The 144179-nt window shown below is 40.2% G+C and overlaps 10 protein-coding genes and 1 non-coding gene across 13 annotated transcripts; 3 read left to right on the top strand and 8 right to left on the bottom strand.

Moving 5' to 3' along the window:
• Positions 1-526: 526 nt before the first annotated feature.
• Positions 527-916, bottom strand: LOC138899172 (uncharacterized). Its single transcript, XM_070185301.1, has one exon. It carries the CDS (start codon positions 914-916, stop codon positions 527-529), a length of 390 nt encoding a protein of 129 aa, XP_070041402.1.
• Positions 917-1242: 326 nt separating this feature from the next.
• LOC117279001 (uncharacterized) lies at positions 1243-2711 on the bottom strand. The gene is made up of 4 exons (XM_033658441.2): positions 2625-2711; positions 2321-2558; positions 2047-2149; positions 1243-1702 (listed from the first exon to the last, which is right to left on the bottom strand). The coding sequence occupies exons 1-4, from the start codon at positions 2709-2711 to the stop codon at positions 1243-1245; spliced, it is 888 nt and encodes a 295-aa protein (XP_033514332.2).
• A 9529-nt stretch (positions 2712-12240) lies between these two features.
• On the top strand, positions 12241-12347 carry LOC117279002 (small nucleolar RNA R71). Its single transcript, XR_004509389.1, has one exon. It is a non-coding gene; the product is annotated as a small nucleolar RNA R71 (small nucleolar RNA).
• Positions 12348-31711: 19364 nt separating this feature from the next.
• Positions 31712-32473, top strand: LOC138899171 (uncharacterized). Its single transcript, XM_070185300.1, has one exon. It carries the CDS (start codon positions 31712-31714, stop codon positions 32471-32473), a length of 762 nt encoding a protein of 253 aa, XP_070041401.1.
• A 32839-nt stretch (positions 32474-65312) lies between these two features.
• On the bottom strand, positions 65313-65750 carry LOC138899170 (uncharacterized). The gene has a single exon (XM_070185298.1). The coding sequence runs from the start codon at positions 65748-65750 to the stop codon at positions 65313-65315; it is 438 nt and encodes a 145-aa protein (XP_070041399.1).
• Positions 65751-68169: 2419 nt separating this feature from the next.
• Positions 68170-70328, bottom strand: LOC138899169 (uncharacterized). Its single transcript, XM_070185297.1, has 4 exons — positions 70280-70328; positions 69877-70229; positions 68791-68962; positions 68170-68681 (listed from the first exon to the last, which is right to left on the bottom strand). The coding sequence occupies exons 1-4, from the start codon at positions 70326-70328 to the stop codon at positions 68170-68172; spliced, it is 1086 nt and encodes a 361-aa protein (XP_070041398.1).
• Positions 70329-88129: 17801 nt separating this feature from the next.
• Positions 88130-88999, bottom strand: LOC104088484 (uncharacterized). Its single transcript, XM_009593156.4, has one exon. The coding sequence runs from the start codon at positions 88939-88941 to the stop codon at positions 88351-88353; it is 591 nt and encodes a 196-aa protein (XP_009591451.1). The 5' UTR covers positions 88942-88999; the 3' UTR covers positions 88130-88350.
• A 591-nt stretch (positions 89000-89590) lies between these two features.
• On the bottom strand, positions 89591-94101 carry LOC104088485 (acidic leucine-rich nuclear phosphoprotein 32-related protein). Of its 2 annotated transcripts, XR_684576.4 has the most exons (3): positions 92770-94101; positions 90588-90987; positions 89591-90212 (listed from the first exon to the last, which is right to left on the bottom strand). XR_684576.4 is itself a non-coding variant. In XM_009593157.4 (2 exons), the coding sequence occupies exons 1-2, from the start codon at positions 93892-93894 to the stop codon at positions 90724-90726; spliced, it is 1389 nt and encodes a 462-aa protein (XP_009591452.1). In that variant the 5' UTR covers positions 93895-94101; the 3' UTR covers positions 90305-90723. The 2 variants fall into 2 exon arrangements, 1 of the variants encoding a protein (XP_009591452.1); XM_009593157.4 differs by lacking the exon at positions 89591-90212 and having other exon boundaries at positions 90305-90987.
• An 11755-nt stretch (positions 94102-105856) lies between these two features.
• Positions 105857-112560, top strand: LOC104113563 (uncharacterized). Of its 2 annotated transcripts, XR_001972745.3 has the most exons (4): positions 105857-106326; positions 106928-107143; positions 108354-108456; positions 112083-112560. XR_001972745.3 is itself a non-coding variant. In XM_009623766.4 (3 exons), the coding sequence occupies exons 1-3, from the start codon at positions 106090-106092 to the stop codon at positions 112149-112151; spliced, it is 522 nt and encodes a 173-aa protein (XP_009622061.1). In that variant the 5' UTR covers positions 105868-106089; the 3' UTR covers positions 112152-112560. The 2 variants fall into 2 exon arrangements, 1 of the variants encoding a protein (XP_009622061.1); XM_009623766.4 differs by lacking the exon at positions 108354-108456 and having other exon boundaries at positions 105868-106326.
• An 845-nt stretch (positions 112561-113405) lies between these two features.
• LOC104113562 (G-type lectin S-receptor-like serine/threonine-protein kinase SD1-29) lies at positions 113406-116506 on the bottom strand. The gene is made up of 7 exons (XM_009623764.4): positions 115961-116506; positions 115591-115707; positions 115254-115444; positions 114954-115164; positions 114448-114682; positions 114172-114322; positions 113406-113835 (listed from the first exon to the last, which is right to left on the bottom strand). Exons 1-7 carry the CDS (start codon positions 116481-116483, stop codon positions 113530-113532), a joined length of 1734 nt encoding a protein of 577 aa, XP_009622059.2. The 5' UTR covers positions 116484-116506; the 3' UTR covers positions 113406-113529.
• Positions 116507-116512: 6 nt separating this feature from the next.
• On the bottom strand, positions 116513-117401 carry LOC138899168 (S-locus-specific glycoprotein S13-like). Its single transcript, XM_070185296.1, has 2 exons — positions 116564-117401; positions 116513-116517 (listed from the first exon to the last, which is right to left on the bottom strand). The coding sequence occupies exons 1-2, from the start codon at positions 117330-117332 to the stop codon at positions 116513-116515; spliced, it is 774 nt and encodes a 257-aa protein (XP_070041397.1). The 5' UTR covers positions 117333-117401.
• Positions 117402-144179: the final 26778 nt, after the last annotated feature.

The following is a 144179-nucleotide window of genomic DNA, read 5'->3' as shown; positions in this document are numbered from 1 at the left end:
AAAGAAAAGAAAAGAAAAAAAAATACTTACCTGGCGCTGCGAGGTCTTTCGCGAGGTGGATCTTGCTATGGCCCAGGCAATGTGAGATAGGGAGCAAGGTGGAGACTAGGCGACGCGGGCTGTGTTTCGAGGAGGAGTGCGCTAGGACCTGGGAGGCGCGAGGTATGCTGCGAGGTCCATTACGCCATATAATGCGCGGTGCTAGGTCTGTGGCGTGTTGCTTGACTCGCTTGGCGAGTTTCGGGGCGTACTCAAGTGATGCCGGGTCCATTTTTTGGATTTCTCCATGTTTTCTTGACTTTCCAACATGCTCTAATACCTATTCAAACACAAAGACTTAACCAACGATTTGTTAGTACCTAAAAAATAAAAATAAAAGTCTAATGAAGCTAAAATAAACTAAAATTAGGTTGCCTCCCACAAAGCGCCTGATTTAACGTCGCGACATGATTAATACAACATTATAATGGATTGCCTCCCACAAAGCTCCTGATTTAACGTTGTGGCACGGCGCAGTCAATCAAACTCAAGGTTCACTCAACACTTGGGGCTCCTTCAAATAAATCACCGACACAACTTTTTCCTCATCCATGCCAAGGTGATGTTTCAACCTTTTTCCATTAACCATGAACTTCTGAACTCCATCTTTCGACTCAATTGCCACTGCTTTCGTAGGATGTACCTCTAGTACACAAAATGGTCCTAACCATCTTGACTTCAACTTGCCCGGAAACAATTTCAGTCGTGAATTATACAACAGTACCAAATCTCCAAGTTTAAAATTGTGCTCCACAATATTCTTGTCATGGATCATTTTCATTCTCTCTTTGTATAATCTTATGCTCTCAAAATCATGGTAATGTAACTCATCGTGATCGTGCAACTCTGTGACTCTATTTGTACCTACAGCTTTCATATCGAGATTCAATTGCCTCAGAGCCCACAAAGCTCTATGCTCCAGCTCACAGGTAAATGACACGCTTTCCCAAATACCAGTTTATATGGCGACATGCCAATTGGAGTTTTAAAAGCGGTGCGATAATCCCATAGTGCATCATATAACTTTCTCGCCCAGTCTGTTCTCGTAGCATTCACAGTCTTTGTCAAAACACTCTTTATTTCTCTGTTCGACACCTCCACTTGCCCGCTTGTTTGGAGGTGATACGGAGTGGCCACCTTGTGGCGAACACCATATTTTTCAATAGCTTTGTGAAGGCTCGGTTGCAAAAGTGGGTGCCTCCATCACTGATTATTGCCCTTGGTGTGCCAAATCGGGTGTAAGGTGTTCTTTCTCAAAAAACCAATGTCTCCCTTCGCATCATTTGTAGGGAGTGCTAAAACTTTCACCCATTTTGACACATAGTCAACTGCTACAAGTATGTATTTGTTGCCGTATGAGCTGAAAAAAGGCCCTATGAAGTCGATTCCCCATACATCAAATACTTCCACCTCCTGAATCGGGTTCATTGGCATCTCATGTCGACGGGAGATATTCCCGATCCGTTGGCATTCATCATAGATCTTTACCCAGTAGTGTACATCCTTGAACAATGTCAGCCAGTAGAAGCCCGACTCTAACACCTTAGTAATTGTCCTTACCCCTCCAAAATGGCCAACATATGGTGAAGCGTGATATGCCTGCAAAACAGAAGACTGATCTATCTCACGGATACACCTCCGGATAATGTTATCAATATAAATCCTAAACAAATAAGGCTCATCCCATTAATACATGCGACAATCACAAAAGAACTATTTACTTTGCACATAGTACAAGTCATAGGGAACAATACCGCTCGCCGGGTAGTTGCAATATCCGCATACCATGGTGCCACCTCGATACTTGTCGCTAAGAGTTATTTGTCTGGAAAAGTCTATGCAATCTCTTCTATATCAACCTTCTTTTCGGCTCCTTCAAGCCTGGACAAGTGATCAACCACTTAGTTATCCATTCCATTTCGGTCACGGGTTTCCAAATCAAATTATTACAGGAGTAATACCCATCGAATCAGGCGCGACTTTGACTCCTTATTCTCAATTAAGTACCTGAGAGTAGCATGGTTAGTATAAATGATTACCATTGAGACTATCATGTATGTCTTGAATTTGTCAAATATGAATGCCACTGCTAGCTTATCCTTCTCGGTCACTGTGTAATTTAGATGTGCACCACTCAAGGTTCTACTTGCATAGTAGATTTGATGCATGATTATCGTTTCGCTGCCCAAGAACTGCTTCCACAACATACTCGTTTGCATCACACATCAGCTCAAAAGGTTGTTCCCAGTCATGTGCCACTATGATTAGTGTAGTCACCAACCTCTTTTTGAACTCCTCAAAAGATGCCCTGCTTTTTCAAGCAATTTACACAAAGGGTTAGCAATTTTGGAAAAATCTTGTATAAATCTCCTGTAGAAGCTGCAGTGACTAAGAAAACTTCCTATAAGCAATTTACACTTGACAGAAGTGGGTGGTGACAACTTCTCTATTACATCAACTTTAGCACAGTCCACCTCAATGACCTTACTTGATACTAGGTGTCCCAAGACTATACCTTCCTATACCATGAAATGATACTTTTCCTAGTTCAGTACCAGATTAGTCTCCATACACCTCTTTAGTACTCTTCTAAGATTCATAAGACAGTCATCGAACGAGTTCCCCACCACTGAGAAATCGTCCATGAAAACCTCTATTATGTCCTCTACCATATATGTGAAGATGGCCATCATGCACCTTTGGAATATGGAGGGTGCATTGCATAGGCCAAACGACATTCTCCAAAAAGTATATATGCCATATGGACAGGTGAACGACGTTTTCTCTCTATCCTCTAGGGCAATAGAGATCTAGTTATACTCTTAGTATCCATCCAGGAAGCAAAAGTGGGACCTCCCTGATGGTAGGCTAGGAACACGTGTTTTAGTCATATTTTGCACTCTAATTACTGTACTTTGAGCATGTTTGAGCTTAAATGATGGTGATTTATACTTGTTACATGCTTTATGCTTTGTAGGAGTTGATTTCGGATTACGAAGATGGGATGGAGCAAAATGTACTAGTGTGTCACATAAGGTGTGACTTTAAGCGTCACATTAGTACAAAAGTTTGTCAGAAGTTTGAGAAGTTCAGAGACTTGGAGTTTTGGGTTTGACAAAAAAATACACTAATGTGACAGAGGGCGCGTGGCATAGTGTGATGCATTAGTACAAAAGCTTGTCAGACAAGCTAAGTTCAGAGAGTTTACAACTGAGCAAATTACACTAATGTGACGCAGGGTGCGTAGCACTGTGCGACGCATGAAGTGTAAAGAGTTTACAGGTTTTCCCACTTCGGCTCAAGAGAGATAGTTTGATCCGGGCACGTTCCGACTTGGTATAAATACACTAGAAACACATTTTTAGAGGACTTTTGACCTATAGAAGATTGGAAGAGCATTGGAGACTCAAAGCACAAGGATTCATCATTCTTTCCTCAGCTCAACACCCGAGTTTGGATTGAATTCATGTTTTCTTATTTTTTACCTTTATTTGTGATGAATTTTTCCTTAAATATGGAGTAGTTTACCTTAGGGTTTGAGGGATATGGTGTTTTGATTGATATTTATGGATTTTAACTCTAGTTCTTTGCTTGAATTCATTTATGGAGTTTTAAATTGATTGCAACTTTATTCACCAGTTTATTTAATCGAAAGATGAATATTTTGGTGAGTATCATTGCATTATTTTGTTTGGTTTAATTCAGTGATTCTTTTAAGTAATCGAAAGAGCTTGTTGAATTGTTGATTAAATCAAGTTAGGATAATATTCGAGAGACGTTTTCCTGAAGACTAATCCATTAACGCATGCTTGCATATGTTCACAATGCTTATATTAGTTTACCTCGTAGAGTAAAGATTTAATAGAGAGAGGAGTCTTGAATACACATTTGAGCTAATCATCAAGTGGATTCGTGAGAATCATTTGAACTTTAGAGTGAATTGAACTAGAGTTCGATCCCAAATAGCTATCTTGCATATATCCTGTCATGACCCTTATTTCTTCCATTGATATTTCAGTGTTGCTCAACTCTTGTCTTTCCGTGATCAATTGTTAATAGTTTTAGTTTTATAGTTAATTTTAGTTATTAATCATCCCAACCAAAGTGTTAATCATCTTGAATAGAGTTCGCTATAAATTACTTGAGCATCATTTAAATCCAATCCATGTGGAGATGCCAATTAAACTATACTATCTTTGGCTAGCGAGCATCAATTTCGTATTGTATTTTGCGCTCGTCAAATTTTGGTATTGTTGCTGGGGATTGGCAATCAATAGTGTTTAAAATAGCTTTTGGTGCTAATTCAGGAACCTATTTTATTTTATTTTTCACGGGTTTCTCTTCCGTGTGTAGGAAATATGTTGATTTCTCTGGTGTATGACTTGATCTTCTTCAAAAAAAATTGATTCCATACAATCCAGAGGTGGAAAAGAGTCTGCGACAGTTGAGGAAAGAGAAATAACTCACCGAAAAGTTCTTGGGGCAATCTTCAACCCAAGCACACATGGCTAATAATGGTGACGACGGGGTAGATTTAGCTATAAGAGAGACATCACAACATAGAGAAGAAGTTGCACGAATAGTAGCTGAGGTAGCCCGTAGAGTTGCTGATGAGACTATCGAAGATGATGGGGGTCGAAGATTCAATCTAAATCGACTCTTGGTTGAAGACCATTTCGAAAATATGGTACCCAGGCCCGGTAGAGCATTGGGTGATTATGCCAGACCAATCTACAATCAGGGACTGTCCAGTGTCAGACTTCCACCCGTAGCAGCGAATAATTTTGAGTTGAAGCAAGGTTTGCTTCAAACTATCTAGAACAAATGTGTCTTCAAAGGGAAGGTGAATGAAGATCCTAACACTCACTTGATGGATTTTAAGAAAATCATGAACACCTTCCACTACAACGAAGTGTCAAAAGATGCAGTCTACTTAAGGGCATTCCCCTTTTCACTAAAGGATGACGCGAAGAACTAGCATTATAGCTTACCAGCGGGGTCAATCAGGACATGGGAAGATATGACTAAAATTTTCCTTGACAAAGACTTCTCAGTTGCAAAAACAGTTAAATTTAGAAGGGAAATTCACAACTTCTGCCATAAGGACACTGAAATAGTTTTCAAGGCTTGGGAAATATTTAAAGAGAGTGAGAAAGTGTCAGCATAATGGGATTGAATTGTGGATGCAACTTCAGGACTTTTGGGATGGACTGACATCTTCCTCACGACGAACTCTGAGCACTGCAGTTGGACGTCCTTTAATGAAGAAGACTCCTGAAGAGATTATTGCAATTCTTGATGAGCTCTCTGAAGATGCTAATCAATGGCCTGCTAAGAGTAATGATAGAAGAAAATCATCTGGGTTCATCAAGTGGATTCTAACACATCAGTGCAAGCATATCTAGATACCATGGCCAGAGAGATAAGAAAGTTGATTGTAGCCAAGGTCCAGAGCCAACCATCATCAATTTATGACTTTTGTGGAATAGGTCATCCAACGCATGAGTGTCAGGCCTCAGCTGCAGATGAAATGGTAAATGATATGGGAAGCTTTGACAGAGTCAACTACCAGAGTGGTAATAATTATAACTCTATGAGGCAGAGGCACCTAGGCTTTTCTTGGAGTTCAACAAATGGTAATCTCAACTCATGGCAGCAGAATAATCCGAGACCCTAGGGACAAGGAGCTCCAGGATTTCAAAATCAGCAGAGGTAGCAATATCAGCCTCCATATTCTAATCAGGCTAGCTTGGAAGATCTAATAAAGGCCTTCATTATTAAGACAAGGTGAGAGATTTGAAACTCATAGTGTAGCTATTCGAAACATAGAGAGGCAAGTGGGGCAGATTGCTAGTCTGTTATCCGAGAGGTCCCCAGGAACCCTCTACGCGAATACCAAAAGGAATCCAAAGGAAACAGTGAATGCAGTGTCTTTGAGGAATGGCAATATATCACAAGATTTGTTGGTAGTAGAGAATAATTAGTTGACGGGATATCAAGTTAAAAATGAAGGAGAGCAGAAAAGTGATGAGCATAAGAGTGAAGTGAGGGCAGAGCAAGAGGATGATCTGAAGAAGAAGAATAAGAAAAAGAAGAACAAATATGAAGTTCCTACAAGGAATAAGAAAGACAAACAAAGAAGTAATGATGATATCGAAGAGAGTAAATATGTTCCTTCTCTACCTTTCCCTTGGAAGCAAAGAAGAGAGAGCCTAGACAAACAATTTGGGCATTTTCTAGAGGTTCTCAAGCGGGTGCATGTTAATGTACCTTTCATAGAGGTGCTTTCACAAATGCTAGCATATGCCAAGTTCTTAAAGGAGATACTGTCCAACAAGAGGAAAGTAAAGGACACATCGATTGTCAGGCTCACAGAACATTGTAGTGCCATTTTGCAAAATAAGCTCCCTTAAAAGTGTAGAGATCCAGGGAGTTTTACTATACCTTGATCTTTAAGAAGCACTAAGTTTGAAAAATCTTTGTGTGATTCGGGTGCTTCTATTAATTGTATGCCTTTGTCTATTTTCAGGAAATTGGATGGAGAAATTGGAGAAATTAGATCTATACCCGTGTCCTTGCAGCTAGCGGATTAGACCACAATCATAACTGAAGGACTAGTAGAAGATGTGCTAATTAGAGTGGACAAATTTGTGTTCCATGTGGACTTTATCGTGGTGAACATGGAAGAGAATAGGAAGTCCCTCTAATTCTAGGGAGACCCTTCTTGGCTATTGGCACAGCGATTCTGGACATTCAAGTAAGGCAGCGCATGCTCAGAGTGGGGGAAGAAAGGGTGGTCTTTAATATGGAATGAGCAATGGGGCCCTAAAAGAGCTAGCTAGAGAGAATAAGCATGATAAGTGTGGGGTGTACCCAAAGAAAGAAGAAAAGAAACTCTCAGCATGGATGTGTGCACTGGGTCGGTCATGCAAAGGAGATCCCGACTTCGATTTAGACCCTGACTAGATGAATTAGGAGAGTTTTGTTTACCTCTTGCTCTTTATTTGTGTGTCATAGGGATATGCCACAATTTAAAGTGGGGGTGGGGGATGTAAATATGTGCATGTTTGTTTGTTTTCTTGTGTTTTGCTTGAAATTATTTTTTTGACTTTTCCCGACGATGGATTTCCTCGACTGTCTTCTCGAGGGATCAAAGTCGAAGAAAAATATATATTTTATTTTTCTTAGGTAGGTAACAATTCTCCCTTGATATTTCTTTATGATGCGGTTCTCTTCCAAGGGTTTTGTTTGAACCGGGTGTAGTTAGTTTTTCTTTTATTAGGAATAGGGAAGTCTTGTGCTCTAGTGTTAATTGGAGATAACTTATCTTAACTTTGTTATACCTTGAGAGTAGTGAGTGCCTTAGTCGTGACGCCTAGGCTCAGTTCTTGACTCTTGGATAAGTGCCTAAAATTATTTGATTTTAATGTTGCTTAACTGCTTTGACCAGAGAGTCGGGATAAATCCGGTCCTAAGTGAGTTATGTTCCTATGTATGTGTGAGATTTTGTTGATATTCTGTGCATGTCAGTTGATGTCTAGAACATGCCCCGTATGTTTGCAAAACGAAATAGTAGTCTTGTTTAGTCTAGAAAATGATAGAGACATTTCTTTGTTGAGTCAATTATATATTTATGACCCGCCTAATTATTGTGTATCCTAGTTAGCCCTTTTGAGCCTATAATCCTACTTCTTTGGCAACCACACTACAAGTGTGATCCATATTATTTTGAATTGACTATCTTTTTGAACCTTTTACATCTCTTGAGCACTTGAATTTGTTATAAACTTGTAAAAGCTAAGTTGAGGTATGGTCGGGTTTTTGAGTGGAACTATTGAGAAAGGTGCATTGTTTGAAAAATTGTGACAACCTCTTTTAGGGAATTGAAAGAAAAAAAGTGAGTTTGCTTGAAAAAACAAAAATCAGAACTTAGAAAAGAAAAAAATTGATTCCTTGCTAGTGGTAGTTCTCATCGTGGTTGTGCTTAAAGATATTGAGAGCTTGATGCTATTATGTGTGAAGGTTAGGGTTTGGTTCAACAAAAGTGTGGGGTTTAAATTATTAATGTATATATATTAAAGTGCTTAGAAAGGTGTAGTCACTATATCTATATGTATCCTACCCATCCCGCAACCTACATTACAACCAATTAAAGTCCTACTTGATCTTTGACTGAATGAGCTCATTTAGTAGAGTATTACACTACGGGCAAGCCTATGATACGTTTTCTGTGGCACATGAATTTTAATTTTGAGAGTGAGTTAATTTTTTCTATCTTGAGTTCCTATTTGTTCTTGTATTTTATTGTGTATGGAACTACTCTCTATCTTTGGTGTGAGGGCACATAATTTGTAAAGGAAAGGTAATGTCTTTGGCCTATGTGTTAGAGTAAGTTAGCAGTTTTTTAAAAAATACGTGGTGCATGTGAGTCGAGTCTTGAGGCTAGGATGTTATGATAGGATGCTTACTCTGCTTTAAATATTCTTGGCATGATGCGTTAGGAAAGTTGTCTGATAAAAAGGTCGTCTCTATGTGAAGTGTAGTTTGATTGCTCGAAGACGAGCAATGGTTTAAGTGTGGGGTGTGAATGTTAGGCTACGAACACGTGTTTTAGCCGCATTTTGCACTCTAATTACTGCACTTCAAGCATGTTTGAGCTTAAATGGTGGTGATTTACATTTATTACGTGTTTTATGCTTTGAATGAGATTATTTCGAGTTAGAAGATGGGCTGGATAAAAATGTACTAGTGCGTCGCATAAGGCGTGGTATTAAGCATTGCATTTGTACAAAGGTTCGTCAGAAGTTTGAGAAGTTCAGAGACTTGGTGTTTTTGGGTCTGACAGAAAAATACACTAATGCGACGCAGGGCGCGTGGCATAGTGCGACATATTAGTACAAATGTTTGTCAGACAAGCTAAGTTCAAAGAGTTTACAACTGAGCAAATTACCTAATGCGACGCAGGGTGCATGGCACTGAACGATGCATGAAGTGTAAAAACTTTACAGGTTTTTCCACTTCGGCTCAGAGAGGATAGTTTGGTCCGGGCACGTTATGACTTGGTATAAATACACTAGAAACACATTTTTAGAAGACTTTTGACCTACGAAATATTGGAAGAGCATTGGAGACTCAAAGCATAAAGATTCATCATTATTTCCTCAACTCAACACGCGAGTTTGGATTGAATTCGTGTTTTCTTATTGTTCAACTTTATTTTTTATTAATTTCTCCATGAATATGGAATAGTTTACCTTAGAGTTTGACAGATATGGTGTTTTTATTGATATTTGTAGATTTTAACTCTAGTTCTTTGCTTGAATTCATTTATGAAGCTTTGAATTGATTGGAACTTTATTCACCAGTTTATTTAATCGAAAGAGGAATATTTTGGTGATTAGTTTTGTATTATTTTATTTGGTTTAATTCAGTGATTCTTTTAAGTAATCGAAAGAGCTTGTTGAATTGTTGATTAAATTAAGTTAGGATAATATTCAAGAGACGTTTTTCTGAAGACTAATCCATTAACACATGCTTGCATATGTTCATAGTGCTTATATTAGTTCACCTTGTGGAGTTAAGATTTAATCGAGAGACGAGTCTTGACTACATGTTTGAACTAATCATCGAATGAATTCGTGAGAATCATTAGAACTTTAGAGTGAGTTGAACTAGAATTAGATCCCAAATAGCTATCTTGAACATATCCTGTCATGACCCTTATTTCTCCCATTGATATTTCGGTGTTACTCAACTCTTGTCTTTTTGTGATCAATTATTAATTATTTTAGTTTCATAGTTAATTTTAGTTATTAATCATTCCAACCAAAGTGTTAATCATCCCTTCTTTGGCACACACTAAACTAGGCTAACCCAGTTGATGTCAGAGATGGGGAAAATGATTCCCGCATCTAACCACTTGATCACTTCTTTCTTCACCACTTCTTTCATATTGGGTTTCAGCCTTCTTTGATATTCTCTGGAAGGTTTGTGCCCATCTTCTAGTAGAATATTATACATACAAAAGGTTGGGCTAATACCCTTTATGTCTACAATGGTCCAACCAATTGTAGTCTTGCACTCCTTCAGAACCTGCAAAAGTCATACCACCTGTATATCTAACAAACCAGATGAGATAATAACAGGTAAGGTCGAGTTAGGGCCTAAGTAAGCATACATGAGGTAAGATGGTAACGATTTTAGCTCCAACTGTGGTGGCTCTTCAATTGATGGCTTAGCTAGAGAGGTCTTTCTTTCTTCTAAGTGTAAAGGCTTGAATTCGAGCTCTTTTTTCTACTACCCTTGGCCTTCAAGAGCCAAAACCTACTCCGCCAAGTCTTCACCATCTACCTCTTCTAGGTTTATGAGGCAGGCTGCTAGAGGATCTTTTACATTAAGCATCTTATCTTCTTCCTCCATGATCACATCCACTGCTTCAATCAGAGAGTAATTGGCAAACTCACTGGGTCGTCGCATGGACTTCTGCACATTGAATGTTATTTCTTCATTATTCAGTCTCATCTTTAGTTCCCTAGTTTCACAATCAATCAGAGCTCTCCCTGTGGCTAAGAATGGCCTTCCCAAAATTATTGGAATCCCCTCATCAACTTGGCAGTCTAGAATGACAAAATCTGTCGGGAACACAAAATTTCCAACCTGCACAAGTACATTGTAAAGTATACCTAATGGCATTTTCCCCATTCAGTCGGCTAGTTGTAGTAACATGGATGTGGGACTTGCTCTTCCAATGCCCAACCTTTTATAGATAGACAAGGGCATCAAGTTTATGCTCACCCCCAAATCACACAATACTTTAGCAGAAGCATAGTTGCCTATGGTGCACGGAATTGTGAAACTCCCTGGGTTGGATAACTTCTCAACTATAGGTCTTGTCACAACAACACTATAGGTCTGAGTCAATCTCATAGTTTCCAAGTCTTGAAAGTCAAACTTTCGAGACATCAAGTCCTTCATCATCTTTGCATAACCGGGCATCTCCCTCAAGGCATCAATCAGTGGGATGTTCCCCTGAATCTACTTCAATATCTCCATGAATTTCTTGTATTGCTCATCCTTCTGATATTTGGCCAATCTCTGTGGGAAAGGTGTTGGAGTCTCTTCCTTTCTATGATTGGGGTGGAATCCTGTTCAGACACTTTTTCTGTTACTTCCTCTTACCCTTGCTCAGTTTCCTTTGTAACCTCTTTTTCTTTGTTTAGTTCCTCCTAGGCCTGCTGCATTGTTACTTCTGTTAGCTCAGTTGGCTCATCTACCTCAATTGGTACTAGCACAAGTATCTTAGTTGGCCGGCTTTTATGAGCAATTTCTTTCTCTTAATCAAGATCTCTACCATTTCTCAAACTCACAGCCATCAGCTGCTTCGGGTCCTGCTCTTTCGGGTTGACATTTGTGTCCGTAAATAGCATCCCTTGGGGACAATTATTCAGAGCCAAAAGATATCTACCCTAATTCAATATCAATGCCTTTTATCGTTGAGTCATGTGCTTCAACCTTCTCTTGTATTTTTTTGTTAGACCCAATGAGTTGTTGCAGCATTCCTTTAATTTCAGACAACCCATCATCTTGTCTCACTATCTGTTGTTGTTGTTGGGGTTGTGGATAAGCTAGATATTGATTTTGCTGCTTGTAACCATGTTGCCTTTGGTAAGGCATGACTTGATCCTGTGGTCGCATAGTTCCAGGATTGTTGTTGTTATTGTATTGCTAATGTGCTGGTCTATAATGCTAATTCTGCATTCCCCAATTCTAACCACCTTGTCTATGGGCTCCATAGTTGCCCACATAGTTCATATTCTCTTGATAGTTTTGATTGTCACTTTTACCGCTCCACAAGCACACACATGGTTGATTAATGCATGGTGTGCATAATTCTCCATTTTTCGTGTCAACTATGTGCACCTGCTTTTGGCCCGACTCATTAAAATTTTTGTGGTAAGGATACTCATTTGCATCATTAGAGTGTCCATATTCTTAGCTATGGAGTTGTTTGGGTCTAGAGCTGCTGAGTGAACTACAGGAGTGATTATAGAGTCTTTTGTCATCCATCTTGGGTTTTGAGCCATTTTATCAAGTAATATCTTACATTCTCTAAATGATTTGCTCAAAAATGATCCACCTGTTTAAGCATCAATATTGGCTTTCAAGTTGTCTGCCAATCCCATATAGAACATTTGATCAGGAATGCCATGGTGAGGACACTTGACCAACATCCCTTTGAACCTCTCCCACGTTTCTTGCAGTGTTTCCGCTGGTTTCTGCCTGAAGCTTAATATCTCATCAACTTGTTTGGCAGTCTTATTGGGTGCGTAGAATTTGTTCAAAACTGCTTGACTAATTCCTCCCAAGTAGTGATGGAGTTTATGGGGAGCGAACTGATCCAAGTCTAAGCCTCTCCCGTCACTTAGAATAGAAACAACAATAGCCTTATTGCTTCCTGTGTCATTTTCAGTTGCCTTTGCATGGCACAAATCGATAGAAAAATTTTCAGATGTTGTTGTGGATCTTCAATGTAAGACCCCGAGAACAGTCCCTTGTTCTTCTACAACAGATGTAGCATGTTATTTGTGATTTGAAATAATTCCGCTTATATCTGATGGACTGCAATTGCGGTTGCCAAATTTTTAGCGGTGGGTTGTGCCCAATCATACAAGGTTGCTTCTGGCACAAGAAATGACACACCCTGGTTGTTCGAGTTGTTCCCAATGTTTATATTGTTTTGATCGTCTATGACGTCACCCATGTCTAGTTCGATTCGTTCTATTTAGTTATGTTATAATTTGTCTTTCTTGTTTACTCGATTTAGTGCCTTGAAAGCTTTTTTAGGGTCCGGTAATTCTTCGTACAATTCACCAGTTCTTGAAGAGTTTCTAGGGATGCACCTATAACACATAAGACTACAAATGTTAGAGTTTCAATATAATAAATTTCAAGTCGAGAAAGTTGACTAAACTAAGTCGAGAAAGTTGACTACAAACGTCTAGCGGTCGTTGCAAAAATAATTCAGTTTACAAGTCCGGAGTCGACTCCCACTAGTTCCCCAAGAATTCAAGTAATCAACCCTCAGAAATATTAATAATGGCTTGGTTATTAAAATGCTACGATTTATAACTAACAGAGCAAATGTTGTAGACAAGATTGGAAAAGTCTATGGTTATGAAAAAGAATGAAATGAACAATAAAGAATGATGGCAAGTCTCTCTAGCCCCTAAGAAAAAGAAATGCCTCTAAGGGTTTGGCAAATGTGAGCCAAGAAATGAAAATTGGAGTGCTTAAGGAAGTACATAACCACTTATCCCATATGGTATCCTATCCCAATCCAAAAGCCTTCATTACAACCCGAAAAATGTCCTACTTAATTTTAAACCGAGTGACCTTACATTAGTGGAGATCTATATGAGGGGCAAGCCTATGGTACTTGAAGCCTTACTTGTGACATTCTTTTGCTAGAGAAGAGTGAATCCTTTATTGCTCTAGAATTTGAGTATTAAATCATGAAGTGAGCATAGAAAATGGAAGTTAGAGGGGGAAGAGTTTGGAGTCGACCATGATTTAAATGATAGAACAAGCATGTCCTTTATGAGTAAAGCCAATTCTTGAAGCTCAAATGTCACACTATAGTTATATGCAAGTCACATATGTTTTGTCACCTTGTTGAAAATGCATGAGTATTGTGGGTAATTATTGATTCCAACCGAGTAAGAATGAATTACAATTGACTCTTTGAAATGACCTTTCACTTAGGGGAGGTGGGAACTAATCTATTTGCTTGACTACAAGAAAAGACTTAAGTTTGGGGGAGTTGATAAGTGTGAATTTTAACAACTTATTAGTACCTTCTTGCTTTAGGTTTTAGTCCAAAAGTAGTGATTTTTATTTTTGAATCTAATGAAGTTGTGTGCAGACATGTTGGAGGATTCGAGCTCAATGGAGAAATCTAACTCAAAAAGGAGTGTTCCAGCTCAGCAAGGCAAAGAGGATTAATGCAAAGGAAAGTGTGATCCGCAGAACTTATTCTGCGGCCGTAATGGAGATGCGGTTCGCAGAAATGCAAGTGCGGCCGCGTATGTACCCTTGAAGCCTCAGAGGATTTCAGTAGGAGTGCGGTCCGCACACCAGATTGTGCGGTTGAAAACGTTGGTTGCACTGACAAAGCTTGAAAAGTTCAGGGAAGCTGTAGAAGACTAAGTATGAAGCCTCTTTAGAATGCGGTCTGCATCCAAAATGTACGGCCACAGAAGCTGAAGTGCGGCCATAGAGATTATTATGCGGCCACAGAATCCCTCCCATTGCAAGAGCAAAAGAAGAAAGTGCGGTCCACACACCAAATTATGCGGCCGCAAAACCTCCCGAAGGACATTTTTGTCAGCAAATTTCTGGATACTATAAATAAACGAGAAACATGTTTTTAGGGTAACTTTTGTATTTTTAGCAGCTGTAGTGGTTAGAGTTTACTACTTTAGGAAAGTTGTGATTAAAATTAGAGAAGACCTACTACTTTTATTGTCTAATTTTAGTTTTATGTCTTCAGTTACTTCTATGCTTTTATTTTCTATGTCTTCAAGCATGAGTAGCTATATTTTATCTAGGGTTGTGATCCAGTCCTAGTGTGTAAAACTTATAGGCTATTAATATTAATGCTTGTTAATGATTGAGTGTTTATTATTTAGCCTTGTTTATACTTTATATCTAGATTTAATGGTTGCAAACATTAATTCATGCCTATTGGACTTAGTTCTTACTTGAGAAAGAGGAACCTAGTCTAGAAAAACTTGGCTAACAAAAAATTGAGCTAGTTAAAGTTTTGACTAGTTTGATTAAAGTATTTGAACTGGAGATAGTGATAGTCCCACTTAGACTCATATCAATTATTTAGATTGTTACCCATTTTGGTCTTGAGAAAGCCAATTTGGGCATAATCACTCTTTGACCGAGAGGTATTGAGTGGGTACTTAAGAATTGAGAGTCATAACACACCCTGATCTACCAAGCAAACATTACTTTACTATACCTATTAGGTTTACACCTAGGTGAAGGCTACATCCCTAGGCTTTTCCCTTAATTGATTAAAATACCAAAAATATTTCATTCTCTAGTTTGTACTATTTAGTTTAATTTCTTAGCTGTCAACTTAGATAACAATTATCCATTGTTGTTTGAAAGTCTAATGAGCTATTTCACGTTCTATTCTTGAGTATTTACCTTAGCATCAACCTAAACTCCTTGTGGAATTCGACTCGGACTCGCGTTGGATTTTATAATTGCAACGACCGTTTCATACTTGTTATTTGAGTGTGAATTGGACGTGATCAAAGACATTGGAATCAATTACATGAACTATCACAACTCTTTTGTTATAACAAAAGTGCATTGTACATGACCATAAATTCAGTGTTTTATGCTCGCACAAAGCACATAAAAATTGATTATCACTTTGTTTGCAAAAAGGTGGCTATTGGAGCACTGACAACTTGATATATTCCCTCTTCTATGAGATTGCAGATATCTTCATCAAGCCTTTGTCAAAACTTCCATTTCAACATGTTAGGGACTATATAATATATTAAAATTAATATATAAAGTGATTAAGTTATTTTTAAAGTATATATATATATATATATATATATATATATATATATATATATATATATAGTGCTTAAATATATTATATTTAAAGGTGGCTATTATAAAGTGTTTGAGTAAGCCCATTTTTTATTTTATTTTCTCCTTTCCGTTATTGGTAGAAATGTATGTGACGACTCGGCCGGTCGTCTTGAGAGTTATAGCCCCGATCCCCTATTAACTATTTTTTCCGTATCTATTTCTGCTATTGTGACTTGCCGAGAGGTTCCGTTTTGGTTTTTAGAGTGTTTTGGAAAACTTAGTCCCTAAACGGGAGCTTAAGCCTTATGATTTGAACTGCAGTCGGAACTGTATGAAGACGACTCCGGAATGGAGTTTTGTCGGTTCTGTTAGCTACGTTAGGTGATTTTGGACTTAGGGACATATCCGGTTTGTGTTTTGGAGGTCTGTAGCTCATTTAGGCTTGAAATGGCAAAAGTCGAAGTTTTGGAGATTTTGACCGTTAGTGGAATTTTTGATATCGTGGTCGGGTTCTGATTTCGGAAGTTGGAGTAGCTCCGTAGGGTTGAATACAACTTGTGTGCAAAGTTTGGGGTCAATCGGACGTGGTTTGGTTAGTTTCGACATCAGTTGTCGAACTTGGAAGTTTCAAGTTCTTTAAGTTTGAATCGGGGGATGATAAGTGATTTTAGCATTGTTTGATGTGGTTAGAGGGCTTAACTAAATCCGTATGGTGTTTTAGAACTGGTTGGTATGTTTGGTTGAGGTCCCGGGGGCCTCGGGTGTATTTCAAATGCTTAATAGATTGACTTTGGGACTTATGCAATTGCTGAAGTTGCTGCACCTAGTGTAATCGCACCTGCGAACTTTGGGCCATAGGTGCGGCACTGCAGAAGCGGCCATGGATCAGCAGAAGCAGTTTTGGCCCTGTCCAGCTGGGGCCACAGGTGCGTCGATAGATCCGCAGAAGCGGACACGAAGAAGCGGAAGAGGAGCGCAAGTGCGGGCTCGCAGATGCGGCCTTTGTTCGCAGATGCGGACCCAGTTCCCCTTAAGTGATTTTCGCACCTGCGATGGTATTTTCGACAGTACGGTACCGCAGATGCAGTTGAAAGCTCGCAAAAACGAGATCTCTGGCAGAAAAATGGCTAAATGCGAGGGTTTGATTTCATTCTTCATTTTTGGACTTGAGAGCTCGGAATTTGGCTATTTTTCGAGGGATTTTCAGAGGAAGCTTTGGGGTAATGATTCCTAACTCGTTTTTGGTTGTATTCCATTAATCTATAGTTGTCTTCTCCATTTAATTTTGGATTTGGGGATTAAAATTTGGGGAAAAGTTGAGAAAAGTTCTTAGGTCAAATTTTGTGATTTTGATCGAGATTTTGGTATCGGATTTGAGTAATTTTGGTATGAGTGAACTCGTGAGTGAATGGGTGTTCATATTTTGTGACTTTTACCCGATTTAGAGACGTGGGCCCGGGGAGACTTTTTAGGGCGATTTTTTCGATTTCTTGCTTTAGCTTTGACTTCATTAGCTAGATTAGTTCCTTGTAGTTATATTGTTACGGATTGATTAAGCTTGGTTCGAAGTAAGTGGCTTGCCTAACTTTGTGTGGATGAACTCCCCTTAGGATTTGGTACTGTTTTGATATGTGAGCGTTATGTACGTGAAGTGACAAGTACGTACACTAGCTAATTGTTGTAAAAACCTGATTTCTGCTAAGAAATAACCTATTTTCCTTCTTATTTGAGTCATATCAGCATGTGTAGTATCCTTTTAGATTAGAACAGCATGACTACTTGCCTTAATTGTTTATCTGAACTCCGTGCAACATGTCTAGTAAATTTAATGTTTTTCCTTGTCTTGTACTTAGTTTAAATTGTAGGATCTTGTGTTGTAGCTATTGAATTCTAGTGTTTGAGTTGTGTACTTACTTTTGGGACTACGGAATGATATTTCGGGATATCCCCCCACACATTTACTTTGGGACTATGGAACAGTATTCTGGGAGATCCCCCATGTCTTGCATATTTACTTTGGGACTATGGAACGGTATTCCAGGAGATCCCCCTGCATATTTACTTTGGGACTATGGAAGGATTTCGGGAGATCCCCCCTGTCTTGCATATTTAATTTGGGACTACGGAACGGTATTCCGGGAGATCCCCCTGCACATTTACGTTTGGGACTACGAGACGGTATCTCGGGAGATCCCCTGTTGTTATTTCTGTGTACTGATCTGTTACCTTTCTATGTTTTCATTCTTGTTAAATTTATGTCTTTATTATATTATGAAATTTCATTCTGCCTTATTTTTATTATATATATACCAGTAGGGCCCTGACCTGACCTTGTCACTACTCGATCGAGGTTAGGCTTGGCACTTACTGGGTACCGTTGTGGTGTACTCACTCCCTTTCCTGCACATGTTTTTCGTGTGCAGATCCAGGTTCCTCCCACCAGCCTCGTCTTTAGTTGCAGTCGCTGCTATTTTCGGAGACTTCAAGGTACATCTGCCCGCGCCTATGTTCATTCCCCTATGTTCATTCTTCCCTTATTTCTATAGACAGTGATGTATAGAACAGTTAGAATCTCGTAGAAGCTTGTGACTTACGGTGTTCCGGGTCTTGGGTGTGTTATGTATATTCCGAGAGTTGACTATTGTATATGACGAGCGACATCTCAATTGCTTATATAGATTATCTGCTACTGTTAGTTGTTAATTTTTATGTTTTCATTTCATTTTCGCAAAGTGTTAGGCTTACCTAGTCGTAGAGAATAGGTGTCATCACGACAATTCACGGAGGGAGAATTTGGGTCGTGGACAAGTTGGTATCAGAGCTCTAGGTTCATAGGTTTCGTGAGTCACAAGTCGGTTTATTAGAGTCTTGCGGATTGGTACGGAGACGTCTATGCTTATCCTCGGGAGGCTATGGAACTGTAGGAACAATCATACTTCTTTTGATTCCTTGTCGTGCGAGTTATTGGCATAAAATTCTAAAATTCACTATTCTATTCTTTCTCACAGATGGTGAGGACCCGTACCGGGAGATCTGACGACCAGCCACTCGTTCCCCCTGCTAGAGTCACCAGAGACCGGGGTCGGGGGTAGAGGATGACAATGCGGTGTAGCCAGAGCACCCGCGCGAGCTGCGACATAGGAGCCCCCAGCAGCTCCAACTGGAGGGCAGGCACCGAAGGTTCCTATTGCTGCACCAGCCCTCTATGAGACTCTAGCCCAGTTCATGATCATGTTCAGCACCTTAGCTCAGGCTGGACTAATTCCACTAGCTCCCTCCACATCTCGGGCTGGGGGAGGGGCACAGACTCCCACAGCGCGTACTCCTAAGTAGAGGGTCCAGGTTGATCAGGCGCCAGAATTCATTCCTATGCAGCCGGTAGCTCCATTTTAGCATGAGACCGGGACAGCCGCTTCTGAGGAGGAGCATCTCAGATTTGAGAGGTGCAAAAAATACCACCCACCTACCTTCAGCGGATTGGCTACAGATGATGCTCAGGGTTTTCTGGAGGAGTGTCATCGTATTCTCTGTACTATAGGCGTAGCAGAGACGAGTGGGGTTTCTTTTACCACTTTCCAGATTAGAGAAGCAGCCTATCAGTGGTGGCGTGCTTATGAGTTGAGTAGTCCGGACGAGGTAGCCTCACTCACATGGACTCAGTTCTCGGATATATTTTTGAGAGAGTATGTCCCTCAGAGCCTCAGGGATGCATGGCGCCCAGAGTTTGAGCAGTTGCGCCAGGGTTCTATGACTGTGTCAGAGTATACAGTCCGTTTAAGTGATTTGGCCCGAAATGCACTGGCCTTGGTTGGTACAGTTCGGGAGAGGGTTCATCGCTTTATTGAGGGACTCCACCCCAGCATCAGGATCAGTATGGCTAGGGAGTTGGAGATGGAAATCTCTTATCAATAGGTTGTGAGCATTGCCAGGATATTGGAGAGCATGATTGCTCGGGACAGAGAGGAGAGGGAGGCCAAGAGGTCTCGAGAGACTGGTTATTATTCTGGAGCTCGTGCCCGGATAGCTTGCCATGGTAGGGTTTATGTGAGTCGCCTTGTTCATTTAGCTCTTCCAGCCGCCAGTGGTGTTCCAATCCCTTCTAGATCCCAGGAGCCTTATTATACACAGCTAGTATCTAGTATGCTTCCTGCTCTGGGTGCTATTAATGGCCAGTCCAGCAGACCTAGCCCGAGTCAGTCATAGTATCCACGCCCTCCGAGGGGTTGTTTTGAGTGTGGTGACACTCGCCACATGGTAAAGGATTGCCCCAGACTTAGGAGAGGTGCACCTCCACAGACATCTCAGCCACCACGTGCTTCACCAGGTCCTCAGGCTATGATTCCAGCACCATCTACCACCCCACCTGCTCAGCTAGCTCGAGGTGGAGGTCGGGGAGGTCAAGGTTGCCCTAGAGGGGGAGGCCAGGCCAGGTATTATGCTCTTATGGCTCGTGCAGAGGCAGTTGCTTCCGACTCTGTCATTACAGGTATTGTTCCAGTCTGTCATAGATATGCTTCGGTATTATTTGACCCAGGCTCTACGTATTCGTATGTGTCCTCTTATTTTGCCCTACATTTGGGCGTATCTCAAGATTCTTTGAGTTCCCCTATTTATGTGTCTACTCCTGTGGGAGATTCTCTTGTTGTGGACCACGTGTATTGGTCGTGTTTGATTGCTCTTAGTGGTTTTGAGACCAGAGCCGATTTATTATTACTCAACATGGTAGATTTTGATATTATCTTGGGCATGGACTGGTTGTCCCCCCATTATGCTATTCTAGATTGTCACGCTAAGACCTTGACGCTGGCTATGCAAGGCTTACCGCGATTAGAGTGCAAAGGTACCTTAGAGTACACTCTCCGCAAAGTTATTTCATTTCTTAAGGCTCAACGAATGGTTGAGAAGGGGTGTGATGCGTATTTAGCTTATGTGAGAGATGCCAGTATTGATACCCCTACAGTTGAGTCAGTTCCAGTAGTGAGGGATTTCCCAGATGTGTTTCCAGTTGATCTTCTGGGCATACCGCCCAACAGAGATATTGATTTCGCCATTGATTTGTTGTCCGACATTCAGCCCATCTCTATTCCTCCGTACCGTATGGCTCCTCCTGAGTTAAAGGAATTGAAGGAGCAGTTGCAGGAGTTGCTTGATAAGGGATTCATTCGGCCCAGTGTGTCACCTTGGGGTGCTCCGGTCTTGTTTGTGAAGAAGAAAGATGGTTCTATGCATATGTGTATTGATTATCGCCAGCTAAACAAAGATACAGTGAAGAACAGGTATACATTGCCTCGTATTGATGACTTATTTGATCAGTTACAGGTTGCCTGGGTGTTTTCCAAGATTGACTTACGTTCAGGCTATCATTAGTTGAAGATTCGGGAGCCAGATATCCCAATGACTGCCTTCAGGACCCGATACGGTCACTATGAGTTTCTTGTTATGTCTTTTGGGCTAACCAATTCCCCAGCAACCTTTATGAATTTGATGCACATTATGATCCGGCCTTATCTTGACTCCTTCGTCATTGTGTTTATTGACGACATTCTGGTGTACTCCCGGACTCGGGAGGATCATGAACAGCACCTGAGGACTGTGCTTCAGACTCTGAGAGAAAAGAGGTTGTATGCAAAATTTTTGAAGTGTGAGTTTTGGCTAGACTCAGTGGCATTCTTGGGTCATGTAGTATCGATTGATGGGATCAAGGTAGAACCGAAGAAGGTGGAGGCAGTGCAGAGTTGGCCTAGACCATCATCAACTATGGAGATCCGCAGTTTTCTTGGTTTGGTGGGGTATTACCGTCGTTTTGTAGAGGGATTCTCATCTATTGCAGCACCTATGACCAGGCTGACCCAGAAGGGTGCTCCGTTCAGGTGGACAGAAGAGTGTGAGGAGAGCTTTCAGAAGCTCAAGACAACTTTGACTACAGCCCCAGTTTTGGTATTGCCTACAGGTTCGGGTTCCTACACTGTATATTGTGATGCGTCACGGATTGGTCTTGGCATGGTGTTGATGCAGGACGGCAGGGTGATTGCCTATACGTCCAAACAACTGAAGGTATATGATAAGAACTATCATGTCCACGACCTTGAGTTAGAAGCTATTGTTCATGCCTTGAAGATTTGGCGCCACTATTTGTACAGTGTTCCTTGTGAGATTTACACTGATCATCGGAGTTTACAGCATCTGTTCAAGCAAAAGGACCTTAATTTGCGTGAGCGGAGGTGGTTGGAGCTTCTTAAGGATTATGATATCACCATTTTATACCACCTGGGAAAGGCCAATGTGGTGGCCGATGCTTTGAGTCGCCGGGCGGAGTGTTTGGGGAGTTTAGCATATCCTCTAGCAGTAGAGAGATCCTTAGCATTAGATGTTCAGGCCTTAGCCATCTAGTTTGTGAGATTGGATATTTCTGAGCCGAGTCGAGTGTTGGCTTGTGTGTTCTCTCGGTCTTCTCTTTATGATCGTATCAGGGAGCGTTAGTATGATGATCCCCACATCCTTGTCCTTAAGGACACGGTCCAGCATGGTGATGCTAAGAAGGTCACTATTGGGGATGATGCGCATTGAGGATGCAGGGCAGGCTATGTGTGCCTAATGTAGATGGTTTGCATGAGTTGATTCTTCAGGAGGATCATAGCTCGCGGTACTCCATTCTTTCGGGTGCCACGAAGATGTATCAGGACATGAGGCAGCATTACTGGTTGAGGAGAATGAAGAAAGACATAGTAGAGTATGTGGCCCGGTGCCTAAATTGCCAGCAGGTGAAGTATGAGCATCAGCGACCAAGTGGGTTGCTTCAGAAGCTAGAGATTCCGAAGTGGAAATGGGAGCGGATCCCTATGGATTTCGTTGTTGGACTCCCACGGACTCAACGGAGGTTTGATGCGGTTTGGGTGATTGTGGATAGGCTGACCAAGTCAGCTCATTTCATTCTTGTGATGACTACATATTCTTCCGAGCAGCTAGCTCGAATCTACATCCGTGAGATCGTCAGGCTTCTTGACGTACCGGTATCTTTCATATCTGGCCGTGGTACGTAGTTTACATCACGATTCTGGAGGGTCGTATAGAATGAGTTGGGTACTCGAGTGGAGTTGAGCATAGCATTTCACATTCAGATGGACGGACAATTCGAGCGCACTATTCAGATATTAGAGGATATGTTTCGTGCTTGTGTGATGAAGTTTGGAGGGTCGTGGGATCAGTTCTTACCACTTGCGGAGTTTGCCTACAACAACAGTTATCAGTCGAGCATCCAGATGGCACCGTATGAGGCTCTGTATGGTAGGCGGTGTCGGTCCCCAATGGGTTGGTTCGAGCCGGGCGAGGCCAGATTATTGGGTACAAACTTGGTCCAGGATGCCCTGGATAAGGTGAAGGTGATTCAGGATCGACTTCGCACAGCCCAGTCCAGACAGAAGAGTTATGCGGTCCTGAGGGTTTGCGATGTAGCATTCATGGTTGGAGAGCGGGTCTTGCTTCGGGTATCGCCTATGAAGGGCGTTATGAGGTTCGGAAAAGAAGGCAAGCTAAGCCCGAGGTATATTGGTCCTTTTGAGGTGTTGTGGCGTGTTGGGGAGGTTGCTTATGAGATTGCCTTACCTCCCAGCCTAACAGGAGTTTATCCGGTATTTCACGTTTCTATGCTCCGAAAGTATCACGGTGATCTGGCTCATGTATTGGATTTCAGCTCAGTCCAGTTGGACAAGGATATATCTTATGTTGAGGAGCCAGTAGATATTTTGGACAGGCAGGTCAGAAAGCTAAGGTCAAAGAATATTGCTTTAGTAAAGGTTCAGTGGAGGGGTTAGCTGGTCGAGGAGGCGACTTGGGAGAGCAAGCATGATATGCCCAGCCGTTATCCTTATCTTTTCACAGCTTCATGTATGTCTCTATACTCGTTCGACGACGAACGATTGTTTTAAGAGGGGGAGGATGTGACGACTCGGCCGGTCGTCTTGAGAGTTATATCCTCGATCCCCTATTAACTACTTTCCCTGTATCTATTTCTGCTATTGTGACTTGCCAGGAGGTTTCATTTTAGTTTTTGGAGTGTTTTGGGACATTTAGTCCCTAAACGGGAGCTTAGGCCTTAGGATTTGGACCGTAGTCGGAACTGTGTGAAGACGACTCCGGAATGGAGTTCCATCGGTTCCGTTAGCTTCGTTAAGTGATTTTGGACTTAGGGACGTGTCCGAATTGTATTTTGGAGGTCTGTAGCTCATTTAGGCTTAAAATGGCGAAAGTCGAAGTTTTGGAGATTTTGACCGGTAGTGGAATTTTTGATATCAGGGTCGGGTTCCAATTTCGGAAGTTGGAGTAGGTCCGTAGGGGTGAATACGACTTGTGTGCAAAATTTGGGGTCAATCGGACGTGGTTTTGTTGGTTTCGGCATCGGTTATCGAATTTGGAAGCTTCAAGTTCTTTAAGTTTGAATCGGAGGATGATAAGTGATTTTAGCATTGTTTGATGTGGTTTGAGGGCTCCACTAAGTCCGTATGGTATTTTAGGACTGGTTGGTATGTTTGGTTGAGGTCCCGGGGGGCCTCGGGTGTGTTTCGAATGCTTAACGGATTGATTTTGGGACTTATGGAATTGCTGAAGCTGTTGCACCTAGTGTAATCGCACCTGCGCACTTTGGACCGCAGGTACGGCGTCGCAAAAGTAGCCATGGAGCCGCAGAAGTGGTTTTGGCCCTGTCCAGCTGGGGCCGCAGGTGCGGCGATAGATTCGCAGAATCGGACACGCAGAAGCGGAAGAGGAGCGGAGGTGCGGCCCTTGTTCGCAGATGCGGACCCAGTTCTCCTTAAGTGATTTTCGCACCTGCGATGGTATTTCCGCAGGTGCAGTACCGCAGATGTGATTGAAGGCTCGCAGAAGCGAGATCTTTGGCAGAAAAAGGGCTAAGTGCGAGGGTTTTATTTCATTCTTCATTTCTGGACTTGAGAGCTCGGAATTTGGTGATATTTCGAGGGATTTTCAGAGGAAGCTTTGGGGTAATGATTCCTAACTTGTTTTTGGTTGTATTCCATTAATCTATAGTTGTCTTCTCCATTTAATTTCGGATTTGGGGTTGAAAATTTGAGAAAAGTTCTTAGGCCGAATTTTGGGATTTTGATCGAGATTTTGGTATCGGATTTGAGTAATTTTGGTATGAGTGAACTCGTAAGTGAATGGGTATTCATATTTTGTGACTTTTATCCAATTTCGAGACGTGGGCCCGGGGAGACCTTTTAGGGTGATTTTTCTAATTTCTTACTTTAGCTTTGATTTCATTAGCTAGATTAGTTTCTTGTAGTTACATTTATGATATGTAATTGATTTTGGCTAGATTTGGGCCATTCGGAGTCGGATTTTCATGTAAAGAGCTTTGTTACGGATTGATTAAGCTTGGTTCGAGGTAAGTGTCTTACCTAACCTTGTGTGGGGGAACTCCCATTAGGATTTGGTACAGTTTTGATATGTAAGCGCCATGTACGTGAGGTGACGAGTACGTACACGGGCTAATTATTGTAAAAACCCGATTTCTGCTAAGTAATAACCTGTTTTCCTACTTATTTGAGTCATATCAGCATGTGTAGTATCCTGTTAGATTAGAACAGCATGACTACTTGCCTTAATTGTTTATCTGAACTCCGTGCAGCATGTCTAGTAAATTTTCTGTTTTTCCTTGTCTTGTACTTAGTTTAATTTGTAGGATCTCGTGTTGTAGCTGTTGAATTCTATTGTTTGAGCCATCTATTTACTTTTGGGACTGCGAAACGGTATTCCGGGAGATCCCCCTGCACATTTACTTTGGGACAACGGAACGGGATTCGGGGAGATCCCCCCCTGTCTTGCATATTTACTTTGGGACTACGGAACGGTATTTCGGGAGATCCCCCTGCACATTTACTTTGGGACTACGGAACGGGATTCCAGGAGATCCCTCCTATCTTGCATATTTATTTTAGGACTACGGAATGGTATTCCGGGAGATCCCCCTGCACATTTACGTTTGGGACTACGAGACGGTATCTCGGGAGATCCCCTGTTGTTATTTCTGTGTACTGAGCTGTTACCTTTCTATGTTTTCATTCTTGTTAAATTTATGTCTTTATTATATTGTGAAATTTCATTCTGCCTTGTTTTTATTATATATATACCAGTAGGACCCTGACCTGACCTCGTCACTACTCTACCGAGGTTAGGCTTGGCACTTACTGGGTACCGTTGTGGTGTACTCACGCCCTTTCCTGCACATATTTTTCGTGTGCAGATCCAGGTTCCTCCTACCAGCCTCTTCCTTAGTTGCAGTCGCTGCTATTTTCGGAGACTTCAAGGTACATCTGCCCGCGCCCGCAGATCCTCGGTGTCCCCCTCTATTCCCCTATGTTCATTCTTCCCTTATTTCTATAGACAGTGATGTATAGAACAGTTAGAATCTCGTAGAAGCTTGTGACTTACGATGTTTCGGGTATTGGGTGTGTTATGTATATTCCGAGAGTTGACTATTATATATGCCGAGCGGCATATCAATTACTTATATAGATTATCTGCTACTGTTAGTTGTTAATTTTTATGTTCTCATTTCATTTACGCAAAGTGTTAGGCTTACCTAGTCGTAGAAACTATGTGCCGTCATGACAATTCACGGAATCAGAATTTGGGTCGTCACAATGTAATCCATCCTAAAATTTAAAGTGCATGTAGTTGTTAAAATAGCACCCTTCAAAATAGGGTATGAGAAGGTGAGCAAGCTAGTTAACTGAGATTTGTTGTCGCTTATAGTTGTACAACAATTCAAACAAATATTAGATGACACAGATGCAAAAGTAGAACCAAACTTCTCATTGTAGAACTCGGCTGTGGAATTGGGGCATTTGTATCTATATCCAACTTTAGGTTACAATTGAAGTTATATTTGATTTGCACAAAATTTTGCAAGTCTATCCACTTTAGGATTAACTTCAGATTTATCGGGTTTGAAGTTAAAAAAATAATTAGTCTGAAATGCAATATACTAAAGGCCAATTAAGTTTCAAGTGTTAAATTTACACTTAAGATGCACTTAAGGCCAAATAGGTCTGAAGTGCAGTAAATATTTTCATGCACTTAAGGCCAAATAGGTCTAAAGTAAAAAAAAAATATTATGTGGAGCGCCCGCTCCCTTGTATTTGGGAGAGTTGGACGATCGCTTCAGAACATTCTTTATTCTTTTTTCGGTAAAACAAATACAACTAAAAAAGACTTCTAGGAATTTATACTGATGGTATACCTAAGCACTCATGCATGTAGACCTTTTGATAAATTGCACTTAAGGCCAAATAGGTTTGAAGTATAAATTGCCCAGAAACATAAACTTGTTTTTCGATTTTCAACAATCCAATACACGATTTAACACCTAAATCTACTCCAAATTAGATCAAATTTGAAACATAACCTCCAAATATCATCAAGAACAAACCTCAATCATTAATTTGTCAAAACAATAATAGATCTAACAAACTCATTTTACAATTAATAATAAGAAGAAGAAGAAGAAGAAGAAGAAGAAGAAGAAGAAGAAGAAAAATAAAACGTCACAGCAGCTCACTACTATATTTGTCATAGATTATATTTTTTTACTGTGAAAATAATCAAAGTGCACACAAGCTACTTTATTTTAGATACTAATTAAAAAAATAAAAAATGTGGGTACAGGTCAATGAGGGAAACCAAATAGGGCGCCCCGTAAAATTTTTACTGTGAAATTAATCAAAGCGCACACAAACTACCCAAACACCAGTCATTTTTAAAAAAAGAACATTTTATTGTTTCGATGATAGTGTACCTAGGGGTGTCAATGGATATTATAAAACCGACCGAACAGTACCTTACCGAACCGAATTTTAGGTTTCTTTTAATAAAACTGTAGGTTTTGATATAAATCTATAACTGTACTGATAATTAGGGTAAGTTTCTTATTTTATGAAAATAAACCGAAAAATACCGAACCGTACCGAATAAATTTACAATGTGAACAATATATTTATATATTAAATTTAAAAATAACAATACATTAAATTTTTTCTTGGGCCTTGGAATCATGAAACAGTTACAAACCAACAAGTAATTAAACTCAAAATCCTAATTCCCAATCATATTATGCCACTCCTATTGAAACTAAATTATTTTCTGCATGTTCACTAGCAAGACACAAGGTATTGTAGCGATTATGAGTAGCAAACTACAATGTATTGAATATGTTTCCTTTCGTATGATTTTGATTTATCTTTTTGAATATTTAATCTTCTATAGACTTTATTCTTGAATCCCAACTTAGTTAATATTTTTTTACTCGTGTGATTTATATTATTTTTGTATTTGCTTAGTTTCTTTTACGTTGATGTAGAATAGTTGATGGATCTATACTCAAGCCATCTTTTATATTTTCTTAATTCATTACCTATTAAACTGTAAAAATGTCTAGAGAGTTCTGCTAACTCCTATAAAAGTACGTATGTTATTGCATTCTACTTCTACTAGTAACTTTTACATGATATTAAAAAATATTACAGAAAATTTACCGAACCGTACCGATACCGAAAAGAAACCGTCACGATTGGCACGGTTTCAAAAAGTCTAATCTTGGTTATACATAATAGAATAACCGAAAAATTAGTATGATACAAATTTTATAAAATAACTGGTTGAACCGAACCATTGACGCCCTACCGCACCAAGCATCTTAGATATCATATTCATCATGTCATAGAATAACGAAAAAGTTCAATAGGAAAGGGAAATAAAAAGTTAGCCCAAAAGAATAAAGATTGTCAAGTTGAGATTATAATTTAAAAAATTTCATTGTTATATGTCCTTTAAAAGAGATTCGCCACTACATGAAATTCCAAAAAGATAACGTATTCTAGTTAATTGATATCAAAATGTACAAAATAAGAAAGAAAAATAACCACTCCTAATAGTTGTTACATAAACAACAGAAGGCACTTTATAAACCTCAACTCATTAGAACAGTTCATTGTTATACTAGAAACATAGAGTCAATGACTATGAAGAGAACTCAAGAACAACTGAGGAAATTTTCATGTATAGTCTAAAAGTTGTTCTAACCTCCAACAATCCAAAAATTAGTATCCTTGCCTCGAAAGCAAAAATTAGAAACTTTAACGTGAATGTCAAAGAAGAGATCATATTAAATGTAGTCATATTATGCCAGGGTGCTTTTGTTGATGCTACAGAGCCACCTTCATCCCCGAAGGCTTGTATTAACATAATATTTTATGTATTTTCTTACGTTCAAGAACCATCGAAAGAAAAATCACTAGTATATTTTAATTTGAATGGTGCGTCAAAATCTATCTCTAGAATATTTTAAGTTGAAATGACATTAGTAAAACATTCTCAGGCCGTCAGGTATCGAAGTGATCTAATTAAGAACGAAGGCCGTGGTCGAAGAGTCAGTAGAGACTGAAGTCGAGGAATCAAAGATCAAGGCCGAGGTCGAATACCCTTGATAGATTTATAACGGTTAGTTTCAAGATAGAAATCAAAGATCAAGGCCGAGGTCGAATATCCTTAAGAGAATATTCTAGTGAATATTCTCTACACTTATACTATTAGGGATTTTAGGAACATGTTCCCTATAAATAGAAAGAGACACAATGATAGGGGACATATATTCATTTGTAAATATACTTTGACTTTAAAGAGAGAATCTAATTTTGTCCACACTTTTCCACTGGATCCGAGAATAACTCAGATATTCAAAGGGTTGTCCATCATTCATCATTGTCAAAAAGAACATCCACTGATTTCATCCTTTCTCAGGTGACTCGTTTGTTCTATTTACATAAATGCCATTTGTTGTTGTTCATCACTATTTAATGCTACGTTGCTTCTGTTTGTGTTCTTAAATATTAACTATTTTCACTATCACAGCTTTCGGGATAGATGTTACTAGTTAGACTGGATACTTAGTGGGTACGTATTGTTCTCTGTACTCACGCTATATTTTTGCACTGATGTGCAGGTACTGAGATAGGTTCCACCAGTGATCACGCGGGCGCGTAGCCGATCATCTACGGAGACTTAGGGGTGAGCTGCTTGCCTCCTACAATCCGCAGCACCAGAGTCTCCTTCCATCTTATTTACTATTTCTGTCTATTACTTTCGGAAAGTAACTTTAGTAGTTTTGTATATTCTCTAGATTGCTCATGTAACACTAATGTATAGTCTATTACTTATGTGGGCTTGCCTAACGACGGCGTTAGGTGCAGTCTCGACCTAGTACGGAATTGGGTCATGACAGCTTGGTATCAGAGCTTTAGGTTCACATAGGTCTCACGAGTCATGAGCAGGCCTAGTAGAGTCTTGCGGATCGATGCAGAGACGTTCGTGCTTATCTTCGAGAGGATATAGGGTGTTAGGAAACTTCTCTTTCTTCATCTCCTATCGTGCAGTTGATATTATACTAAGTGTCTTTCTATTGATCTCTCAGAGATGGTGAGAACGCGTGCGGCGGATATACCAGGCAGTCAAGGGGTTGCTCCCCCCGTTACTAGAGGTTGAAGCTGAGGCTAAGAGAGGGCTCCAGTTCCAGTCAGAGGATGAGGGCGCCCTAGAGTTGCTCCTATTGTGCCACCTGTGGATCCAGTGGAGGATCCTGTCATTCAGGAGCAGGATGAGGCGCATGCAGTTGTGCCAGCCCCAGCAAATTTCATGACCGCGCTGGAATTCTAGGATGTCATGGGCCGTATGCTGCAGTTCATGGACTCTATGACGCAGGCTCATTTATTTCCAGCGGACCCTACTATATCTCAGGCAGGAGGGGAGCACAGACCCCTACCGCTCAGGATCTAGGGCACGCCATTGCTGTTTATCAGACCCCAGGTGCACTACCTGCGGGCAGAGCCCATCCTATTGCAGCGGCAATGCCAGAGGTTGTACTAGTCGCGTTTGATGATAGGCAGAAGTGGTTGGACAGATGGACTAGGCTTCGCCCCCTACCTTTGGGGGTGAGCGGTCAGAGGACCCTCAGGATTTCATTGAGCGGTGCAAGGATAGGCTCCGGAACATGGGGATATTGGAGTCCAACGGGGTGGACTTCACCACTTTTCAATTTGAGGGCAAGGCCCGTAAATTGTGGCAGGCTTATCTTCTTAGCAGACCAATAGGTTTACCTCTCTTGACTTGGGATTAGTTCACACATCTGTTCTTGGAAAAGTATATACCACCTTCTGAGAGAGATGAGATTTGGGGTCAGTTTGAGAGACTCCATCAGGGTCACGTGCCTGTCACCGACTATGAGGCAAGATTCACTGACTTGTCTCATCATGCAGCTATTATACTCCCCACAGATGCAGAGAGGGTGCGGAGGTTAATTGCAGGTTTCCACCCTGAGATCCAGGTAGCTATGGCCTGTAAGGCAGAGATGGAGACTTCATTTCTTTTGGTTGTGGATATAGCTCGGAGGATCGAGCGTATTCGCAACCGCAGTGGAGAGTTTGCACCGAGGGACAAGAAGCCCCGACAGTTTGGACAATTCAGTGGCGCCCCACCTGGGGGTTGAGGTCATTTTATCAGGGGTCAGCCCAGCAGGCCCATGCAATCAGCACCACCGCCTACTTGTGGTGCTCCAGCACAATCCTATTTCAGTGCCATTCCAGAGAGTACTTACTGCCCACTAGCTATTCAGGGTTCCTCCAGTGGGTATTCCGACCATCAGGGTCAGACTTCAGGTCAGCAGTCCACCGTTCTGAGGGATTTTTTTAAGTGCGGGGATTTTGTCCACATGAAGAGGTTTTGTCCTATACTTCGGGGCAAGATTGAGCAGCAGGACTATCGGCCCATGATTACCGCACAAGCTGCCGCACCAATTGTCCGGCAGCCCAGCGGCGAAGGGCAAGTGGGTAGGGGTCATCCTAGAGGTGCAGGCTAGTCAGGTGGCACTCCAGCTAGGTTCTATGCCTTTCCATCCAGACCAAATACAATAGCCTCAGATGCCGTGATCACAAGTATTATTTTGGTCTGCGGTAGGGATGTTACGGTACTATTTGATCTAGGGTCTATGTATTCATATGTTTCATCTCTGTTTGCTCATTTTCTGGGTGTTCCTCGCAAGTCCTTGGGTACTCCTTTATATGTATCCACACTAGTGGGCAATTATATTATTGTGGATCGGATTTACTGGTCCTGTATCGCGACTTTTTGTGGTTATGAGACTAGAGCGGATCTTTTGTTGCTCGACATGACCGACTTTGAGGTTATCCTGGGCATGGACTGGTTGTCTCCATATCATGTCGTCCTTGATTTTCATGCCAAGACTGTTACCTTGGTGATACCAGAGTTTCCTAGACTGGAGTGGAAGGATTCATATGTCTGTGCATCTAGGCGGGTTATCATTTTTCTAAAGGCTCGACACATGGTCGAGAAGGGTTGTTTGGCTTATTTAGCTTATGTTCGGTATACTGCTGTAGAGAATCCGGTGATTCATTTAGTGCCCGTGGTGCAGGATTTCTTCGATGTGTTTCCTTCTGATCTACTAGGCATGCCACCAGATTGTGATATCGATTTCTATCTTGATTTGGCTCAAGGTACCCAGCCTATCTCTATTCCACCATACCACATGGCTCAGAAGGAGTTGAAGGAACAGCTTGAGGAAATTCTAGCAAAGGGTTCGTCAGACAGAGTGTGTCGCCTTGGGTGCACCAGTGTTGTTCGTGAAAAGGAAGGATGGGACTATGCGAATGTGCATGGATTAGCGGCATTGAATAAAGTTACCATTAAGAACAAATACCCATTGCAGTGTATTGATGATTTGTTTTACTAGTTGCAGGGTGCCAGGATGTTCTCTAAGATTGACTTGAGATCTAGGTATCATCAGCTGAAGATTCGTGCTTCGGATGTTCCGAAGACAGCCTTCCAAACTAGATATGGTCACTATGAATTTTTGGTGATGTACGTCGGCTTGACTAACGCCCCGGCGGCGTTTATGGATTCGATGAACTGAGTGTTCAGGCCGTATCTTGATTCTTTTTTCATTGTCTTCATTGACGATATATTGATCTACTTGTGTAGTATGGGGGAGCACGAGCAGCATTTGAGAGTTGTGTTTCAAACCTTGCGGGAATAAAAGTTGTATGTTAAGTTCTCCAAGTGCGAGTTCTGGTTAGATTATATGGCATTCTTGGGGCATGTTGTATCAGGCGAGGGTATTAAGGTAGATCCCAAGAATATCAAGGCAGTCCAGAGTTGGCATTGTCCTACCACAGCGACCGAGATCAAGAGTTTCCTGGGGTTTGCAGCTTATTATCTCCGGTTTGTAAAGGGCTTTTCATCTATTACAGCACCTTTGACTAGATTGACCCAGAAGGGTGCTCCATTCCAATGGTCCGATGATTGCGAGGCGAGCTTTCAAAAGCTCAAGACATCTTTGACTACAACATCGGTGTTAGTGTTGCCTTCCGGTTCAGGGATGTATACTGTGTATTGTGATGCTTCACGCGTTGGCCTGGGTTGTGTATCGATGCAGGAGGGGCGAGTTATTGAATATGCTTCAATTCAGCTGAATCCCCACGACATGAATGATAGTAGGCTATAATCTCATGTTTTAGTCAATTATTACATTCCAATTTACTGCACTTTAGTTGAGTTTGAGCTTTAATCGCTAGTGTTTTGCACTAATTGTGTGTTTTATGCCTTGTAGGAGCGATTTCAAGCTATGTAGATGTTATGGAATGAATTAAAGTGATTTGGAACTTTGAAGTCTGAGTAAAATCCCAAGGAATTAATCCGGGATCATGTTCGGGGATCAACGGATGATAGTGGAACGAAACAAAAAATCGAGCAGGCATATTGTGCAGTGTCTAGTAAAATGAACATAACGTTTCTCTTGGAACTCCGTTTGGGCTCCACAATATATTGTTGGAAAGCTAATTCAAAGGCTACAACTTTAATGTTTTAAAATTTTTCCAATTCCCAATAGAACAAGGTGAAAAGTGCACGGTAAGTGCGCGGCTAAGTGTGCGGGCACACTTCCAGGTGTGCGGCCGCGCACGTCCAACTCCGAAAAAGTGTCCTTTTTTGAGGAGAAGTTGTATTTGTTTGGGACCGAACCTATTTGGTATATATACATAGAAAACCGGTATTTTGAGGACTTTTGACATAATTTAGATCTAAGGAAGCTAAGGAGAAGAGGGAGAAGCAAGAGCACAAGGATTTCACCATTCATCCTCACTCAAGACAAGGGTTTGGATGTTTTATGTTTTCCTTTGACTTAAACTTAATTGTGATGAATTTCTCCATATCCATGGAGTAATTCTTCCTTAGGGATTGATGGATTTAGTATTTTGAGAATTGTTTGTGGATATTAACTCTAGTTTTATGTATTGAATCATTTTGGGTATTTTTATTATTTCATATATATTCACATGTTTAAGTAATCGAAAGAGGCATAATTTGTGATGTTTTGCATTATCTTGTTGGTTGAATTCATTAATTCTTCTTAGTAATCGAAAGAGGCTAGTTGAATTATTGTTTATACCTAGTTAGGAAGATAATCGAAAGAGGTTCTCCTAAACATTAACCCACTACGAATTCTTGCATATCTACATTGAGCTTAACTTAGTTTATATTGTGAGGTTGAGACTTAATTGAGAGAGGAGTTTCTAATGAACGTTCGAACTAATGATAGAGTGAATTCAAGAGACTCACTTGAACTATAGAGTGAAGTAACTAGAGTTAATTCCCAAACAAGTATCTTGCACCTATCCAATCAACCCCTATTTTCTCCCATTGATATCTTCTTTGCTTACTCTTGTTGCGATTGTCATTAGCCAATAGTTTAGACTTTTAGTTAATTTTAGTTTTAATTCACACAAATCCAAATTGTTGATCATCTTGAATAGCAATAAGACTAGAAGTTACGAAAACACTGTTTAAATCCAATCCCTATGGATACGATAATTTTCTATACTATATTCGACTAGCGAGCATAATTTTATGTTGTGTTTTTAGCTCGTCAAATTTTGGTGTCGTTGCCGGGGATTGTCAATCAATATTGTTTGAAATAGTTTGTAGTGCAAATTCAAGAATTAGGTTTTAGTTTTTGTTTTCTCTTTTATTTTCTATTTTATTTTCTTTATTAGTTAACTTCTTTTCAAAATTTGTTTTGTAGTACCTAAAAGGTTGGAGAAGATACTGTAGATATTGAACTCTAAATGCTATGAAGATGGAGTACAACCAGCCTAAGAAAACGGTTGAAGAGTTAGTAGTTGAATATTATCAACGGTCTGCTATGTCTTTTAAATGCAGTGGAAATCATCTATAGGTTGAATGTCAAGCATGTATGTATTCTTCCGATGGTCCGTATTTTGAATAGTCTCACTCTGTTTCTAGTCCGTATAGGTATGAGGATTCATATGGGCACAATCTTGACTCTGGTTGGGATGAATACCCTTTTTATAACTTGAATGGAAGTTAAGTGAGACAACCACCTCAATAGGAGAATGATAGTTTGGAAGAGCTTGTGTATAAGTTCATAAATAAGCCGGTAGAGAGATTTACACAAGATGATAAAGCCATTAACAACCTAACAACGCAAGTGAGGCAATTGGTAAGTACACTGTCAGGAATCTCATTGCATTGTGATGGTGAATATATAGAGGAGATACCCTGTGAGAATGAGCCTACCCAAGAGGATGAGCATCCATAGAGAGAGCTTTTCACTATTCAAGATGACTCTAATTCAATTGAGATGATCGAAAATAAGGTTGTGGTTGAGTGTGAAGCAATGGAAGAAGAGTTCAAACCCACATCCACCTTTCCACATCTACAACATATAGTAGAAGAGAATGAGAAACAAATAGTCTTGGACATACCAGAGGAATATTCACGTGACCTTTCTTCTTTGTTTTCTTCTTCTAACCTTGATCGTGTGGATTTTATTTTTAGGGATTTACAGGAATATGTATAGATTGATCCTGTGAAAGAATGCAGAAACAAGTTAAGGATCATCATGAACGAGCAATTCACCGCTCAAGATGAGGACAAGAAAGAAAGAAAAGATCGGGTCTTGCAGGTATCCTTAGAAGAATTGGGCTTAATGAGCTCCATAAAGAATCCCAAGGAGCGAAAACGAGGAATGAATTCAGAATTAGGGGTGGAGTTCATAAGTTCTCGGAAAAGAAGAAAATTCAGGGACATACCACAACTTAAAGTGTGGGTGGGGGATATGATGTATGTATTTATGTATGTATGTATGTATATTAGTTTTAGTTTTCTTTTGTTAGTTTGAGTAGTAGAGATAGAGAAGAAAAATTGAAAAAAAAACATACAATTTGAAAATTTTTGATTTTTCCCGACGATGGATATCATTCGACGGGTTTCTTAAGGGATTAAAATTGAAAGAAAAAGACAAAAAGATTTTCTTTTGATAGGTAGTGTATTAATTCCCCCTTGGGTTTTCTTTGTGTCGCGGTTCTTTTCCAAGGGTTTTATTTGAACCGGGTGTAGTTAGTTTTCATTTTTGTTTGGTGTAGGAAACCTTGTGATTTGGTTTGAATTGAAAGCAATATTTCTTGACTTGGTTATGCCTTGAGAAGAGTGAGTGCTTTGGTTGTGACGCTTAGGCTCAGTTTTTTACGCTTGTGTAAGTACCTTAAAGTATATGATCTTAACTTTGATTAACTGCTATGACTAGAGTGTCTTGATGAATCCAATCTTGAGTGAGTTATGTGTCATGTGTGTGTGAGGTTTGTATGATTCTGTGCACTGCATTTGATGTCTAAAACTTGCACCGTATGTTTGCAAAGCGAAATAGTAATTTTGTTCAGTCTTGAAAGTGATTTAGGCATTTCTTTGTTGATTTAGCTATATGTTTTTACCCCCCTAATTGTTATGTATCTTAGTTAACCCCGTTGAGCCTATAATCATGTTTCTTTGGCAACCACATTACAAGTTTTACCCTTTTGTTTGAATTGACCATCTATTTGAACCATTTACCTCCCATGAGCACTTAAAATTATTATACACTTTGTAAAAGTTGAAGTGTGGGGTGGTTGGTTTGGATTTTGAGTTGAACTATTGAAATAAGGAGAAAGGTGCAATGTTTTGAAAAAGTAAGAGTCACTTGAATTGAAAAAAAAAGAGAAAAAAAAAGTTGTATTGTTGTGCAAAATATTCCTTGATAGTGGAACTCTTGATGCAATTGTGCTTAAAGAATAGGGAGTTAATGCATGTTGATGTTAAGGTGGAGTATGGTTTGATATAAGTGTGGGGTTTGAACAATGAAATATATGTATTAAAGTTCTTAGGGAGGTGTAGTCACTCCTATATCTAAATGTATCATACCCGTCCCGCAGCCTACATTACAACCATTTAAAGTCCTATTTGATCTGTGACTGAATGAACTCGATTAGTTGAGGAGTACACTACGGGCAAGCCTATGGTTCATCTTTTGTGGCATATGAATGTTGTTTCTGAGAGTGAGTGAATTCTTTCTATCTTGAGTTCTTGATCATTCTTAATTTTATTGTGTGTGGAACTACTCTCTATTGTTGTGAGGGCACTTGATTCATGAAGGAAAGGTAATGTTATTGACCTCTATGTTAGAGTAAGTGAGTGAGTTGTGAATAATGTGTGGTACTTGTGAGTCAAATCTTGAGGTGAAGATGTTATACTATTGTGCTTAGTCTATTTTAAATATTCTTGGTGTGATGAGTTAGGAGAGTTGCTTAGTAAGGTTGTGTCTATATAAAGTATGGTTTGATTGCTCGAGGACGAGCAATGGTTTAAGTGTGGGGTGTTGATGGTAGGCTATAATCTCATGTTTTAGTCGATTATTATATTCTAATTTACTACACTTTAGTTGAGTTTGAGCTTTAATCGCTAGTATTTTGCACTAATTGTGTGTTTTATGCCTTGTAGGAGCGATTTAGAGCTATGTAGATGTTATGGAATGAATTCAAGTGATTTGGAGCTTTGAAGTCTAAGTAAAAGCCCAAGGAATTAAGTCGGCATCGTGTTCGGGGATCAACGGATGATAGTGGAACGAAACGAAGAATCGAGCAGGCATATTGTATGGTGTCTAGTAAAATGCACATAACGTTTCGCTCGGAACTCCATTTAAGCTCCACAATATATTGCTAGAAATCTAATTCAAAGGGCTACAACTTTCATGTTTTACAATTTTTCCAATTCTCAACAGCACAGGATGAAACGTGCGCGGCAATTGTGAGGCCGCGTGCTGACCGCGCATATGGGGCAGAACAGTGTGAAAAGTGCGCGGCCAAGTGCGCGGGCACACTTCCAGGTGCACGGCCGCGCACGTCCAACTCCGAAAAAGTGTCCTTTTTTGCACAAGAGAAGGTGTATTTGTTTGGGCCCGACCCTACTTGGTATATATACATAGAAAACCGGTATTTTGAGAACTTTTGACATAATTTATACCTAAGGAAGCTAAGGAGAAGAGGGAGAAGCAAGAGCACAAGGATTTCACCATTCATCCTCACTCAAGACTAGGGTTTGGATGTTTTATGTTTTTCTTTGACTTAAACTTAATTGTGATGAATTTCTCCATAACCATGGAGTAATTCTTCCTTAGGGATTGATGGATTTGGTATTTTGAGAATTGTTTGTGGATATTAACTCTAGTTTTATGTATTGAATCGTTTTGGGTATTTTTATTATTGCATATATATTCACACGTTTATGTAATCGAAAGAGGCATAATTTGTGATGTTTTGCATTATCTTGTTGGTTGAATTTGTTGATTCTTCTTAGTAATCGAAAGAGGCTAGTTGAATTATTGTTTAGACCTAGTTAGGAGGATAATCGAAAGAGGTTCTCCTATAGATTAACCAACTACGAATTCTTGCATATCTTCACTAAGCTTAACTTAGTTTATATTGTGAGGTTGAGACTTAATCGAGAGAGGAGTTTCTACTGAACGTTCGAACTAATAATAGAGTGAATTCGAGAGACTCACTTGAACCATAAAGTGAAGTAACTAGAGTTAATTTCCAAACAAGTATCTTTCACCTATCTAATCAACCCCTATTTTCTCCCATTGATATCTTCTTTGCTTAATCTTGTTGCGATTGTCATTAGCCAATAGTTTAGACTTTTAGTTAATTTTAGTTTTAATTCACACAAATCCAAATTATTGACCATCTTGAAAGCAATAAGACTAGAAGCTACAAAAATACTATTTAATTTTCTATACTATATTCGACTAGCGAGTATAATTTTGTGTTGTGTTTTTAGCTCGTCAATGAATTACCCCGTTCATGATTTGGAGTTGGCTGCGATAGTTCATGCTCTCAAAATCTGGAGGCATTATCTTTAAAGGGTGTCCTGTGAGGTTTACACCGATCATCGCAGCTTGCAGTATTTGTTCAAATAGAGGGATCTCAATTTGAGTCAGCGTAGGTGCCTTGAGTTACTAAAGGACTATGATATTACCATCCTCTATCATACTTGCAAGGAGAATGTGGTTGCAGATGCCTTAAGCAGAAAGGCTGAGAGTATGGGTAGTTTGGAATTTATTTTAGCAGATGAGAGGACATTGGCTTTGGACATTCAGTCCTTAGCTAACAAACTTATGAGGTTGGATTTTTCTGAGCCCAGTCGGGTTTTTGCATGTGTAGTGACTCAGTATTTATTACTTGAGCGGATCAAGGCTCATCAGTACAATGATCTGCACTTGTTGGTTCTCAGAGAGACGGTACTATAGGGTGGTGCCAAGGAGGTTACTATCAGTGAGGATGGTGTGGCTCCAGGGTCTCATATGTGTTCCTAATGTTGATGGTTTGAGAGAGAAGATTCTAAAGGAGGCGCACAGTTCTCAGTATTCTATTCATCTGGGGGCTACAAAGATGTATCGCGACCTGAGGCAGCATTATTGGTGGCTGCGGATGAAGAAGGACATAGTTGAGTATGTGGCGAGATGTCTAAACTGCTAGCAGATTAAGTATGAGCACCAGAGGCCAGGTGGCCTCCTTCAGCAGATGGGTATACCAGAATGGAAGTGGGAGCGCATCACTATGGACTTCGTTGTTGGGTTGCCATTGATGTTAAGGAAGTTTGATACTGTTTGGGTCATTGTTGACAGGTTGTTCGGTTGCATAGTGTGCATGTTTCCATCATATCAAATAGAGGCCCTCAGTTTACTTCGCATTTCTGGAGGGCAGAACAGAGTGAGTTGGGTACCCGGGTAGAGCTCAGCACAGCTTTTCATCTGCAGACAGATAGACCTTCGAAGCGGACAATTCAGATTCTGGAGGATATGCTCAGAGCATTTGTCATTGACTTCGGAGGTCAGTGGGATAGATTATTTCCCTTGGCCGAGTTTTCTTACAACAACAGTTATCACTCCAACACCAGATGGCTACATTTGAGATTTATATGGTCGGCGATGTCGTTCGCCCGTCGGATGGTTTGAACCTGGTGAGGCTAAGTTATATTGTACTGAATTGGTGAGGGATGCCTTGGAAAAGGTAAAGTTGATTCAGGAGCGACTTCTTATAGCACAGTCCAGACAGAAGTGTTACGCGGATCAGAAGGCGCGTGATCTATCATTTATGGTAGGTGAGAAGGTTCTCTTGAAATTTTTGCCATTGAAGGGGATCATGAGATTCGGGAAGATGGGAAAGCTGAGCCCAAGGTTTATTGGACTATTTGAGGTATTGCGGAGAGTTGGGGAGGCTGCTTATGAGCTTGCTTTGCCTCCCAGCCTATCGGGAGTTCATTCGGTCTTCCATGTGTCTATGCTCCGGAGGTATCATGCCGCCAAGTTGCACGTACTAGATTACAGCACGGTTCATATAGATGATAGTTTGGGTTATGAAGAGGAGTCAGTTGCCATTATTGATAGGCAGGTTTCCCAGTTGACATACAAGAAGATTTCTGTAATGAAGTTCCAGTGGAGGGACTCCCCGTATGTGCTTCTACTGTTTTATGACTTGCAGGGATGGTTAGTTCGGGTATGGAAGGGTTCGGGTTGAAATCGGAACACTTAGTTCCTTAACAGTAGCCTATAATAGTTAAGTTTGACTTGAGTCAACATTTTGAGTAAATGACCTCGGAACTGGGATTTGATGGTCCCAATAGGTTCGTATGATAATTTTGGACTTGGGCAAGTGCTCGGATCGGGTTTTAGATGACCCGGGAGCATTTCGGCGCTTAATATTGAAAGTTGGCACATTGAAGGTTTTTCAAGTTCTTTAAGTTTGGTTTAGAGTAGACTTTGGTATTATCGAAATCTGTTTGGGATTCCAAGCCTGGGAATAGTTCCGTATAGTGATTTATGACTTGCACACAAAATTTGGCGTCATTCCGTGTTGATTTGATAGGAATTGAACGCGCGGAAGTGTTTTTAGAAGTTGTTTAGTTTCATGATCTAATTCATGCATTTTGGCATCCGATTCGTGATTCTAGATGTTATTTCGGTGTTTTGATCGCGCGAGCGAGTTCGTATGATATTTTTAAACTTGTGTGGATGTTTGGTGTGGAGCCCCGATGGCTCGGGTGAATTTCGGACGTGTTCGGAGGGGTGAAGGACTTCAGTTTTTCTGGTTTTCTGGGATGGTGCTGCAGATCTTGCAAATGGGAAGTTTTGTTTGCATTTGCGAGGAACCATTTACATTTGCGAAGTTAGGAAGGCACTAGGGATTTCACATTTGCGAAGATCCTGCCGCTTTTGCGAACTGCCCCTCTTCGCATTTGCGAAGTTTTTTGTCGCATTTGCAAAGTTTTTTGTCGCATTTGCGACTATGGCAGAGATGGTCAGCCTTCGCATTTGCGATGGTTTTGTTGCATTTGCGAACAAGATGTCGCAAATGCGACATCTGCGACTGGTGCAAGAGCTTTTTATTACGGGACTTAGCTTTATTTTCCTCATTTCCCACTTGGTCTTAGGCAATTTTGAGAGCATTTTATGGAGGGATTTCATCAACATCAAGAGGTAAGTGATCCTTATCAAGTCTTTAGCTAAATACGCGAATAATAGGTTGATTTAACATGGAAAATGGTGAAATTAATGGGATTTTGAGAAGAACATAGGGTTTGGGTAAAAATGGGATTTGACCACGAAAATGGTTAGGGAATTAAGTAAAAATTATATATTTGAGTTCGTGAGGCTATGGGTAATATTTATCTTCAAAAAATTTCGGAATCCGGGCACGAGGGCCCGGGGGTAAATTTTAGGAATCTTCCAATTTGGGTTGGGTAATTACTGTAATAGCTAAATTATGAACTTTTGAGTATATATTGATTAAATTATATAACATTTGACTAGTTTCGGATTATTCGGCAACGACTTGGGGATTTAGAGCGGATTAGTGGACCGGATGTGAGCTTGGAAATGAGGTAAATCTCTTGTCTAACCTTGTAAGAGGGAACTCATCCCCTTAGGTGTATCTTTGTTGTGTATCACTTGTGTGGGGAGCTACGTACGCATGAGGTGACGAGAGTCCATGCATAGCTATATTCTATGATATGTCCGGATAGTCTTATATCCACATCATGCTTTTAATTGTAATGTTGTGTTTATCATGCGTATTAACTGTCTTAAATAGAGTTGAGACTAGGGATTTAAAGTTGCAATTTTTGACTTAGCTTTTCTTATTTTTGAAAACTGAAGAATACTTAGTAATAATGAAAAATCCATGTCCTCTCGCATTGCAAGTACTTCCGTGAACGAGGTAAACCTCTCTACTCTAATGGGATCGGGTCGTTCGCCTCGGCAGTATGGTAATACTACTCTTATGGGATCTGGTCATTTGCCTAGACAGTATGGTAACACCACTCTTATGGGATCGGGCCATTCGCCTCGACAGTATGATGGTAACACTATTCTTATGGGATCAAGATGTTTTCCTCTACAGTACTGAGTACCACTATTCTTATGGGATCGGGCCGTTCACCTCGGCAACTTCGTGCTTAATAATCGAAAGGTGTTCCAGTTTGGATATAATTGAGTTAGGGTCTTCACAGTCGGTTATAAGATGTTGGTGATATGTTATGGACTCCTGTTGTATTTATTGTAGTTGCTTTTATTTGTCTCATTGATACCTGTTGTATGTTCACCATGTCTACTTTATGCACTTTCATTATTATTATTGACCTCTAGTAATTTTCAAGTCGTTCCCTCGTCACTACTTCTTTGAGTTTAGACTGGATACTTACTGGGTGCGTGTTGTTCTTCGTACTCATGCTACACTTCTGCACTGATGTGCAGGTACTGAAACAGGTTCCACCAGTGGTCACGCAGACGCATAGCCGATCATCTACGGAGACTTAGGGTGAGCTACTTGCCTTGCTATGATCCGTAGCACCGGAGTCTCCTTCTATCTTATTTACTATTCCTGTCTATTACTTTCGGACAGTAGTTTTAGTAGTTTTGTATATTCTCTAGATTGCTCGTGTACTTGTGATGCCGGGTTTGGGGGATTAGTAGCACTTATGTACTGTTGTACTTGTCATTTCTATCACTGCAGACTATGTACCTATGAGGTTGATATTTTGTTTAAAAAGACTTATCACAGATGCATGAAATTTAGTATAATTAAAAATATGTTGAAAAGGGATAAATAAATAATAGTTTCGCTTATGGGCTTGCCTAACGGCGGCGTTAGGTGCAGTCTCGACTTGGTACGGAATTGGGTCATAACACTCTAGATCTACGGCTAACGCAAGTCACTAACCTCACAAACCCCAAGATCTTCTTTCTTTGTATGTACAAAAACCTACATGGCAGGTAACCAAGGAAAAAGGACAAAAATAACAAGTGATATCCCTAGAAACCTAATGAACGCTATCAACGAGAGCTACGAAATAGTAGGCGAGGACGAGACGACCAACGCTTCCCCTAGGCGCGAGAGGTCGCCTCCCCCTCCCACTGTAGCATAACAAAACCCAGTGGAAAAGGGGCCTCCACATCCACAGAAGAAGGGATGCCCCCAACTGTAAAAAAAACTCCTCGAAGCATGGTTGACCAACATGCTAGTGAGCGTGCTCAACAATCCCGCTACAGGCACGACTACAGAAACCGCAAGAGCTTGCATGATACAACAAACAAACGAGCAATGCAACCGACCAAACCTTCTGACGACAGGTATAACTCACAATATTACTAAGAGTGCAGGTGACAGTTCCCTCACTGCCGTTCTAAAGAGGATGGAACAAATGGAGAATGAAAACAAAGCACTCCGAGACTAGATGAAAGAACACCAAGAATGAGTCGACAAAATACCGGGCGCTCCTAAGCTGTTGCCAAAAAGGGACATCAGTAGGTTCGTAGAGCAGCCGTATAGAGATGATGCAGCCCTACATGCCATACCAAAGACCTTCAAAATGCCTCCCTACCTCAGGATATACGACGTAATGATCGATCCCGAGGACTATGTGACCCATTACGTCACCGTTGTGAAAGGCAACGGCCTCGCCAAGGAACAAGTGTCCTCTATTTTGCTGAAAAAGTTTGGCAAAACCATTATGGGAGGGGCATTAACACGGTATTCACAGCTACCGTCGTGACCCATTTTCTCTCGAAAGCGGGTTTTGATGTGTGACAACTTTTTGAAGTGGGTATAAAAAGAGAAAAGTCGCCACCTAATGATTTTAAGGTGCGTTAGAGCACCTATTTGCAAATAACTCTGTTTGACTAGTCAACACTATCAAAGATCGGGTAAGGGCTCAAATTACCTCAAAGATAAGGTGTTAGGCACTCTTCGAGGTCCACAACTGTGGGTCCCGACCAAAATTTATACTATATGGATTAGATAATTAAGCTAGGTGATCAAATAAGCAAAGAAAGATGTAGAAGTTGAAAACTCTATTATAACATAATAATTAACTATATGACTAATTGATACAAGTCTTAAAAAATCACAAAGAGTACAATTGTTTTGATCTATGACCAAGTGTAAACAGCAAGTATATAAAAGGATAAGGGGGGTCCTAAGTTTTTTAACCTAAAGGATTACCCCGTGCAATAAAAATAATACTTCGCAACTCCCTTGAGGTAGGGGTAGCTTATATTATTTAGCGGGCACAGACTATCATCTCCTGCTACCCAATTACTATGTTGAAGTTATTACTTAAAGGTGCTCTAATTCAATTCTAAACTGTATCCTATGTGTGCACTACTCGTCCCATCCCTATGGTCCAGGAGGCTTTGGACCTACTATTAGGTAGTTTTAGACCTTACTTAGGTTAATCAAAATGATAAAACTAGGTGACATTCAAAATAGATAGAATTGCACACAATTGCAATGAAAGGTTCAAGTTGACCTCCATACGTAAGCACAAAAGCACGCGATCAGATTCTTATATTAGGCAGTAGACAAATTCAGAAATAAGACTTAGAGTCATTAAGTCCTATAGGCATGGTCTCTAGGTGATTCTGAATTCCAGCATCATGCAAACTGCGTTGTTATTTCTGAATTCACGGATTATAGGTATTACAAACCTTATAGGCATGATCTCTAAATTGATTATGCAATAAGACAATAAAACTGTTAGAAAGCTCAAAATTAATAGAGTTGATTTTATAGATATGCGTCTTAAGCAAGCGACATTATACTATATGCATGATTTCTAATAGTTGCATAATTAGGCAGTGAGACAATTTTGAGAGTCCAGCATTAACAGCGTTTATTTCATAAACGGCTTTTCTAAGCGAGTGAGAGTATCCTATAGGCAGTATTGCTAACATTTGACAATTAGACTTGATTTTATAATACTTCAACCCTATAGGCATGTCATCTAAGTGGGACAGTACAAAAGTAATAAGTAGTTGACCAATTATTAAACCTCATAGTCATGGTATCTAGATTAGCGAAAATATTGCATTATTGTATCCTATAGGCATATTATCTAAAAGCGTTGAATAGTAGACATGGAAAAAAGTATAGCATATTTGAAAAGTTAAGTGAAGTGTGTGTGCGTGATTCCTATGGGCATGGTTCCTATTAGTGTGGAACAAATAGGGCATGCTAGATGTAATAGCAAATAGAACACATAGACCCTATAGGCATGCTTTCTACCCTTTCATGCAAGTATTAGAATACCCCAGCCCCTTTTATTTACTCCCCATCATTCGTTATACAAATTATTAGAGCTCAAAGCCTAATCGTAAATGTAAAATAACCCGGTGGTGCATCTGGGCCTTCAAATGGCTTTAAAATTCGGACAGGCCCATATCCCAAGCGCAAATAGTGTGCTCGAAACCACAGTACTAAGAACCAGATTCAGCAGTCCAGGCCCAACAACAAAACAATTCTCTTGCCCATCCATTACCAGTTATAGATAATTAAAGCACGAATGACAACTCATACAAACCCCGAAATCATTAAGATAACTCAAATTCTAAGGTGGAGCACATGCTCATTTGGACCCTAATACAACAACTAACAAAAGCAAGAATTCTACACGTCCCAGGGGTAAGATACACACTTGAACATCACATAAGCACACATAAGATGTAGAGAGCCTGCAGAACACATAGATTGGACATATACAGGGATTTTTTCAGATTAACAAATAAGTTCAAGGTAACAGGCTTCTTGGAATACACATGATTTGATGGCAGGAATCTAGCATACAAGAATCCACAAACAGAGGAGTTAAGCATGAGATTTCAAAGCAAGCAGGGTCATGAATTAATTTCTAGAAGGTTAACAAGTAGCAATGACATGCTCGAGAGACAACGACCAACGGTGAACTTCACAAGAAAATATTAACATAAGCAGGTAGGGCAAAACATAACTTAGATTTGTAAGTCAGTTTGTGACAAGCATAAAGTATTTATAAGAAAACCTATTAAGAAATTAAAGGTCAACAATATTGAAAACTCTGCACAACAGCTAATTAGAATGCAGGTATCTACTTCTGAGAATGCAAGTCTATAGCAAGTTCCATTGTACATACCACGGATAACAATAGACATGAAACAGGGCAAACTAGTACTAACAAGCATGGCCTATAGAACAATGTTGTGGCAATCAAAATGGTAGTAAGACATGCAACTATAGTACAGTGTTGAGGCTTGCAAGTAGCATAGAAATATACAGTCTGAAACGTTTAGGATTCATATAGGCATGATCATTTTAAGAAAGTGAGCAAGTTGAAAGTTGTATGGATGAGTGACTTAGCATGAAGAGGGAAGAATACATTTGGAACAATTTCTGGGCAAATATGAATTACTAGTAAGTTTTAACACAAGAATCCAAACCAGAGTATGAAGATACACTCACACCAGGCATTGATCAGGTTTATATATTCGAACCAGGCAAACATACAAAGAGCAGGAATTACTTTAGTTAACTACTCATGATTCTAAGAGTAGAATCTAAATAGAATTAGGGCATTAAAACTAGAGATAGACATTAAGGCAAACATGATTGAAAACAAAGATAGCACAATAGAAGGATCACAGAAGTTCAAGTAACATTTAAGAGGGCCAGAGCTTTATTGCACCTAGAAAAGAACAAGCTACCCATCTAGAAGCTTTGGACTTCGGTAATATCAGAATACACAGAATAGTAAAAGAAACCTCATCGGGACTGACAGTCAGTAGAACATGTGATAATCATACAACATTAGAAATTTCATAAACAGCATGGAAACTGAGCCAAACAATAGTGGCACACACAATTCACATAAGCATCATCATATAGGAGGGAAGTAATTTGAATTTTTAAAGGTAAAGAACACTAACCAATTAAAAGATAAACTAGCAAAAGAGTGAGAAACTTAGAATATCAGTAGTGATTCAGCAGCAGCAACTGAAGGAAGACAGTGAAACCTCAAATCCTCAGTGCTTCAGAGTTCACAAGAGGCTCCGAGCTGTGCTTGCACCGGAGGAGGTTGTTTAATAGGATTATGGCCTTGGCTTTTAGCCGGCCAAGAATTCAACAATTTCAGAAAATATTCAAGTGTAACAGAGTAAGTGAATGAGTAAAATAGGAGGATAGTGGGAGTAATAGCAGTAAAAATGAGGTCCAAAAGGGAAATTGGGGAGGGGTTATATAGTGGTAGAAATTGAACAATCAAACATGGAAAACAATCAATCAAACATGAATAAGGAAAGAAAATATCACATCCAATTAATGATAGAACTCGTAAAGGGGAAATCAAAATTTCAAACACTAGTTGAGTCCAATGGCCATGAATCTGGTCGGAAATGCAAGAATCATTCATTGTAGAGTATATATAGATGAACCATCGGCCGGATCTTCACAAAATTAGAGCCAAATCAGGCCCGTCTTGAAAGGTAGCATTTACCCAAGTTAGGTAAATACTAAGCAACACCATGAACGTGTGAGTAGTAGCAGAATAAGGCAAGAGTATAACGAAAGAATTCCATATTGGGGTCGGATTCAGAGAGGATTTAGAGATACGACGGCTCGGGTTTGTAAAGAAGAAGAGAGGAATAGAGAGAGAGTAGAGGCGGCTGAAGTGGGGAATGGGTCTCTAGGGTTAGTGGGGAGGGATATATGGAAAGGGGTCGGCTTAATTTGGGTCGTTGATCATTTAAGATCAACGGTCAAGATTAAAAGGGGAGCGGGGCAGGTTAAAGTCGGGTCGCGACCTGTTTTTGAAGAGGGTTTTTTGGTCTTGGGCTGTTGAAGAGTGAACTGGGAATGGGCCAAATGTTTTGGGCCTGTTTTGGTCTGAAAGTTAGCCTAAAATTGGGCTAAAAATTAAATACATAAAATTGTTTAAATAAAATAATTAATAAATAATAAATATTACTTATGAAATAAAATGATTTAAAATAATAACTTAACATTATAAAAATATAAAAATACTATTTTAGCATGAATAATGTAATAAATGTAATTATGCAAAGCATATAGGCTATTATTGAAAAATTGTGTAAATAGCTTAAAATATACCAATATAATTATATAAAATGAAGTAAAACTATTATGAAATATATATATGTGGATGAAAATAATAAATTTGGCTGATTAAGTCATCATAAAATAATTTAAAGGGGTAATTAATACATATTCAAGTAATTTAAATACAAGAAAATCAATGTTAAAGCTTTAAAAATTATGAAACATTATAGAAAATACTTATATGACTCTTGTAAACTGGTGATGATGCAGGAATGATATTTTAAAAGTATATATGATATTTATAAAAACATGAGGTCAAAATTGGGTATCAACAGCTACTAGTCCGCTCCATAGAAACTTTCGAGGAAATGGTCGATAAGTTCGTAACTGCCCATGTCGGAGCCAAGAAGGCTGAAGCAAGAGTAAATGATATATTTTCTATCAAGTAGTCCTTGGGAGAGGGACTGAGGGACTTTCTCGCCCGATTCAACATAGTAAGGATGACTCTGCCAAACATGTCTGAAGGGATGGCGGTCGCGACAGAACGGGTTGAGTAGAGATGGTTCAAGAGGGACTAGAAAACTGTTGAGTCAACTGATGAAATATCCTCCAATCACTTGGGATGAAATCCATAATGCTTATTATGCCGAGGTCCGAGCAAACGAGGACAACCTCAATGGACAAACTCATCAGCTAATCTCGGTACAAACCGAATCCAGAAAAGAACGAAGAGACAACTTCAGGAGGGATCACCCGGTATCGCGACACAACAGGGAACGGCACCAGCCACATGTCAGGGCGGCCGCTGCACCTTCCCCCCGCTATAAAGAAGGCCCGTCCAGGCCAAAGACAAGGACTCGCCGGAACGAGAGAGGTATGCCCCCTTTATTATCTGCCCACAATTTTTGTGTGTCACCTACAGAAATAATCTACGCTCCTGAGAAACTCGGAACAAAGGTAAAGTGGCCGCCAAAGATGAGATCCGATCCGAACACCAAAAAATCCGACACCCTCTGTGAGTCGGACACCTCAAAGAGTTGTTAAGCGACAAGGTGAGAAACAACTTCGCTAGAGGACGTAAAAAACAAGGCCTACCGAAGCCGACATCACCAGCTCGTACTATCAACATGATCATCGGCGGCGATGATGATGCCTCTATCAAGGGTGTAAAGTTAACCACCACTCACAAGCTCAAGCGGTCTATCACCAACGAACGGTACGACAGACTCGAAGAAAGTATCATCTTCCATGAGTTGGATGCCGGCAGTTTGACTTTTCCTCAAAATGATGCCCCCGTCATTACTTTATGCATTTTAGATACTGATGTCAAACGTGTCATGGTGGACGATGGAAGTGGAGCATTCATTATCCATCCCCTAATCCTCACCCAAATGAGACTCAAAGATAAGATAGTGTCGCGTTGTATCATGCTAACCGGTTTTAAGAATGCAGTTGAGCGGGCGTCGGGGGAAATTACACTCCCCGTCTTGGCCGGCGGCGTGACTCTGGAGATGACATTCCACATCATAGACTAGGCCACCGCGTACAATGCCATAGTGGGACGACCATGGATACATCCCGTGACAGCCATCCCCTCCAGCCCATACCAAGTAATTAAATTCCCAACACCATGCGGAATATTCAGCATATACAGAGAACAGCGCACGTCCCGAGAATGCTACCGCATTGCCTTAGACAGCATGGCAACCCAACAGAAAAAAGACAAGGAAAAAGAGGCATAGCAATCAACAGGGTTGAGGTCGATGCAAGGAGAGACCAAGGACGTCATCATGGATCCCGAAATGATCAAGGCTGCAGATTCGACTATAGAAGACCTCGACCCCATTCAATTGGACCTCAATGACCGTAGCAAAAAGGCCTACATCAGCTGCAAACTCCGGGAACCAAGTAAATTAAGTTAATTCTTAATAACTAATGTATATTTGTTTGCCTTCAGCTATGCAGATATGACGGGCATCCTAAGGGAAATTGCCACACACAAATCAAACACCGACCCGTTCCACCCCCCAATAAGACAGGTCAGGCATAAATTCAACCCTGCCATCAATGATGCAATGCGCGAGGAGGTTGAGAAACTATTAGAAAATAGCTCCATCAGGGAGTCGATGTACCCTAAGTGGATCGCCAACATAGTGATGGTCCAAAAAAAATGGGAAATAGCGGATGTGCATGGATTTCATAGACTTGAACAAAGCACATCCGAAGGATTCATTCCCATTACCCCACATCGATCAACTCATCGATGCAACCAACCGGGCACGAGCTGTTGAGTTTCTTGGATGCGTACGCAGGAGAAGACCACGTTCATCACCCACCAAGGAACGCATTGTTATAAGGTCATGCCGTTTGGGCAGAAGAACGCGGGGGCAACATATCAAAGATTGGTCACAAAGATATTCAAAGACCAGCTCGTCAAGACCATGGAAATATCTATAGATGACATGTTGGTCAAGTCCGTAAAGGCAGAGGACCACATCAACATTTGAAGGAAGATTTTGACATACTAAGACGGTACAGAATGAAACTAAACCCGGAGAAATACGCATTTTGTGTAGCCTCGGGAAAGTTCTTGGGTTTTTTGGTGTCGCAACAAGGGATTGGTCGTAGCTTCACGAAAGCTTAGACCCTATTTCCAGTGCCATCCCATCTCGATCGTTACAACCTTTCCCTTAAGGAGCCTTTTGCGTAAGCCCAAGTTATCAGGGAGGCTGGCCAAGTGGGTCATCGAACTAGGTGAGCACGATATCACATACAAGCCACGAACGACAATAAAGTCACAGGTGCTCGCCGACTTTAGTGCAAAAATAATGCCTGAAATTGAAAAGGAAGTCGTCCAAGCTTCCCCCCAAACACAATACCTCAGGGTCCTATACACCGATGGCATATCTAACGCATCAGGGTCTGGACTGGGACTCGTACTCGAGGTCCCTACAGGCAAAGTAATTCGCAGTCCACAAGGTTCCCGGATATGTCTAAAAATGAGGCCGAGTATGCGGCCGTTATTGTAGGGTTGAGGCTAGCACTCAAATATGGGGAGAAGCGGTTGAAACTCCGATGTGATTCCCAGCTCGTAGTCAACCAAGTCATAGGGACTTTCAAAATCAAGGAACAAAGGTTGAAAATATATCAGACCAAAATATGTAAGCTACTGCCTAAGTTCAACGAATGTCAGCTCGACCAGATCCCTCGTGCACAGAATGACAAAGCGGATGGCCTCGCCAAATTGGCCGCAGCTACCAACAGCATCACAACCGGGGATAAAAGCGTAGTCCACCTCCTCAACTCATCACTAGACCAAATCGAGGAAAGAACCATAAAGTTAACCTAGGATTGACGCAATTGTATTATCTTCTATTTGCAGTACGGATTACTCCCAGATGACAAGAAAGAAGCAAAGAAACTAAGAATGCAAGCGGACAGATACAGTCTCCTTCATAGCGACATGTACAAGAGGACTTATGGCGGCCCTCTGGCGAAATGACTAGGACCAAACTAGACCCAGCGCGTCCTCGAAGAAGTCCATGAAGGCCATTGCGGTGCTTACTCCGGCAATCGAGCACTAGTCAGATGCCTCATACGATCGGGATAATATTGGCCCACCATGAAACAAGATGCCTCGGACTTTATGAGGAAATGAGAACAGTGCCAAAAATACGCCCCAATGATTCACCAAACAGGCGAACACCTCCACTCAGTCACCTCCCTGTGGTCATTCATCAAATGGGGAATGGACATCGTGGGCCCCTCCTAAAAGGGCGATGTAATGTACAATTTCTTTTGGTTTTAACTGACTATTTCTCTAAATATGTGGAAGCGGGAGCATTCTCCCAAATACAAGAAGAAGAGGTAATCACCTTTATATGGAGGAACATCATCTACCGATTCGGCCTACCCAAGGAGATCAGCTATGACAACGGACCCCAGTTCACATGAAAGAAAAGCGTCGAATTCTTTGAGAAAAGGCATATCAAGAGGATACTCTCAACCCCATATCACCCAGCGGGTAACGGGCAAGTAGAGTCCTCCAACAAGTCCATACTAAACACCATGAAGAAAAAGCTCGAGGACGCCAAGAGACTGTGGCCGAAAATATTACCAGAAGTATTATGGGCCTACCGAACAACTCTGAAGACGAGCACATCAAAGATGCCCTACTCTTTGGTCTATGGGACCGAGGCAGTAACCGGTCGAAGTCGGAAAACACGGCCTAAGGTACTCCTACAAAAGCGGTACGAGTAACGATGAGAGTAGAAGGCAGAAACTTGAAGAAATCGACGAACGAAGTGATATGGCATAAATAAGAAAGGTCACCCAAAAACAACAAGCAGAACGCTATTACAACAAGAAAGCAAAGGGCCGACCGCTTAAAGTCGGGGACTACGTGTTGAAAGCCAAAACCCAAGCGAGCAAAGAACCACGGGAAGGCAAGCTGGGAACAAACTGGGATGGTCCATACAAAATCACAACCAAAGCAAATAAGGGTTCATTCAAACTAGAGATAATGGAAGGAAAGCAACTACCAAATAATTGGAACATCAGCCACCTCAAATACTTCAACTTCTAAGAGAAAAAGTGTCCCCCAAGTCGTACTCTTTTTCCCTCACTTGAGTTTTGTCCCATTTGGGTTTTCTCAAGGAGGTTTTTAACGAGTCGACAAAGGGAACACTTCGAGTTGAAGTACCGAAGGAGGGACTGTTGTTACTCTTTCATTACCCAAATCCTCAATACTCTCCAAGTTAAACAATGAAAGGACTAGGTAGACTGGGACTGGGACTGGAATGCCAGCCATCACCCAAATTCTATAACTCTCTCCAAGTATGTAACCAAAGCAACAATGTCGAAGTAATAAGAAACTTACATTTATCATGACACCTTTTTGTATTAAGGTTATGTTCGACCCCGCTGGAACAACACCGATCGGCCCTCGGCCATGAGTACGAAAAGGTTATGTTCGACCCCGCTCGAACAACACCTATCAGCCCTCGGCCACGACTACAAAAAGGTTATGTTCACCTCACTCAAACAACGTCACTCGAAAAAATACCTACCGGCCCTCGGCCGCGATTTAATGAAAGTTTACATTCGACCTCGCTCGAACAAACACCTATCGGCCCTCGGTCGCTATTTAATGAAAAGGCTATGTTCAACCTCGCTCGAATAAACACCTACCTACCCTCGACCGCTATTTAACGAAAGGTTATATTCGACCAAGTTCAAACAAACACCTACTGCCCTCAGCCACGAATACGAAAAGGTTAAGTTCGGCCAAACTCGAACAAACACCTACCGGCCCTCGTCCACAACTTAACAAAAGGTCAAGATCGACCAAGTTCAAACAACACTATCGGCCATCGGCCAAGATCAAACACACTCGACCTATATAAACAAAGGGCTGATATGACCCATATATATTCAGCTCCAAGACCACGGCCAGCTAAAAGACAACAACAATGAGAAGGACAAAAAGCAAAATGAGTAAACAACAGAAGCAAAAAATATACAAGTACAGAAAATAAACCACGGGAATGGAAGATGATGCGCCAAATAGGTGTACGGCCCCTTAAACTTGGCTCTAGTTTCCATTTTGACACCTTAACTTAGCTCTTTTTCTATTGAATACTTTAACTGTACTTTGGACTATACCATTTAAACACAATGCATGACCGGGCTGTAAAAACTTAAGCGCGTGTTTTTAAACGCTTTCCACGTGGAATAACATACCAATAATAGTCTGACACGTGTATATTTATCCAGGTCGGATACAAAAAACCCGTTTTTACCTTACCCACATACCTCGCCTCACTTAATCGATCTTCCACCCAAAATCCCCTTTCTTTAGCCTAATAAACCCTAATAAACTACATTGAGACCGATTCCCGGTGGAATCTTCATCGACTTTGAGTTAGATTCAACTGTCCGTCAACTATTTGGCCATTATATTACTAATACGGGTAATCGTTTGCTTCTTTTGACCGTGATGGTGAGTGGAGCTGGTCGTAACTAGAGCTGGTCGTGACTGGAGTTGGTCGTGACTGAAGTTTCAAGGGTCTAGACATGTCTGCAGATGAATATATTCTTGTTGATTTTCACCATGGTGGACATATTGTCAAGGATCCTATCCCGAGATATGTAGGAAAGAGGGGTGAGGATGGTCACATGATAGACAAGGACCACTTTTCTCTTTTTGAGCTTTTGTCCTACATAAAGGATATGGGTTATGCTGAGGTAGAGGGTTTTTATTTAATTAATCCTAAATCTAATGACTTTGTCTTGATTGAAAATGATGAACAAATGTATAATATAGTTTGTCACCTTAATCATCTTGATCATTTAGATTTGTATATTAAGCATGTAGTTAATGAGCCTGTGTTGCTTGATGAGACTGTCCCATGTGGCCTTTTATGTGGGCCAGAAGTTGTTGAACCAAGTGAAAATACATTAAATAAAGAGGCTAGGGCAACATCTACTGTTCCAGGGGATATAAATGTCCAAGAAAGTGCTGCAAATAACACATCTGTGCCTGAGGAAAATCTAGATGATGTTGGAGTTGCAGGTGAGAATTTACAAGGGGCTGAAGAAACAACAAACATAGATGCTAGTTTGGCATCAGATCTGTCAAGTAGTGAGTCTGAATTAGATAACATTCCTGATGAAGATGATAGTGATGTGAATGAAGAGCTCACTTCATTAAGGCATGAAAGAAGAAAGAAGAAAAAACAGAAGAAACAAAGAAATAAACCTACTCCAACTGAAGAGATTATTCTGGGAGAAGCTGGAATAGATAAAGGCTTTGAGGATATTGGCAGACCATCTAAGGAGGACAGGTTTGCTGGAAAATTAGGAGGGGATGAAGACTACTACACCAGTTCTGATATTGGAAGTGATGATAGCACAGATGAGTTAGATGTTTTAGCTGAACGAGGTATTGACTTACCTCCTAGAAGGAGAAGTAAAAAGGTAAGGTTTGACCCTGACTGTTACCTTGCTATTTTTGAGCTTGGTATGGTATTTGAAAATGCTGTAGAGTTTAGAAAAGCAGTAGCCTCATATGCTGTGGAGAACAAAGTGCAACTAACAATTAGGCCTAATGAAAAGGATAGGGTTAGAGTTAAGTGTAAAGGAGCAAAGTGTAACTGGGAATTGTATACAAGCAATTATGGAGATTCATGTGACTTTACTGTGAAGAAGTACCATCCAGCTCATAAGTGCAACACCAAAAATAAGAACAAATTATGTACTTCTAAGTACATTGCCAATAAGTATAAAGATAGGATTATTTTCCGGCCAAATATTAAGTTGTGGGAGATTCAGGATTTGGTCAGGGATAAGTTAGGTTTGTATATTGGAAGGACTGTTTGTTACAGGGCTAAGTGTAGGGTGATAAGTCAATTCATGGGTGACTGGAGGATGGAATTTAACAGACTTGCTGATTATGCTGATATTATTAAGCAAACAAATCCTGGGAGTTCATGCTGGATCAGAACAGATAGTGAGACTATTCCTGGCAAGAATCTGTTTGTCTATTTCTATCTATGTTTAGATACTTTGAAAAGAAGATGGTTATAAGGGTGCAGAAGGATTATAGGATTTGATAGTTGTTTTCTAAAGGGAATCTGAAACGGTGAGTTACTTGTTGCAGTTGGTAGAAATGGGAACAATCAAATATTTTCTATTGCATGGGTTGTAGTTGATCAAGAGACAAAACACTCCTAGAGCTGGTTTATCACATATTTGATTACAGATTTACAGTTGGGAGATGGTGTTGGCTTAACTGTTATGTCAGATATGCAAAAGGTAAAGTTACAATTAACTTTTAATTTTTCTTTTTCTTGCTTTATATATACTGTCCACTAACAGTTATTACTATTTTTTGTAGGGACTAGTACCAACTATAAGGGAATTACTACCAATGGCAGAATACAGAATGTGTGCTAGACACATTTGGTCTAACTGGTCCAAGAACTGGAGAGGTGAAGAAAGGAGGAAACAATTTTGGAGATGTGCCAAAGCATCTTATGAAGTAAAATTCAAGGAAGAACTAGAAGCAATGAATAAGCTTGGTTATAAGATATGTGAAGACTTGTTGAAGTATGATAAAGAGTATTGGTGTAGGGCATACTTTAGAGAAGATTCAAAATGTGATGTCATTGAGAATAATATTGTGAAACATTCAATTCTTGGATAGTAGGTCCTAGGCACAAGTCTGTTATAACTATGTTGGAAGAAATTAGACATAAAATCATGAATAGGACCATTGAAATGAGGAAGTTTGTTGAGACTTGGGTTACTGACATTGCACCAATGGCTAGGATGATACTGAAAGAGAACAAAGCCCTTTCTAGGAGGTGTAAGGTTATGTGAAATGCAGAACATGGGTTTGAAGTTGATGAAGGTGTGTACAGATTCATTGTTGATTTTAGGACCATGACATGTACTTGTAGATCATGGATGTTGAGGGGCATTCCATGTCAACATGCAGTATGTGCATTCTATGATAGAGAAATGGACCCAGATGATTATGTTGCCCACTGGTATAGGAAGGAAACTTTCCTTAAAGCTTACCAGCATTTCATTCAACCAATTCCCAATATGAAGATGTGGTCGGATTCAACAAATCCATCTATAGAGCCTCCGGAACCTAAACCTATGCCAGGTAGACCAAATAGATGTAGGAGAAAAGCCAAGGATGAACCAAGAAAAAATCATGGTAAACTATCAAAGAAAGGGGTAAAGATGACTTGTTCAAACTGCCAACAAACAGGACACAACAAAACTAGATGCAGGAAAGGGGTAAGTTCTGATATTTGTAATTCTATCTTTTACATTCTTTTTTTGCAATTCTGATATTCTTTTCTTTTACTTCTGTCAGCATGTTCCAAGAAGTGCTACTCAACAAAGTCAAAATATGCCACCACCTCCACCAAGATCATCTCAGAAAATACCATCTCAACAAAGCAATCCATCCTCTATATGTGAGGATACAAGTGTTGTCAAAAGACAAAGCAACAACCAATCAACTGGGCTTGGTAGAGGAAGAGGCCATGAACTAGGTAGGGAAAAAGGAAGAGGAACTACACTAGGAGGAGGCTCGGCTACTGCAGCAACCATTGGACATAAAAGGCCAAGGCATACTGGTTTTGGGATTTTCACTTACACTATGACTAGAACTACTATCCTGAATGTAAGGGTGTATAGTTTATTATAATGCAGTTTTGTGGGATGGAATTGTTCTATTTTTTACTAATTCATTGTATTTTACAGCCTGGTACATCATCTGAGAGAGTCATATCAGCTGGGACATTCAAGGATACATCTGCAACTAACATAGACATTGGATTTAAGTCCCCCGTATTGAAGTTTAAAGGAAGAAATGCAGTGACAAGGTCACAACTTCAGCAAATGAGTGCAGCAAGGAAAAAAGGTTCTTTAAGTCAAACAAGTTCAGATGCATCTACACTGTGAAGCAGACTAGTTTTTATTTATGTTATCTAAGATGTCACTACCAGTTTTTTATTTGGGCAGTTATGCTCTATTAGAGTTTACTAGTTTGGGCAGTTATATGTTTGGAAAAAAATGCTCTATTTTTTTGTAATTTGTAGACCAAAACAATGCTCTATTTTTGAGCTTGGATGTAATTCTAGTCCATCACATTATGCAATGGAATGTTTAGGCAGTTATGTTTTCAATTCATGAATATGAATTTGCATTTCATTCATAACATATTATGGAAGTGCAGCTGAACTTAAATTTGCGTTAAAAATTGGTCATTTCCATTTCATTCATAACAAGATAATGTACATTAACAAAAGGCCAAATTCCTAGTACCTACTTCCAACATATTACATTTTTCTTGAACTAATAGCAGGAACTACAACACTATTAGCACCAGCATATCATAAAAATACTACATTGTTCTTCAAACCACCAGCATCACCAAATCCAAATCCATAGAAACAACACCACCACAATAACAAATAACCACTTCAACCGCACAACTGTTTTCTCAGTTCTTTCGACTCTCTTCAACAGTCCCCGTATAACCCTCTTAGCTTGATCAGGCATTTCATCATCATGCCATCTAAAATATTTGCAGCCACCTCGACCCTACAAAATTCAAAAAGAAATGCGGCCAAAAAAATTAAAAACAAATTTCTTTATTAAGAAATTCAAGGGTCTAACAAAAATAATACGATCGACTTACCAATTTACAACCATAAAATCGATGACCTGGGTTTGCAGATGACCATGATATAGTCAGTGGCGCATTAAATCCATAGTGGCAAATTTCCCTTCCATTGCGAGAAGTTGTTGATTTTTGTGACATGAAACTAATAAACGAGAAAGATGAGGAAGAAATCACATCAAGATTCAAGCTTGGGTACCTAAGCTTCAGTAGAAGGGAAAATGGCGAATTTGCAAGGGAATAAGACGAAAGAGGAATTAGGGCATTCTTGAGAGAGAAAATGGGAAAATCAGGTGTTTTAAAATGGGTCTAACGGGTGAGTTTTATTTTTACCGTTGGAATATCCACCTAATCAAATATTAATAACATTCACGCGCTTATCATGTGTTGACATAACGCTCCTTTTGCTGGACATGCGTTGTGTTTAAATGGTGTACACCAAAATAGAATTAAAGTGTTCAATAGGAAAAGTGCTAAATTAAGGTGTCAAAATGGAAACTGGAGCCAAGTTTAAAGGGACGTCTATATATTTGCCCAAGATGATGCAAGGAACAACTTTGATATTTCATACTTCAATTTTTTACAAAGGCTCTTAAAGATGCCGGTAAAAATACAAAAAACAAAAGTTAAAAAGAAAGCTACGGGCCATTGCCATTGCGGCCTTTAGTGCCCTCGCAAGTTCTGTCTTCAACGGAATCACCACCCAGATCACTGATACCCTCACCGACTCGGCCCTCAGCGCCCTCTCAATCCTTGCCCGGAGGGTATATGGAATCATACCAGGCCTCGTCCTCGAGGCGATCTATAGCATCATCATCATCCTCATCTTCCTCACCAGGACGAGGAGTAGCCGAATCATAACCACAAGCAATTCGAGCCTTACGAGCCTTGACATGAGCACCCTCAAAATCTGCAGCAGAAATGGAGCCCGCTACATGCAACTCGCGAAGCACATCCAATTGGGCTTCGGTGTGAATCCACTCTTCGTACAAGTCACAAGGAATGTTAGGAATCTAGAAGCTGTAGATGAAGAAGTTTGTTCAAGTAGTTTAGCCTTCTCGGCCTCCAGAGTAGCAACCCGATCATAAATCAGAGGTCTCTATTTCCAACCCCCCTATCCTTTCATCGAGCCACTCTTCTTTAAGCCTTGTCATTGACAAATCATTCTCTTACTCAGAACAGAGAGTTCGGATCACCACCTCAAGGGACTCCGCCTTCCTCAAAGCCTTCGGCCAAGTGGACTCCGCCTTTTCTATCTCCTCCGTCTTCTCAGCGAACTCGCCACTAAAAGCCTTCGCCCTGAATTAACACTCCTCAAGCTGACCTCGCAGCAAGACTACCTGAGCCTTGAGATCACTGCACTGGGATTCTACCCCCTTGCTAAGCTAGAGCTCTTCCTTTTTGCTCCTCAATATCCCTTCCAGGACGCTGCACTTTCCCACTACCGGCACCAGCTCCTCGTCTCTTTCCTTCAAGTCCTCCCTTAGTTGGCGCACATCGTCGCTTTCGTGGAGCCGGCACCGGAGCTTCCGGTACTTCTCAAGGCATTTGAAGTACTTATCCTTCAACTTCACATAAATATCTTTACGTATCTACTCCCTACGAGCACTTTCAATCTCTAGGATGACCATCAGCAAAATGAATGAAGAGAGTTAATTAGTCTCATGTATAGAATGGAGACAGTGCTTAGTCTCGTGCAAGGAAAGGCAATGCTTAGCCTTTGTAATGGTAAAGGCAGTGTTTAGCCTTATGCAATAATGGAGGCAGTGCTTAGCCTTATGCAATATAGCGGAGACAATGCTTAGTCTCATGCAAAGGAAGGCAGCGTTTAGCCTTATATAATAGTGGAGGCAATGCTTAGCCTCATGCAAGAAGAGCAGTGATTAAATGTGAGAGGGTGAGGTATTTCTTAGCTTGATGCATTTGTGTTTGGTGACCTCTATCAGTGTGAAGATTGTATATGCTTGCGGACGTGTTTATTTTGTCCCTCGTGCCTGCATCCAAAGAAAACTCATGAGTTTTTGGGGGGGAAGGCTGGTTCGTGCTCTCGATTTCTTGCTTTGCCTTCGCTCCTGTCTTGAGGTCCTGTTTGAGTCACCCTAGGTAACGTCTGGCTACTACAGAAAAATGAAATTTTTGATAAACATGCATTTGTGATAAATTGTTTATATAAAAATGCAGTTCGTTCAAAATATGTGATAATGCATTAAAGCAAATAATTTTGTCGAATCGGTGACTGTGACACGCTTTTGAGACATTGCAACCTCCTTAACTCGGAATTTTGAGGATCTTCCTCAAAATTCTGCCCCAGTTTAGATGCATACTTCTGGCAATATATTCCTTGGTGATCCTAAACACGATGAGATTAGGCAAACTCGAGATCTTGCCCCAGTTTCTGACCACATGGGGAATAAAGATTTTATTATGATGCGACCGAACTCACAGGGCTGCCTACGTATCCCCTCTTAAATGGGAATTAGGTCAAGCGTAGTTCAGGTTACATCAAATAGAATGTTCAAACATAATACTAAACATAATATTTCTTGACTGCTTCTGAGTTTATAGGTTTTGGCCATATCTCTCCATCCATATCTGCAAGTATAAGTGATCCTCATGTCAGTACTCGGTGAAGCATGTAAGGGTTTTGCCAGTTGGGTGAGAATTCATAAGGCCCCATTAAAATTTCCTAATGACTTAAGATTTTAAAGTGCACCAGCGATATTTGGGAATAACGTATTCGATTATTAAAGAAGACATGTGGGATAGATACACATCATTTTGAAATGAAAATTTATGTTTAAGGTGTGTTGGAACATACTAAGGAGTTTTGTGAATGGCAAGAATTTGTGTGAAACAAGTTGGATATATTAAGTGGAAAGGATGTCTCAATTAGCACAAGACCTGACTTCAAATGAATAGAACTCCCATAATATAAAGACTTAGGTGGTGATATACCTATAAAATTAAATCCCTCTGAGTCTAGTTTCCAATACATCAAATAGTTTGTCATTTGAATATGTATACAGAAAGTTATGACCATTTTACAAGACCTATGCCATATACGTGCCCAGAATGCGCGGTCGCGCATATAAGGGGGTTTCTGCCTCATGTGCGCGGCCGATGCGCGATCAGTTGCCCAGGTGTGCGGCCGCGTACGTAGGAGCCCTATAAATACCCCCAAGGCTGGGTGGAGAGAGGGGTGAAGTCATTTCTTTGAGCTAGGTCTTGCATATCAAGGGGAATCCGTCTAATACTTCCCTCCCATGAACCAAGATTTCCATTCAAATCCCCAAATTGATCAAGAACCCTACAAGGTTGGATTTTCAAGAGTCTCACCACAAGAGATTGAATTTGTTTAGTGTGGTGCAACATCGTAGCATTATTAAGGGGCGAATTCCAGGTATGTTGGCTAAACTACTCTTTTAGAAATGAATTCTATGATGTTCCCGTAAGTTTCAAGTATTGTTGACTCAAGTTCCTTATTCCCATGTTCTGGGTTGTTCCCAATAAATTCGATTGTCCCAAGTAAGCAACTATCGAGAATTATGGATTCAAAAGGTGTTCAAGAATGATATGTGTATTAAAATATTATGGCTTTGAGCCGTGTTTCAAATGAAACTCCATTATACTTATCTAGGAAAGAATAACCCATGCATCTAAAACTTCTATTGCTCATATGTGTACCTAAAGTCTTGATTTGAAATGCCTTGTTGTTGATAATCTATAAGGATGCTTGAAAGTGAAAGAAGTGGGTTCGAGATGTAAAGCGTGGCCACCGTACCAATAATGAAAGTTATACTTGTGGCCAATGGTGCCAAGGAAATGAGATGATGTGAGAAAGGTAATGAAATTAACCTTGATTCAATTGTTCCAAATTGACTTCGAAAATAGATTTGCCTAAAAGCTAATGTCCTCAAGTCATGCCCCAATATGGCTGCTTTAACTGATGTTATGCTTTGTAAGTATTTCCAATGTGTTTTAAGCCTTTACATATTTATGAGTTGAAATTGTGCACTGCCCTTTTGGGAAAAATATTTCAAAAACAAATGGTGTATTGCCCGTTTATATTTTTAACGTGTGTATCTGTTGCCAGTCAGTTGCCCCATTCGTTGGGAAGAAACCTATTGTGTTTAAAGTTTCCATTACTAATGAACTTGAAGTTGAGATTTTCGGAATATTCTATTTGTTGATATTTTTTATGATGATCTATGAAAGGAAAGAAATGAAAGTGTGGAATATGAAATACGGCCACTGTGCCATGAAAGAAGACTTATATGTATGGCCAAGAGAGCCCATGAAATAATAATGTTGTAAGTGGTTGAAAGTGCCAATATGGCTATATACAGTATGAAATGTTATGAGGTAAATGCATTTGTATTGTTGTTTCCTTTGTATGAAAATCAAAAAGGTTTCCGGGAGTATCGTTAGTCACCGAGGAAGGGTAGGTAGGAATAACCTAACCCTGAAACTACACGTGCCGGTGTAGGGTGCATTGTGATTATTCCCCTTATTTGAGATAAAATTGTTGTGATGAGAATATTCCCCTTTATTGGGATGAGGTGGTTACTAGAAAAGGGTGATGTCGATCCACACAACATTGTGGTGAGACGGCCTAGCCGGTCAGGTCGTGATCGGATGCCATGTCGCACACATGGTGGTGATTGTGCTGGAAGTTATGATTGAAATTGTGCTTGAGATTGTGATTGATATAATGATTGAAGTTCATGGTAGAAATTTTGATTGTGGTTGATGTCTTCGGGGAAGACGGCCTAGCCGATCGGGTCGTGATCGGACTCTGTGCAAAATACACGGTGGCATATCCATATCAGTACTAATGATCTCCCAACCAAATATATATATATATATATATATATATATATATATATATATATATATATATATATATATATATATATTATTTCCGCATTTTCAAAATTGTTATGTTTTAACTGGGCATTTGGATATTGTTGATTGTGACTTGTTGTTTCTATGGTTTTCCCTTTCTTATATTGGCATTCTATTTTGAAAGGGGACAGTTAGCTTTACATACTAGTACTATTCCATATGCACTAACTTCCCTTTTGTCGGGGGCGTTGTATCTTCAATGGATGCAGGTGGTTTATCAGCAGGTAGCTTTGGTCCCCATAGCAGTCACTCTCTATTCAGCAGGTTTTGGTGAGCCCTACTCTATTCTGAGCTTTATGTCATTTGACGTTGTATTTTGTGCTTTGAGGTATAGCCGGTCGCCGGCACTTCCATTCTTTACTTCTGTTGCACTTAGAGGCTTTGTAGACAGGTTGTGGGTGGTGTTTGATGTTGGTAATTAAACTAGTAAGTGTTGGTATTTGGGCAAACCTATTTTTCATCATATCTATAAACTTGTAATATTTTGGAAATCATAAATGAATATCCTTTAGTAATGGAAAAAGAATATGGAACACTTGACTCTTCTCATGTCTATCACTTGTACTGATTATTATTATGTTGTTAACGGGCAAGGTTGGGTAGAAATCATCTAGCATGCTTGCTTAACCGGGGTATCTTGGTTGAGCGTCGGTCGCGCTCCTCGAGGCGGGGCGTGAAAGAATTTCCCCTTTGCTTCATCCTGATGTGGAAAGATTCGTTTCAGCGAAAATTGCCCTGGTGTGAATTACCTTGATCTAACCTTTTTGTTGAAAGCCCTTGCCATTTTGTTCAGGTAGAGTTGGCCGTGACACACTGCGTTCATTCTTTTACCATCAATGAGAGCTAGTTGTTCATACCGGTTCCATACCCATTCTGCGTTGATGAACTCGGCTTCTTGTATGATTCTTAAGGAAGGAATCTCCACTTTGGTGGAAATAACGGCTTCAGTACCGTAGAACAATAGATAGGGAGTTGCCTTATTTGACGTACGAATGGTGGTTCGATACCCGAGCAAAGCAAACGATAGCTTCTCATTCCATTGTTTATAGGTGTCCACCATTTTCCTCAATATCTTCTTTATGTTCTTGTTGGCGACTTCTACGGCTCCATTCATTTGCGACCTGTATGTTGTAGAGTTCCGATGCTTGATCTTGAATGTTTCACACATAGCTTTCATCAGGTCACTGTTGAGATTGGCGGCATTATCAGTAATGATTGACTCAGGTACTCCAAATCGACAACCAATGCGGTCCCGAACAAATTCTGCTACGACCTTCTTAGATACAGTCTTATAGGATACGGCTTCAACCCATTTTATGAAGTAGTCTATAGCCACCAAAATGAACCTGTGTCCATTTGAAGCAACGGGTTCAATTGGTCCGATGACATCCATGCCCCAAGTAGAGAAAGTCCAGGGTGAACTCGTTTCATTGATTTTGTTGGGAGGCACTCGTATCATATCAGCATATATTTTGCATTGGTGACACTTTTGAACATATTTGATGCAGTTATTTTCCATAGTCATCCAGAAATACCCTGCTCTTAATATTTTCTTGGCCAAAACGAAACCATTCATGTGAGGTCCGCAAGTTCCGGCATGTTTCTACGAGCAATCTAGATACCTCCTTGGCATCGACACATCGCAACAATCCCAAATCAGGAATCCTTCTATACATAATTCCTCCACTTTGAAAGAAATGGTTGGCCAATCTTCAAAGTGTACGCTTTTGAGTGTGTGTAGCATTCTCCGGGTATTCTCCCTTTTCCAAGTATTCCTTGATATCGTGGAACCATGGATTTCTGTCGAACTCTTCTTCAACATGAGCATAATAAGCTGGCTGCTTTTGAATTCCTATTGGGATAGGATTGATGAAATTCTTTTCTGGATGTTGTATCATGGAAGACAATGTGGCTAATGCATCTGCAAACTCATTCTGAATCCTTGGAACATGTTTGAATTCTAACTTTGTGAACCTCCTGATCAACTTTTGTACACAATGCAAAAATGGCAATATTTTAGTCTTCTTAGTAGCCCATTCTCCTAGTACCTGGTGTACCAATAGGTCAGAATCTCTGATTACCAGTAACTCCTGAACGTTCATGTCGATGTCCAACCTGAGTCCCAAGATGCAGGCCTCACATTCTGCCATATTGTTGGTGCATGGGAACTTAAATTTTGCGGATACTAGGTAATATTGACCGGTTTCTGATACTAAGACAGCTTTGATGCCCACTCCCTTGAAGTTTGTTGCTCTATCAAAAACATCCTCCAACCTTCGTATGCCTCGGTAATATCTTCACCTACAAATGACACCTCGTCGTCGGGAAAATACATCTTCAATGGCTCATATTCTCCGTCAACGGGATTCTCCCCCAAGTGATCAGCCAACGCTTGCCCCTTGACTGCCTTTTGAGTTACATAGATGATGTCGAACTCACTTAGCAATACTTGCCACTTTGCGTGAACTTTTTGCTCAGATAATATATCGATTGTTATTTCCTCCCAGTTTCGTCATGTTGTCCCAGAACGCAACCAAAGGCTCCATCCAACACAGACAGGTAAAGTAGCAGAGGTCTTCCTGGTTCTGGCGGGACCAACACGTGCGGTTTAGATAAATACTCCTTGATTTTGTCGAAGGGTTTTTGGCATTCTTCAGTCCATCTTTTTGCAGCATCCTTCCTTAACATTTTGAAGAACGGCTCACATATCACCGTTGATTGTTCTATAAAGCGACTGATATAATTGAGGAGTCCTAGAGAACTCATCACATCCTTCTTGATCTTCGGTGGTGGAAAGTCTTCAATAGCCTTGATTTTGACGGGTCTAGATCAATACCCCAGCGGCTGATGATGAAACCTAACAACTTTCTAGAAGGGACTCTGAAAGCACATTTTGTTGGGTTCAACTTCAATTTGTACTTTCGAACTCGATCGAAAAACCTTTTCAGGTTTGCTATGTGGTCTGAACTTCTTTTGGATTTGATGATGACATCATCCACGTACACCTCTATTTTCTTGTGTATCATATCATGGAAGATAGTCGCCATGGCCCTTATATAGGTGGCCCCAGCGTTCTTAAAACCAAACGATATCATTTTGTAACAATATATTCCCCATAGTGTGATAAAGGCGGTCTTTTTGGCATCCTCTTCGTCCATCCAAATCTGATGATATCCTGCGAAGCAATCCACAAAGGATTGGAGTTCACGCTTGGCATAGTTGTTGATCAGTATGTGTATGTTAGGCAATGGGATATCATCCTTAGGAATTGCTCTGTTCAGATCTCGGTAATCGACACATACTCTAACTTTCCTATCTTTCTTCAGAACCGGCACAATGTTGGCTAACCAGGTCGGGTATTCCACCACTCGAAGAACCTTGGCTTTGATTTGCTTGGTGACCTCCTCTTTTATCCTCAGACTCATATCTGGCTTGAACTTTCTGAGCTTCTGCTTTACCGGTGGACACATGGGATTGGTAGGTAGCTTGTGAGCTACTATGGATGTGCTTAACCCAGTCATATCATCATAGGACCATGCGAAAATATCCTCATATTCCTTTAGGAACCTGATATACTAGTCCTTCTCTGACGGTGATAGATGAATGCTTATGTGAGTTTCTTTGACTGATTCAGAATCCCCTAAGTTACCGACCTCGGTTTCCTCCAAATTAGACTTCGGTTTGTTTTAAAACTTTTCTACTTCTTTGACAATTTCCTCATGTATTATATCATCTTCTAATTCTTCCGAATCACTGTCCTTATGTTGCATTGTCTCATTACATATCACAGTCGTAGTTTCATCAGGGTATGTAATAATTACGTTGAAACGAATGTAGAAAGATAATAATAAATACAAAAAGCAATAATGCATTAATAAAGCTTAAAACTGTCAACAAGTACGATTCAATGGCTTGAGTAATTATTCCAAAACAAAATACTCGAAATGACTTAAATGCTCAAAATAATTTAAAAACAAGTAATACTAATTTTGTCAGGCTACCCAGGTACTCGGCGAGCTTGGATGGTGTAGCGGTCCAGTTCTTGAGAACAGCTCCTTCTCCCATTGTCTGAATGGTAAGTTCTTCCTTCTCCTCCTACTCAACAATTGCACTGTAGTCCATGTCTTCTTCATCTAGAAGCAACTTCCTCATACTAGCCAAAATCTCATCTTCCTCGGATCCTCACATCATGTTAGCTTGACGGAATGTCTGGTGCAAAGGTGGTATAGGTTGTTCCAGTGGGTAGTAATTGGCGCGCCATGGTGATATCCAATCCTGATACTCTTGCATGGTGTATTCATACCTGAATCCAAAGGTTGTGACCTGATACTGTGGTTGTACGGATTTTGTGATCCCATGAAGATTCTGGCCAAGACCCTTGCCTGGTTCATATCTTCTCCACAATAATATGCTTTCTATCTTGTTGCTCCACCATCAATCCTTTTCAATTGTGTTAACCCGATCAATGCGGTGATATGTTTCTCCGCCCAACTTCCTCTTATTTTATATGACTGGAACGGTCTGGTTGGTGTAGATAGGGTTGATTCCATCTCCATGAATGATCACCTCCTAATGATTCCATTCGAACTTCACAGCCTGGTGCAGAGTAGAAGCCACTGCCCCAGCTGCATGTATCCATGGCCATCCCAACAATAGGTTGTAAGTAGTAGATATATCTAACACTTGGAACTCAACATTAAACCAAGTCGGACCCATGTGTAGATCAAGGTTGATTTCTCCGATAGTGGCTCTGTGAGATCCGTCGAATGCGTTCACATTCATGCTTTCCATCCATATCTCGTGCAGGCCTTTACCTAATCTTTTCAAAGTGGTCAGCGGGCATATGTTCAGGCTTGAACCTCCATCTATCAGGACCCTGGCAATGAACTTGTCCTCAAATTGCACTGTGATGTGCAATGCCTTATTGTGACCCAACCCTTCTGGCGGTAACTCATCTTCGTGGAAAGTAATTTTGTGACTCTCTAGTACCTGTTCGACCATGTTAGCCATCTCTCTACTAGTGATGTCGGCGGGTACATAAGCTTCACTTAACACTTTCATCAAGGCATTTTTGTGTGAGTCTAAATTTTGCAACATTGATAAAAATGGATATTTGAGCGGGAGTCTTGTTCAGGTGGTCAACAATAGAGTATTCCCTTGCTTGTATCTTCCTCCAAAGATCGTCACTACCTGTCTTAACAACAGGCAGCTTAGGTGCACCTTCTTTGCTCGTTCCTCCCAGATTCTCAGGTGTGTAAACTCTGCCAGTTCTAGTCATACCTTGCGCAGCACCTGTCTCTTCCATCTTGGCTTTTCCCTTTCTTCTTGCTTTCGCAACATAATCCCATGGGACGGTATCAGACTTATAAGATGGTGTGGGACTACCATTACAGTGAAGGGTGTAGCTACCTTGACCTCAAATGGTGCCTGGGTTTATACCATAACTGGCGTGAGGGTGACCAGAGATGTTTTAGGAGTGTCTCCCTCTCAAACGAGTCCGATGGACCCTTCCTAATCCCATTCCTCATCAGTTTCTATCACGTTTACCCCCTCACCCTATGATCCGGGAGAGGGTTATTGCCAATATTCGGTGCGACTTCCTTTGCTTGCGACTTCCTTTGCTTGTATAACCTTAGTGTCGATCAGTGTCTAAATCTTGTCTTTTAATATGTGGCACTCCTCAATGGTATGACCCTTCATGCATGAATGATAGGTACAATTTTTGTTGGGATTTATCCACTAAGAAGGGTTCTCAACAGTATGAATAGGGGTAACGTAACCAGCGACCTTCAGTCTCTCATACAATTGGGCTATGGGTTCCGCAATTGGGGTGAATTGTCTAGGAGTTATACGGTCAAAATTTAGGCGTGGCTTTGGGTAGTTTTAGCGGGAGGGTGGAGGTGAATGGTAGTATGCAGGCTGAGTGTTATAGGTATGGTAAGTGGTGGCAGGGTATTGGTATTTTGGGGGTGAGGGTTGATATGCGGGTGGAGGTGTTTGGTATGTGAGGGGAGACTTAGGGCCCTGGGCTACCATCACAACACCCACTTCTTTCTTCTTTGAGATACCTCCTGATTGCAAGGCTTTATTTGTGGCTTGCAGCGCCTCGAAATTAGTCATCATCCCACTCTTGATTCCTTCTTCTATCCTCTCTCCTAACTTGATGATGTCTGAGAACTTGTGATTCTCGATGACCATCAACCTTTCATAATAGTGCGGATCTTGAGCTCTAACAAAGAACTTGTTCATTTGTTCTTCTTCAAGTGATGGCCTTACCTTTGCGGCCTCTGATCTCCAACGAGTAGCATACTCGCGGAAGGTTTCTATCGGCTTTTTCTTGAGGTTTTGGATATAGAAAGCATCTGGCACCTTCTCTGTGTTGAACCTGAATCTGTCCATGAAATCTGAGGCCATACTTACCCAATTTGCCAACTTCTTCGGGTTTTGACTGATATACCAAGAAAAGGCATCTCTTGTAAGACTTCGCATGAACAGTTTCATGCGGATTTGTTCATTCTTACCCACTCCTACAAGCTTGTCGCAGTAGGTTCTTAGATGCACCTCCGGATCACTAGTGCCATCGAACATCTCGAACTTGGGAAGTTTGTAACCCTCCGGCAGTTCTACATCTGGCTGAATACACAAATTTTCATGGTTTAAACCTCAATGCATTTCCCACCTTCAACACTCTGGACTCTCCATGTAAGTTTCTTAAGCTCTTTTGCCATGTTTTGAATGAGCATGTCCTTCTCTGTCGGCTCAGGTATGTATAGGGTTTGTTGTGGGGTATGGGGTAAGGTTTCCATATATATCGGGTTATTTTGATGAGTTCCTAGAACTTGGATATATGGATGATTGTTGGTTTAGTTTTGGGGATCGGGAGTGGGTTGTGGTGCATTTTGGGGAGTGTTATAAATAGTGGTTTGCGGGTATTGAGTTGGGTGATGGAGGTGTTGTTGAGGGGTTTGTACTGATGGTGGGTTGAGGTTTTGGGGAGGTGTGGGATTAAGATACTGGTGTGGTGCGGGAGGATTCGGAGCTATGGGTGGTGGATTCTGGTTTCGTGCGATTTGTGGCGGTGTTTGGTTTTGGGTAGTTGGGTTTTGCTGGTTGATGTCGAGAACAATAAGAGTAAGGGAAAGGTTTTCCAGATTTCTGACTTGTTCAAGCTCACCCTTTAGCTCCAGGATTTTCTGCTCCAAATGTAAGACCAACTCATTCTGCCCTGGGGTGCTTCAACCATCTGAAGTTTCAATATTCTCTGTCACGGTAGCGTTATCTTTCTAAACACCACTTATATCATCCATCTTCGCTTTGCCCTTGCCTTTTGTTTTTCGGGTTTCTAGGTGGAGGAGCAGGTGGAGGACCTCTGGATCTAATGTGGTATGTTGATGATTCCAGTATGCACGAACCAACCTTTGGGAATGCGAATAAATAAAGAAAATAAAAAAAATAAAAAAAAAGTAACCAAGTCAGTAAGGTGAAATAAAAGAGTGTTTGAAATACTTAAATATGTCCTAATTTTAAAGTCATGCAATAATTCGCGTCCTAATTTGGGGGACCTCATTGTGCCTGAGGTACGCCTAAGCGACACATAGACTTGGAGAAAATCGATGCCAACGTTTGCTTCATCTCATTAGTGAGAAAATAAGACAAAACAAATCTTTCACTAAATCGACAATAATAATAAAGTCACTAATGGCATTAAGCCTTATTACATCGAAATCTAATCTAAACTAAAAAGCAGTAAAGAACATCTTCTCCTAATCTATTTGGTCCCTGAAGGACCTTCTCCATGGTTGGCTCTCTTGACCCTATCAATTATGTTTCCCAGATCGTGCATGTCCAGCAATAAGTAAGCCTTTGCCAGCTTTCCTCCTTCATCGTCGTCCATGCCTTGACAATCCCAAAATCTCTTTCTCATCTTTCCTTCCAGCTCCATCAGTCCTTGCTCGAAGTATTCTAATCTCTCCATCGACTTAGTGGCAATCTCTTTCCATTCCCTTATCGCCTTCATGTTTACTTTATGTTGCTCCATATGCTTAGCTTCAGATTCGAACACCCGTTTGCGTAGCCTCTTATACTTCACCTGTACCTCCGCCACTTCGTCTATGATCCTATCCTTCAAATTGATTCCTGGTTTGACGTCCCCAGCTATATCATATTCTAACCATGATAGATAGTAGTATATATGGCCGGCGTGATACCTGTATGGCTCAATAGTTTCTCCTTCCATGATGATATTTTGGTTCCATATGTGTTGCGCTTCGAACTTAAATGGAATGACATCTCCGTTGAAATCTGCTTTGTACCAAAACCCGAGGTATGACTTGTTTTCTTCTAGCTTGCCTCATTACCCTTATAGGAGCGTAAGGGTAGATGCATCGTAACCCGATCAGTACCAAATAAGTAGTTCCTTTTGATCTGATGATGAACTCACTACTAGGAAACCATTCAAACATCCAATGCACTTGCTCGTCTATCAGATTGCTGAAGAATTTCTAGGCTTTGCAAATCTGTCCGGAATGAATGTCATTTTCTTTGGGTGATGATTGGCTATGTAGTCGTTCAATGGACTTCGCCAAAGCTCTTGACGATACTCTCCCCTCTGAAGGTGTTCCAGCAGCCAAACTTGTAGCAATAGATTACAACCCTCAAAGTGTCCGAACCCCTGCTTGCATCCATCCAGAGCACGGTACATTTCAGCTAAGATCATGGGGATGATAGTGTAAATATATCCTTCGATGCCATCCATTATGGTCCTGGAGACCATGGCTAAGCGGGAATGAATCCTTCCTCCTTGTATCGGAAAGATCAACAATCCCAAGAAGCAGACAATGAAAACATAAACCCGGCGGTGCACCCATCCCAAAGAGGTAATGGCTAGTTCGTCATGATAAAGGCAATATGATTCGCTATGTCCATAACACTCGTAGAGAAACTCAAAAGGGATGTATGATTTCTTTAGATATAGCAGTTCATCATTCTTCTTAAAACCCAACATTTTTAGAAAACCATAGGGAGTGCGATTTTCTGGCACCAGTGGTCCCGGACTATCCCATGGTAACTTGGCAAAACCCCTTATTTCTTCTAGGAGAAGAGTCATTTCTATGTTTCCTGTTTGGTTGAATGTTCAGTAAAGACAGCAGGTTACCCAATACTCTCCTCACATGATTTTTATCACAAGGTGCGAGGTCTTTCCACCTGTCAATTAGCAAAGGCGAGATATTTTGGACCATACCGAACCTGGGGACTTCATGCTTCATTTTATGCAAACAAACAAAGGTTAGCCTTTTCCCCCTCCAGATTCGACTACTTACGCAATAATGATCAACATGTTGCCACATTTTCTCCAAGTAATGCACATAACATGATAATGTCCTTTGGGATTATGGAAATCCTATCGGACATTGGACAAAGTTTATCTAAGCGGATTTTTACGTCACTGACGCCTCAATCCGTACTAGGTTCAGCATGATGCATGTACATTTCAAATTATAGTGGGATTTCTAGAAGGGTCTATACTGGTACTCTCAAGTGGACAACTCGGGAGGGAAAAGCACGGGACCATCGATTGCACTGTTGATCAACTAATCTACCACAAATAAGTCTTTCTGATTTAAAAAGGTATTTTCAGGAAAGCGCGGACACTTATCAAGCGCCGCTATGTTGATAATAAGCACGAGTGGAGTATGATGTGGAGCATGCTGTATGCAGAAATAGCAACATGTTGTCAAGTATTTGCATGATAAAAGTGCATAAAAGAGTAAATAATATGGTAAAGATAAACAAGAGAAGGAAAAAAAAGAGAAAAGAAAAGAAAGGCAAAAGAGAGAAGTTAGTTTAACTCACAAAAATGTGTGAGAACGTAATGAAGAAAGTAGGGAAATAGGGACGGGAAAGTCATGATATAGCAATCTTTAGACAAGATTTGGGAAATGGAGAGAGATCATACATATCATAGCAATAAAGGGAAACATGGAGGGGATGTTCATGTCATAACAATTTAAGCAAATAAAGGAGAACAGGGGAAGGGATGTGCATGTCATAACAATTTAGACAAATATAGAAAATAAGGGAAATAATCCACATAAGTCAATTTCGTTAGGGTAGGAGCCTAAGTATATCCCCAGCAGAGACAGCATGCTGTCGCGCCCCATTTTCTCTTGCCAGCTAACGATTTTAAGGTGCTTTAGGGCACCTATTTGCAAATAACTCGGTTTGACTAGTCAATGCTACCAAAGATCGGGTAAGGGCTCAAATTACCTCAAAGAGAAGGTGTTAGGCACTCTTCGAGATCCACAACTGTGGGTCCCGGCTGAAATTTATACTATGTAAATTAGATAATTAAGCTAGGTGATCAAATAAGCAAAGAAAGAAGTAGAAGTTGAAAACTCTATTATAACATAAAAATTAACTATATGACTAATTGATACAAGTCTTAAAAAATCACAAAGAGTATAATTGTGTCGATCTATGACCAAGTGTGAACAGCAAGTATATAAAAGGATAAGGGGGATCCTAAGTTTTTTAACCTAAAGGATCACCCCGTGCAACATAAATAATACTTCGCAACTCCCTTGAGGTAGGAGTTACTCATATTATTCAGTGGGCACAGACTATCATCTCCTGCTACTTAACTACTATGTTGAAGTTATTACTTAGAGGCGCTCTAATTCAATTCTAAACCGTATCCTATGTGTGCACTACCCGTAGACAATTTCAGAATTAAGACTTAGAGTCATTAAGTTCTATAGGCATGGTCTCTAGGTGATTCTGAATTCCAGCATCGTGCAAACAGCGTTGTTATTTCTCAATTCGCAGATTAAAGGTATTACAAATCTTATAGGCATGATCTCTAAATTGTTTATGCAATGAGGCAATAAAACTGTTAGAAAGCTCAGAATTAATAGCGCTGATTTTATAGATATGTGTCTTAAGCAGGCGACATTGTCCTATAGGCATGATTTCTAATAGTTGCATAATTAGATAGTGAGACAGTTTTGCGAGTTAGGAATCCTGCCTATAGGATACTCTCACTCGCCTAAACGGCCTTTCTAGGCGAGTGAGAGTATCCTATAGGCAGGATTCCTAACATTTGACAATTAGACTTGATTTTATAACACTTCAACCCTATAGGCATGTCATCTAAGTGGGACAGTACAAAAGTAACATGAAGAAATTGACCAATTATTAAACCTCATAGTCATGGTATCTAGATTAGCGAAAATATTGCATTATTGTATCCTATAGGCATATTATCTAAAAGCATTGAATAGTAGACATGGAAATAAGTATAGCATATTTGACAAGTTAAGTGAAGTGTGTTTGCATGATTCCTATAGGCATGGTTCCTATTAGTGTGCAACAAATAGGGCGTGCTAGATGTAATAGAAAATAGAACACATAGACCCTATAGGCATGGTTTCTACCCTTTCGTGCAAGTGTTAGAATACCCCAGCCCCTTTTATCAACTCCTCATTATTCGTTATACAAATTATTACAACTCATAATAGAATAACTACATGCCTAATCATAAATGTAAAACAACCTAGCGGTGCATCTGGGCCTTCAAATGGCTTTAAAATTCGGACAGGCCATATCCCAGGCGCAAATAGTGTGCTCGAAACCACAGTACCAAGAACCAGATTTAGCAGTCCAGGCCCAACAACAAAACAATTCTCTTGCCCATCCATTACCAGTTATAGATAATTAAAGCACGAATGGCAACTCATACAAACCCCAAATCATTAATATAACTCAAATTCTAAGGTGGATCGTATGCTCATTTGGACCCTAATACCACAACTAACAAAAGCAAGAATTCTACACGTCCCAGGGGTAAGACACACACTTGAACATCACATAATCATACATATGATATAGAGAGTCTGTAGAACATATAGGTTGGACATATACAGGGGTTTGCATATTAACAAACAAGTTCAAGGTAACAGGCTTCTTGGGATACACATGATTTGATTGCAGGAATCTATCATACAAGAATCCACAAACAGAGGAGTTAAGCATGAGATTTTAAAGAAAGCAAGGTCATGAATTAATTTCCAGAAGGTTAACAAGTAGCAATGACATGCTCGAGAGACAAAGACCAATGGTGAACTTCACAATAAAATCTTAACCTAAGCATGTAGGGCAAAACATAACTTAGATTTGTAAGTCAGTTTATGACAAGCAGAAAGTATTTATAAGAAAACTTATTAAGAAATTAAAGGTCAACAATATTGAAAACTCTGCATAATAGCTAATTAGCAGGCAGGTATCTAATTCTGAGAATGCAAGTTTATAGCAAGTTCCATTGTACATACCAAGGATAACAATAGACATGAAACTGAGCAAACTAGCACTAGCAAGCATGGCCTATAGAACAGTATTGTAGAAACCAAAATGGTAGTAATACATGCAACTATAGTACAGTGTTGAGTCTTGCAAGTAGCATAGAAATATACAGTCTGAAAGGTTCAAGATTCATATAGGCATGATCATTTTAAGAAAGTGAGAGCAAGTTGAAAGTTGTATATATGAGTGACTTAGCATGAAGAGGGAAGAATACATTTGGAACAATTTCTGGGCAAATATGAATTACTAGTAAGTTTTAACAAAAGAATTCAAAGCAGAGTATGAAGATACACTCACACCAGGCATTAATTAGTTTTAACATTCGAACCAGGCAAACATACAAAGAGTAGGAATTACTTTAGTTAACTACTCATGATTCTAAGAGTAGAATCTAAATAGAATTAGGGCATTAAAACTCGAGAGAGACATTAAGGCAAACATGATTGAAAACAAAGATAGCATAATAGAAGGATCACAGAAGTTCAAGTAACATTTAAGAGGGCCAGAGCTTTATTGCACCTAGAAAAGAACAAGCTACCCATCTAGAAGCTTTGGACTTCGGTAATATCATAACACACAGAATGGTAAAAGAAACCTCATCGAGACTGATAGTCAGTAGAACATGTGATTATCATACAACATTAGAAATTTCATAAACAGCATGGAAATTGAGCCAAACAATAGTGGCACACACAATTCACATACGCATCATCATATAGAAGGCAAGTAATTTGAATTGTAAAGGTAAACAAAACTAACATGTTGCAAAGATAAACGAGAAAAAGAGTGAGGAACTTAGAGTATCAGTATTGATTCAGCAACAGCAATTGAAGGAAGACAGTGAAACCTCAAATTCCCAGTGCTTCAGAGTTCACAAGAGCCTCGAGATGGGCTCCGAGCAGTGCTTGCATAGGACGAGGTCGTTTAATAGTATTATGGCCTTGGCTTTCAGCCGGCCAAGAATTTAACAGTTTCAGAAAATATTCGAGTGTAAGAGAGTAAGTGAATGAGTGAAAGAGGAGAATAGTGAGAGTAATAGCAGTAAAAATGAGGTCCGTCCAAAGGAAAAATTGGGGAGGGGTTATATAGTGGTAGAAATTAAACAATCAAACATGAAAAATAATAAATCAAACACGAATAAGGAAAGAAAATATCACATGCAATCAATAATAGAACCAGTAAAGAAGAAATCAAAATTTCAAACCCTAGTTGAGTCCAATGGCCATGAATCTAGTCGAAAATGCAAGAATCATTCATTGTAGAGTATATATAGATGAAACATCGGCCGGATCTTCACAAAATTAGAGCCAAATCAGGCTCGTCTTGAAAGGAAGCATTTACCAAAAATAGGTAAATACTAAGTAACACCATGAACGCATGAGTAGCAGAATAAGGCAAGTGAATCACGAAAGGATTCCATATTGGGGCCGAATTCAGAGAGGATTTAGAGATAATGCGGCTAGGGTTTGTAAAGAAGAAGAGAGGAATAGAGAGAGTAGAGATGGCTGAAGTGGGGAATGGGTCTCTAGGGTTAGTGGGGGGGATATATGGAAAGGGGTCGGCTTAATTTGGGTCGTTGATCATTTGAGATCAACGGACAAGATTGAAATGGGAGCAAGGCAGGTTAAAGTCGGGTCGCGGCCGGTTTTTGAAGAGGGTTGTTTGGTTTTGGGTTGTTGAAGAGTGAACTGGGGATGGGCCAAATGCTTTGGGCTTGTTTTTTGTCCGAAAATTAGCCTAAAATTGGGCTAAGAATTAAATACACAAAATTGTTTAAATAAAATACTTAATAAATAATAAAATATTAATTATACAATAAAATGATTGAAAATAATAACTTAACATTATAAAAATATAAAAATGCCATTTTATCTTGAATTATGTAATAAATGTAATTATGCATAGCATATAGGCTATTATTATAAAACTGTGTAAATAGCTTAAAAAATACCAATACAATTATATAAGATGAAGTAAAAATATTATGAAACATATATGTTGATGCAAATAATAAATTTGGATGATTAATTTATCATAAAATAATTTAAAGGGGTAATTAATACATATTCAAGTAATTTAAATGCAAGAAAATTAATTTTAAAGTTTTAAAAATTATGAAAAATTATAGAAAATATTTATATGACTCTTGTAAATTGGTGATGATGTAGGAATGATATTTTAAAGCATATATGACATTTATAAAAGTATGAGGGCAAAATTGGGTATCAACAGCTACCAGCCCGCTCCATAGAAACTTTCGAGAAAATGGTTGATAAGTTCATAACTACCCATGCTGGAGCCAAGAAGGCCGAAGCAAGAGTAAACAATATATTCTCTATCAAGCAGTCCTTGGGAGAGGGACTGAGAGACTTCCTCGCATGATTCAACATAGTAGGGATGATTGTGCCAAACATGTCCGAAGGGATGGCGATCGCGGTTTTCCAGAACGGGTTGAGTAGAGATGGTTCAAGAGCGACTAGAAAACTATTGAGTCAACTGATGAGATATCCTCTAACCACTTGGGATGAAATCCATAATGCTTATTATGTCAAGGTCCGATCAGACGAGGACGACCTTAACGGACCAACTCATCGGCTAATCTCGGTACAAACCGAATCCAGAAAAGAACGAAGAGACAACATCAGGAGGGATCACCGGGTCTCGCGACCCAACAGGGAACGGCACCAGCCATACGCCAGGGTGGCCGCCGCACCTCCCCCCCCCCCCCCCCATGAAAAAGGCCCATCCCGGCCAAAGACAGGGACTCACCGGAGCGACAGAGGTATGCCCCATTTATTATCTGCCCACAATTTTTATGTGTCACCTACAGAAATAGTCTACCCTCTTGAGAAACTCGGAACAAAGGTAAAGTGGTCGTCAAAGATGAGATCCGATCCGAACATCAGAAAATCCGATGCCCACTGTGAGTTCCACCAGGAACGTGGGCACAAAATAGAAGATTGCATCGCCCTCAGACAATAAGTCATAAACTTGTTGCGGCAGGGATACCTCAAAGAGCTGTTAAGCGATAAGGGGAGAAACAACTTCGCTAGAGGACGTGAACACCGAGGCCCGCTGAAGCCGCCATCCCCAGCTCGTACTATCAACATGATCATCGGCGGCGACGATGATGCCCTTTATCAATGGTGCAAAGTTTACCACCACTCACAAGATCAAGTGGTCTATCACTCGTGAATGGTATGACAGACTCGAAAAAAGTATCATCTTCGATGAGTCGGATGCTGACAGTTTGACTTTCCCTCATAATGATGCCCTCATTATTACTTTACATATTTTAGATACCGATGCCAAATGTATCATGGTGGACGATGGAAGTGGAGCGTGCATTATCCATCCCCGAGTCCTCACCCAAATGATACTCGAAGATAAGATAGTGTCGCGCTGCATCACGCTAACCGGTTTTAAGAATGCAGTTGAGCGAACATCGGGGGAAATTACACTCCCCGTCTTGGCCGGCGGCGTGACTCTGGAGATGACATGGACCAGGCCACCGCATACAATTCTATAGTGGGACGACCATGGATACATACCATGAGAGCCATCCCCTCCATACTATAACAATTAATTAAAATTCACAACACCATGGGGAATATTCAGCATACACTGAGAACAGCGCACGTCCCGAGAATGCTACCGCATTGCCTTAGATAGCATGGTAACCCAACAGAAAAAAGATAAGGAAATAGAGGCATAGCAATCAACAGGGTTGAGGTCGACGCAAGGAGAGACCAGGGACGTCATCATGGATCCCAAAATGGTCGAGGATGCAGATTCGACCATAGAAGACCTCGACCCCATTCAATTAGACCTCAATGACCGTAGCAAAAATTCCTACATCGGCTGCAAACTCTGAGAACCAGGTAAATTAAGTCAATTCTTAATAACTAATGCAGATTTGTCTGCCTTCAACCATGCAAATATATCGGGCATCCCAAGGGAAATCGCCACACACAAATCAAATGCTGACCCGTTCCTCCCCCCCAGTAAGACATGTTAGACATAAATTCAACCCCTCCATTAACGATGCAGTCTGCGAGGAGGTGGAGAAACTATTAGAGAATGGCTCCATTAGGGAGTCAAAGTACCCTAAGTGTATTGCCAACGTAGTGATGGTCCAAAAGAAAAATGGGAAATGGGAAATGTGCATGGATTTCACAGATTTGAACAAAGCATGTCCGAAGGATCCGTTCCCATTACCCCACATCGACCAACTTATCGATGCAATAGCCGGGCATGAGCTGTTGAGTTTCTTGGACGCTCACTCAGGCTATAACCAAATACTTATGGAGGAAGAAGACTAGGAGAAGACCATGTTCATCACCCACCAAGGAATGTTTTGTTATACGGTCATGTCGTTTGGGCTGAAGAATGCGGGGGCTACATATCAAAGATTGGTCAAAAATATATTCAAAGACCAGCTCGGCAAGACCATGGAAGTATATGTAGATGATATGTTGGTCAAGTCCGTAAAGGCAGAGGACCACATCGACATTTGATGGAAGCTTTCGACATACTAAGACGATACGGAATAAAACTAAACCCGGAGAAATACGCATTTGGTGTAGTCTCGGGAACGTTCTTGGGTTTTGTGGTGTCGCAATAGGGGATCGAGGCCAACCCAGACCAAATCAAAGCTATCGAGGGGATACCGGAGCTCTTGATTACCAAGAAGCAAGTCCAAAGGTTGACAGGTAGAATAGCTGCCCTATCGAGATTCATCTCGCGGTCGTTTGATAGATGTCACAAATATTTTGGCATATAAAAAGGACAACGGCCTCGAATGGAAACCTGAGTGCATCCAGGCTCTACGAGAACTGAAAGCATACCTATCATCACCACCCCTGCTTTCAAGGCTCGAACCTAGGGAGCAGCTCCTCGTCTATCTAGCCGTCTCTGAAGTAGCGGTAAGTGTAGTCCTGATCCACGAAAACAAAGGTACATAATCTCTCATCTATTACATTAGCAAAAAACTCGTCTACGCCGAGACGAGGTACCTGCACCTTAACAAATTGGCTTTGGCATTGGTCGTAGCTTCACGAAAGCTTAGACCTTATTTCCAGTGCCACCCCATCTCGGTCATTACAACCTTTCCCTTAAGGAGCATTTTGCGTAAGCCCGAGCTATCGGGGAGGCTGGCCAAGTGGGCCATCGAGCTAAGTGAGCACGATATCACATACCAGCCACGAATGGCGATAAAGTCGCAGGTGCTCGTCGACTTTAGTGCAAAAATAATGCCTGAAGTCGAAAAGGAATCCGTCCAAGCTTCCCTCCATACACAAGACCTCTAGGTCCTATACACCGATGGCGCATCCAATGCATCAGGGTCCAGACTGGGACTCGTACTCGAGGTCCCTATAGGCGAAGTAATTCGCCAGTCCATAAGGTGCCCGGATATGACTAACAACGAGGACGAGTATGAGGCCGTAATTGTAGGGTTGAGGCCAGCACTCAAATATGAGGCGAAGCGTTTGAAACTCCGATGTTATTCCTAGCTCGTAGTCAACCAAGTCACAGGGACTTTCCAAAATAAGGAACAAAAGTTGAAAAAATATCAGACCGAGATCTGCAAGCTACTGCCTCAGTTCGAGGAATATCGGCTCGACCAGATCCCACGTGCGTAGAATACCGAAGCGGACGGCCTTGCCAAATTGGCCCCAACTACCAACAGTATCAAGATCGGGGATAAAAGCGTAGTCCACCTCCTCAACTCATCACTAGACCAAATCGAGGTAAGAACCATAAAGTTAACCTGGGATTGGTGCAATCATATTATCGCCTATTTGCAGGACGGCACACTCCCAGAAGACAAGAAAGAAGCCAAGAAACTAAGAATGCAAGCAGCCAGATACAGCCCCCTTCATAGCAACCTGTCCATGAAGGCCATTACGGTTCTCACTCCGGCAATCGAGCACTAGTCAGATGCCTCATACGGCGGGGTACTATTGGCCCACCATGAAAAAGGACGCCTCAGACTTCGTGAGGAAATGCAAAGAGTGCCAAAAGTAAGACCCAATGATTCACCAAACAGGCGAACACCTCCACTCAGTCACCTCCCCATGGTCGTTCATCAAATGAGGAATGGACATCGTGGGCCCCTTCCCAGCACGGCAAGGTAATACACTATTCCTTTTGGTTTTAATTGACTATTTATTTAAATAGGTGGAAGCAGGAGCATTCGCCCAAATATGAGAACAAGAGGTAATCACCTTTATATAGAGGAACATCATCTGCCGATTTGGCCTACCCAAAGAGATCATATATGACAACGGACCCCAGTTCACGGGAAAGAAAACCACCGAATTCTTTGAGAAATGGCATATCAAGAGGATACTCTCAACCCCATATCACCCGGCGGGCAATGGGCAAGTAGAGTCCTCCAACAAGTCCATACTAAACATCATGAAGAACAATCTTGAGGACGCCAAGGGACTGTGGCCGAAAATACTACCAGAAGAATTATGGGCCTACCGAACAACTCCGAAGAAGAGAACAGGAGAGACGCTCTACTCTTTGGTCTATGGGACCGAGGCAGTAACTGGTCGAAGTCAGAGAACCCAACCTAAGGTATTCCCACGAAAGAGGTATGAGTAACGATGAGAGCAGAAGGCAAGAACTCGACGAAATCGATGAACGAAGAGATATGGCGTACATAAGAATGGTCGCCCAAAAACAACACGCAGAACGCTATTACAACTAGAAAGCAAAGGTCCAGCCTCTTAAAGTTGGGGACTACGTGCTGAAAGCCAAAACCCAAGCGAGCAAAGACCCCCGGGAAGGCAAGCTGGGAACAAACTGGGATGGTCTGTACAAAATCACAACCAAAGCAAATAAGGGTTCATTCAAACTAGAGACAATGGAAGAAAAGCAACTACCAAATAATTGGAACATCAGCCACCTCAAATACTTCAACTTCTAAGAGAAAAAATGTCCCCCAAGTCTGTATTCTTTTTCCCTCACTTGAGTTTTGTCCCATTTAGGTTTTCTCAAGGAGGTTTTTAACGAGGCGGCAAAGGGAACACTTCGTCGAAGTACGCGAGAAAGGGACTATTGTTACTGTTTCATTGCTCAACTCCTCAATACTCTCCAAGTCAAACAATGAAGGGACTAGGTAGACTGGGACTGGGACTGGAACGCCAGCCAACACACAAAATCTGTAACTCTCTCCAAGTATGTAACCAAAGTAACAATCTTGAAGTAATAAGAAACTTACATTTATCAGGACACCTTTTTGGTATTAAGGTTATGTTCGACCCTGCTCGAACATCACCTATCGGCCCTCGGCCACGAGTACGAAAAGGTTATGTTCGACCTCACTCGAACAATATCAACCCTCGGCCACGACTACAAAAAGGTTACGTTCGACCTCACTCAAACAAACACCTACCGGCCCTCAGCCACGATTTAACAAAAAGGTTATTTACAACGTCGCTCGAAAAAATACCTACCGGCCCTCGGCCGCAATTTAATTAAAGGTTACCTTCGACCTCGCTCGAACAAACACCTACCGCCCTTCGGGCGTGATTTAATGAAAAGGTTATGTTCAACCTCGCCCGAACAAACACCTACCGTCCCTCGGATGCGATTTAACGAAAGGTTATATTCGACCGAGTTCGAACAAACACCTACTGCCCTTGGCCATGAATAAAAAAAGGCTAAGTTCGACCAAGCTCGAACAAACACCTACCGGCCCTCAGCCACAACTTAAAAAAAGGTCAAGATCAACCAAGTACAAATAACACTATCGGCCCTCGGCCAAATCTCAACGAAGAAACACACTCGACCTATATAAACAAAGGGCTGATATGACCCATGAATATTCGGCTCCAAGGCTACGGCCAGCTAAAAGACAATAATAATGAGAAGGACAAAAAGTGAAATGAGTAAACAACAGAAGCAAAAAATAATCAAGTATAGAAAATAAACCACAGGAATAGAAGAAGATGTAAGGAACAACTTTGATATTTCATACTTAAATTTTTTACAAAGGCTCTTGAAGATGCCGGCAAAAAAACACAAAAAAGTTAAAAACAAAACTACTAGACATCGCCATTGCGGCCTTCAGTGCCCTCGCCAGTTCGGTCTTCAACGGAATCACCACCCATAACACCGATACCCTTACCGGATTAGCCCCCAGCGCTCTCTCCATCCTCGCCCGGAAGGTATATAGAATCATACGAGGCCCCGTCTTCATCGTAATCTATAGAATCCTCATCCCCCTCTTCTTCCTCACTAGGACGAGGAGTAGTTGGATCATAACCACAAGCAATATGAGCCTCGCGAGCCTTGACACGAGCACCCTCAAAGTCTGCAGCAGAAATAGAGCCCGCTACATGTAACTCGCGAAGCACATCTAGTCGGGCCTCGGCGTGAATCCACTCTTCGTACAAGTTACAAGGAATGTTGGGTAAGTCGGAATCCACAAGTGAATAAGGTCATTAACAAATCATTCTCTCGCTCGGAACGGAGAGTTCGTATCACCACCTCAAGGGACTCCGTCTTCCTCAAATCCTCCGACCGAGCGGACTCCGCCTTCTCTAGCTCCTCCGTCTTCTCGGCGACCTCGCCACTAAGAGCCTATGCCCTGAATTAACACTTCTCAAGCTGACCTCGCAGCAAGACTATCTGAGCTTGGAGATCACTGCACTGGGCTTCTACCCCCTGCTAAGCTCGAGCTCTTTCTCTTTTCTCCTCAATGTCCCTTCCAAGATGTTGCACTTCCACACTACCCGCACCAGCTCCTCATCTCTTTCCTTCAAGTATTTCCTTAGTTGTCGTGCATCGCCGCTTTCACGGAGCCGGCATTGGAGCTCCCGGTACTTCTCAAGGCATTTGAAGCACTTAACCTTCAATTTCACATAAATATCTTTATGTCTCTGCTCCCTACGAGCACTTTCAATCTCCAGGACGGCAATCTGCAAAACGAACGAAGAGAGTTAGAGCCTACGAAAGAGCAAAACGTAAGGAAAATAACGGACATCAAATATACTTACCCAAAGGGAAAGACCAGCAATGTTATTTGACAGGGTGCTGTCATTTATAGTCTCGAGGGTCATACCCTCAATTTCAGAACAAAGAGGGCCGAGGGAGGGGATTATCTCCTCAGTTTTCACAAGAAGGTTGCGATTCATCGGGATCGCAATAGTCCTTGAACCCCCTTCCAACCTCACTTCAAGTTGAGTAAGCCCCTTATCGATCATCCTCAACTCATCTATATCCATGTCGGAGTCAGATCCAACGTCCTCCTCAGCAACAGCCTTCCTTCTATCACCACGACCCCATATCAACAAAGGAAAAATCCACAACCTCCCATATCAACGACCGCCGGCCCCTCTCCCCCCGTATCCACGGATCTCCTCTTACGAGGCATTAGACCACCGTCATCAGGAGAGACATCGTCCTCATTAACTAAATAGTAAAGTTGGGGAGCATGAGTTGTAGATGGAACAGAGACGGGCTCCCCAACTATGGCAGCAGAAGTTGAGACCGATACGGACAGTGTAGTAGTTGCAACAGGAGCCAAAGCTGACGATGCAGCGACCGCCTTTCAAAAGAGGGCACTAGTGCTCAGCTCCTCCGAGAACCCCTGCCTGAGAAAAAGACAGCATTAAGTCAGCAAAACGAATTCGTACACAATAGGAAATGGAGCGGCCACGATCAAAGAAAAGAGATTAGAAGTCGAAGGGAGAGCAGGCCTGAATTTCTTGAAAAAACTTGGCCAATCACGGATCCTTACGATGTGAGGGAAGAGCCGCTCGACCCAGTCAGAAATATGAGCGTCCAAAGGAGGAGGAGAGGTCTTGGCTGCAAAAGAAGAAGGTAAGAAGTCAGAATTCAGGACCGAACACGAGAGAAAAACCAGATACTTACGAGTATAGTTCCAAGCCTTAGAAAAGTCGTTGATATTGGACACAACGTCCTCGGTTCTGACAAAAAAGAAGTTAAACCAGAATTGACGACTGACCTTGTCATCCATCTTCACCACCAAGCATTTTCCACCTCAGTGGTGAAGGTTCAACATCGTTCCCCTATAAAAGCTAGGGGCAAAAAGATGTATTAAGTGTCGCAGTGTCAATTCGACCTCGTCCAGCTCGGCGAACTTAGTGAGCGTCTTTATAATTTTATAGATGTACAGCACGAGCTGAGCAGGACAAACGCCGTAGTGGCGACAGAACTCCTCCACCGGCGGAAAGAGAGGGAAAGAATAGCCGACTTGGAAGGGGTAGGTGTAGAGGGTGCAATATCCAAGACGGTGGACCTGTACCGTGTCCCTTTCGACCGGGATCAACTCGATATGATTAGGAAGGCCGAATTTGGCCTTGAGCTCCGCTAACTCCTTCACCGTCATCACTGATCGGAAAGCTCCAGGCTCGGCCTCTGGTGATTTGGTGAAATCGGATCTGGAGTCAGGGTTATGTGGGATTATTTCCTCCACCGACGGGAAGGTTTCATCCTCAATGGTAGCAAGAATGCTCTCCCCATGGGAGGGGAACACCATTGTCAAGGGAGCAACACGACTCCCCTCACTAGCATCAAAAGACACGTTAGACATGATTTAACATAGTGGACGAGAGTAACAAACGAGATGGAATAAAGAACAACACAGGTCAATGAAGCAGAGAAGAAGAGAGCAAGAGAAAGGTATGGTGCTTTGAAATGTTAGAGCGTTTAAACTCCAAAATCAGGTTCAAGGATCTCTATTTATAAAAGGCATGGCACTAAAACCAAAAAACGGTTCATCATGATTGGCACCGAAACCGAAACGGCAGGTCTAATCAAAGGTCACACACGAAACGGAGTGATGCATCGGGAATATACGTCATAATGACGCATGACATCATGACGTCATCCCGACCCGTGGACAACATAACTCCAGCGAATCACCCAAAAAATTTGAAGCATTTGAAATGCGCGGCCCACAGAGAGGGACATGTCGCTTGCTCGCTGCAACAGCCACAACCTGTGTAGTCCGTCTGGTTAGCTCAACCACCAATAACATGATCCGCTCATCGAACCCGCCGCGAAGCTGGTCTCAATAAGCGGAGGAACTAACTGTATGGGTCAAAATCTATCTCTAAAATATTTTAAGTCGAAATGGCATTAGTAAAACATTCACAGGCCGTCACGTGTCAAAGTGATCTAATTAACAATGAAGGTCGTGGTCGAAGAGTCAGCAGAGACTGACGTCGAGGAATCAAAGATCGAGGTCGAGGTCGATTATCCTTGACAGAGTTATAATAGCTAGTTTCAAGATAGGACATTAAAGAGTGAATATTCTCTGCACTTGTACTATTAGAGATTTTAAAAACATGTTCCCTATAAATAGAAAGAGACACAATGATAGGGGACATATATTCATTTATAAAGTATACTTTGACTTTAAAGAGAGAATCTGATCTTATTGCAAGCCTACAAAAATAACATTTTCACTAAGATTCTTGTCCACGCTTTTTCACTAGATCCGAGAATAACTCAGATATTCAAAGGCTTGTCCATCATTCATTATTGTCAGAAAGAACATCCACCGATTTCATCCTTTCTCGGGTGACTCGTTCGTTCTATTTACATAAATATTATTTATTGTTGTTCATCACTATTTAATGATACATTGCTTCTGTTTGGGTTCTTAAATATTAACTATTGTACACTATCATAGCTTTCGGGACAGATCTACGTGTTATTTATTACAGAGCATCGGGAATTTTGTCTTTAGGATATTATTATTAACTAAGATTAACCTTCATTCGTATAAATTTAATTAGTTGAAATAAAATCTATATTTTTGGTCAAACAATGCATATTCAAAGTTAAGCCAAGGAACATTTTGTCCACGGAAGTAAATAATACAGAGTAAATAATAAGTTGGAATAAAATATAAAACTTTAAAAGCAACCAAATTTACTCGAATTGTGACAATAAACGATGTTACTTGCAAAACTCATATTTACATCATTGTCCCCGGAAGAAATGGAAAGAACCCGACGTGTCTCTTTGATTATTGCCTGCCTAGACAAACCAGGGCCACATAACATTGGATAACGATTCAATGGCCTGTTCCAAACCATTATCTAGCGATAGTTCGATGCACATAGCATTTCGTGTTTATGTAATATTCAGGAAAGTACTGTACCTCAAGGGGCTTTGATTAGACATGTTATCCTAATGTAAACATTATTGATTGATTTTATGACTCGAACATATGACATATAGATCACACGAAAACAACCTTACCATTACTCCAAGACTTACATTTCCAAAAAAAACTCAAAAATTATAAGTAAAATCTTAAAGTACAATTATTTTGATCTTTTCTTCATTCTGATTCTTGGATTAAAAGAAGTAAATTATTATATACTGAATGTAATCAAACAGATTTTAACCAAAGCATTGATCTGTAGGAAGTGGCCCGGGAATAGAACCCTGATCCAAGAACTGCAACCCAAACACAACCAAAATGGCTAACAATGACAAGTATGACAAGCCTTCAACTGCACCCAACAAACCAAATGGTCCATTGGGCAAACCTGAACCAGTTTTAGACTTAGTGTAGAGTGACCAAGCCACAATTCCAACCACAACTAAGTAACTCACCCCTTCAAGTGCACCTATTGAACCACCAGGTCCAGGTGGCAGACCACACCCCGTTGTTTTTAGAGTGTAAAGAGACCATCCAATTACTGGTGTAGATATTAATCCACTTACTATAGCAATTTTCTCAATGGAACTTGAGGTTTCGCTGCTTTCTTTAGCCATGGATTTGACATTGAATTGTGAAGGGGAGTGAGTTGTTTTGGGATTGACATAGTGATTGTAGTTGTGTTTTTGTGATGGAAGACACTTTGGAGACGATGGGGCTAAGAAGATTAACATTGTTGGAGACTTCAAAAAATGAGTTGGGGGAGAGGGGATAAAAGGTAATGAAATTTGAGTTGCTCTGAGGTGGAGAGTGGGTGTGCGAAATAACATTACAGAATTATTTGGTCGTGTAATGGCAAATTATCTGGGACGTCTCAATATATGTGCAAGATATTGGCATTATTTGCTATTTCAAAAGTAGTATAGTGGAGTATTATTTTATAGAACGTTTTTTCTTTAATCGCAACTTTTTAATATTTTTTATTATAAGAAGGTGTCAGTTATAATACCTTTTATTTATTTCTAAATTATGTGAATGTTATTTTTAAAGGATTTAAAAAGAAAATAGATGTCTGAATTAAGATAAAAATTAGCAAAAGATTTGAACGTCTCAAATCAAATCCTTCAAATTTTTAAACGAAGGGAATAGCACTTTTTAATGAAAATAATAGCACTTCATTTGGTTCCGCCTCCTTTATATTACTGTACTTCAACTTCATAAAAGTTGCCCGAGCACATATAAATAGAAAACGGACAACGTAAAATAATTACACTATAAACCAAAATGGTTTAGTGACCAATACATTACAATTCGACACGTAATGAGATTAAAATTCAGTAATTTCTCGACCACTACGTCGTGCACCTATTCTCTCAAGGAAATACCACTTTATGTAATGACAATAATCACCCTCATAGCATTCCCTATTTTTGGGGATTGGGTTGAGGGGGGCAGGGGCCCGGGGTGAAGAAGGAAGAATGGAGGAAGGTTGTATATCATTCCTTTGAATTAAATAATCAAGGTTCATGAAATCAAATACAATCCACGCGCGCACGCGCTACATATGTTCGTAATTTGCTTTAAAATTACAAGTACAAATAAATAAACAAACAAAGAGGAATCCCATTCAGCTTGAAGTTCACGCGCATTGACAACTTGGACCAAAGACCCAAGCCAGGCCGAAGCCTGCTATGCTTAAGCCGGCCCAAATTCAGTACACTCACTGGCCTACTCTTCCCTTAATCACCTTCCAACGTAACAACTCAATCCATTCCAGGCGCACGTATCCTCTTTGATCATTTGACCACCCACCGTTTTGGGCTTCAAGCCCAAAATACTTTTACGAGGGCCAAAAATCCGGAATAAATATATACCAAACCGATGGACAGGCAAGTGGAATAAAAATTTATAGCAGAATACAAGCGCAGAATTTCCTTCTTTATTTGCCTATGGGACCATTGCTTTTTTCTCCTCTTTGTTTTTCTTTATTTAACGATATTCTCGACCGGTTGGTACCAATATCATGGCTCGCTCACATGGTTGGAAGACCAGCGATTAGGTGCAATCAATTGACATAGAAACAGCTGCCATCTGGCACCACCTGCAAGTTGCCAAAAAAAATTAGCTGTAAAGGTAGGCTGACAACAAATTCCTGCATGTGACATAATTCGATCAAGGACGGACTCATCACAATGATAAACGGTCACACTTAACTGAGACAACTATCCACAAGACTGTTTTACAAGCCAATTAAAAACTACCCCCCAGGAAAAGCAAAGCGTCCTTTTTAAATTCAAGAAAAAAGGCGGAAAACAAATTCTATCACTACTTCTATTGTAGAACTAGCCAAAGTTTTCTTTTAGCTTTTCCCCCAATTCAAATTCCCCTCCAACATCCTACTCATGGAGATCAACTGCCATTTGAATCACAAGGCAACGGCCAATATTTACTAACGACCTTTTGAACATTTGTATACCTCTCAGACCTGAACTTCCCACCAAAACTTGTCCCCTGTCCATGAAAAGATGTTCAACAGTCAACTAATTCCAGCCTCCAGACAAATCTATTCCTCAACTTAATCTCTTTCGTCAAACCCACCACAGATAAAGTCACTAACGGTGCTTGGATGACTTTGCATACTCTTCATCGTCGTCTTCTTCACCACCATCATCATCATCGTCGTCCCGCTTCCTCTTTTGAGAGGAGGAAGGTGGCAGCTCTTGAACTTCGCCATAGTCGTCCTCTTCATCTTCAACTTCTTCCTCCAACTCAGGATCTTCATCACCATTTACTGGCTCCATATCACTGCCTTCAGCATCATCTACTTCAATAGGACCAACTGGTTGAACAAGGTAGCCATTGCCATTATCTTCCTCCTGCCATTTAAATGAAAATTAGGCAAGTAAGCTCAGCAAACCTAGAAAAGGGTGGTCAACTGATATACTGCAAAACCCTAAGATGCAAAATTTTAAGGAGAAAACAAGATAATGATCACCAAATTAACCTTAAAACAATTACCAAGGTTCAGATAAAATTAAAAGGCCATAAAACACATCTGTGGAAGTAGATCATTTAAATATGCCAATAAAGCTTAGGCCAATAGAACCCAGAAAACATATCTTTTAGCAGCAAGAAAAAATATATAAAATAACCATTACGACACCAAGGCAGAAAAGTGGGAAGGAACGCAGTGAATTCAACAACGCATATACCTTAGCAGCAAAATTCAACAGCCCTTTCCGAAAAAAAAAAAAAAAAAGGAAGATAATGATATATGATGACAGAAAAGGGAAAAAACACAACGAATTTTTAGTCAGAAAATAGAAAACCACTTCATGAAAACTAAGAAAATGCAGAATAGCACATAAGCAGATTCGACAAGGTAACATTCCCTATACTTTGGCAATTGACATGGTCACCTCTACGGGATATGATGGCAGAAAAGTAAAAGTCCGAAAAATGAATTGATAGGAGATCCATTAAAGTACATCAATTTAAAACCAACAAAAAGATGAAAGACTAAAAACATCATAATCCAACACCCCTTTTGTAAGTAACTGATAATACTATCATAAGCCAGGAGGAGATAACCCCCCAAAAAAAGAGGTTCAAGGAAATTTCTTTTGAGAGAAACAAGCTCAATGGGGACAGGGCAGATCACAGCAAACTTTAGATTCCAAAATTTTGGAAATCAAGAGATTGTGCATAAAAGCAATAAGCTATTAGGAAGAAAAGGAGGAACAAAGAGATGGCACAAAAGCAGACCCACAAAAGACAAGGAAAATTGTGAATCTAGATCACTGCACTTAGAGCCTTAGCATTCAGTTTGCAAGTATAAAAATTGAGAAAGAAACTTCAAAGAGAATTCTCACAAAATCTCTCACCAATCAAAATGTAATCCAACTGGAACCTTCTTTTGCAGGCATGTTTTTTATGAGTATTTGCATGCACATTACTCGAGTAGAATAACCAAATTATGGTCAAGATCTCACACAAATAAATTGTGCCAAAAGTTATTCCTCCCTTATAACTTCTGATTAATCCCCCTTTAGTCACTCTTCTGTAGAATAACACAATTCAAGCAGAAATAATATAAATATTCCACACCACCTTGATCTAACAAGAAATTACCACTTTTCAAAAAAAAAAAGGGATCACAAAATCAGCTTGGTTTCTAAGGTGGCAACGGAAACCACCTGTGCATCAAAACTTCCAGGTTCATACTAACATGAAATTAATATTTCTTTTGGGGGTAATCTGATATTACAAGACTTTCTAACCAGTATGCTACCAAAAATTACTGGTATTTCCAGCAACAATCGTGTAACAATCAAATTGATCAATGGTTATGGAGATCAAATAAGATGACAATTCTTCCGGCAGCAATAAGCACATGAATCACGCAGATTGAAGCAAGAAAATACCATAAATTAGAAAAATTGTCAAACATTGCAGGACATGCATATCTTAGAAAACAAACAGCAAGAGAAATTAACAAAACTAACACACAAAATAAACAATCCACACATTAGCAAATAAAACAGAATAAATTACGCTTAATATAGACTAGCAAGAAAGCCTTCTAACCAAACAACCAATTATGACATGTAACACATTAAAATGAAAACATAACTACATAAAACAGGAGAGATTTTCACCTCATCTTCAGCCTCCTCGTCATCATCAAAATCACCATCTTCCTCAACACCTTGCTCCTCCTCCCCTGTCTCCCCATCATCATCCTCATCTGCATCATCTTCCCCCTGCTCATGCCCATCAATCTCCCCTTCAGTGCTATTTAACCTCCCCGTGCTCTCTGGCTCTGCAAAATCCCCATCATCATTATCAACTTCCTCTTCATCCTCTTCATCGTCATCCTCATCATCATCGTCCTCGTCATCTTCCACACCATCCTCCTCTTCATCACTGTCTTCTATTTCATGAACCTCCACTACATCCTCCTCATCACCCTCTTCATCTATCTCCTCCACAAAATCCTCATCTTCATCATCCTCATCATCCTCCTCGTCGTCTCCATCCCCAACCGCCTCTACTCGAAAACCATTTGAGTGGTGAGTTGAACTCGAACCATCATGTTTCGACCCATTAATCCCTCGAGTTATCTCCATTTCTTCCTCATCAGCATCACTCTCATCCTCATCCACATCTACAACTCCTTCACTCCCAACCCTATGTCCATTATTCATCCTGTAAGGCCGATCTTCTCCATCAACTTCCCCACTCCCCGGATCATCCTCTTCATCCTCCTCTTCATCTTCCTCCTCATCATCCGACTCCGGCCTCTCGTTCCCCTCCGCATCCATCTTATCCAAATACTTCAACGACCTAATCAATCCAAAAACCCTAGATCGATAGTCCTTAACTCGCGTAACCGGACACTCATAGAGATCAAGCGACACAAGCCGGAGTTCAGCCAACGGCCGGAGATCGTCGATATCCTGAATCCGATTATTCGACAAATCGAGGTCCCGGAGTGAATTTAAACCAGCATCTACGAGGAACTCGAGGCCTCCGGCAATTCTATTGTCCGATAAAATTAACTTCTGCAGATTCTGTAGCCGAGGAAACTGTTCTAGAGACGAAACACCGATGTTTGCAATCGACAGGTGCTCGAGATTCTGAAACTTCTCGAAAATCGACGGAGGAGGTAACTTACCATGAATACACTTAACAGCTCCGTCCAACGTTAGGGTTCGCACAGAACCGAAGTTTCTCTCGCCGTCTAACGCCGTCTCCACCGCTCTCTCCCAAATCTCGTCCATTAATCAGAGCCAGAACTCATATGATACGAACTTTCTGAAAACTATGGGACCAAATTGAAATATAGATAAAATTTAGGACTAGAAGTTAAATTCCTCAAACTTTTCCGGTATCTTCTACGGCAAAGGAGAATACATATAGAAAACCTAATTTTTCTTCTTTTTCTTTCTCTCTCTAATTTCTCTCTCTAAAAACTCTTTACTCTATCGCTTGATATATTGGGGGAGGCGAGTCGAGAAAACTCGAGGCCGAGTCAGGGTTTGGGGAACAAGAGTAACCAGGGTTGAGTTAACTAACCAAAGTATAGGGTTAAAATGTGTTTGTTGGGAGACTGATTTTTAGCCGTTGATTTTGAGAGACACGGATTGATGACATGGATGGATATTAAACGGTAGAGATTGAAGGACGGTGTGTTTCTCTTTTCAAAAGGAAGGGTGTAGAGTGTAGGGCTTGGAAGACTCGTTTTGATTTCGAAATTGATGAGTCTGACACGTCACTCTTGACGTTAATATATATCGGCGGATATTTGAATATGTCCCTATCTTTCTGTAATATCACGAAACTACCACTGACCAATAACACGAGAACCTTTTTTTTTATTTTCTTATTCTCTTAGTTTTAGAGCTCCTTTGGAAGGAATTATTTTAAGTTTTCTTTTTTAAACCAAAAAGATTTTAAGTCGTGTTTGGATAAAGTAAAAAATTACTTTTATCCACTTTTTTTTAAGTTAAAATGATAAAAATAAGTCAAAAATCAAAAACTAAGAGTATTTTTGGCCTAAAAGTTATTTCTGCTGAAAGTCACTTTTTTTAAGTCAATTCAAACAGGCTCTAAGTTGGGGTTGCCCAACTTATTTCTTTTGTCTTGTTTTAAGCAGTTTTTAACTTATTTTAAGCATTTTATAGATTTATCAAATACTGAAAAAAATTATAAAGAGCTTAAAAACTTATTTGGCCTAGTTTAAAAGCCAATCCAAATACCCTCTAAATTTCTTAATTTATAGTTTAAGCTTAAAAGTCACTTAAAATAAATTTATCCAAATGGATTCTTAGTTTCCTGACTTCTTTTTCTTTTTCCTTTTCGCATAGAGCCAGAGCAGTTCGCGTCCTTTTGGGTTTGGGCTGCTATGAAATTAAAAAAGCCCTTTGGTTTTTTCGGTAGAAATGGCGGTAGGTAGTCAACCTAAAGGATTGTTATCTAATAATTAGTCAGTACGTTCTAAATTTTATTTTTTCGATTCAAATTTTTAGGACAAAAATATATTGAATTGTCTTAAAGTTAAAATTTTTAATTTAAAATTTCAGAATAAAAATAAGTATGAGCTAATCTCTAAATAGCATCCTAAGAATAGCTATACGTGCACTTGCCCATTTTTTCGCCTAAATAATATTTACCTTTATCAGAAAACATTTATTCTTTTTCCGATAATCTTATTTCATCTCAGTATTAAATAAGCATATAGGAGTAATTTAATTTCATATCATATCAGCGTGAAGTAATTAAGCATATTATTGGGCATAATAATATATTCGAAAATGTTTCCTCTTTAATTAATTTTTTGCAATATCATAGTTCCTGCAGTAACTTATTTAGTATGTTAATTTTGATGATTGAGTTAGACTTTGACCGCTGTTAGAACGAAAGTAGTAACGTAAACCAGCCTAAATATCTTTAACTTCTCTTCTTTTTTTCCGAATTTTGATGACAAGACAATTGTCTCGTTTGCACTGAGAATTTGGAGATGGGTTGAAGGAGTCTGTAACCAAAATATTAATTTTTTGGACTCAAAGCATCAAAATATATAAAAAAAAGAGGACGAAAAAACATAATTGTCCAATATTTTAAAATATTCTACAAAGTTTTAGTTACTTGATTAACATTTGCGGCAACTATTTATTTGCAATCATAACATAATCCAGCTGGTTTCCGATATTCCCATCGCCCTAACGCTCCTCCAAGCGAAAATCGCGTTTCCTTTATGGAAACCCAAGCCTTTAGTTGCTAATTTAATGCTCAACATATGATTTTTATCTTTCCTTTCTCTTCTATGAATGATTTTGTATTAACTATGGTTTTACTGGTACTTTATCTCTCTCTCAATAACTATTTGGTGGAATAAATAATTTTTTATTGGTATATATGAATGCTTGTATAACGATGCATATTTAGATAAAGTTTGTAATATTATAAATATTATATACATTTTATAATTGGTATAATATATTAAATATATTATGAAGTGTATATTAAAATATTTTATTGGTATAATATTATATTATTTTGATAAATATAGTACATAATTCTTTTTTCAAAATGAATATACACAATGTATATTTGGAGTATTAATATAATAATTCAATATATATATATATATATATATATATATATATATATATATATATATATATGAAATATATTTTTAAATATATACAAAATATATTTATAATAATCCGACCGGTCGTTCTGAGCTTTAACGCATCATTCGGCGGTTTGAGGCCATAAGTAGCTTCACTTCAGGTATTATGACTTGTACGTGTGGTCGGAATTGAATTTCGGGAAGCTCAGAGTTGATTCGGATGAAAAATTCTAATTTCGGAAGCTTTGAGTTGGAAGAATTGACTAAGGCTTGACTTTTGAATAAACGACCTCGAAATCGGGATTTGAAGGTTCCAACAAGTTCGTATGATGATTTTGGACTTGAGCATATGTTCGGGTTGAGTATCGGATGGTCCAGTAGCATTTCGGCGCCTATTATGGAAGGTTGGAATTTTTGAGAGTTTAAGAACTTCATAAGTTTGAGTTGAAGTGGACCTTGGTGTTATAGATGTCCGTTTGGGGTTCCGAGTCTTGGAATGACTTCGCTATGTCATTTATGACTCGTGTGCGAAATTTAAAGTTATTCCGGATTGATTTGGTACGTTTCGGCACAAGATGTAAAATTTGGAAATTTGAAATTTATAAGTTGATTCGAGGCGCAATTCGTAATTTCGACGTTGTTTGGCGTGATTTGAGGCCTCGACTAAGTTCGTATGCTGTTTTAGGACTTGTTGGTATATTTGGTTGAGGTCCCGGAGAGCTCGGGTGGATTCCGGATGGTTAAAGGATCAAATTTGGACTTGAAGCATTTGCTGGAATTCTGCCTTCTGGTGCAATCGCACCTACGGAATTTTGCTCGCAGGTGCGAGCTCGCAGAAGCGGCCAGGCGTGACTGAGGCAGTGGTCACAGAAGCGGGTAGGTGGACCGCAGAAGCGGAGTCGCACCTGCGACGGGTCGATCGCAGAAACGAAAAGTGAGAGGGAGGACTGCTTCGCAGAAGCGGCAGTGTTGCCGCAGAAACGAGTTCGCAAAATCGGACCTTTTGTCCGTAGAAGCGAGGGAAGCCGCAGAAGCGAAGGGGAGCATCGCATCTGCGAGAGCGCATATGCGGCCAAGTGTATTGCAGTTGCGAAAACACTGGCAGTGTTAAAAATAGAAGGGTTCCGATATTTTTGTCATTTTGGAGTTTAAACACTCGGCTGGGGGCAATTTCTCAGAGAGAATTCACGGGAATCTTGAGGTAACTCACTTGTGACCATTTTAGTTGATAATATTGAATTATCATCGAGTATTCCGACTGGATTACGTGTTTTTGAGGTGTAATTCGAGAATTTGGGCCTAGAAATTTCAAAATAAGAATTTAAGATTTGGAGGTCGAGTTGATGTCGGGATTTGGTAAATTTGGTATGGTTGGACTCGTGGTTGAATGGGCGTTAATATTTTGTAAAACAATTTGGGTCCCGAGACGTGAGCCCGGATCGACGTTTTGTAGCGATTTTTTAATTCTTTTCTAAAGTCTTAGTTTTTTTATTTAAATAAGTTGCTTATTAGTCATATTTATAGTATGTAATTGTTCTAGCTAGATTCGAGCCAATCGGAGTTGGAAAAATCGAGGGAAAGACCTTCTTATTGATTGATTGAGCAAGGTTTGAGGTAAGTGACTTGTCTAACCTTGTGTGAGAGAAATTCTCCTTATGATTTGGTACTGTTATGGTAAATTGCAATACGTGAAGGCCAAGTACGCGAGGTGACGAGTGCGTACTCGGGCTAAAATATTGAAAATACGGTTTTTGCTAAATAGTTCCTTTTTATTCCCTTAATTGAGTTACTCTAGCACATGTAGCCATTTTGTTTAGCCTAATGTCACATGTCTATGTGCCTTATCTCTTACTTGTAATTTGTGCAACATGTTTAGTTGAATTACCTATTTTCTTGATTTCGTATTTATTATTTAACTGTAGGATTCCTTGTTGTAATTTCATTGTTCCAATTGTTATGTGTTAATTTCGTGATTTTTGGTTGAGATGACTGTTTGGTTATGGCACGAGGTTTCTGCCGTGCGAAGTGTTATTATGGCACAAGGTTTCTATCGTGCGGTTATCATTGTTTGCACGAGATTTCTGTAACGACCCGACCCATCATTTTGAGTATTATAACCTCGTTTCCCCATTTACTACTCAATTTATGCTTTACATTTGTTATGTGACTTGCCGGGGGTAATTGGTTCGGGTCCGGTGAGACTTTTGAATGACTTGGAACACCAAGTTCCAAGGTTTCGAAATTCAGTTGAAAAGGTTGACCAGATGTTGACGTATATGTAGTGATACGGAAAGTTTTGCTAAGGAAATTAAGTTTTTTTTATGGTGTTGAGGTAGATCAAATAGTACAAAGATTGTAGAAATTTCTCGCGGCGAGCTTGCGAGCCGCGGCTCAGACTTTTTGAGTTGAACAATGCACCAGGAAGTAAAGAAAAATTTTTAGCAGAAAAATATGTTTCTGCGATCCATTATGCGACCGCATAATCACTCTGCGGGCCGCAAAATGGCCGCAGAAGTGAGGCAGAAGAAGGCCAGTTTGGATGAAATCTGCGGTCGACTATGCGACCGCATAACTGTTATGCGGTCACTATGCGACCGCAGAACAGGTATGCGGGCCGCATAGTGACCGCATACACAAACAGATGTCTGCCAGTTTTGGACACCGATTATGCGACCGGTATGCGGTCTGCATAACCATATATGCAACTGCAACACCTGTTCTGGAGCTTTATTTTTCTGATTTTATAAACCCGACCTTATTTTTATAAAATACTATTGGGGGTCATTTTGAAGGGTTTCATCTGATATTTTAGAGAGAGGTGAGAGCATTTTAGAGAGAGAAAGTGAAGACTTAGTCATTTATCCATCAATTTCTTGTTCAAGGTTTGAAGATTTCACAAGGATCTTGCTAGGGCTTCAAAGAGGTAAGAATTTATTTCCTCAATTCTTCACTTTCGGGTTTGGAGTAAAGAAGGGTGATTTATAATATGATTCTTGGGTGTAAGAGTATTATGTATACATACCAATAAGGTTATGGAAAGATTGTTACTTCTAGCTCAGCCCGAAGTCCTTTTGCTTCTCCTTCTCTCTGCTCACTGAGAAGCTTGAAGGCATCTTTCTCCTCAGTAACCCCTCAGATTTCGACTTCGTACCGGCTCAGCTCCCCTCGGGATCGGAGAAACACCTCGTGATGAAGCACAAAAGCCTACACAAATAGAAAGAAGGAATTATATAAGGAAAAAAATATAAGTATGAAAATACAAGTATCAACAATAAGAAAATGAACTTACCCGATTCACGGCATGTTGAGCTTCGTTGAAAAGACAAGAAACTCCCACCTCGCCCGAGCTCTTCTTCGGAGCCTCCAAATCACTCAGACCGGTGGCATCTTCTACCCTAACAAAATAACCACGGAAAGGATCTTCCTCTCTGTGGGCTCCCTCCCCGTGACAAGTCTCTACGACCTGAGCATCACGTATCATCGACTGTGAAAATAAAGGAAACGATGGGGTATCCCCGATCTCTATTGCCCCAAGTAGGTTTTTAGGACGCCGCCTCCATCTTGACAAGCTTCAAGCCCGGTTTCTGCATCGGTATCTACCGCCTCTTCAACGGTCCCTTCGCCCCGAGGTAAAGCATCTTCGATTCTCCTCGGCCCGGGAACTTGGGCCGGAGTCTCCTCCTCAACCTCATCGAGCCTGGACGGAGCAGTATCAGCCCCCACCAGTCCCAAAGTTTTCTGAATATCGGTGCCAGCTCATGCACGGGCCACCAGCCCAGAACCACCTTCTTCTTCTTCTTCTTCTTCTTCTTCTTCTTCTTCTTCTTCTTCTTCTTCTTCTTCTTCCCTTAATCTTTGGACTGACTCCATAGTCCGTGGGATTGTGCTCCCCTTGGGTTTACGAGCCGCTCTCTTCTTAGGTTTTTGACCCTCGGAGTTCGAGGCCCTTTTTCTCGTAATCACCATCGCCGGTTTCGAGACAGGTGGTAAAGCTTTTTCATCACTGGACAAGGGTCTCATAGCCGCATCCTTTCCGAGACCTACAAAAGGAGAAAGTAAATAAACTCATACTTGAGAAAAAAATGCTTGAACGATAGGCAAATCGGTAAGCCAAGAAGAAAGTTTACCATGAGTATGAGCCTCCCACCGGCCCTTTGACAAATCACGCCATGCGCGCTCGGCGTATGTTGACGTCGAAACCAGGCTCTTGGCCCAGTTCTCGAGATGGGGAACCGCACCCAGCATCCAAGCAACGGTTGCGTCGAGAAAAAACACTAATAAGGAAAGATGAAGAAGTAAAAACAACAAAAACTAAAAACGGGATCATACTTATGATTCATATTCCATTTCTCAGGAAATGGCATACTCTCAACCGAGATTAGGTCCGAGGTCTTCACCCGAATAAACTGGCCCATCCATCCCCGATCTTTGTCTTCATCTATACTCGAGGTGAACGCCTTGGTAGCCCGGCGTTGAAGCTTTATCATCCCACCTCGGTAGAGCCGAGGGCTATATAATCTTACGAGGTGGTCGAGGGTGAAAGGAAGCCCGTCGATTTTGCCCATAAAGAAACGGAGCAGTATCACAATCCTCCAGAAATAAGGGTGAATTTGGCCAAGACCCAGCATGAAAGGATAAGTGTAAACACTCAGGTACCCTTCCACGTGGGTAGTGATCGCTTCCTCCGGTGCCGCTATCACAACCTCTTTGTTTTTCCAATTGCAATCTTTCTTCACTAGATCGAGAAGACTTTTGGGTATCGAGCATATATATCTCGATAACGGCTCGCATCGACCAGCAACCGATGAGGGTTTCTCGACCTTAAAGTCAGAATCAATAACACACACCCCGAGAATAAGTTCTTCAAGGCGTGGCTCCACCACTAGTTTCTCGCCGGCCGGCCGAGATGAGGAAGCAACCTTTTTTTGCTGAACGGTTTTAAATATTTTTGCCATTTAGTTTTTGTGAACAAAGGAGAATGGAGATTGAAGTATTTGGTATTTTAAGAAGAATAAGCAAAGAAATTTGAAAACCTGGAAATAGGGAGCTTTGGAGAAGGCAAAGAACTATGAAGATAGGAATGAAAAATATTTGAAAGTAAAAGTTTGGAATGACGAGGAAAGTAGCTATTTATTGGTTTCACAACGACAATTCAAAACCGGTAGTGGCCGACCATGGACTGACGCGCATTTAATGCCTTGGCAACTGGACCGACGGGACGTTTGTCGCATACGTCACAATCGGGTTCGTCGATGACATCATCATTCACCAAGTCGAATTTCGGAAATTCATATCGTTTCTCGTCATCTTCTTTCCGAGAAACGATGGGACTATCTGTATATGGTCAAAATCGAGTCTGCCCTTCGTATGAATAATCGAGATTGGAACACGATGGTCCAAGGTTCATCATTGTAATATCAAGCCATGATACGAAGTTAGGTTGTCAAGCTCGAGACCCAGAGACCGATCAATACCGAGACTGGCCAAGATCGAGACCGAGTCAAGATCGAGCTCGAGACCTAGAGACCGATCAGTACCGAAATCGGCCAAGATCGAGACCGAGTCAAGGTCGAGCTCGAGACCAGAGACCGGCCGAGATTGAGATCGGCCAAGATCGAGATCGAGCCAAGAAACAAAAAAGACACTATAGCCGCATTTGGGGAGAGAATCTCGGCGTAAATCATGGCTTGACTCAAAGAAAAACTAATTTATTAATCTTTCATGGGATCCCCACTATGTATTTTTAATTGTATCCAAAAGTAGGATTCCCCCACTATATTAAGAGTGATTATCATCTGTACAAAGGGACATTCATTGATTCAAACATTCATTCTGAGATATACAGAAAAGAGAGCAAATATTATGTTTTTTGGCTTTTGATATTTAGTGATATTATTTTTTCTATCAATTGCTCTTCACTCAGTTTGGAGGTGATAAACTTGAAGGCTTAGGCCAACTAGTTCATTCGGTTTGTATTCATTTCTTTTATAACTAATTTCGATATTTATTTACATATTTTTCGCAATTTGTATCAATTTATATCACGTATCCTTAGAACTATGTATAAATTTAACTCTATTCGTTTTTCGGGTAAACAATTACATATACGAGGGAGTTTTTGGAATACAGGCTTGAGCACCTTTTTTCCTTTAACTGGAGTCTCAAATGTAAGAGACTTTATTTATCTTACAGATTTTAACAAAATAGTTTATGAACTAACAAAAGAATTCCCATAACCATATCTTTTCGGTGCACGCCAAAAAGATTTTCCGGTCGCAACGCATCTAGTATGTGAATAACACCGCACTCCAACTTCAACCGTTTTTTATGTTTCTTAATTATTTCATTCACTAAATCAGTAACAATATCGGAACTCTTTATTCTATTTTTCAAGGAAAACTGTCTTCGTAATCACAAATCAAATACCTTCCTACTGTTATAAAGTAATCAATATATTACATATCTTACATTTCGTGTCTCACAAACACTATGAAAACACAATCTTATTAGAGGCGGATCTAAAATTTTACTTCTATTAGTTCAGTATTTAAAGTTATGGGTTTAATATCTACTATTTATGTAATTTTACTGATTGTTTACACATAAATTTATACTCTGCGTCGAAAGTACTGAATTTAGTTGAACCCAGTAATTCTATGTTGCATCCGCCCCTGAATCTTATAATGTTCAGAAATCAAAACCATAAAACATATCTTAAAATAAGGAAAATGAAAAGAAAAATGAGTTGCAATCGAAATGGCAATTGGGCATGAGTAAATTCTTAAATCTTGACACATACAAAAGAAAATTGATTAGCAAGATTCACTTGCGTTCCGGAAGAGTATATTTTTAGCTGTTCTTACAAATAATTGTCAATAAAATGTATATTATTTGTATGTATATAATATAAAAAAAAATTATGTAAATTTTATATAATTTTCGGCTAGCAAATACAAATAATTTTTAACTATCGGCCAGTTTTGTATTTTAAACCTTTAGACAACGCCACCCACTAGGCCCTGTAAGTGGATTAGGCAGGATTTTCTGTAAGTGACATTGATTTATTATCACAACCCAATTTGTATATAATTTTAATCTAGGACTGTGAGTACAAGGTTTTATTTTTTTACCCCAACTTTATTATATATTTAATGTTCTTTTGGTTGAACATTATCTAATGATACCCTTTATATGATGAATAATGATGTCTCCTTCTCTGACCCCACTTTCTTTCTAGCAAATCTTCCGTGTTATTTGAAAGGAAGTCTCGGTGTAACTGGTAACAGTTACAGTCATGTGACAAGGAGGTCACAGGTTCAAACCGTGAAAATAACTTCTTACAGAAATGCAAGGTAAAATTGCTTACAATAGACCCTTATGGTCCGGTCCTTTCTCGGACCCCGCGCATAACGGGAACTTAGTGCATCGGGTTGCACTCTTCCGTGTTATTTATTACAAATTGAACAATCCACGAGTGGCTTAGAGTTGAGTTGAACTAGTAATTTTGAAAATCTTTCAAAGGGTGGAGGATGCGCAAGTTAGGCCAACATCCTTTAGAACAACTTGCTAGCTTGAAAATGGCAGTTATTGAAGTTTGCAAATCCAAATTCTTTCGTGATTCACTCTCTTTCTTATTTGTGCAAAGAAAAGGAAGAAGACGGACAAGTGGTAGTAGAACAAACACATAAGAAGCGGAGAAGAAGAAGCGAATGTCTGTTTTTAAGTTATGATTGTTTTTAATGCTGATTATATTTCAAGATTAGCTCTAAAAGTGGATATTCATGAAGATCAACCCAAGTTCGGCCAACATCCATCAAGTGCTAATTAGATACGACCAAATCGCAAAAATTTCACGAAAAACCTATTTGGACACTCACATTTAACTTATAACTAATTTTTACAACAACAAACCCAGTAGTTTTTTACGAGTGGGTCTGGGGAGGGTAAAATGTACGCAGCCTTACTCCTATCCCTGGAAGGGCAGAGATGTTGTTTTCGATAGACCCTCTTCCAGAGAACGACTGAAAAAGAAAAGGTAATTGTAACAAGTAGGAATAACAGCAAGATGAAATAAGATCGAATCCAAGAATGCAGTCAAACTCTAGGTAGTAATAGCCATCTATGAATAAAAGATAACATACTAACACTAATACTAGCGAACTGAGTAAGACAAAGAGAAACGCTCGATTACCTACTAACTTTCTACCCTAATTTTTGACCTTCACACCCTCCTGTCTAGGGCCACGTCCTCAGTTAGCTCCAGCGGCGCCATGTCCCGCCTAATAACCTCTCCCCAAGACTTCTTAGACCTACCTCTACTCCTCCTTCTGCCCACCGAGGCTAACCGCTCACACCTTCTAACTGGGGCTTTTATACTTTTCTAAACATGCCCGAACTATCTCAACCTCGCCTCCCGCATCTTATCCTCCGCAGGGGCCACTCCCACCTTTTCCCGAATAACTTCATTCCTAATCTTATCCAACTGGGTATGCCCACACATCCACCTCAACATCCTCATCTCAGCTACTTTTAGCTTCTGGGTATGAGAGTTCTTGACCGGCCAACACTCTACTCCATACAACATAGTCGGTCTAACTACAACCTTGTAAAACTTACCTTTGAGTCTCAGCGGCACATTCTTATCACACAAGACATCGGAAGCGAGCCTCCACTTCATCTATCCTGCTCCGATACGATGTGTGACATCTTAATCAATCTCCCCGTTACCTTGTATTATAGATCCAAGATACTTGAAACTACCTCTCTTGGGGATATGACTTGCGTAAGCCTCACCTCCATATCCACTTCTTGGGTACCGTTACTGAACTTGCACTCCATGTACTCCGTCTTGGTCCTGCTCAACTTGAAACCCTTAGACTCTAGGGCCTGCCTCCAAACCTCCAGCCTCTCATTAACACTACCCCGCGCTTCGTCAATTAAAACTATGTCACCAGCAAATAACATACACCAAATCTAAATCTTTGGCGAAAATCTAAATTTCGAATAGTGATTGTTTTTGTGTGATTCATTTAACAATAACAGGTGATGACATTAGAAATTTTTTGCTTGGACTACATATTTTGTCAAATCTTCATGTTTTGTGGCAACCGGCAAGTAGTTCATTTAACAGTAGCAAGCGATCAAGGTCTATGTTTTCGTTTTAGCCTTGGTCTTTTATAGGTCAACTGAAGAGCAACTAATTTACTTAACTTCAAATGCCTGATGTTAATGAATTATGTCAACTTCAAATAATTTTTTTTGAAGTTTCCGGATTATTAGGCCAAATTTTTAAAAAATGTCTGATGTTTAGCCTTGCCAATGCCAAACTTCAGTAAAACAAAAGTTTTGCGTTGCCACGGCCACAACTTCAGCAAACGATGTCCGAAGTTTGCCTTGATAAAGCTACTCTGAGGCAAAAATTGTCCGAAATAACTAAACTTTATACATACTATAACTTTTATAATTTTAGTCCCGTATGTTTGTTATTGGTCCAAAGTGGATAAATTTGCCAAAACATTTCAACCTTAGCTGCACTTTAAACAACGATCCCAAAATCGGATATTTATTTGTGCACTTCGCCCGAACAAATGATTAGCCCAATATCCATAGCGCTAGTTGGGCTAACCAAACTCGCCGACTGTAACCATATTTTACTACAAATCCAATCCGCACGTAATTCCAAACTCTTTCCATTCAACGTGGCTAGCCCGCAATTCCTTTTTCCGGTAACACAGAATTACAGATTCTCTCTCTCTTTCAGATTGACTCAACTTCAGACACAGAGTTTAAGAGTACGAAATACTAAACAAATTTACACACATAGGAGTATATCATTTTGGAAATGAAGGATGACGAATCCATACCAGTATCTACGCCTACAACACATTCGAAGATTTCCACATCTGATGCCTCAATATTCGGTCGCCGTCGGTACAAGTTCTGGGCATTAGCCGCTATTCTTTTGCTAGCATTTTGGTCAATGTTTACTGGTACTGTTACTCTCCGATGGTCCGCCGGCAACCTCAACGGTCTCTCCGATTACTTCAACCTTCCTCTCTCCGATGATCTCGACGTCATCGTACGTTTACTATGCCCTATACTTTTACTTTTTGTAAATTATGTCATCCATTATTATTCAATTTTGACTATGTTTTTCAATGCAGTGAAAGGTGTCAAAAATATATACACGATCATGTCACTTAATAGTTAATTAATTACATGTAAATCTTCTGATAACATTAATCGGTAATTTAGTAAAAGAAGGTAATTAACGTGCTATCACATGTTAAAATTCATTCATAGTGTACAAACTATTTACATTTTCAGTTTAGAAAATATTTATACAGTCGGATCACTTACTGGGTAATACAGGTAAATCTTTTGATAATCTAGTAAAAATGGTTACTAACCTGCTATTATAGGTTAAAACCCACTGATACTTTTAAAAAACAGTATGTATGTAACTTAACTTCTTTTTTTTCCTTTTCATTTTGATATGAGAAGAATTGCAAATTTTTAATTTAAAAACGAGGAATTAATCTAGTTCGATTTATCTAGGAGAATTAGTTAAATTGATTATTCATAAGCTAAAATTGTTAAATATATTTTGGATGCAGGGGGTAAATTATAATAGTGTTTGATTTGATTCTTTGAGAAAATGATTTGATCTTATTTGGTAGGAAATGGAAGAGAGGGAGAAGTTGGTGAAGCATATGTGGGATGTGTATACTAATACTCCTCGGATCAGATTGCCTAAGTTTTGGCAGGAGGCATTCGAGGCAGCCTATGAGGAGTTAACCAGCGACCTTGCTGATATTCGAGAGGCTGCTATCTCTGAGATCTCTAAGATGTCTCTCCGATTTGTTCATATGGAGCCGCCACCTCTGCATTCATTGGTTAGCTCTCTCTCTCTCTCTCTCTCTCTCTCTCTCTCTCTCTCTCTCTCTCTCTCTCCAATTATTTGCTGTATTCTACATGTGCCTGTTGATCCCGCAATTTAACCTTTTGTTTAGGCCATCTGGGAATTGTTTCTTTCTTAGTTTTCGAGAACCCTCCAGTTTGTTATAATTATAAAGTATAGGAATGAAGCGGACCCAAATGGAGTGTAGTGGATGTAGAGGATTCATGTAACTGACCGAACTAATTTAGGATTGAGTCATAGTAGTAGCAGTTGTGGTGCTTGGGAATTGATCATATTGCAGATTGGTGTTTTTCAAGGAGAAGTTGCGAATCAAAGTTCAGGAATTAATTGAGTGCCTCTTGTTCACTGAAAGTTGTTTCCTTTATGTTATGGCTTCTGAGCATGCCACTTTGAATAGTTAGTAACAGTCCTTATAACCTGAGCTGCTGTTATATGAGGATATAATAAGTTTCAACAAGAATCAGTTTGTGGAAGCTAACATCGAATATACATGACTTGCAAACAGCCTTGCATGATAAAAATTAGATCTTGTAGGATTTTGAGTGCATAGGTTATAGAGTATTCGGTGCAAGTGCAAGTATCCAGTATAATATAGGTAAATATTCAAAAGGCACCGAAATATTTCAGGTAAGCTGCATCTGCACCACAGGACTTTGTCTTGTGGAGCTGTTGGTGCCTGGTGGAACTTGATCCTTTGTGCAAATGCATTTACACATCAAGAAAATGGTTGAAATATTACTATTAATTTGAACGTTGTTCTCAATTTGCCTCACAAATTTGACCTTATTTGTCTCTAGTTTGATTTGTTATGTTAATTGTCCATTTACTCGAGATGCTTTCTTGTGAGATAGAAAAGTGGATTTCCCATTAGGAAGAACTTCCTCTTTCCAAAATTGTATAATTTGGTGACTTTTCTTGTCTATTAAAAGAATAACGTTTTATTGAGTTACTATTATATTTTGTTAGGGTTTATATGTTATTTAGAAGAATTGAAGTTGGTATAGAGATTGCATATAGATTCTAAGTAACAGATAACAGTGTCATCTACGTTAATTTGGCTTTCTAGATGATAAAATTTTCCACATAGAGAAAGAGGTAATTTTTTCAGGACAGACCAAAGGTGAAAGTCAAACAAAGTGAGGAGGTAGTAATATTCTTCTTCTTGCATGTCAATGACAATGTAGGATTGAAGTGCGTAAGAACAGTATACATCTCAACAGTATCACTTCTTCCGAAATTGATCATTTTGAAGGAATAGGAGGGAAAGGAAAGGAATGAAAAAGAAAGGTATTGTACCTTTACCAATCCACATGCTATCTTACTTTTTTTCGTACTCACTCATATTTTCGTGATCATATCTAGTTGACCCTTTTGTAACTCGTTCAGCTCCAGTTACCTTCTAAATTTCCAAAATAGAGCGCTGCTACACTTTCTCATCCTTCTGCTTGACAGAAAAGTTTGTTATCATCCTACATATATATTTATCATGATGCAGATATCGAGTGTGTCTATGTTGGTGCAATCCGTGATGTTAGTGGTCATAAGCCCATCACTTCTAAATTTTACTAAAAGTCTTGATAGGCGTGTAAACATGATTATTTTGCACAAATTTGAGAGGAAGAGAATGGACCCCGTTCCCTTTGTTGGCACAAGACCAATGCCTCAATTTCAAACAAGTTGGAGTCGGCTATATGAATCCTCACTGTCCATATCGCCCGTTTTTGTATGAGTCTTGTTGGCACATGACTCATAAAAAATTTCTTCCTCCCTCATCATTTGACAAAAAATTTCCTCCATCCTCACCATTTGTCATCATGCACACCATATGATAGCAAATAAGAATCCAACATTGATGCCTTGATTGTTGCTGCTATCACAAATCATCAGTACGTGGCATAACCAATTCCAACCAACTTTAGTAGTAAACTGGCATCCACATTAGCACTTACCATCTAAACATTGTATCAGCACATGACACAATACAGAGGCACCAGCTAGATCAACTACTTTCAAGTTCCCAAGTGGAAGGCTGAGTGGTTGATATATAGAAATAACTGCGTGGATCTCGGGTTCGACTCTCATTATGATATTCATTGTGAGTCCATCAGCTCTAGTCTTGGCGGACAAGATTACCTGCACCTCTACTTATGTGTTGTAGCAGACTGTCCTAGGGATTTAGTCGAGGCGCGCGCCCAAGATTTGGCCCGGACATCACTATTTAACAAAAAGCAACTGTTTAGTCCTTTTCCAGCTCTACTTGAGAAATATGTTCCTGTGTTGCATGTTCACCCCTGTATCCAGATTCTATTGGGTGATAGGAGAGTTATGTGGACAGTGAAAATCAGGACCTAGTATATGCTGTAACTGTGATAATGGACTAAATATAAATCCTTTGCTCTCCTTCCATTTCCTATGAGGATAAGATTGTGAAGCTGATTGTTTTCTTATTTAACTTATTTCATGTTTGTTTACAATTTTGTCAAATTACCTGCTTCCTCTCGTAATATATAAACCTGAAGCATTCTCTGATTAAAACAATGAATAGGTATGAAGCATTTTTACTACTTTTATGTGACGACCTGAATTAATGTATAGTGGGAGAATCCGGGCTAATCAAGTAATATGCCTTAAAAAAGCTTTCAGATATTCGAAGCATCATCTCTACCACTTCATTGTAATTATTTGGGTTGTCGTCTAGAAAAAGATTATTCTGAGCTCTGTGCTGAACTGCTGATAAAAGAAGTAATAGGCACCAGTGAAAAAGAAAAATAGGAATTTTCTTTTATGTTGTTCTGTTTTCTCAAAATGGTAGAAACATAATACAAAAAGCGTCAGGAATTCAATATCTATCTTCATGATCTCTCACTGAATTAGTGTTCATCTGTATCCATGAATGTTAGGTGATTTTTTCCCTATTGAAGTTTGTGTTTGGCATGCAAACTTCTCTTCAAAAATTTTCTGCATTTTGAAATTTTGTTTGGCCGGTTATCTCAAAAAAAAAAAAAAAGATTAACAAGCAAAAGAAAGTAATTATTTGACCACATTTTTATTTGTTTAAAATTATTCAAAAAGGATTCTCCAAAAAACTTTTCCAGAAATGTGTTTCAATGCCACTGAAGTATTATTAAATCAAAGTCCCTGAGGATTAACACATGGAGTGCAACCTAATTTGGACTTTCCTTTTTGTAATTTTTCTTCGTTTAGTTGAGATTTTTGAAATCCTTCGTCATCTACAAACTTTATTAGTTCAATTGCTTAGTTCTTAAATAGTAATTCAAAGTTTGTCGAGTGAAATACAGTCTGCAACCCTCTGTCTGTCTGTTATGCTTCTTCATGTCTGCGTATTGTTCAGGATTTTTTTTTTTCCGTAACTAATTTTTCTTCATATTTCTAAAATCCTTGGATGATAAAACTAAATTTTCATCTTTTAGCCAGCAGTAACCTTTTATGCTCTGTTATGGAATCTGGATACCTCTTGATTTTTGTTTTACTTAGTGGTCTGTCAGCATTAACAGTTACTATCATTTATTAAACCAAAAATTATCCTCTAGCTGTTCCTGTGCAAAGGCGTGAGGTCTAGCTGTATATTCCATCACTTGTAGGAGTTAATGGCCACTCTTGATTATGATGGTTGAATAGCTCAGTTTGTTCTGTCTTTTCATTTTTATCTTTAAATTGAGAATGCATTTTCTTTTTGATCCAAAGTCTGCCTTGCCTTGCATCCACAATACTCGACTCTACTTTTCTGAGGTGGTTGTTATTCAGTGTAGGACTTAGTCGTCTTTAAGTTAATATACAGTCCGGGCATCAAGAGAAGGAAACAGCTTACCCGCACTCGGTGTTTGCACCAAGCAAATGAATGCAAGACATGTTTCTTGGATATAAATTTTTATCACCTAACTATGCTTAAGTAGTAATATATTTTTAGCTTAATCTGAATCTCTTAAGGTTCAATTGCTTGGTTTGGTGTAAGCACTGGTGCTGATATGTTTCATTCCATCTGCCCCATTGTGAGTTGCAGCTAATTTCTAAGTGTTGCTAGAGTTGCTTATAAGGATGTTGTCATCAAGTGGTGGCATGATACTTATTGCTTCTATATTTCTGTCTTCCTTACATTAGAGAGCTTGGAAATTCATCCGTTCTTGGGATGAAAATCACAAAGGAGTTAGATAAGTATAATATCAACCATTATACTTTTGCTGAATCGTTCTTGGAGTTGCTAAACTGCACTTTTACCAAGTTAACTATTCAAGTTCTGCAAGCAAGCAAATAGTCCACATTCAGAGGAGTTATTATGAATTTTTAAGGGAAAAAGGTATCATTGCCACACTTGTGATCTTTTAAGGATGATACTACTTTCAGGGAGAAACAAAGGAATTTATATCAGGAATTCAGTGATGTAAAGATGTATGTAACTAAATGAGAATAGATCTCCACAACTCCATTTCCATTCTCCTTCTATTCCTCTCTAGTGAACTTTTACCATCCTTAACCCCTATTATCCACCTTGACATATTTAAGTGCAGGATACTTGCAGGGAGAACTTCCTTGTGAGTGCATTTGTCAGATGTAGTAAGACTTGTGGAAAAGGTTACATGATCCTTTTGTCGATCTACTTGTTACTTTATGCTAAATGATCCGTGGTTGATCTTCATGAAGGTCTCTGTGGATTTGTTGCCATGTGCCTATTTAGGTTTGACAGATGAACCAACTGCTGCTTGCTATTACTTTGAAATTTTTTTGTTAGTTTTTTTAGTTAAGATTTATAAATTGATTTTTGGTCAGCTGCTCTTAGTTCTCTCCATAGTCCCTTCAACATGCTCTTTCACCCTTGTTATCCTGCAATTGCTCCTTGAACATTTTCAATCATTGTAATTGACATGCATATGTGATCTTTTCATAAATCATTTCAGGCAGTAAGAGAATCAAGTCAAAAACAAGCCGAGGACAAACCGAGGACTGCAAAAGGAAGTAAGTTATGACTAGAAGAATATCAAGGATCCAAATTTGCGCGGTCGCCACTTATTTATACGAAATATACAAGATGAATGAAAACATACAGCAACCTCCTCTGGTATTTTGACTAAAAGGAGCATTTGCGAACACATTACATTCAGGTTCCTCGCACTTTTGCAACAGAGATAAACATAATTAACTTTTTGATACTTCTACCTCTTTTTTCTCTCTGTACCCATCTCCCCAGTGAAAGCTCATACGAGTGCAGAATTCAACAGTATCATGATTTAATTGATTAATGCAAAGAAAATGGAAGTTACTTCCGAGGTTTTTACATTGGAAGTCCCTTACTAATTCGTTTGTTTTCCACTTGAAATACCCATTACACAAACTGGCAATGGAATAGAAAGATTATATTTAGTTCTTGTGGTGTAACTTTCTCTACATTAGCATCTCAAGTATTTTGTGTAGCACCCAGCCTTATCTTAGGGGTTTTCTTCCTGTATAATTATGTGTTTTTTAGATCGAGTTTTGGATTCTGTTGATGCCCGCGCTATTTGTTTTAACGACGGAATATTGTTCAGGCCAGCTTTCACGCATCTTTTTCTCTTTGCCTTTTTACCCTTCTGCATTCATTAATCATGCAAAAGGTTCCATTACATGCCTAACTGCTGGCTTTATAATCCTCCTTTCGTCTTGACTACCTGGACCACGTTGAAATTTGAGATGAGATACACATGAACAACTAAACCAAGAAAAATTAGATGTAAAGGGGCTATATCTAGAGCCAAAGTTTATTTTCTTGTCAATTTCGTCTCATATAGTGTATGCCTAAATTATATATTTTCCAAAAGTATTTTTTGCTACCTAACCAAACACTAGAAAATAAATAAGAAACCACTTATTTTCCAAGAAAACATTTTCCAAGGAACACATTTTACTTCACCAAACACACCCTGAGGGTAAAAATTCAGTTCCTCTAGTTTTTGCTTATTCTGGAATCCCTCTGCCCCTGCGCGCTTCTACCCCTCCCATGAGCTTCCGTCCTAGCCAGTTCATTTAGCCAAATCATAGCTTTTCTGCTTAGCACAGAACTATGTGATCTAAATTAGATTATGGCCACAGTTTTCACATTATTATTATTGGATGCAGCAAAGACTCAACGTAAGCATAATGCTGCCCAAGTGGAATCATATTTTGGCTTAAACTTACAAACCAAACATATTGTCATCCATTTGCATCATTTGGCTAAGGGCAGTCCTTATGGAGAAAAAAGAAAAAGAGAAGAAGAAAAATGGACTTGATTAGATGAATAAACTAGCTTAAGACAAGCTGTGTACACATAAAGGAGAACGGTATAGTCAATCTTGAAACTCATTCTATAATTCGTATTTTGGTCTTCAGTTATCGCCCATCTGCCACTGATACAGTCATATCATTAACGGACTGAGCTTTGCTGCTTTGTGATTGAAGATCAGAATACAACCATCTTTGAAAGATAAATGTAGGCTGCTTTGGTTGAGGCAGATCCATCTCGCTACTACTTAGCATAAGAACAACAGATGACATTGATGGCCTATCAGCTGCATTGTCTTGGACACAAAGCAGGCCAATATGTATGCATCTCAGTACTGTCACAGGAGAAAATGAGCAGGAAAGTGTTTTATCCATTAAATCTAATGCCTTGCTTTCTGTCAAAAGCTGCCATGCCTGAAATTATTTTAAAATTGGAAATAAGTAGATGGTCTTACAATAACAACAAATCCAGTATAATCTCACAAGTGAGGTCCGGGGATGGTAATGTATGTGCAGACCTTACCCCTACCTTGAAGGTAGAGAGTCTGTTTTCGATAGACCGTCAGCTCAAGGAAAAAGAAAGCAGTAACAAGATAATAAGAAAACGAAGCGAAAGGAATAATATATTGTAATAGAAATCTAATAATAATAATAAAACACAAGACTAACACTAATACCGCTGGTATGGGATAAGTAGATAACCTTGAATACTGAATTTGTTGAAAGAGGTCCGGCTAATTTTGGACTTACATAACTAAGAAGGTTCGAATGCCTGTCGTGGTCATAAAATCCTCTGTTTCTTTTGCCACTAACAATCTCCAGTACCAAAACACCAAAACTGTAGACATCAGATTTCTCAGAGAATAGTCCTCCCATGGCATATTCAGGTGACATATAACCGCTGCAACATATTTGTATAAATATGTGTCAGTATTTGATATTATGGATATTATGAACTATTCATAGTCTAAAGCTACAAGATGAGCGAAAAGAGAAACTTCTGCTTGCAAAATCAAAGGACTTTACAATGTTCCCACAATTCTCTGAGTGTTTAGTTCTTGAGTCACTTGAAAGGTTCTGGCCAACCCGAAATCTGAGATTTTTGGAGTCATATCATCGTCCAAGAGAACGTTGCTTGCCTTCAGATCTCTGTGAATGACCCTTAATGAAGAATCGCGGTGAAGATAAAGAAGCCCTCTAGCAATTCCATGAATCATGTTGAAACGTTTTGGCCAAGAAAGTTCATGGCTTTTTTTTGGATCTAATGATAACAGCACATCAAAAATAGTTATACAATTGAAGAAAGCAATGAAACTCCAAAAAAAAAAGTGCAGCCTAGTACTAAACTCCCCCTATGCGCGGGTTCCGGGGAAGGGCCGGACCACAAGGGTCTATTGTACGCAGTCTAATCCTGCATTTCTGCAAGATACTGTTTCTACAGCTCGAGCCCATGGCAACAACTTTACCAGTTATGCCAAGACTCCCCTTCTTCCTTATCATAAGATATATTACTAATTTTTGGAACCACTTACCAAACAACAAAGTGTCTAAGCTTCCATTAGCCATGTACTCATAAACTAGTAACTTCTCTTTCCCATAAACGCAATACGCCAATATTCTAACGAGATTCCTGTGTTGCAGTTTGGAGATTAGCAAGATTTCATTCTTGAACTCTTTAATTCCTTGTCCAGAGTAACTAGATAATCTTTTCACAGCTATTACTTGTCCATCTTCCAGTTTTCCCTGTATGATATCCGCAATGATGGCTTTAGTTTTCACATCAGCAGATGTTATTCGTCTGTAAATCACTCGACAAACAGAACGGGTATTACCTTATAAACAGGTCCAAATCCTCCCGCTCCAATCATATTTATTTCACTGAAATTCTCAGTTGCGATTGCCAACTTAGCAAAATCAACAAACAGTAGTTCTGATGAATCTTTTCGCAATACTTGCTCTTCCCACAAATTGTCCGTAGATGTATCAGCCGGAATGAGGTCTTTAACTCTATTTATTCTATTTCCTGATTTTATTTTGGTTCCACATGTGAGCAGACATTGTAGGTCAAAACTATAATATAAGAAAGCAGTTTAAAAGTTTTATAATGGTACTAGTCTATGTAATTACTATGATCTGCAATAAACTCTTGAAATCACGAGAATAGTTTACCTCTTTGACTTGCTTTCCACCTGTAGAAAATGCATCCAAAGATACCTAGTATGAGAATGCTTGAAACAGTTGTGAAGCCGATGATAAGTTTTGCCTTCCTTTTATCTTCATCTGAAACTGTATTATGTTTTACGGTCAAAACTCTTTATAATATCCTCGTTCTGTTATTTTTTTGGCTGCTGTAGTGAAGTACTGTTATAGAGGACATATATTATAACATAACATAAAACTCAGTTTCAAGAGAAACTTGGCTTTTATAGTGAATGACTATTATATAAGGATGCCGTTATAGAAGGTCTGACTGTACTACAAAAAGGCGACAACATAAAAATTTCAAACATCCGAGCATAATGGTGAGAACTGAATTTACCTAGTTCAGAATAAGCAAGACGAACAAACAAATCCGCACCATCATATGAAAACTGCTGAACATCCATAAGTTCTTCTGCAATCCAAACCATGCAGTTAATTCCATCTGGATATGCGTAGGCTGCACAGGAACAGTTATTCAGGCACCACTCTTTGCAGTTCTGAGAACCATAATCATACAAATATGTGTAGCGATCTGGCAGTTTCATCTCACTCAACTGCAAAAACTTGTCATTTTTGGATCCCTTTGGCGCTATGCCACTTGTAACGATTTCACATACAAGTTTAGTTCTCCTCACACAGCCACCAGTCCAATTTCCTCTACTCCATTCCTCGGTCGACTTTGGTCCAAATCCTGTCAAGCAATTACAGATTGGAGACTTATTCTTATCACAAACACCATAAGGACCACAAGTTCCATAAACATCACACGGATTATCTGGTGCCTCCCATCTGACTTTCCACGCGTTCAGTTCTTCTTCCCATTGCATCATCTGCAATATCCCTGATGGTTTTAGGACCATGATTTTAACATACGAATCGTTAAAAGTATTCAAACTGAGAAAGGCAGATTCCTGTTGCTTATTTGATACTATATTTATACCACTTGCATACCCCTTTTCGTCATCAGGTACGCCTATAAAGTTCCCTCCATCCCACGGGCCACCTCTACAGTAAGGCGTTGAGTGATTAGTCCAAGTGAAGCCTTGAGGTGGCATTTCTACCGAAAGTCCAGCAATAAAATTTCCAGGCGACGGGTCATCTTCAGCTTTCCACGACGATAAGACTAGTTTCACCCTGGTCCTGCTGCTGTATCCTATAACCATTCCTGATAACAAGGTATCACAAGGATAGTTAAAACTATCCCATAAAGATGTTCCAGAGCCAGTATCTTTAAGAATGAATTCCCCTTTATCTGTTAGCACAGCAATTGTATTATTAGACTGGACACTGACATTTGTTGACCAAACCGTATTTTGGTTGCCATCTACAATTCTGAGGTTCCCTTCAATTCCAATCTTCAAGATTGCAGCAGAGTCAGAAGCTGGTATTGGATTTTCTTTGTTTGCTACCCATACAATCCTCTTACCAGGAATATTCTTGAACCATATACCGAGATATAGTTTGCTCGAGTTACTTGGATTGAAAAAGCCTAACTCAAATAATTTGCCAGCAGAGACAAGCGTCTGATCCAACGACAATTCTTGTGACTGAGTTAAGGTATCATTTTCAGCAAAAACTTGCCGTAAAAGCATCATTCTAAACATCAGAAACAGAAAAAATACCCATATTTGCCATGCCATTTTCTTTAGTAGCCTGAGCTTCTCTGGAAATTCAAACAATAGGCTTCCTAAAAGTATATGTTCAAACATCCCTTTTGGTTATTCAGTCCCATTTCCTTTCTTTTTCCATAGAAGAGGTTAGGAAAACGTGAATCATTTGACAAATATAGTTTAAGAAATATGTTCAACAACAGTATACCTTGTAGTTTGACATTTTCCTTGTTTAATACTTATTTATTTTGTTTATTTCATTATTTATTGATTGATGATTCATCAATCAGCCCATTGGCTATTAACAAATATATGAAAATGATATTTTTTTGCCCTTGACTTCAAAATCTCTAGTATTATCTAAAGCTATTGTTCATGTCTGCTTTCAGGTCATGAAGAAAGAGAACTAAACTATCCAAGTAGATAGCATATTGTTCTAATATTAAATATCAAAGTCAACATAACTTGAGTATTTACTAATCCAACCGCAAAGTAGATAGCATATTTTTCGTCAATGGTTTAACCATTTGCTATTTGAACCCCACTGATCCATAATAAGGATTCACACCAAGTAGATCTCCATTATTGAGTCCCTTCTAAGCAGGCTCAGGATATGGGCAGCGCATATGACAGACGATCAGGGAATTTTCTTCTTAATAGAGTACCAGACTTCTCACACGGCTATGGCTATATGACCAAAGATCAGGTCTCCGACCAAATGCCAAGTGCCACTACTGAAAGATTCTTTACTCCAATGGTTCTAATCCGAAATATCTAGTTAAGGGTAGAGGCAGGGGCGTAGGCGTAACTACCCTTAGAGAAGGTGGTTCAATCAGTGTTTTAAAAGGTGTTTTCGGGGCGAGGCGCACCAAAAACGCCCCGGGGCGATGGTGTGGGGCGAAAGTCTCAAGAGGCGTACGCCCAGCAATTCGGGGCATACGCCTGGGCATTCAGGACGAGTTTTTTTAGTGAGGCGTAAGCCCTAGAGATTTTTTCAAATTAAAACAAAATTTGTTGAATAAATCCTTCATAAATTTTAAAAATTCAGCTTAGTAATTACTCAAAAGTTTTAAAAAGGAACTAAAATGTATTAAATTTAAAAGTCAAGACTTTTTTTATTGATCGAAGCCCCAATTCATGGTCTTTCCCAATTCTTTATCTTGTCCGCTAGTCTACTAATATCTCTCAAAAGCAACGAATATTTAATTTTTTTTTACAAATACAAAGAGAGCTCTATTTTCCTTCATAGCAGCAAGTTCAAAGTTCAAATTGAAAGTTAGTCATCCTTTTTGTTCCTCTATGTAGAAAACTTTATTCTTTTCGACTCAAGTTACTTGAGCTTCTAAGTAGCGTATAATAGATTGTTTTGATTAGTTTTTTGTGGGGATGAAGCACATATATATATATATATATATATATATATATATATTTCACATATTTATAGTTTTCTTTATTTTTTATGCAATTTTACTTGTTTATAAATATTTACTGTAATTATATTATTTTATAAAATATTAAAAATCAAATACCTATGGGGCTTACGCCCCGTGCCTCGGGGCTTACACCTCGCTGAGGCATATGTAAAACGTCTCGCCTTACGCTCACGCCTTTTAAAACACTGGGTTCAATTGAATCCTTTTTGCCAGAAAATTACACTATGTAAAAGGTACAAACAAAATTTTTCTGAGATCAAAATTAAATAGGGATATAATTCTCCTATATCCAATAGTTAAAGGGCAAAATTAACCAATCAAAGAGCTTTGCTTTGTTAGCATTACCAAGCGACACTAAATATTAGGACTATTGAAATGTTGTATAGTCTCCAAAGGACATAAAACACTCCCATTTTATTCGTGAAATCCTAACTATTTTCTCTATTCATAGTTCAATCTAGGGAGATAAATCACATCTACAATTAAATTAGACTTGTACATTTCAGAAAATCCAATTAGTTAGTTAGTTTATTTACCGAACTTGGTAAAGGAATGCGGTATGCGTATGTGACGCACTCTTAAGATTTTGTAGAAAACTGAGCTAACTTTGAAAATAAGGCCACTCAAACCTCACCAAACTCATGGATAATAATTTGACCTTTAAATAGAAGTTGTCATATATATGCAATATAGTTCTACTGATCTATTATATTTTTTTTTAAAGGTTATTGTACATCTCTGGAAAGATATCTAGTAGTTCTAATTATAGAGTATCCGTCTAAATTACCCTTCAACATTCTACTATGAATAGTGAGGGTAAATTAGAAAAAAAATTAAAAAAAATGTGATTTCTTATTTTTTTTTTTTTAGAACGTCAAATATTTGAAACAAATTTTGTTGATAAAATCTACTAATATCTAGAATACGAGATAATATGTAATTGTGACAATTTTATTGTCAAAGTCGCAGTGGTCTGTTCATACAATGCCCCCTGCAATTTAACTAATTTCAGCTCATATTCTATGGTCCATGCTCATTGCTCCATATATATATTTGGTAGAATCATATATTTATATTTATAAAGAGAATAGTCAATGATACACATATTTTGTCGCATCCTCTGTAAGATAAATATATGTGTAGTCGTGGACCAGCAATTAAAAATTCTTGACCAGAAAGAATAGATAGTATTGTTAGAAATAGCAATGAAAATGGATCATATATATTAGGCTTGAAAAGAAAAGGAGAAAAATAAACAGCAGCGGCGGAGCCACTTTTGTTTAAAGGGGTTTTAATTGATATTCCTTCGTTGGATAATTATATTATTTAGTTAGGTAAATTTTTTTTTTGTGTATATATAATATAATATTGAATTCCTGTAAAATTTTAGCATGGTAATTCTTATATTTTGATTCCATTGGTAAAAAGTCTGATTCCGCCCCTAACTACATGCGTTGGCAGCACTTCAACAAGGACTAAACAACATCACGAAACTAATTTATACATGTATAAATCTATATTGCAACTAGAATGAGTTTTATCCATATATTAAAAAAAGAGGGAAAGGTCAAGGTTACTCATGTATTATTCGTTATTGATCTATTTTATCTGCCTTTATACTTTTAATTCAATCTTACCTTTGAAAAAAAAATTCTAAAAGAATACCAAAAATTTGTTTGGTTACCAAGACCATTAATTTTCTCTAGAATAAAATTAATCCTAAATATTTAAAAAGAAGAGAGGTTATTTTCTGTTTTGAATCAAATCAAACTCGCAGAAAACCCACAAACTTTTGAAGATACAGATTTTTATTTTTTAATAAATATCTTCAAATATTTATTTTTTCTTAAAATGTTTGCATGTCACCTCTTATCGTCTTTTAATTTGATCATCCTCCTACCTTTCTTGTGCATATATATATATATATATATATATGTGCGCGCGCGCGAAATGCTATCGAACTATACTTCTTTCGGACTAATAAGTTTCCTGGAAAAATCAATATCGCTAAAATTGTTAAGCGATGGTTTAGCTCGCTAATTTTTGAAAAAATGCATCTCGACTTCTATATATTGTGTAGATTTGACCATTTAGTCTACTAAAATATTTTATTTAGAATCAAAGTAGAAGTCATCTTCAAGCCTGCATGTCATGAATTAGGACCAAATTTCACCAATATTTTAAAATGAGAAGAGGAGAATGTGAAACAGGACTTAATTTCTAAAGCAATTGAAAGGAAATATTTGTGAAAATTTTCAAGCTTTCATTTTCTGTGTGTTCTTCTTTTACACTGTACAAGCCTATTCTATTTATATACTACAAAAGGAATAAAATGGACTAGGCTGGAAGAGCCCCCGCCGACCCAACAAAAGAATATAATCATCAACTTCCTAACAACCTACAAAAAAAATAAAAATAAAAAAAATACATGATTACAGCTACCTACTAAATATTATAAAAAATAATATCTTCTAGAACATTGGACATTTGGCTCTTCCTTTAGCATATGATACTACTACCCACGCGTCTTCATCTGCTTATCTCCAAATTAGAAAATATAACACTTTGGTCTTTTTACAACACCCTATTTCATATTCATATACCAGATCGAAAAATGAATCAGCCACATTCATCACTGGAATTAGATTCACTAGAGCTCGAGATTGCCTTTCTGTCAACACCCACCCTCAAGTGGGAGGCCGGTATACGGACACCCAACTTTCCCAAAAGAGATCGGGGAGGAGGTCCAGCCAAAGCTTTGGTGAAGGGATCGGCAAGCTGGGAGGAAGAAGGCACAAACAAAAGGGATATAAGACCATCTAGCAATTTTTCATGAAGGAAATGGTAATAAAGCTCAATATGCTTGGTTCGTTCGTGAAAAACTGGGTTTTTTGCTATATGAATCGTTGCCTGGCTGTCACAATGAAGCGGAATTGGAAGAGAAGGCAACACAGAGAGACCGTAGAGAAGGCGAACAACCCAGGTGAGTTCTGCAACAAGGCGACACATCGAACGCTATTCGGCTTCAGTAGAAGAGAGTTCAATCACTGGTTGTTTCTTGGATTTTCATGAAATTTGACTTCCGCCAAGTCTCAGAAAAAACCCACTAACAGAACGCCGTGTGTCGGAGAAAGAAGTCTAATCGAAGTCAAAAAAAGCAAGTAATTGAAAAGAAGTCCGGGGACATAAATATTCCTAAACCCGGATCTCGACAAATATATTTTAAGATATGAAGGGCATCTTGAAGATGACCCTCACAAAGAGACTGTTGTAACGACCCGATCGGTCGTTTTAAAAGTAATAGCCCCGATCCTCTATTTACTGTTTCTCCCACATATATTTTTGCTATTGTGACTTGTCGGGAGGCTTCGTTTTGGTTTTTGGAGTGTTTCAGGATACTTAGTCCCTAAAACGGGAGCTTAAGTCTTAGGACTTTGACCATAGTTAGAACTGTGTGAAGATGACTTCGGAATAGAGTTTTGTCGGTTCCGTTAGCTCCGTTGGATGATTTTGGACTTAGGAGCATGTTCGGAATGTGTTTTGGATGTGTGTAGCTCATTTAGGCTTGAAATGGCGAAAGTCGAATTTTTGGGAAGTTTGACCGATAGTGGACTTTTCGATATCGGGGTCGAATTCTGATTTCGGAAGTTGGAGTAGGTCCATAATGTTAAATATGACTTCTATGCAAAATTTGGGGTCAATCGGACGTGGTTTGATAGGTTTCGGCATCAGTTGTCGAATTTGAAAAATTCTAAGTTCTTTAAGTTTGAATCGGAGGATGATTCATGATTTTAGCATTGTTTGAGGTCATTTGAGAGCTCGACTAAGTTCGTATGGTATTTTAGGATTGGTTGGTATGTTTGGTCGAGGTCCTGGGGGGCCTCGGGTGAGTTTCAGGTGCTTAACGGATGGAAAATTTGACTTGTGCATATTCTGAAGTTGCTGGTTCTGGTGTTTTCGCACATGCGGTGCGAAGTCTGTAGGTGTGGTCCCGCTGAAGCGAGAAAACGTCCACATGTGCGCTTTTATCTTGAAGGGCAATGGTCGCAGGTGCGACGAGTAAGCCACAGAAGTGGAGCCGCATCTGCGGAAGAGAGGTCGCAGAAGCGAATTTGGGGAGGAAGCCAAGTTCCGCAGAAGCAGACGATTGAGCGCTGAAGCGCATCCGCAGATGCAGATATGTGTGCGCAGGTGCAGAGCCGGGGAACTTAATGAAATTTTGCAGGTGTGGATCTTTAGCCGCAGAAGCGGTTAATGGACCGCATGTGCGATTTAACTGGCAGAAAATGGGCCAAATCGAGGGTTTGATTCATTTCTTCATTTTTGGACTTCGGAGCTCGGAAATTGGCGATTGTTTAAGGGATTTTCAGAGAGAGCTTTTGGGGTAACGATTCGTAACTCGTTTTTGGTTGTATTTCATTAATCTATAGTTGTTTCGTCCATTTAATTTCGGATTTGGATTGAAAAGTTGGGAAAATGGGGGAAGAGTTCCCTAACCAAATTTCCGAGTTTTGATTGGGATTCAGACATCGGATTTGGTTAATTTTGGTACGAGTGAACTCGTGAGTGAATGGGTGTTCATATTTGGTAACTTTTACCCGATTCCGAGACGTGGGACTGGGGAGGCTTTTTAGGACGTATTTTAAATTTTTTATTAAAATCTTGATTTCATTAATTAGATTAGTGTATTATAGTTGTATTTATGATATGTAATTATTTTTGACTAGATTTGGGCCATTCAGAGTCGGATATTCGTGGAAAAGGCATTGTTACCGATTGATTGATCTTGGTTCGAGGTAAGTGGCTTGCCTAACCTTGTATGGGGGAAATTCCCTTAGGATTTGGTACTGTTTTGATATGTGAGTGTCGTGTATGAGAGGTGACGAGTACGTACACGGGCTAATTATTGTAAAAACCCGATTCCTGCTAAGTAATAACCTGTTTCCTTCTTATATGAGTTATATCAGCATGTGTAGTATCCTGTTAGCTTATAATAGCATGTCTATTTGCCTTAATTGCTTATCTGAACTTCGTGCAGCATGTTTAGTGAATTTCATGTTTTTTCTTGACTTGTACCATGTCTAAATTGTAGGATTTCGCGTTGTATCTGTTAATTCTATTATTTGAGTTGCATATTTACTTTTGGGACTACGGAACGGTATTCCGGGAGATCCCCCCCGTACTGCATATTTACTTTGGCACTATGGGATGGTATTTCGGGAGTTCCCATGTACTGCATATTTACTTTGGGACTAGAGAACGGTATTCCGAGAGATCCCCCTGTACTGCATATTTACTTTTGGACTACGGAACGGTATTCCAGGAGATCCCCCTGTACTGTATATTTACTTTGGGACTACGGAACGGTATTCCGGGAGATTCCCATGTTCTGCATATTTACTTTGGGACTACGGAACGGTATTCCGGAAGACCCCCTGCACATTTACGTTTGGGACTACGAGATGGTATCTCGGAAAATCCCCTATTGTTATCTCTGTTTACTGAGGTGTTGTCTTCTATGATTTCATTCTTGTTAAATTTCAGTCTTTATTTTACTGCGGTATTTCATTCTATCTTGTTTTATTATATATATACCAGTTGGGCCCTCGCCTGACCTCGTCACTACTCGACCGAGGTTAGGCTTGGCACTTACTGGGTACCGATTGTGGGGTACTCATGTTGCTCTCTGCACATGCTTTTCGTGTGCAGATCCAGGTGTTCCTTGTCAGTCACATTATCAGTGAGCCGGGACAGCTTTGGAGACTTCAAGGTATATTTGCCACGTCTGCAGACCTCGGAGTCCCCTTCTACTCTTCTTCATATCCATTTTCTTCTGTATTTTCTTTTGTTAGACTCTGATATATAGAGACACTAGATTTTCCTTTTGTAGTTTGTGATTCACTATGTTCCGGGTTTTGGGAATGCTGTATAGTATATTGAGGAGTTGGTTATTGTACATGACAAGCGGCATAGTATTCAGTTACGGTGTTATTGCTACAGTTTGTTGTTAAATTTATGTTTTTATTTCATTATTCCGCAAATGTTGGGCTTACCTAGTCGTAGAGACTAGGTGCCGTCACGACGTCAAACGGAGGGGAAGTTGGGTCATGACAAGTTGGTATCAGAGCTCTAGATTCATAGGTGTCGTGAGTCACAAGCCGGTTTATTAGAGTCTCGCGGATCGGTACGGAGACATCTGTACTTATCTTCCGGAGGCTATGGAAGTGTTAGGAAATATTTCACTACTTTGATTCCCTGTCGTGCGAAAAATTGTTGACTTCAAAAAAACAATCCTTTGTATTCTATTCTCTCATAGATGGTGAGGACACGTACATGCGGATCTGATGAGCAAGAGCCCGCGCCCCCTGCTAGAGCCGCGAGAAGCCGGGTCCGAGGTAGAGGCCGAGGACGTCCATGTGGTGCAGCCAGAGCACCCATACGAGCTGCTACGGAGGATCCCCCAGTAGCTCCAGCTGGAGGGCAGACACCTTAGGTACCTGTTTTTGCACCAGCCCTCCAGGAGACTCAAGCCTTGTTTCTGAGCATGTTCAGAACCTTAGCTCAGGCTGGATTGATTCCACTTGCTCCTGCCACCTCTCAGGCCAGGGGAGGAGCACAGACTCCCGTCGCTAGTACTCCAGAGAAGCGGGGGTTCAGGTCGACCCGGTTCCAAAGATTGTACCAATACAGCTGGTAGCTCCAGCTCAGCCCGAGGTTAGGGCAACAACTTCTGAGGTGGAGCAGCTCAGACTTGAGAGGTACAAGAAGTACCACCCACCTACCTTCAGCGGATTGGCTACAAATGATGCTCAGGGTTTTCTGGAGTAATGTCATCGTATTCTCCGTAATATGGGCATAGCAGAGAGGAGTGTGGTTTCTTTTACCACCTTCCAGCTTAGGGGAGAAGCCTATCAGTGGTGGCGTGCTTATGAGTTGAGTAGTCCGGATGAGGCAGCTTCACTTATATGGACTCAGTTCTAAGACATATTTTTGAGAGAGCATGTCTCTCAGAGCCTCAGGGAATCATGGCGCATGGAGTTTGAGTAGCTGCGCCAGGGTGCTATGACTGTGTTAGAGTATGCAGTCCATTTCAGTGATTTGGCCCGACATGCACCGAACTTGGTTGCCACAGTTCGAGTGAGGGTTCGACGGTTTATTGAGGGACTCCACCCCAGTATCCGGATTAGTATGGCTAGAGAGTTGGAGATGGATATTTCTTATCAACAAGTTGTGAGTATTGCTAGGAGATTGGAGGGCATGCTTGCCCGGGACAGAGAGGAGAGAGAGGCCAATAGGTCTCGAGAGACTGGTTATTATTCTGGAGCTCGTGCCCTAGCAGCTCGCCATGGTAGGGGTTATATGAGCCGCCCCGTTCATTCAGGTCTTCCAGCCGCCTGCGGTGTTCCAGCTCCTTCTAGTCCCCAGGAGGCTTATTATGCACCGCCGGTATCTAGTATGCCTCTTGTATGGGGTGTTCCTAGAGGCCAGTCCAGTAGACCTGGCCCGAGCCAGTCACAGCAGCCACGCCCTCCCAGAGCTTATTTAGCGTGTGGCGACACATGCCATATGGTGAGGGATTTCCCCAGGTTTCAGAGGGGTGCACCTCCACAGACTTCTCAGGCACAACGTGCTCCACCGGGTCCTCAGGCTATGATTACAGCACCAGCTACGACCCCACCTTCTCAGCCAACTCGAGGTAGAGGTCGGGGAGGTAGAGGTCACCCTAGAGGGGGAGGCCAGGCCAGATATTATGCCCTTCTTACTCGTATAGAGGCATTCGCTTCTTATTCTATCATTACATGTATTGTCCCGGTCTGTCATAGAGATGTGTCAGTATTATTTGACCCAGGCTCTATATATTCTTATGTGTCCTCTTATTTTGCCCCGTATTTGGGCATATCTCGGGATTCTTTGAGCTCCCTTATTTATATGTCTACTCCTGTGGGAGATTCTCTTGTTGTGGACCGTGTGTATCAGTGGTGTTTGATTGCTCTTAATGGTTTTGAGACCAGAACCGATTTATTATTTCTCAGCATGGTGGACTTTGTTATTATTTTGGGCATGCACTGGTTGTCGCCCCATTATGCTATTCTTGATTGTCACGCTAAGACCGTGACGCTGGCTATGCCAGGTTTACCGCGATTAGAGTGGAGAGGTACCTTAGAGTATACTCCCAGTAGAGTTATTTCATTTCTTAAAGCTCAACGAATGGTTGAGAAGGGGTGTGACACGTATCTAGCTTATGTGAGAGATGTCAGTATTGATACCCCTACGGTTGAGTCAGTTCTAGTAGTGAGGGACTTTCCTTATGTGTTTCTAGGTGATCTACTGGGCTTGTCGCCCGACAGAGATATTGATTTTGGCATTGATTTGTTGCCGAGCACTCATCCCATCTCTATTCCTCCATATCGTATGGCTCCTCCTGAGTTAAAGGAGTTTAAGGAGCAGTTACAGGAATTGCTTGATAAGGGATTCATTCGGCCTAGTGTATCACCTTGGGGTGCTCCTGTCTTATTTGTGAAGAAGAAGAAGGATTGTTCTATGAAGATGTGTATTGATTATCGCCAGTTGAACAAAGTCACAGTGAAGAACATGTATCCATTACCTCATATTGATGACCTATTTGATAAGTTACAGGGTGCCAGGGTGTTTTCCAAGATTGACTTACGTTCAGGTTATCATCTGTTGAAGATTCGGGAGCCAGATTTCTCGAAGGCTGCTTTCAGGACCATATATGGTCACTATGAGTTTCTTGTTATGTCTTTTGGGCTAACCAATGCCCCAGCAGCCTTTATGCATTTGATGCACAGTGTGTTCCGGACTTACCTTGACTCATTCGTCATTGTGTTTATTGACGACATTCTGGTGTACTCCCGGAATTGGAAAGATCATGAGCAGCACCTGAGGACTGTGCTCCAGACTTTGAGAGAAAAGAAATTATATGCAAAATTTTCAAAATGTGAGTTTTGGTTAGACTCAGTGGCATTCTTGGGTCATATAGTGTTACACCCTATGCGTCCCAAGGTGGCATAATGAAGACTTTTTAATCATGATTTAAATGACTTTAAAGTAATAATATGGCTATATATGATGTTTGTATAGAAAATATGAAGTTTGGAAAAAATCGGATTAAAGTTGCGGAAAAACCGACTAAGGATTTGCCCTGTAATAGAGCTTTTCGAGAAATATATTTCGTGTACTATATGAGGTTTTTATGGGACATATTATATACAAAATTGAAGGCCTTGGAATGTAGTTTCCAACGCACTTAACCGTTCATTCATAAGACATCCGGATAATAAGATATAAGCGTCGGAATATGGGCGAATGAGAGGGTGCCAAGCTAGTACCTTTTGACTTTTCAAACGTTGATAACTATGTCTTAACTCGTCTCTCTCATCATTTTCACATAGAACCCGACCATAGAACACCATAGAACCTGTATTTGAGCTCTATAATAGTGTTTCAAAGAATATTATCATCCCGGGCACGGAATCAAGAAACGATAACATTAAAATGATCCCTACGACGTAAGTATCGCTATATCACCTCTCTTTTTCTTTGTAGTTTGAGTTTTGGAATATATTTAATAGTTAATAAAATTCCTAATTTCTGTATTTAAGTGCTTAAATATCAAGTAATATTGATAAATTCATTTCCTAATAGTTAGAACTCACGGGATGGTGATCGGAAGCCGTGAGTTCGAGTTATTTGACTTGTAGTGGACTGTTTTGTGGACTGTTTTGTGGGCTGTTTCGTGTTGCCTTTGGGCTGTATATTTTTCTACTGTTTAATGGATTTTTGAGAGAAAAATGGTGTGGATAAACACCACATAATGACGGAATGGTGGGCTGGTCGTTCATCGTTATATTTTTTTAAGTTGTTTGACACTACTTTGGTTATCTTTTTTGTATGAAGTGATTAGGATGTGTTGGCTGTTTTGTGGTATATTGTGATGTATATAAGGTTGGAAACTGATTATTACATGTTGTTATTATTGTATTCTTGTTGCTGTTGGTATATGATATTGGAGGAGCGCCTAGTTACATGGGAGATGCTGCCCAAATTTACGTAAACGAGCTACTAGTTTAAGTTGAGGACTTAGCCTTTACTCAGCACTGATTTTGAATCTCCTTAAGATGTGGTAGATTGAATTGAGTTGTTTGAAGAATTTATTGGAAGGTATTAAGGACTCAACGGATTTAAGGTATGTTAAGGCTATCCCTCCTTTCCTTTTGGCATGATCCGTACGATATAAACGAAACAGCAAATACACAACTTTCATAAATGACTCTATTCATAGAAATACTAGGTATGTCTATATTCTTGATTCCCCATGTGAATTATTATTATATCCTCTATTCATGGATCTCAGAAAAATATGTATTTGATAAAGTTTGTCCGAAAGGCATATTGATTTTATGATATTCGAGAAATCTTATTAACGCATTTCTTATGCATTTCATGCATTTATACATGTACATTGAACCATGAACAGAAGGCGTTATATAAGCATATATTATATGTATATAGGATATGGGAAGAGGTTATGGCGTTATATACGTACCACCACCTGATCAGCTAGTATATGTTGATCATTTTGCCCACATTGGCCGAGATGATATGATGGGATGCCCTCAGAGGCTTGATGATGTTATGAACGCATATACATATGCATGGTATGACATTTATACACACATGCATGACATTATAAATTTTCATGATTCACAGAGCTATTCAGAATTTTAGGTTGAGTTCTTTACTCCATGTTTCTTTCATGTCTTTTATATACTATTGTCATGCCTTACATACTCGGTACTTTATTTGTACTGACGTCCCTTTTGCCTGGGGACGCTGTGTTTCATGCCCGCAAGTCCGGATAGATAGGTTGAGAGTTCTCCTAGTAAGCTATCAGCTCAGCAGAATGTGTTTGTGCACTCTACTTGCTCCGGAGTTGCCTATTTGGTCAGTATGATTTGAATATATATTGTTTGGTATGGCGGGGCTCTATCCCGACCTTTATGATATTTATGTACTTTTAGAGGCTTGTAGACAGATGTCATGTATACGGCTTATAGGCCAGTACGTCATATGTATAAGTTAGTATATCAAGTTGTGTCACCCTATATTGAGTATCTCCTCATGTTTTATTCTACTTATCTCACGACAGTCTCTCCGGCTCAATTACTTATGCTAGTATGATACAAAAGATACGTTACATTGGTACTCGGTTGAGTACGGTACCGGGTGCCTGTCGCGGCCCATCGGTTTGGGTCGTGACATATAGTATCGAGTGATGGGATCCAGGTGGATCCGAAAAAGATTGAAGCAGTGCAGAGTTGGACTAGATCGTCCTCAGCTACAAAGATCCGGAGTTTTCTTGGTTTGACGGGGTATTACCGTCGATTTGTAGAGGGTTTCTCATCTATTGCAGCACCTATGACCAGGATGACCCATAAGGGTGCTCCGTTCAGGTGGACCAAGGAATGTGAGGAGATCTTTCAGAAGCTCAAGACAGCTTCGACTACAGCCCCAGTATTGGTATTGCCTACAGGTTTGGGGTCTTATACTGTATATTGTGATGCATCGCGGATTGGTCTCGGTGCAGTGTTGATGCAGGACAGTAGGGCGATTGCCTACGTGTCCAGACAGCTGAAGGTGCATGAAAAGAATTATCCTGTCCACGACCTTGAGTTAGCAGCTATTGTTCATTCCTTGAATAATTGGCGACACTATTTGTACGATGTTCCTTGTGAGATTTACACTGATCACCGGAGTTTGCAGCATCTGTTCAAGCAGAAGGATCTTAATTTGCGTCAGATGAGGTGGTTGGAGCTGCTTAAGGATTATGATATCACTACTCTATACCATCCGGGGAAAGCCAATGTGGTGGTCGATGCTTTGAGTCGCCGGGCGGAGAGTTTGGGGTGTTTAGCATATCTACCAGCAGCAGAGAGGCTATTGGCGTTGGATGTTCAGGCCTTAGCCAGCCAGTTTGTGAGATTGGATATTTATGAGCCAAGTCGAGTATTGGCTTGTGTGGTCTCTCGGTCTTCTCTTTATGATCGTATCAGGGAGCGTCAGTATGATGACCCCCATCTGCTTGTCCTTAAGGACACAGTCCATCACGGTAATGCTAAGGAGGCCACTCTTAGAGATGATGGTGCATTGAGGATGCAGGAAAGGCTATATGTCCAATGTAGATAGTTTGAGTGAGTTGATTCTCCAGGAGGCTCACAGTTCGCGGTACTCTTTTCATCCGGGTGCCACAAAGATGTATCAGGACTTGAGACAACATTACTGGTGGAGAAGAATGAAGAAATACATAGTAGAGTATGTGGCTCGATGTCTGAATTGCTAGCAGATAAAATATGAGCAATAACAACCCGGTGGATTGCTTTAGAAGATATAGATTCCGGAGTGGAAATGGGAGCGGACCACGATGGATTTTGTTGTTGGGCTTCCACGGAGTCGACGAAAGTTTGACGCAGTTTGGGTGATTGTAGATAGGCTGACCAAGTCAGCTCATTTCATTCCTGTGATGACTACCTATTCTTCCGAGTAGTTGGCTCGAATTTATATCCGCGAGATTGTCAGGCTTCATTGCATACCGGTATCTGTCATCTCTGACCGAGTGTCACGACCCAAAATCCCACCACAGGCGTCGTAATGGAACCTAGTCTCTAAGACTAGGTAAGCCGATCTGCATTACATTTCGAAGCCATTCTTATTTTTTTAATATGAATTAATTAGGTAATCAAAACTAACAGCGGAACAAATATGAATACACAATCTCCCAAGACTAGTAGTACTGAGTCACGAACTCTAACTAAATATATGGAATGATCATGAGGAGTGAATATACAATACTGTTTGATTAAAAATTAACAGTACAATGAAATGAAAAGACTCCAAGGGACTGTGATGACTAAGCAGCTCTACCTAGAATCCTTACGATCCCGCTTTACTCTGCCCAAGTACGCTATCTCCAATACCTGGCTCTGCACAAAAATGTGCAGAAGTGTTGTATGAGTACACCACGGTTGGTACCCAGTAAGTATCAAGACTAACTTCAATGGAGTAGAGATGAGGTACAGTTAAGACACTCACTAGTCAGATAATCTGTGCAATATAGCATTCAAAAATAATAGAAAATAAATAACAATAAGGGAAACACCAATCAACTAGTGATTTAAACAGCAAGGCAACAGGAACATCATAAATATTACTCAAACGAATAATAAACACAGGTACAACCAATTAATCAAGTCTTTCAAAATATACATCTTTTATCTATAAGTTTTTCAATGAAAGTCTCTAGAATATAATCCTTTTCAATAAATATATTTCAAATATACTTCCTTCAAATAAATATCTTTCCATTATAATTCTTTCAAATAAATATCTTCTGAATATAATTCTTTCCAATAAATATCTTTCGAATATAATTCATTCAAGTAAATATCTTTCAAATATAATTCTTTCAACTAAATATCTTTCAAATATAGTTCTTTCGAATAAAAGTCACCATGTGACGCCTCATTTAACTTTCCTGGCGTGAGAAATATATTTAACACATCACATCAAATGGCACTGCAATACCTTCGTACACTTATCTCATTCTCACCCTATATATATATATATGTAGATCAAATCAATTGGCACGGCAACATCCTTCGTGCATATGTATCTTTCTCACCGTACATACATACAACAGTACCAACTAAGTGGGAGAAGTGCCAATAAAAATAAAAAGAATAAAGTAAAGGCACACAGGAAGCAACAACGACTACAAGTCACATAGAAAACATAGGTGCATAATAACATCTCAAAATTTGGTGGTCGTGAAAGTTTGGTGGCTGCACTGCCAAAATTTAGTATTTTGGCCATAACTTTCTTTACAGATGTCCAAAATGATAACTTCTTACCTTTATGGAAACTAGATACGAAGAACTACAACTTTCGATTTTGAATCATCTCAAAATTCCTTGTGGATCAAAAGATATAGGCTTCCGAAGTCGAACCAACGGACTGCAGAACTTCCTGGAGCGCGGGCGCAGACAGAATTGCGCGGTCCGTAAAACTTTGAGCGCGGCCGCGAAATTCTACAGCTGACCACGTTCCTCCTTTTCCTCAGTGCTCAAAATGCGTGGCCCGCGGCCCTCCTTCACCTCAGCATTCAAAAATACACTGTACGCGTCCCCGAAAGTGCCAGAACAATATTAGAGTGCCGAAATGCCCAGTCTCGCTCAAAACTCATCCAAAATCTTCCGAACACAAACAATATATGAATTTCAATCATAAAACACACAACGGACCTGATCGCGCACTCAAAACACTGAAAAGAGGTTGTCTTTACCCCATATTGACCATGGCCAAACTCCCAATTTTTATTAACTTTACAAATCTCTCAACTTCTATGTTTTGCGCCGAAACGTATCAAATCAATCCGGAATGACTTCAAATTTTGCACACAAGTCATAAATAATTTAATGGAGTTATTCTCATTTCAGGAATCAAAATCCGACCTCGTTATCAAAAATTCACCCTTCGGTCGGACTTTTCCAAAATCTTATATTTTTCCAACTTTCGCCAAAATGTGTCGAATTGTCCTACGGACTTCCAAATCAAAATTCGAACATACGTCTAAGTCCAAAATCATAATACGAAGCTATTTCCATATTCAAAATTCTATTTTGGGGTCATTTACTCAAAAGTAATCTCTCCGGTCAACTCTTTCCATTTAAGCTTCTAAATAAGAATTGCTCTTTTAACTAAATTCTGAATCTTCAGTAAATCAAACTCGACCACAACCGCGGGTCATAATACATATTGTGAATCTATTTGAGACCTTAAGCCACTGAACGGGTCATTAAATTCTTAAAACAATAAGTCGGGTCGTTACAACGAGGGACTCAATTCACATCATAGTTCTGGAGGGCTGTACAACATGAGTTGGGTACTCGGGTTGAGTTGAGCACATCATTCCACCCTCAGACGGATGGACAGTCTGAGCTCACTATTCAGATATTGGAGGATATGCTCTGTGCGTGTGTGTTATATTTTAGGGGTGCTTCAGATCAGTTTTTGCCACTTGCGGAGTTTGCTTACAACAACAGTTACCAGTCCAGCATTCAGATGGCACTGTATGAGGCTCTATATGGTAGGCCGTGTCGGTCTCCAGTAGGATGTTTTAAGCCGGGCGAGGCTAGATTATTGGGCATAGACTTGGTTTAGGATGCCTAGGAGAAAGTTAAGGTGATTCAGGATAGACTTCATACAGCCCAGTCCGGACAGAAAAGTTACGCAGACCGGAAGGTTCGCGACGTTGCATTCATGATTGGAGAGCGGGTCTTGCTCCAGGTTTCGCCTATGAAGAGCGTTATGAGGTTCGAAAAGAGGGGCAAGCTGAGCCCAAGGTTTATTGGTCCCTTTGAGGTGTTGCGGCAAGTTGGGGAAGTTGCTTATGAGCTTGCCTTACCTCCCAGCCTAGCAGGAGTTCATCCGGTATTTCATGTTTTGATGCTCCAGAAGTATCACGTCGATCTGTCCCATGTGTTAGATATCAGCTTAGTCCAATTAGACAAGGATCTATCTTATGTTGAGGAGCCAGTGGCTATTTTAGACAGGCAGGTCAGAAAGCTAAGGTCAAAGAACATTGCTTCCGTGAAGATTCAGTGGAGGGGACAGCCGGTCGAGGTGGCAACTTGAGAGACCGAGCAGGATATGCGCAATAGTTATCCTCATCTTTTCAACACTTCAGGTATGTCTCTATACGCGTTCGTGGATGGACGATTGTTTAAGAGGGGAAGGATGTAATGACTCGGTTGTTCGTTTTGAAAGTAATAGCCACGATCCCCTATTTACTGTTTCTCCCACATCTATTTCTATTGTGACTTGTCGGGAGGCCTCGTTTTGGTTTTTGGAGTGTTTGAGGACACTTAGTCCCTAAAATGGGAGCTCAAGTCTTAAGACTTTGACCGTAGTCGAAACTGTGTAAAGATGACTCTGGAGTGGAGTTTCGTCGGTTACGTTAACTCCGCTGGGTAATTTTGAACTTAGAAGCGTGTTCGGAATGTGTTTTGGAGGTTTGTAGCTCATTTTGACTTGAAATTGCGAAAGTTAAATTTTTGAGAAGTTTGACCGGTAGTGGACTTTTTGATATCGGGGTTGGATTCCGATTACGTAAGTTGGATTAGGTCCGTAATGTTAAATATGGCTTGTGTGCAAAATTTGAGGTCAATCGGACGTGGTTTGATAGGTTTCGGCATCGGTTCTCGAATTTGGAAAATTCTACTTTCTTAAGTTTGAATCGGTGGATGGTTTGTGATTTTAGCATTGTTTGAGGTCGTTTGAGGGCTCGACTAAGTTCGTATGGTGTTTTATGATTGGTTGGTATGTTTGGTCAAGGTCCCGGGGGCTTCAGGTGAGTTTCAGGTGCTTAACGGATGGAAATTTGACTTGTGCATATTCTGAAGTTGCTGGTTCTAGTGTTTTCGCACCTGCAGTGCGAAGTCCGCAAGTGCGGTCCCGCTGAAATGAGAAAAAGGTCGAAGGTGAAATTTTATCTTGAGTGTTAGTGGTCGCAGGTGCGACGAGTAAGCCGCAGAAGTGGAGCCGCATCTGCGGAAGAGAGACCGTAGAAGCGGATTTGGGGAGGAAGCCAAGTTCCGCAGAAGCGGATGATGGTCGGACGATTGAGCGCTGAAGCGCATCCGCAGATGCGGATATATGTGTGCAGGTGTGGAGCTTTAGCTGCAGAAGCGGTTAATGGACCGCAGAAGCGGTTTAACTAGCAGAAAAGGGGCCAAATCGAGGGTTTGATTCATTTCTTCATTTTTGGACTTGGGAGCTCGGAAAATAGCGATTCTTCCAGGGAGTTTCAGAGAGAGCTTTGGGGTAACGATTCCTAACTCGTTTTTGGTTGTATTTCATTAATCTATAGTTGTTTCATCCATTTAATTTCGGATTTGGACTGAAAATTAGAAAAATGGGGGAAGAGTTCCCTAACCAAATTTTTGAGTTTTGATTGGGATTCAAACATCATATTTGGTTAATTTTGGTACGAGTGAACTCGTGATTGAATGAGTGTTCATATTTGATAACTTTTACCCGATTTCGAGACGTGGGCTCGGGGAGGCGTTTTAGGACGGATTTCAGAATATTTATTAAAATCTTGATTTCATTAATTATGTCACGACCCAATTTCACCTATAGGTCGTGATGGCGCCTAATACTACAGCTAGGCAAGCCAACTAATAAGTCATACGTACATTGGTTAAACTTTTATTCCAAAAAAATAATAAAATACCAACTTTTACCAATGTGTGTGTGCCAAGACCCGGTATCACAAGTGTATGAGCATCTAGTAGATTATACAAAACTCCAAATACTGTCTGAAATGAAATAGACAGAATATAAATATAAGAAGAGACACTGGTAGCTGCAGAACGGCTCAGAAAGGCAGCTCACCACTATGCCTCGAGATGACGTGGGTATGTGATGATAGGTCCTCCACTAGTACCTGTCTCAGATCCTGCACAAAAGTGCAGCAAGTGTAGTATGAGTACGTAAACAACGTGTACCCAGTAAGTATCAAGCCTAATCTCAAAGTGGTAGAGACGAGATGACCGACTTTGACACTCACTATGGGTCAATAATAATAACTGAAATATAACTAGAATATTTAAATCAGCATGATTTATAGAATTTACAATAATTTGTTTAATCAGCAGAGATAATCAAATTTCTTCAAATGTAACAATTCTCAATATATTAATTAAATTCCTTCAATTCAGAAAAATTCCAATTTATCAATTTAAATCTCATTTACAGGAGTAACAATTAATTCCATAAACAAGCAAGAATAATAATTCATTAAATTTCAAGAATTTTCCAACTTATTAATTAGCTTCTCAAGCTGAAATAAATTATTAAAGTATCGTGTAATTATTATTATTAAGCACGATTTCTGCCGAGGACGTACAACCCGATCCAGAGTGTCGTGTACACTGCCGAGGGACGTGCGGCGCGATCCATAGATGCATCTATCTTGCCGAGGCATTCGGCCCGCTCCACAAGAAAGGAGGACATTTTCTTATATGCCTCCGAAAGAACAGTATGTTTATTATAAGATAAATTTGGGAGGAGAACAATTTCTTTTGATAATTAATTAATTTAAATAGAAAATCAAGCCTATGAGATTTTCATACTTTAATATCTTTATCAAACAATTGACAATATATTCATATATATCAATTAATATTAATTAATCAAAAAATACAATTTACACAAGTAATACATGCTTTGAGTCCTAAACTACCCGGACTTTAGCATTAATAGTAGCTACGCACGGACTCTCCTCACCTCGTGCGTACGTAGCCCCCACAATTAGCAACAGTTATTTAATCTTAATCACCTATGAGGTAATTTCCCCCTCACAAGATTAGACAAGAGACTTACCTCGTCTTGCTCTAATTTAATCCACTATAAGGCCTTTTCTACGATTATCCAACTCCGTCTAGCTCTAATTTAATCCACTATAAGGCCCTCGGGACCTCAACCCAAAACACCAACAAGTCTTAAAACATCATACAAACTTATTTGAAACCTCAAATCACATCAAACAACGGTTAAATCACGAATCATGCTCCAATTCAAGCTTAATGAAACTTAGAATTTTCAACTTCTACATTCGATGTCGGAACCTATCAAATCAACTCCGATTGACCTCAAATTTTACACATAAGTCATAAATTACATAATGGAGCTATGAAAATTTTTGGAACTGGATTCCGACTCCGGTATCAAAAATGCAACTCCCCGGTCAAACTTTCAAACTTTAAATTCCTATTTTAGCCATTTCAAGCCTTATTTTACTACGGACTTCCAAATAAAATTCCGATCACGCTCCTAAGTCCAAAATCACCATACAGAGCTGTTTGAATCATCAAAATTCTATTCCGGGGTCATTTTCTCAAAATGTTGATCGAAGTCAAACTTAGCACTTTAAGGCCAACATAAGGAACCAAGTGTTCCGGTTTCACCTCAAACACTTCCAAATCCCGAACCAACCATCCCCGCAAGTCATAAATCATTACAAGCACCTACAAAAAGTTTTATTTTAGGGAACAGGATTCTAAAAGTTAAAATGACCGGTTGGGTCATTACATTCTCCGCCTCTTAAACAAACGTTTGTCCTCGAACGGGTTTAGAATTATACCTGAAGTGCTGAATAAATCTGGATATCTGCTCCGCGTGTTTTCCTCGGTCTCCCAAGTCGCTTCCTCGACTGGTTGGCCCCTCCACTGGACTTTTACTGCAGAAATCCTCTTGGATCTCAACTGGCGAACCTATTTAACAACAATGGCAATTGGCTCCTCTTCATAACCCAAGCTATTATCTAGCTGAACTGTACTGAAATCTAACACATGTGATAGGTCGGCATGATACTTCCCGGGCATAGATACGTGAAAAACCGGATGAACTCCTGATAGGCTGGGAGGCAAGGCAAGCTCATAAGCAACCTCCCCAACTCGTTTCAACACCTCAAATGGGCCTATAAAACTTGGGCTCAACTTGACCTTCTTCCCGAATCTCATAATTCCCTTCATCGGCGAAACCTTCAAGTGAACTTTTTCACCTACCATAAATGATATATCACGCGCTTTCTGATCCGCGTAAATCTTTTGTCTGGACTGTGCTGTACGAAGTCGCTCCTGGATCAACTTTACCTTTTCCAAGGCATCCCTTACTAAATCAGTACCATATAACTTAGCCTCACCTGGCTCAAACCATCCGATAGGTGAACGACATCGCCGACCATATAAAGCCTCAAATAGAGCCATCTCGATGCTGGATTGGTAACTGTTATTATAAGAAAACTCGGCCAAAGGCAGGAAACGATCCCACTGACCTCCAAAAGTCAATCACACATGCCCTGAGCATATCCTCCAAAATCTGAGGGCCTCTATCTGATATGATGAAAATTGGCACACCGTGCAACCGAACTATCTCCTGAATATAAATCTAGGCCAACCTCTCTGAAGTATACGTAGTCACAATAGGAATAAAATGTGCCGACTTGGTCAACCTGTCAACAATCACCCAAACTGCATCAAACTTTCTCAAGGTCCGCGGCAACCCAACTACAAAATCCATAGTAATTCGTTCCCATTTCCACTCTGGTATGGTCATCTGCTGAAGTAGGCCACCTGGCCTCTGGTGCTCATATTTAACTTGCTGGCAATTTAGACACCGAGCTACATACTCAACTATTTCCTTTTTCATTCGTCTCCACCAATAATGCTGCCTCAAGTCACGATACATCTTCGTAGCACCTGGATGAATAGAATATCGAGAACTGTGTGCTTCCTCTAGGATCTTTTTCCTCAGTTCATCCACATTAGGAACACACAGATGATCCTGGAGTCGTAGAACACTATCTGCACCAATAGTGACTTCCTTGGCACCACCTCGTAGTATCGTTTCACGAAGAACCACCAGGTGTGGGTCATCATACTGGCGAGCCTTGATCTGTTCAAATAGTGAAGACCGGGCCACAACACATGCAAGAACTCGGCTGGGCTCTGAAATATCCAGCCTCACAAGTCTGTTAGCCAAAGATTGAATATCTGAGGCTAATGGTCTTTCCTCTGCTGAAATGAAAGCCAAACTACCCATACTCTCCGCCTTTCTACTTAAGGCATCTACAACCACATTTGCTTTGCCCGGATGATACAAAATAGTAATATCATAATCTTTTAGTAACTCCAGCCATCTGTGCTGTCTCAAATTTAGATCCCTCTGCTTGAACAAATGCTGCAAACTGCGATGATCAGTGTAAACTTCACAAGACACCCCATAAAAATAATGCCTCCAAATCTTAAGAGCGTGAACAATCGCAGCTAACTCCAAATCATGTACCAGATAATTCTTTTCGTGGGGCTTCAGCTGACGTGAAGCATATGTAATAACTTGCCCTTCCTGCATCAATACACAACCCAAGCTAACGCGCGAAGCGTCGCAATACACTGTATACATCCCCGAACCGGAAGGCAACACTAACACTGGTGCTGTAGTCAATGATGTATTGAGCTTCTGAAAGCTCACCTCACAATCATCGGACCATCGTAATGGGTCACCCTTCTGGGTTAATTTGGTCAAAGGTGCTGCAATAGATGAAAAACCTTCCAAGAACCGACGATAATAACCTGCCAAACCCAGAAAACTTCTGATCTCAGTCGTCGAAGTGGGACGATGCCAATTCTGAACTGCCTCAATCTTTTTGGGATCAACTTTAATACCTTCACCAGATACAATATGTCCCAAAAATGCTACAGACTCAAGCCAGAACTCACATTTAGAGAACTTAGCATATAGATTTTGTTCCCGCAATGTCTGAAGCACTAATCTCATGTGCTGCTCATGTTCCTCCTTACTGCGCGAATAGATTAATATGTCATCAATGAAGACAATGACAAACAAATCAATATATGGCATGAATACCTTGTTCATCAGATCCATAAACGTTGCCGGGGCATTAGTTAAACCAAAAGACATTACCAGAAACTCATAATGACCATATCTAGTACGAAAAGCAGTCTTCGGAACATCCGAATCCCGAATCTTCAACTGATGTTACCCCGACCTTAAGTCGATCTTAGAGAATACCTTAGCACCCTGCAACTGGTCAAATAGATCATCAATACGCGGCAACGGGTACTTTTTCTTAATAGTGACTTTGTTCAATTGGCGATAATCAATACATATCCGCATTGTTCCATCCTTCTTTTTCACAAATAATACTGGTGCACCCCAAGGTGATACACTCGATCTGACGAACCCTTTGTCTAGTAACTCTTCAAGTTGTTCTTTCAATTCTTTCAATTCTTTCGAAGCCATGCGATACGGTGGGATAGATATAGGCTGGGTATCTGAAGCCAAGTCAATACAGAAATCAATATCACGATCGGGTGGCATACCTGGAAGATCTGACGGGAATACATCGGGGAACTCCCGAACTACAGGCACTGAATCAATAGCCGGAGTCTCTGCAGTAGTATCCCGAACATAGGCTAGATAAGCCAAACAACCCTTCTCAACTATGTGTTGAGCCTTTATAAAAGAAATAACTCGATTAAATGAACTAATAGGAAAACCTTTCCACTCCAGCTTAGGCAATGCTGGAATAGCCAAGGTAACATTCTTGGCATGACAATCTAGAATAGCATGATATGGAGATAACCAGTCCATGCCCAGAATAATTTCAAAATCGGTCATCTCAAGCAATAGGAGATATGCTCTAGTTTCATAACCACATAATGTAATAATACAGGACTGGTAGATCCAGTTCACAACAACAGAATCGCCCACAGGAGTGGACACATATACAGGAGTACTCAAGGACTCACGAGAAACACCCAGGAATGGAGCAAATAGAGATGACACATATGAATACATAGATCCTGGATCAAATAATACTGAAGCATCTTTGCCACAAACAGAAATAATAACTGTAATCACAGCATCTGAGGCCTCTGCATCTGGTCTAGCCGGAAAAGCATAGAATCGAGCTGGAGCGCCAACTGTCTGGCCTCTGCCTGGCTGACCTCCACCTCTAGGACGGCCCCTACCCACCTGTCCTCCACCTCTGGGTGGTCGGACTACAGGTGGAGCAACTGGTCCGGTAAGCATAGGTTGCTGACCCTGCTGTACTGGTCTACCTCGAAGCCTGGGGCAAAACCTCTGTATGTGACTGGGATCCTCGCACTCGTAATAACTCTTCGATGCGATGGGCTGCTGACTAAGTGTCTGGCCCTGGGGACCTGAATACCCACTGGGAGGACCCTGGATAGCTGGTGGGCGGTAAGAACTCTTTGGGATAACACTGAGATAAGGTCGCACTGGAGCACCTCGAGGAGGTAGTGGTGCTGGATATGGGGGTCTGCTGGACTGTCCCCTCACGAACTGACCTCTGCCCCCGGACGGAGCACCTCTGAACTCTCCAGAGTACCTGAACCGCTTATCTCTCATAATCTGCTCTCGGCTCCGCTGATGTACACCCTCAATCCTTCGGGCTATCTCTACAACTCGCTCATAAGAAGTACACATCTCAACCTCTTGAGCCATAGTAGCCTGAATACCAGTATGTAAACCGGCTACAAACCTTCGCACTCTCTCCGCCTCAGTAGGGAGTATCATTAGTGCATGGCGAGATAATTCAGAAAACCTCGCCTCATAATCAGTCACTGACATCTGACCCTGCTGGAGCTGCTCAAACTGAAACCGCAACTCTTCCCTTTGGGAGGGTGGAATATACCTGTCCAAGAAGATACGGGTGAACCTGTCCCAAGTCATGGGAGGAGAATCTGCTGGTCTACCAAGAGCATAAAACTGCCACCATCTACGGGCTCTACCCTCTAGCTGAAAAGTAGCGAAATCAACCCCATGGGATTCCAATATCCTCATGTTGTACAGTCTATCCTTGCAACGATCAATGAAATCTTGTGGATCCTTATGTCGCTCACCCCCGAAGACAGGAAGATGTAGTCTAGTCCATCTGTCCAATAGTTTCTGAGGATCGGCGGCTACAGCTGGCCTGGGCTCAGGTGTAGCTACTGCCACTGGCTGGACTTCACCCACGGGTAGTGCACCCTGGGTCTGATATACAGCAGCTGCTTGTCCATGAGCCTGTGCGGTAGGGGTCTGTGCTCCTCCGCCCGCCTGAGATGTGGCTGGGTCTGCCGGAAATAAACCGACCTGAGTCATATTATCCATGAATCGCAGCATACGACCCATGACATCCTAAAATCCCGGTGCAGATGTGAAGTCCACCGAAGCTGGCTCTACCACAGGCACCTCACCCTGCTCCTCAATAATGGGATTCTCTACTGGATCCATAGGCGGCATAACCGGAATAGTCCTAGGACGTCCTCGCCCTCTACCACGGGCTGGAGCCCTCCCTCGACCTCTGCCTCGGCCTCTAGCAACTGGGGGAGTAGCTCTTCCCTGGTCTGGAATCTCATTAGAGCGTGTTCTCACCATCTGTAAGAGAATAAGAGAAGGATATTTAGTACTACATCAATTGCACGATAGAATATGAAGAAAGGTAGTTTCCTAACACCATATAGTCTCTCGAAGATAAGTACAGACGTCTCCGTACCGATCCGCAAGACTCTATTAGGTCTGCTCATAACTTGTGAGACCTACGTGAACCTAGTGCTCTGATACTATGTTGTCACGACCCAATTTCACCTACAGGTCATGATGGCGCTCAATACTACAGCTAGGCAAGCCAACTAATAAGTCATACGTACATTGGTTAAACTTTTATTCCAAGAAAATAATAAAATACCAACTTCTACCAATGTGTGTGTGCTAAGACCCGGTATCACAAGTGCATGAGCATCTAGTAGATTATACAAAACTCCAAATACTGTCTGAAATAAAATAGACAGAATATAAATATAATAAGAGACACTGATAGCTGCAGAATGGCTCAGAAAGACAGCTCACCACTATGCCTCGGGATGACGTGAGTATGTGATGATATGTCCTCCACTAGTACATGTCTCAGATCCTGCACAAAAAGTGCAGCAAGTGTAGTATGAGTACGTAAACAACGTGTACCCAGTAAGTATCAAGCCTAATCTCGAAGTGGTAGAGACGAGATGACCGACTTTGACACTCACTATGGGTCAATAATAATAACTGAAATATAACTAGAATATTTAAATCAGCATGATTTATAGAATTTACAATAATTTATTTAATCAGCAGAGATAATCAAATTCCTTCAAATGTAACAATTCTCAATATATTAATTAAATTCCTTCAATTCAGTAAAATTCCAATTCATCAATTTAAATCTCATTTATAGGAGTAACAATTAATTCCATAAACAAGAAAGAATAATAATTCAATAAATTCCAAGGATTTTTCAACTTATTAATTAGCTTCTCAAGCTGAAATAAATTATTAAAGTATCGTGTAATTATTATTATTAAGCATGATTTCTGCCGAGGACGTACGGCCCGATCCAGAGTGTCGTGTACACTGCCAAGGGACGTGCGGCGCGATCCATAGATGCATCTATCTTGCCGAGGCATTCGGCCCGCTCCACAAGAAAGGAGGACATTTTCTTATGTGCCTCCGGAAGGACAGTATGTTTATTATAAGATAAATTTGGGAGGAGAACAATTTCTTTTGACAATTAATTGATTTAAATAGAAAATCAAGCCTATGAGATTTTCATCCTTTAATATCTTTATCAAACAATTCACAATATATTCATATATATATCAATTAATATTAATTAATCAAAAAATATAATTTACACAAGTAATACATACTTTGAGTCCTAAACTACCCGGACTTTAGCATTAATAGTAGCTACGCACGGACTCTCGTCACCTTGTGCGTACGTAGCCCCCACAATTAGCAACAATTATTTAATCTTAATCACCTATGAGGTAATTTCCCCCTCACAAGATTAGACAAGAGACTTACCTCG

The sequence above is a fragment of the Nicotiana tomentosiformis genome, chromosome 9 (assembly GCF_000390325.3).
Source record: "Nicotiana tomentosiformis chromosome 9, ASM39032v3, whole genome shotgun sequence".
Lineage (NCBI taxonomy): Eukaryota > Viridiplantae > Streptophyta > Magnoliopsida > Solanales > Solanaceae > Nicotiana > Nicotiana tomentosiformis.
The sequence above is the reverse complement of the archived record's forward strand: the minus strand, read 5'-3'. Positions and strand labels throughout refer to the sequence as shown.

Coding starts and splice junctions, on each gene's coding strand:
- LOC138899169 (XM_070185297.1), bottom strand. CDS start 70,328: ATGGCAAAAGAGCTTAAGAAACTTACATGGAGAGTCCAGAGTGTTGAA. Junction 70,230..70,279: donor GAGAGTCCAGAGTGTTGAAG/GTGGGAAATGCA, acceptor GTATTCAGCCAG/ATGTAGAACTGCCGGAGGGT. Junction 68,963..69,876: donor GGAGATCAGAGGCCGCAAAG/GTAAGGCCATCA, acceptor CCATCTTATAAG/TCTGATACCGTCCCATGGGA.
- LOC117279001 (XM_033658441.2), bottom strand. CDS start 2,711: ATGGTAGAGGACATAATAGAGGTTTTCATGGACGATTTCTCAGTGGTG. Junction 2,559..2,624: donor GTCTTATGAATCTTAGAAGA/GTACTAAAGAGG, acceptor TTCATGGTATAG/GAAGGTATAGTCTTGGGACA. Junction 1,703..2,046: donor ACTAACCATGCTACTCTCAG/GTACTTAATTGA, acceptor TTATTTGTTTAG/GATTTATATTGATAACATTA.
- LOC104088485 (XM_009593157.4), bottom strand. CDS start 93,894: ATGGACGAGATTTGGGAGAGAGCGGTGGAGACGGCGTTAGACGGCGAG. Junction 90,988..92,769: donor ACGAGGAGGCTGAAGATGAG/GTGAAAATCTCT, acceptor TTTAAATGGCAG/GAGGAAGATAATGGCAATGG.
- LOC138899172 (XM_070185301.1), bottom strand. CDS start 916: ATGAAAGCTGTAGGTACAAATAGAGTCACAGAGTTGCACGATCACGAT.
- LOC104113562 (XM_009623764.4), bottom strand. CDS start 116,483: ATGGTCCTAAAACCATCAGGGATATTGCAGATGATGCAATGGGAAGAA. Junction 114,683..114,953: donor CTTAGACACTTTGTTGTTTG/GTAAGTGGTTCC, acceptor TGTTATCATTAG/ATCCAAAAAAAAGCCATGAA. Junction 114,323..114,447: donor CAGAGAATTGTGGGAACATT/GTAAAGTCCTTT, acceptor AATATGTTGCAG/CGGTTATATGTCACCTGAAT.
- LOC138899171 (XM_070185300.1), top strand. CDS start 31,712: ATGTATTCATATGTTTCATCTCTGTTTGCTCATTTTCTGGGTGTTCCT.
- LOC104088484 (XM_009593156.4), bottom strand. CDS start 88,941: ATGTTATTTCGCACACCCACTCTCCACCTCAGAGCAACTCAAATTTCA.
- LOC104113563 (XM_009623766.4), top strand. CDS start 106,090: ATGAAGGATGACGAATCCATACCAGTATCTACGCCTACAACACATTCG. Junction 106,327..106,927: donor CCGATGATCTCGACGTCATC/GTACGTTTACTA, acceptor CTTATTTGGTAG/GAAATGGAAGAGAGGGAGAA. Junction 107,144..112,082: donor CGCCACCTCTGCATTCATTG/GTTAGCTCTCTC, acceptor AAATCATTTCAG/GCAGTAAGAGAATCAAGTCA.
- LOC138899168 (XM_070185296.1), bottom strand. CDS start 117,332: ATGTTTGAACATATACTTTTAGGAAGCCTATTGTTTGAATTTCCAGAG.
- LOC138899170 (XM_070185298.1), bottom strand. CDS start 65,750: ATGGCAGAATGTGAGGCCTGCATCTTGGGACTCAGGTTGGACATCGAC.